The 144,179-nt window shown below is 43.0% G+C and overlaps 1 protein-coding gene across 1 annotated transcript; it reads right to left on the reverse strand.

Moving 5' to 3' along the window:
* Nucleotides 1-22,946: 22,946 nt before the first annotated feature.
* On the reverse strand, nt 22,947-95,208 carry LOC143960642 (hexokinase-2). The gene is made up of 18 exons (XM_077469424.1): nt 94,889-95,208; nt 76,233-76,395; nt 56,753-56,901; nt 52,872-52,991; nt 49,221-49,316; nt 48,112-48,211; nt 47,678-47,861; nt 46,834-46,989; nt 44,998-45,231; nt 43,605-43,909; nt 42,030-42,178; nt 40,625-40,744; nt 37,250-37,345; nt 35,350-35,449; nt 33,035-33,218; nt 31,080-31,235; nt 29,209-29,442; nt 22,947-27,999 (listed from the first exon to the last, which is right to left on the reverse strand). Exons 1-18 carry the CDS (start codon nt 94,949-94,951, stop codon nt 27,855-27,857), a joined length of 2,754 nt encoding a protein of 917 aa, XP_077325550.1. The 5' UTR covers nt 94,952-95,208; the 3' UTR covers nt 22,947-27,854.
* Between the last annotated feature and the right edge of the window lie 48,971 nt (nt 95,209-144,179).

Consider the following 144,179-nt stretch of genomic DNA (forward strand, 5'->3'; position numbering starts at 1 on the left):
ATAATTGATAATATGCACCATTATTAATAAATACCTTGAACCATAAGCATTGAAGATTAATTCACATAAGTTACAGTTGGGTGTGAGATTACTTTTTTTATCAAGCATTAAACTTGGGCAACTTCTCAAATGTATTGTGTAGGCAATATTTATAAGATCATCAATGGAGATTGGTAAGTGTTACCTCGTGCCAAGGGTCACATACTCTTCACCTTGGCAGTTATTGAGCATTGATAATTATTTGGATATAGGTTAAAACATCCTAATTATGGGTCATGGTAGATGTACGTTTTTTATAATAGGTCCATGTTAAAGTAAACTGTCTTTTTCTACATCTACAAATGTTGGTTGATGATGAGGGGGTGATGATGAAAGAGGCGAGGTTTGACCTCCGAAATACCATTCTGATTGGTCACAGCATCCTGGATGGTTGACATCTTCCTGACAGCTCCTTGACAGATTGAGTCTCCCAGGATGGCTCCACAGTGGCTTGCTGGAATCCTGCCCCAGTTTCACAGTGCTCCTGTCAGCAGCTCTTGTGTGGACTGCATTCAGGCTGGGTTCGCACTGAAGCAATGCGGGAACGCCGCAAATTCGCGGCGGGTTCCCGCATTGCATGCCTCCCGCCGGCAGTTCACACCGCCCTATGCGGACTGCTGGGAGTGTCAGTGAAACCTTAATGACACCCCCAGATCTGTTCGCATATCACAGTGCGATCTTCAAACTCGGAGAGGAATCGGATTGCATGGTGTGAACACCCATGCGATCCGATTCTGCTGCGGACCAAAAAAAGGGTCTTGTGCGAGTTTGTGGCGGGTGCGATGCGAATTCAGCCATACTATCTGTATGGCTGAACTCGCATCGCACAGAGATCGGATGTGATTTGCACTGCAGTGCGGTGCGAATCACATCCGGTTCTCCTAGCCGCAGCAGTGTGAACTAAGCCTCAGACCTGATAACTCTTATGCCGCGTACACACGTAGCCAACTATCCGGCGGACTTAGTCTGACGGACTTCCCAACGGACTTTCCGAACGAGCTAATTGCCCACACACGGCACTTTTTCAGGGGACTAATACGGCGACTAAGTCCGCCGTACTATCCGCCGTACTTTTGAAATGAACGGACTCGTCCACACACGCGGAGGAAAGTCGGCTCATTTTAAGTGTGTATCCAGGTAGCCGGGGCCAGCGAAGGAGGCGTTGCCAGCCCCATCACCTGGTATGGACTTAAAGGGGAAACCCTACGCCGAAAAATCGGCGTGGGGGTCCCTCCCTAGGTCCACATCAGACCCTTATCTGAGCACGCTACCCGGCCGGCCAGGAAAGGGGGTGTACCCCTACCCATTCACCTGTAAAAAAAAGTAAAAAAAAACACACAAGGGTTAAAATAGTTTATTGCACAGCTCCGGGGGTCTTCGGGGGTCTTCTCGCCGCACTCCTCTGCTATCTTCTGCTAGCTGTTTTACTAGCGGAGGAGCCCGGCTTTCTTCTTTGCCGCCGCCCTCTTCTTCCGACTTCGGGGGTCTTGTCCCCCTCTTCGGGGGTCTTGTCCCCCTCTTCGGTTCTTCTTGCCGGGCCACCGCGCCTTCTTCCAGCTCTTTTACAGGCGGTGGCCCGGTCTTCTGTCACCGCTGTCGCCGTCTTCTGTTCTTCTCTTTTTCTCTTCAGATGTTGCCTCGTCGCTGTCTCCGCTCACAATGGCAGGGACGCGGCGAGCGGCGACTTATAAAGGGACATTGCCGGATGATGTCCCCGCCTATTATGATGTCACAGTCCCAGCATCCTCTGGGACTGTGACATCATAATGGGCGGGGACATCATCCGCCGATGTCCCTATATAAGTCGCCGCGCACCGCGTCCCTGCCAGTGTGAGCGGAGGCAGTGACGAGGCAACATCTGAAGAGAAGAAGAGAATAACAGAAGAACAGAAGACGGCGACAGCGGCGACAGAAGACCGGGCCACCGCCTGTAAAAGAGCTGGAAGAAGGCGCGGTGGCCCAGCAAGAAGAATCGAAGAGGGGACAAGACCCCCGAAGAGGGGGACAAGACCCCCGAAGTCGGAAGAAGAGGGCGGCGGCGAAGTAGAAAGCCGGGCTCCTCCACTAATAAAAGAGCTAGCAGAATATAGCGGAGGAGTGCGGCGAGAAGACCCCCGGAGCTGTGCAATAAACTATTTTAACCCTTGTGTGTTGTGTTTTTTTTTTTTTTACAGGTGAATGGGTAGGGGTACATTGTACCCCATACTCATTCACATAGGGTGGGGGGCCGGTATCCGGGGGCCCCCTTATTAAAGGGGACTCCCGGATTCCGATAAGCCCCCCGCCCGCAGACCCCGACAACCAACGGCCAGGGTTGTCGGGAAGAGGCCCTTGTCCTCATCAACAGGAAGACAAGGTGCTTTGGGGTGGGGGGGCCATGCGGCCCCCCCTTCCCCAAGGCACCCTCCCATGTTGAGGGCACGTGGCCTGGTACGGCTCGGGGGGGGTTGCTCGCTCGTCCCCACCCTCTTTCCTGGCCGGCCGGGTAGCGTGCTCGGATAAGGGTCTGATATGGACCTGGGGGGGCCCCCACGCCGATTTTTCGGCATAGGGGTTCCCCTTTAAGTCCATACCAGGTGACGGGGCCAGTGACGCCTCCTTCGCTGGCCCCGGCTACCTGGAGACGCGATCAAAATTAGCAGATTTTTCTCCGGGCAGGAAAAGTCAGTTCATTTCAAAAGTACGGTGGACTGGCACACACATGGCCGGATTGTCCGCCGAAATGCGAGTCTAGCGGACAGATTGGAGTGCAAAAATACTTTCTTAGTCCGCCGGACTTGTGGGTAAAAAAATTCCGCCCTAGCCTACACACGGGGGGATTGTCCGGCGGACTTGAGTCCGCCGGACTTTTCCACCGGATTGTTTGATCATGTGTACGAGGCATTACATGGAGCTTGTTTCAATTCCTAAAGGATAAGTTCATCTTACATTTTCCACCCCATTTTAGGGTGGAACATGTAACATGTTCCCAGTGCTGCAGCCGGTCACTGCCCAATCTCCCTGTGACAACAGTACAAGAAGTTTCCCATACTAGCTGTCACTGTTTGAAAACAGTACGGTCATGCAGGGCTCTGCCAACATGGCCGCTTCATTCAGACACACAGCTCTGTGTGTCTGAATGAACTAGAATCCCTGATTACCTCAGTGGCTGTGGGCTTGCAGTTCTCAATAAAATTAACATGGCGCTGTGGAGAGTCTTCTTGTCAGGGAATATCACCTTACCCATACAGGATGTACGGGTAACCCAATACCCAATACACTGACAGTGTGCAGGAGATCTGGATGGCAACAATGATCTGCTACAAAAAATAATAAATGCACATTTATTTACCTGCAAGAAAAATGTGCATTTGTTTTTTGTTTTTTAAAGTGAACTTCTCCTTTAACACCAGCGATGTCTGTGAGTGCATAAGCTTTGTATTGTAACTTTTTCTAAAACTTTCTACACTATTGGCAGATTGGTGCCTTTCTCAACATGCCTTTTCTCTCTTGCAGTGTTCAGGTTCCCAGCCCACTCAGGAGGCAGCCTTTCCCTAGCCAGCTATGTTAGCAGTAGACTCATTACCGAGTACTGATACCTCCAGGATTGTATACATTTTATATAGATATTCATACATACATATACATATATATATATATATATATATATATATATATATATATATATATATATATATATATATATATATATGAAGCACTGACCCCCGAAGTGGTTTTATTGGGCTAACCGTTACCTTCTTGTTTACTTCTCTGTCTAGGGGTTCCCGTGGTAGATGGCCCAAAGAAATGTGGATGCTGACACTGAATCTTCTTTTGGGTTATTTATTTGAAACAGAAACAGGGTAGAGGGTTAGGAGCGAGTTCAAATATTTTAGACTGCAAAAAATACAAGGGAGTCCTTACAGAAAATCCAGAGAAAAAAGACAGTTTCACAACTGGATTGTACAACCCCCCCCCCGAATAGACCTTTTCTCACTAGCCCTAGCAGCCGGTAAGGTGCTTGACAAAGTCTCTGCCACGGATTTGTGATGAACACTTGAGCATAGGATGCTTGACAAAGTCTCTGCCACAGACTTGTGCGTTACTGAGGGACGTAGACAAATTTAAAGGAGCTATCATACGGTAACAGTATCTCTCAGCTGATCTGGCGATACCATATGAGTGTTGGTCATGGTAGCGTCCTTCAACCTAGCCTCCAGGCTCCTTCAGAGAAGCCAGCCTTGCACACTGCCTTCTCCTGAAGAGTCCTCCCCTGGGGTTTTCCAGTTGCTGGGCCTCTCCCTTCAGATGAGACGGCACCGGAAAACACCTTTGGATCAATAGGCCCTGAATTCCATTCAGGCTTGTCCCTGCAGTTGTGTTGCCTCGGACCAGCCAGCCCCGAGACTTAGAATGCATGGTTCTGCACCCCAGGCCAGGAGGGCCATGGGGCTGGTCAGGAGGACCAGAACCAAACAGACAGAAAATAATCTCCGGAACCCTGAAGCATGTGATGTCGGTACCTTAAATACCACCCCCCCAGAATGCACAGCAGGAGAACACACCCACTGGGCTGGTTCCGAGGGAATCAGCGGCATTCAATACACCCAGCTAGACTGCACTTCTAACCTTGCCAGTGGTGACAGCGACACCTGCGGCCAAGGAGAACCCAGTGCAACCCAGCTGGACTGGTACTGAAACCAGAAATTTAGGAAATTAGCCCCAAAACCCAATTGTGGTTTCAGGAAAATTTACTTTGAAAAAACCATAGTGCCTGCTCATCAGGAGCCAGCGCTACATATATATATATATATATATATATATATATATATATATATATATATATATATATATATATACTTTGTAGAGCCACCTTTCGATGCAATTACAGCTGCAAGTCTTTTTGGGGGTGTCTCTACTAGCTTTGCCCATTCTGCCTTACAAAATAGCTCAGGCTTTGTCAGATTGGATGGAGAGTGTCTGTGAACAGTATTTTTCAAGTTTTGCCACAGATTCTCAATTGGATTTAGGTCTGGATTTTAACTGGGCCAACACATGAATATGCTTTGATCTAAACCATTCTATTGTAGCTCTGGCTGTATGTTTAGGGTCGTTGTCCTGCTGGAAGGTGAACCTCCGTCCTAGTCTCAAGTCTTTTGCAGACTCTAAGCCCTTGTACACATTCCGACCACAAAATCCGTCTGATTTTTTCCAACGGATTTTGTCCGAAACTGGTGTTGCATACACATGGTCGGACAAAGTTGTCGAAAATCTGAACGTTCGGAACGTGATGACGTTCGTTCGTTATGACGGGACTATGTTCAGGCTAGTAGCCAATAGCTTTGATCTCGTAAGCATGCGTGGCACTTTGTCCGATCAGAATTCTCTACAGACAAAGTCCGATCGGATCATGTTGTCGGAAAATTTTATATCCAGCTCTCAAACTTTGTTGGTCGGACATTCCGACGGAAAAAGTTCGATGGGGCCCACACATGGTCAGATTATCCGACAACACGGTCCGATCGGACATTTTCCGTCGGAGTGTCTGACCGTGTGTACAAGGGCTAACAGATTTTATTCTAAGATTGCCCTGTATTTGTCTCCATCCATCTTTCCATCAACTCAGACGAGCTTCCCTGTCCCTTCTGAGGAAAAGCATTCCCACAACATGATGCTGCCACCACTATGTTTCACAGTGGGGATGGTGAGTTCAGGGTGATGTGCAGTATTAGTTTTCCGCCACACATAGCATTTTGCTTTTAGGCCAAAACGTTAAATTTTGGTCTCATCTGATCAGAGCGCTTTATTCCATATTTTTGCTGTGTCCCCTACATGGCTTTTTGCAAATTGCAAACAGGACTTTTTATGGTTTTCATTCAACAATGGCTTTCTTTTTGCCATAAAGGCCAGCTTTGTGGAGTGCACAACTAATAGTTGTCCTGTAGACAGATTCTCGCACCTCAGCTGTGGATCTCTGCAGCTCCTCCAGAGTTACCATGGGCCTCTTGGCTGCTTCTCTTATGAATCCTCTCCTTGCGTGGACGGCCATGTCTTGGTAGGTTTGCAGTTGTGCCATATTCTTTCCATTTTTGGATTGGATTGAACGGTGCTCCGTGAGATTTTCAAAGCTTGGGATATTTTTTATAACCTAACCCTGCTTTAAACTTCTCCACAACTTTATCCCTGACTGTCTGGTGTGTTCTTTGGCTTTCATGATGCTGTTTGTTCACTAAGGTTCTCTAACAAACCTCTAACAGAACAGTTGTATTTATACTGAGATTAAATTACACACAGGTGGACTCTATTTACTTAGGTGACTTCTGAAGGCAATTGGTTTCACTAGATTTTAGTTAGGGGTAAACCTGTTGTGAGTAAAGGGGTTAAAGGGGGCTGAATACAAATGCCCGCCACACTTTTCATATATTTATTTGTAAAAAAATGTAAACCCATTTATCATTTTCCTTCCACTTCACAATTATGTGCCACTTTGTGTTGGTCTATCACATAAAATCCCAATAAAATACATTTAAGTTTTGGGTTGTAACATGACAAAATGTGGAAAATGTCAAGGGGTATGAATACTTTTTTCAAGGCACTGTGTATCTGTGTGAAAGCATCTTGCACAAGTTCCTGTATCCACAGAATCTCAGCATTGCCCTGATTGTCATATATCCAGGACCTACCACAGGCACCTGTTCAACTCTTTGTCCTGTATTTTCTTACTACCTTCCTTCTCTCCTTTCATCCTTCCTTTGTTCCTTTCTACCTTTCCTCCTTTTCTTCCCTGTTATCTCTATTTTTACCTCCCTTCATTCATTTTGTTTTTTTCTTCCTCTCCTCTTGGCCTTCCACCCTTCTTCCATGCCACCTATTATTTTTTTCTCACCTTTCCCCCATGTTCTGTATTTTTTAATTCATTCCTTCAAGCCTTCACTTCTTTATCTTAATTGCTTTTCTCCCTTCCTAACTTCCTTCTTTCCCCTTTTTCCTTTCTTTTTTCTTTCCAGTTCTTCCCCTACAACTTATTTATTTACTCTTTTATATCCGTTCTCACTTACTTGTTATTTATGCAAGCTCTTTACGTCTTCTCTTCTTTTTCAACCCTTCACTCTTTACTTCTTTTTCCTCCCTCCATTCCTTCCATGGTTTTTACTTTTTCTATACCCTTCTATCACTCCTTTCTTTCTGCCATTTGCTTTTTTCTTTCTGACCAATTCTTCTCACCTACTCATTGCTCTTTCCTTCTTACATTAAAATGTAGTTTTCTGTTTCCTAAGCCTTCTTTAGAAACTATTGCCACCCTATTTATTACTATTCTATATGATTTAGGTATTCCTAATTTCTTTGATTGTGACTGAATTAAATCATACAGCCTTCCAGTACCACTTTGAAGGTGCCGTAGTCCATCAAAGCATCCACAATGGAGGTCATATTCTCTTTTAATCTTTACAAGTTTCCAGAAGCATTACTTTGAAATCTATTAAATTGACTAGGTGTATTGGGAGACACCAAATTCTAAAATATTCAATATCATCATGTGGTGAACGCTACAAAAAACTCAGCATGGTCAGGGGGGCATCTAAGAAGTATGTCACACAAGCTACTTCTATTAATGAGTTTTCAATCAGCAGGTGGTTGATTTTTTTAGAATAATTCATGTGCCGATGAATAAAAAGTATATGGTCTTAAAAACCCCCATATATCAATCAAATGTAAACACTCAATAATTTAAAATCTGCAGCTTCTTGTTTAATGTTTTATTGATTTAGCCAGAGATTTATTCGAAAAAGGGTTCATGTTTCTTTCTAAAGTAATATTATTTGGTGTAAATTTAGGGAATCTGGTAGTCAGCACAGATTCCAACAGAAGAAAGATTCCATGCTTATTTTTGGTCCATACTGTAACTGTATATACTTCCGAGAAAATATTGTTCTCAGATTACAGGCAAGAGATCGAAAAAGTGCATCCAGTACTTTCAAATCTACCTTTAAAAGCTTTAAACATGCAAATACTTGCTCTGTTGATTGACGTATTAAGTCCACTTAAGTTGTACGTGCTTATCTGGAATTGTGCCATACCAAATTAATAATTTAAATAGTTCAATACAGCAATAACTTTTTTTTAATTTCTCTTCTATAAAGTCCAACTATAGTAAATGTTGTATTTCTTTTTGAAATGCAATGTCTTCAATGGGGACATAGCCAATGGCCTTTTTTATGGCGTAAAGATAGGCAGTATGTGCAGGAAAGGAGTGCAGAGGGTATTATGGGGAAGGAAGGGCAAATATGTGTAGGTCAGGCAAACAAAGGTTATGCCAGTGAGCATGTAGTGCCCCCAATGCTGAGGGTTCATAAATCAGTTCCCACACAGAGGCCTACAGTCCACTTTTTTGGGGATGGTACTGGCAATGCAAGAGGGAAAGGTGGTGCTGCTCAGAAATAACAGTTCTCATAAGATACAGGTGACCAAAGTCACATTACAGCTGTTTCCAATTAATGCCATTCTAGGGGGTCCCCAATGCTTTTCCCCAGTAGGAGGTGTGTTATAATGCAGACCTCTACGTGATCCTGTCTCTTCTTTGTCTCCCTTTCCAGGTATCCCTAACTCTTATCACCAGGTCCTTATACCTCCTCCTTGGGAGCATGGTTGAAAGACATACTGGTTACCTAGCAATCCCTGGATAGGGCTACCCATAAAGTAAAAATCTTTTGACTCACAAATGCTCATTACTGATCTTTCCGTAATTAGCAATCAAACCAGTAAAATATTTGGTCAACGCTATACAGATGAATGGCAAGTGCAAAGAAATGTGGATCATAATATGTAAAATAGCAGTAATTATGAAGCAGCAGCATAACAGCCAAGCTTTTCATACAAAGTGTTTTATAAAGGGAGAATCAAGATTTAAATCAGTGTCCAGGAAATGGGCTCACTAAAATTGAACCAGGTAGTTCAGGGACAGGGTAGTTGGCCGGAACCTCTGTCAGCAATATCGTGGTCATGAAGGTAGTGAATAATGAAATTGAAAAGGTTGAGAGTGTTAGTGGAATTGGGGACAATGGATGTAAAAAAATGATACACCAAATGTCATCAGGTTAAAAGCACTGATTGTCAGTGGAGGTAGTCCTTGGCAAGGTTTTGTCGCCAGTAATTGCTTTAACAATTGGGACAGTGAAATAGCGATTCCCACTAAGCCAGATTATGGAATAGAGTCTTAGGTAGACCAAGGTGTCACATTTGAAATGGATATTTTATAGATAGGCAACTCCTATCCTCATATTGATTAGTGGTTCCAAATTAATAATAACTACTGTAGTAGGGAACAGACACAAAAGATACGCTCAGCATCTTTCCAAATAACCGTTCTCCCTTATTATGGCGCATTTGAAGGTTTTTATACACATGATTACGTAGGTATCACATTAATATTACAATTGTACATTTATGGTAACAAGGGGCGTTACATAGGCAGGCTAATTCTAATAAAGAAGAAAAAAAGAATGCAAAACATGTACTGAAAACATTATTAGTGCTGTGTGCACAATGAGGGCATTGTGCAATACATATAAAATAGAATACAATTATATACAGAACCTACAAATTTCCATTACAGTCTCCTCTCTTTTGATCAATATTTTGATCACTAACCATACCTGCTATCACCTTTAACCTGGAACCTCCACACGCTTAGGTGGAGGTAGTCCTGGTCATTGTGGAGAAAATAATAGCTGAGCAGCTTTTTTCATTACAAAATGACTTTTCATTGTGAAAAACAAAGACATATTTACAAAGTACTGGCTGTACACTCCTGTGGCCAGAATGGCCTTCTAGCTTATTTGTTGGTATGCTGACTTATCAGCATATGTAAACACAGACAATTCTACATACAATGGAAGACATACAAAAGACAAATATGACTTCAACATGGCTAAACTACTTTTCAAAAATATATATCCCTTACAATTAAAGTAATTGAATCAAAAATTACCCTAGACTGATCGCAAGAGGGAAACAAATCAAACACAGATTTCTTTAATTTAGTCATTTTTGCAGTGTCTGGTGTGGATCCAGGTGACTTTTCCTTCAAGTTTTGCAAAACTGTACATGAAATAGATGCTGTATTGAGTCTCCAAACATTTCCTTATATATAAATGTCTCTTAACAATCCACAAGTCACCTGGCTTTAGTTTTAGATCCTTCCAAACTTTTAGGATCTGGAATTAGGGAGAAAACACATAAATGAGTTTGTCAAAAACCTTAAAAGATCAGCAACATTTTCTGTGAGATCCAAATGGAGGACTTCAGCTGCTGAGACAAAATATAAGCAAGTGAGTAACACACTCCCAAACCAATTCAAAGAGTCCAACATCCACTTAGGGGCTTGATAAAATATAATAAAACATTCAGGCAAACGTTTTCTAGTTTCTTACTCTACTTTGTCCGCTACATTGTAGACAGTAGGGGGTGTAAAAATAAAACCTCAAAACTTCTAGTAAGGACTCTCCTATAAAAATCATTTCCTCTGTTACTCTCTGTAGATTCTGCACTCTGTACTTACAAACTACTTCTGAGAACACTTTTTACTGTGGCCTTTGCAGTAGCATTTGCCACTGGAAATCCAGAAAACATGTCCATACAAACAAAATACATACTCATAAGATCCTGACTTGGGCATCTGCATATATCTTTTTGTTATCTCTGGAAGGGATGTTCAGCTTTTGGTAACACCTTTGGTAACATGTAAAACAAGAAGTGGTACGTTATAAAAACAAACTGTGCTGAACCCTGGCTCTATTCCACGCTCATTTACTAAGGCAGCCATAACTGCTTGTGACTGATGACACGGTCCATGTGTCAAGCTGGAGAGAAAAGAGTGTCTGGCAGACATAAATGATCACCTTTTCCAAACTCTTGTTTCGTAAGAAGTTGCCCTCTGTGGACCACTTGTTCTTCTCATTCTGGGGTCCTTAAAATTGAATTATTAATCCCAGCTATACTGGGCCAGAACTAGGGTGGAATCTGTGAGTTGCACAGACCCAGCAAGTGTCCGGGGCTGTAAATGCAGCATCCTTAGATTTGCCTGGTCTGCTTCCATGTGTGAGTTTTACTGTTAGTATGGCTACCTCAGCAAGAACCTGGAAGGCTGAAAACAGCCGATCAAATTAACTTGGCGTGCTTGATTGGTTTACCTGCCGAAGTAAAAACAAACTTCTGGCCCTTCAAATGGAACCAAAAGCTCTCTCTAGCTCAACTATCTATATAAATATCCACTCTTTTTATAGCTCACAAGCTTTGCTAAAACATGGAGCTCTGCTTTTTGAGCTGGGGAAAAAGGATCCAATGACTCTGAATACAGAGAATCCTTCTGGGTGATAAACTTCATCCTCAGTATAAAATCGGGTGTCCTGCACTGGGCTCACAGCAGCTGATTCCTACGTCATCAATTTAACACATGTGGTTTTTCTTTGTCTCCAGCCTCCTCCAATAGAGGCAATAAGGTGGCTGGATTCAAATGTATGCCTTTTTCATTGTTAGATTTGTACATAAACAAAACAAATTCATATTTTGAACCTTTCATTAGACAAACATTTAGTTAGCTATATATTTGCTGCGCAGAATGTCGGACCATTAAAAATTAAATATTCGACCAAAATAATGTCTGTAACTTTGTCTAATAGGAACTTTGCATAAAGCTACAGCTCTGATATATCGGGCGGAGAACCCTTCATTACTGGGTCCAGCTTGCATAAATATAACAATGGCTTGTTTTCTATCATGCTGTTTGTGTAAAAACTCCAATTTCATGTTTCAAAAAGACAACTTTTTCCTGGCAATATTATAATAAATGATAACAATACCATGCGGTCATGCAGAGATGTCCATAAACCCTAAGTATTCTTTTACTTATACCCACTGCACTTACAAGGAAAAGGGGCACATCATTTCACAATCCACACATTCTGCTTTGGATTTCAAAAATAAAAATACATAAAAACAAAAGAACCAACAATATGTATGATGGACCAGAAAGCACTCGACCATCAAAAACTATAAACCAACTGGCTGCAGGCAGCATCTATCCTAACAGGATGTGTGGACTTGATGTGATGGGTCTGTTATATTTACATTTTATTTATTATCACTCTCACATCATGGACCGCACATCAAGTTATTATCAGACTTTAACCTTTTCATGACTAAGCCTATTTTTGGAATTTGGTGTTTACAAGTTAAAATCCATATTTTTTGCTAGAAAATTACTTGGAACCCCCAAACATTATATATATTTTTTTAGCAGAGACTCTAGAGAATAAAACGGCGATTGTTGCAGTATTTTATGTCACACGGTATTTGCGCAGCGGTGTTTTAAATGCAACTTTTTGGGAAAAGGGACACTTTCATGAATAAAAAAAAAAAAAACAGTAAAATTAGCCAATTTTTTTTGCGTAATGTTACGCCGAGTAAATAGATACCAAACATGTCACACTTTATAATTGCGCGCACTTGTAGATTTACGACAAAGTACGGTACCTAAAAATCTCAATAGGCGACGCTTTAAATTTTTTTTACAGTTACCAGGTTAGCGTTACAGAGGAGGTCTAGTACTAGAATTATTGCTCTAGCTCTGACTATCGCGGCGATACCTTACATGTGTGATTTGAACACCGTTTACATACGCGGGTGCGACTTCCGTATGCGTTTTCTTTGCTTCGCGAGCTCGCGGGGACGGCGGGCGCTTTAAAAAAAATTTTAAAAATTTTTTATTTATTTTATTTATTTTAAAATGACTAAATTGTTTTTAAAAAATAAAAATAAATTGATCACTTTTATTGCTGTCACAAGGAATGTAAACATCCCTTGTGACAGTAATAGGTGGTGACAGGTCCTCTTTATGGAGGGATCGGGGGTCTAAAAGACCCCCCACCCCTCCTTTACACTTCAATGTATTCAGATCGCCGAAAACGGCGATTCTGAATACCGGATATTTTTTTTAAACTGGCGCCATTGGCAGCCGAGTAAACGGGAAGTGACGTCATGACGTCGCTTCCGTGTTTACGATGAGGAGACTGGAATGAAGCCGATTATGGCTTCGTTCCAGTTCCTCCCCAGCAGCCGGAGGCGTCGGATCACGAATCGGTGCTCCCAATCGAGCGGGAGCACCGGTAACAGCGGCGGGAGGCGGCGGGAGGGGGGGACGTCCCCTCCCGCTCCTCCGGCATAAAAGCCGAGCGGCTTTTAGCCGCATCGGTTGTTATGCCTGGATAGCCAATCGCCTGCTGTAAAGACGGTACCGGGATGATGCCTGCAGGTGCGGGCATCATCCCGGTATAACCCCCGGAAGCCGAGTACGCATATCTGCGTACGCTCGGCGGGAAAGGGTTAAGATTTCATTTTTGTAGAAAAACTTCTTATGTATCCCATCCATCTTGGCTTTGTTAAACCTTATTGCAGTTGTATTCAAATTAACAACCTCATTTTAATCTTTTTTTTTCTTTCCACTCAATAAATGTAAAATTACAAAATTGTTATCTTAATCTAAACTAATCCCATTTTAACCAATTTCCCCATTAGCATGGATTTCATTTCATACTCAGATGATAATTTCAATATCACACACTAATATATATGCACAGATAAATGTCCTTAAAGGGGGACATATTACTTAATTTTACTCAATTTCTCTTTTTTTTCCACTATCACAGGATATTCAATTTGTGTAAGACACGGTTAAATGTAACCTTCATTTTCAAAAATAATTGTGATCACATTTTTTATCATTAGATTCGTTAACCCAGCACATTTTGTTATAAATGTTTTGTCTAAAAAACTGAAATTGGCATGGTGTCCTTCCAGCTTATCACCAACCTCTCATCCCTGCTACATTCTTTCATGAGAGCACAAAGGAGGGGGCCACATCTGCGTACATGACACAAGCAATAGAACTAAAGGTTCCAGCATTCACAAACATACACAAATATATCTCTAAAATTGCTTACATTATTCCCATTTGTACACAACACATGCATATCATTCTCTCACTTTATTTAATGCTTTTTAATACTTCCTTGCTTAAACTTCTGCTTTCTTTATTTTGTTCTGATATCCTTTGCATCCAATGTATTGTAATACCATACTTCACATACTGTACCTTCTATGATCAGACGGGCAGCCATAGTGCTCATCCCATCTTCCCTCTCTGACAACATATAAAGCATTCTGTTTTAACTCTCATTACTGTTTCTTGACTTTACTAGTTGTAGTAGTGCCTGACCCCAAATTCATCCCACAACTTAACATCAAAAAGTCCCTTTCTGTCTAGTGTTAATTGTCACCCTTGATCCATCCTACTCACATAGATAGCTGTTTCTCTAGCTGTATACTCTGCATGATTCTTTGTCCCTGTGGACTTTGGTGGTAACCCAGTTACCCATTGCGGATCCTTGTCCACTTTAACCATTAATCTAGGGGCTCAATATAGGCGGAACTGCACCTTCAGTTCATATATAGCACTCCTCTTGCACTGGGCATTTTTGAGGGTCTCGTACCCTTCATTCCCTTACTTAATTTAATGCCCATAATGACTGGCCAGTCTTCTCTACGTGTGCCTATACCCTCTTGCCTCTAAACTACTTTATCTAGCAGATGTACTACATATACCTGTGAACAGCACTATTCTTCCCTTTCTCTATAACACTCCGATGGACAGTAGACAGTGACAATATAACATATAACTCCCAATCAATACAGTTCGATTAAGGGGAGTAAAATAGGTACCCTTTGTCCCGAAAATGCCTTACCGATCAAGGAATTCTGATAACTCAAATGTAAGCAAAAGGCTTACCTTAGCCGGCTGATTATCAGAAATTCCCGGATCGTCTCCAGCTCCTCGCTTCGGATATTCAGGGTCACCTGGTAACACCTGCTGGCCAAGCTCACCACCTGAAATGGATATTTTATAGATAGGCAACTCCTATCCTCATATTGATTAGTGGTTTCAAATTAATAATAACTACTGCAGTAGGGAACAGGCACAAAAGATACACTCAGCATCTTTCCAAATAACCGTTCTCCCTTATTATGACACATTTGAAGGTTTTTATACACATGATTATGTAGATATTACATATTACAATTGTACGTTTATGGTAACAAGGGGCGTTACATAGGCAGGCTAATTCTAATCAGAAGAATGCAAAGCATGTACTGAATAGAATAGAATACAATGATAGAATACAATTATATACAGAACCTACAAATTTCTATTACACATTCCTTACACATATTTAACAAAAAATAACAAAGAAACTGGGATTTTTTAGGCACCAATGATAAACAAAACCTGAAAGAAATTACATCTATTGAAGACCCATATAAAAGATTACAATAAAAACAGGGCTGATACAAAGCGGCTGTGACAAAAGAGACCATCAATCGTTACACGTTATAAAAACATAGCGTACCTCCCAATATTTTGAGATGGGAACGAGGGACACTTATTAGCGAAAGTATGTAGGCAAATTGGCACGCCGCCTTAAAGGAGAAGTATAACAAAAAAATTGTTAAACCCACAAGTACTTTATTTTTACCACTACTATTTCTTTATATTGCCATTTTACATATACAAATGCAGCAATTTAGAAATTGGATGAAAGGTTTAGCCCTGGGAAACACTTTTTGAAAGATAGACAGTGCATTTAATATACAACTATATAGATCAGACTAAAATGAGGGACAAAGGAAGAGGGACAGAGGGACTTTGTTCCTAATCAGGGACAGTACCTCGAAATATGGGACAGTTGGGAGAGCTATGACATAGTTTCCAATCAATCAGATCTTGACAGATTGTTACATGTGGGTCATTCCAATTCCTAAACAATCTTCCTTAGGGACAGAAGAAAGGATCATATAAAATATGTCAGACACATGTTCATAGAAAGACAGAATATTATACAGTATATAGAATGGTTGTTAATTGATAGCAATGATCGTTAAAGTGACAACTTGAAACAACAAAATCAGAATCAAAATCAAATCAAAATTGCTGCATAAGGATGGTTGCCAGTGACCAACACAATGGACTGGCCAAGGGGACACAATGAGGGCCAGGAAGACCTTCCAATAGGACTGTGTAAATATTGAATGAAAACATATAACCACTTACAGTATGTCTTCCTAGCTCACTTCTATGGGCTATCTGCACAAAGCTCCAAGAGGTTCTGCAAGAAGGAAGGCACTAATATGCTGTCTGAATGAGCCCTTAGACAGTGGTGTCCCCTGTTTGAGGGGTTAATAATTTGAATTATTATTAAAAATGGCACCTCAATATAAGAATACCTTAGTCCCATTTCTTTTTAATCCGGCCAAAAGTTTGATCCCGAGTATCTGGAAGTCCCAGGAAGTTCTAAGCATGAAGGACTGGGTTGTAAGAGTTGAAAAGATAAGAGTCATAGAAGAAACTATTCATATAGAAGAGGACTCACTGGAGAGATTCCGGAATATATGGGGGAAATGGAGGGAGTTCAGGGAGTCGGGAACCTGGAGGAACTGATGAAGGTGTAGGGAATGGAGAAGAGGAAGGGGAAGGGGGGTATCGGATGGGTTTCTTTTTTTTTTCTCCTTAGGGGGAGGGTTTTCTGGGTAGGGGAATAACTGTTTAGAGCATAGACAAAGGAATATGATGTTCTTAATATGTGAATATGTTTATACGTGTCTATACAAAAAAAAAGTGAATATAAAAAAAATAATAATAATAATTTTAATTATGCGTATTTAGCAATCTAACAAATCACAGAGGAGTTAGCCCAGTCAAATGAGCTGGGAAAAGGTGATAAATGTTTGTAAGGACGTTTTCAGAGTGTTCTTTCCCCATGTGTTTCTACTTAGGAGGAGCTGCGCTGGTACTCAATGCTACCCTGGTCCTTTGCCCAGAGAAATTCTACTTGAGAACTCTCCCCAGCTGCAGAGTGTCCCTGAAGATTAAAGCCACTTAAGTTATATCATCCGTCACAACCAAGAGCACCTGCTCACACTAAAGTGGATCTAAATTCGCTGTCAGGAAGAAGCGGACTATTAAATATTCTGAGCTTACTTGCAATCAGAGCCATCATAATTTTTTTTTTTTTAGGGGGCGTTAGCCTTGGGCACCTGGATTTAAAAATTAAAAAAAAGGGCAGCGTGCGCATTGTGCCATGGCGCATTATGGACGTGGAAAAATAATCCTAACAGTGGGAGGGCCTGAAAACTTGCACCTACTCACTATGTACATAATGAAATATTGCACAGTCCTTAACCCAAAAAATATTCTTTTATTACTGTGTCTCTAGCTAGAGTCTAACAGACACCTATAAATGTAATTGGTAAAAAATGAAACTCTTCCAATACATGTTTTTCTACACACAGCCATCTTGATGAAGAACTTCAATAACATAGTCACTAAATACTGAGCAACTAGCAACTGTTGCACAATAAGCATAAAAAGTGCCGGAGTCAGGAATATGTCATATGCAGTCCAGGGAGCATGGGTTAGGCATGCATAGTGCACAGAGCACAGGGATAAGAATGTGTAACGCACAGAGCACAGTAGTGCATAACGCACAGACTAGAGGAGTGTGTAATGCACATAGCGTAGATGTCAGGAGTGTGTAGCCAATGGGTCATGTGTGCAGGCATAAAATATAGGGCACATAGTGCATAATCCATGCAACACACGAGTAAAGAGTGCATAATGCACAAAGCACAGGGGGCAGAAGTGTGTAATGAACAGAGCCAATCATTCATTTTATCACTTGTATGGGCATCTTTTTTTATTATTCTATAAAATGATAACATTGTTATTTATTTACGAATACGTAGTAGTTATCTCTGTATATACCAATTTGTTTATAATAAACTTTCTTATAACGATTTATACATCACGCGCCTTCCTTCTTCTTTCGTACATGTAATGAACAGAGCGGGAGAATATAACTAACAGAGCACAGGAATCAAAAGTGCATAATGCAAAGAGCACAATGATCAGGACTTCATACTACATAGAGCACAGGGGTCAGTAGCAGTGGTGTCTGGTGCTCAAAATTTTTAGGGGGCACAAACAATCTGAAAAATTCTGAAAAAAATAACATCAATTGCAGCCACTGTGCTATCAAACAAGCCACTGTGCCATCAAATACAGCTACTGTGCCATCAAACACAGCCACTTTGCCAATTAAATCCTGCCAGTGTGCCCATCAAATGCTGCCAATGTACCCATTAAATGCTGCCAGTGTGCCCATCAAATGCTGCCAGTGTTCCCATCAATTGCAGCCAGTGTGCCCATTAAATGCTGCCAGTGTGCCCATCAAATGCTGCCAGTGTACCCATCAATTGCAGCCAGTGTGCCCATCAAATGCTGCCAGTTGCCCATGAAATGCTGCCACTGTGCCATTGAATGCCGCCAGTGTGACCCATAGCATAGCATAGCTTTCCTTTTCAATTAAACCAATTCACTAGACCAGTCAGTTTAAAGTTAGGGGAAGTCTGCCCCGTGTGACAATGAGAAGCTAAGGAGAACATGCTTTTGCTGTTCATTTTAAGCTGCTGACTGTCTCTGAAGTCTGACAGGCAACAGAAGCACAGATGCAGAGCTTTGAGTGCACAGCAGCTGTCAGTGGTTATCGACACCCCCCTGCCATTACCCCTTTTCGTATCTATAGCCCTCTATGTAATTGCAGATTGAATAGGGAAGCAGACACCAGAATCTTGATCATATATGCCGGAGACTTCCCTATTGTACTTAACTATTATCATTTTGTTTTTAATACAATATTTGCTGCATCTTATTGCTTCTGATCCGCTTCTGCGGGATGTTTGCAGCCACCACTTGTCAACATGTACTCTAGCAATGGCTGCACAGCATTTCTCCATAAGGATTTCCTGATGGTGATGAAAATGGACATTGATGTGTATATGTGGTCTCCATCAAAGGTCCATGTGACAACACAGGAGTACAATTATGAGACAGGAACAGAGCGTTGTCACAAGAAGCGCCTGAACAAATACCTTCATGGCAACATGCAAGGTATTATTTTATTGAAAGCTGACAATTTCATGAACATTAAAATCTACATTGACGACCCCCCCTTTTTTTTCTCCCCCCCCCCCCCCCCCCCTTTGACAACTGTATCTTGCATGTTCATGGTTAATAATGGTTAACTTACTTTAATTTTGTCTATAGTTCAAATGACACTACTTTTTTCGGATGACTTTGTTGTTATGTTAACATTGGATACCAACTGATAGCTTGAACCTGTTGCAGTCTCTATTGTTGTACCACTTTACTTTGATACAATAAAAAATATTGAAAGTAAAATCTACATTGGCATGTTAAAGCTTAGATAAGATCTTAGTAATTACTTTATATTTACTTTAACAAAACTTCTCAGCATCTTTTGCCATCCTGACCAGGGGACCAGTGGAAATTAGTGCTTTCAGGCACAATAAATTGTAGAATTTGTTGATCAGGATACTAGAATTTCATTTCCGTGAAGCTGCTCTTCTGCCTGGAAATGTATGGTGTATGAATCCTTGTAAATCAGACAACAATTGATTGTTTTTCCTGTTAACATGTTTTCTCCTAAAAAGAGACAAGGTAACATTAAGTAACTGTATTCTGGAACAAATATGCTATTATGAAAACTTTTATGTGAATGTGCATGTCTCCATTATAAAAAAGATAGGACTGTCTTAAAAAATTTTACCTTTTGCCAGGGTAACCCTTCATGACCAGGCCATTTTTTTGCTATTTAGCAATACGCTATTTTAACAGGAAATTGCTCAGTCATTGCTCAGTCATGCAACGCTGTACCCAAATTGCATTTATATAATGTTTTTCACTCAAATAGAGCTTTCTTTTGGTGGTATTTTATCACCTGGGTTTTTTATTTTATAAAAAAAAAGACCAAAAATTTGGGGGGAAAAAAATATTTTTTACCTTCTGCTATTAAACATCCAATAAAAAAATTAAATTTCTTCATAAATTTAGGCCAAAATATATTCTGCAACATGTCTTTGGTAAAAAAAAATCCCAATAAGTGTATATTGACTGGTTTGTGTGAAAGTTATAGCGTCTACAAACAATGGTATATATACTAGAATTATTATTTTTTATATATACTATTAATGGTGGCGATCAGTGACTTAAAGTGGTACTGTGATAGTTAGTATCAGATTGCCTGTTACACTGACATTGGCTGGGAGCATTGGCGGCCCGTCCATACGGGGCGCAGGGGCACCTCCCCCCTATTTCATGCACCTGGCCTCTAATATACATGCAGGGCACTAGATGCATCGATATTTTTTGTTATTTTTTAAGTACATGATTAGAGCCTGGTGCTCGAGGGGGAGGGGGGTGCGGAGCACTGCACCCTGAGCCCACCCAGTTGAATTAATATTCACTATTGTCTTCCTGATTCTCCTCCAGGCCAATCAGGATTTGTCCAAGAGGAGAGGCGATCGTATTGGCTGCCGTGGAAAGGAGAAGGGAAGCCGTAGAGGAGGGGATGCAGGGTGAAACCACAAAGGAGCAGGAGACACAGGAAGGAGTCAAAGCTGCCTGCGACCTAGATGGGGTAAGTGAGAAGCTGGTGGATGAGCGAGCGAAGGGGGGGTGGGGTTTGACTGAGCAAACGACCAGGGGGGTAGCGCCCCCCTAAAAAAATATACAGCACCAGCTGCCACTGGAAGGGAGGTACACTAACTGACTAGCTGGCACTAACATCACCAGTGACACTAATATAGTAATCATTGATAATACTATACACCGTCACTGTACTAATGACACTGGCTGGGAAGGGGTTTACATCCCGGGGTAATCTGAGGGTTAAGTGCCTTACAAGTGTTAATGTGTGTATTATGTGCTGCTTTTTACTAAATATCTGTTTGTTCCCTCAGAAACAGATTGTTTGTACTTGTCAACACAGAGCTCTGGGTTGTAGTTGGACACAGCCGATCAGCAGGTCTTAGCCATTAATCATTGCCTGAATCTTGTTGACAAAATCCCACTGTGTCAAACCACAGCAGGAGTCAGCCAGGGGTCACATGCGCACCCTGAACTCCGAAGGCACTGCCGATGTACAGGTATGTAATTGTGCCTGTACGAGCTCCGCAGTAAAATGCAGACGGCCAGTCGGCAAGTGGATAAAAGAGAACTTTAACCATAACAACTTGATAAAAGGAGAATTGGGTACATTTATTTTGTTCAACTAACTAGTTATTACAGTTTTATTGGCTATTAGAGTTGCCCCCCCCCCCCCTTCTGGTTCAGCTTGCGCCAGAACTACCGAACGTGTAAAAAGTTTGGACCCTAACAGCGAATCCTATTAAATGATGGGACCCAAACTTGGAAAATCAAAAGTTCCCATTTTGAAGGCTTATATGCATGTTATTGGCCATAAAAAGGGTATGGGGATCTGGGTACTGCCCTGGGAGACATGAGTCAATACAATTTTTTTTTTTTAAAAAGATTATTTTTACAGGAGCAGTGATTAAGTAAAACAATAGAAATAAAAATTCCTTTTAAATAGAGTACCTAGGGGTCCCCTTAGTCTGCCTGTAAAGCGATGCATATGTACCATGTATAGAACCTGCTGCAACAAAAGTGATAAATAAAGAAAGAATGACATTTAAATTGCAGGCAATAGAAAAATGTTTATAAAATCTGTATTGGGCCCCCCCCAAAATCCATACCAGACCCTTATCCCAGCATGCAGCAAAGCAGGCCAGGAAAGAGGAGGGATGAGCAAGTGCCCCCTCCTGAACCATACCAGGTCACATGCCCTTAACGGGAGGGGGGCTTCGGGGTGGGGGATGGCGCATGCTGGGTCAGCAACATAACAACAATGCTACCAGGTGACGTCGCTTTACCTATATAAGAACTGTCAAACGGCAGTTAGCATTTGTTGTTGGTGGAGCTTTTTTTCATTTTTCCAGGTCCGGCGGTGGCGGCGTGATTGAGGATGGGGGACATTTTTTTTTAGTTTTTATAATAAATTTTTCATAAAAAGTTTGTGTTTTTATTTCTATTTGACACTTTTTTTTGGTGAGTGGATAGGGGTACAATGTACCCCTTACTCATTCACATGGGAGGTGGCAGGATCTGGGGGCCCCCTTGTTAAAGAGGGCTTCTAGAGTCCGATAAGCCCCCTGCCTGCAGACCCCCACAACCACAACACAGGGTTGTGGAAATAAGGCCGCAAATTCGGCTGTTCGCCGAACAAGTGGTGTTCAGGCCAAACTTTTGCTTTGCTTGAACTGTTCGCCCAACTCTACTAGCTATTACAGTTTTTGTAACATGACCTACATGTTTGTGTTTTTGTAGCATGACCCACATGTTTGTTACTCAAATGTATAAGTGACATGGCTGTTCCCCTTCTAACCTTTCAGAGGACCCAAAGATGTTGGTATTGGGATAAAACCTGACTATTTATTCTTATGCCAGTGAAAAATGTGATTGATTTGATACAACACAGTTTTCAACTTGTAGTGTGCGAAAAAAAAAAAAAAACACCTTTCTCCTTTTTAACCCTTTTGTGACCAGAGTTTATTAATGCCTAGATGCCCAGTGGGTGTTATACTATGTCATAGATAATAATCACATAATCAGGAACCACTCTGGTTAGTTCCTGGCCCTCAGTGGGGCCAGAGCTGGCAGTGACTGGCAGAATTGAGAGCCAGTTGCAAAAGCTTTGGCTACTGGCTCTCAAAGGGAGGATGTTTATCAATGTATTGTATGTCCTCTACTGGACTCCCATATAAGTAGCAGAGATTAACAGGCCTTTCTGTGATTTTTCTGTGCTTCGGGAAACTTTCATTTACTCTCACTGTGGGCACTGGTCAGTTAAGCATTCTATGAAAGCAGACCTTTAGGTAAAATAATGGCACATGTGGACATGTTTCATATTTCTAAACAGCTTTATTAAGTTACAGCTACAAAAAAAGTTATTAAAATAGCAAATATAAATAGTACTCAGCTTCTCTAATATATACATGGTGAATTATTTTTTCTGAAACAAGGATACAGTGCATTATGATCAGCTAGTAAACCCAACTTGAAGTAAAGCTGCAACTTAAAGAGCATAAGTCTCCATGACACAGTGGAGGCATTCATTTTGAGTGTCAAGCCAGTATTCAGATTCATGGCTCTCATGCCTAAAGGGACCATGGAAAAAAAGCATCCCTGACATTAAAGTGGATGTAAACCTGAACATTTTTGATGTCATAATGTAGAGTATAAGATTTCCTATCATTTGAGCCCTGTCTTGCCACAAATAGTTAATCCCGCTGTGAGCAGTCATCTTTTATTGTTCAGTGAGATCTTGACAAACAGAGAAAAACTTTGTCAAATCCTCCCCCTTGCTGTGAGTGACAGGTGATTTACATATCTCGTGCACTAGCCTAAGAGACATGCATTATTTTTTAATTCCCTCCCACTCCTTTCTTCTGCTGCTCTGCAAGGCTTGGCTGTTCCACACCTCAGCATGATTTGGCATGCTGAAGTCATGTGGGGACTTTTCTGGCTTTTGACTGAATGTTAGTGACCATAGCAGAAGTTCAGTGTAAGAAATACACAGGAGAAAATGCATGTTGATAAGGGGAGTGTAGAGGTGGGCTGGGAGTCTACTGACATCACGACTCCACCCACCTAGCCCTGGAAAACAGACCCACCCACAAAATCTGCAGTTTTTCGGGGTTTCATAGCAGACAGAGGGGAGACATTTGACAGATAAGTATACATGCAGGAGGCATGTATATCCTTCTAGATGACCAATATTGCAGTAGTTTAGAAAGGATGAGAGTGGGTTTACATCCACTTTAAAGCACACAAGTCCACATTTAGATGTGTGACCAAACTAACTCAAGTCTGTGGAACCTCTACTTTATACAGTATATGTTGCAACCAAATGATAACTCAGTCATACGGTGTTCAAGTGCAAAATGTAAATAGGATTCAATGAATTGTGTTTTTGAGTAGCCTGCAGGAACTCAAAAGTTTAAAATGCTGTCCCAGAGAAGCCTAGCAAAAAAACCTATAGGCTTCATCCTTCAGGTCTCAACATGGCTGCATCCAAAGTGTAAACATAACAGGTGCTCTTGAAGACCCAATGTTACATCCCAGCACAAGAGTGGGATCCCATGAAAACACTAGTGTCAGTAGACAATTTATACAAGCATATTTATGCAGAAATACTGTATAAATCTACATAGTTGCATATTTCGCAACAAATGTCAATCTATGTGCTTTACAGTTGCATAGGCATGCAGGCCCTGTGTAGAAATTAGATTTGTGCTATTTACAGAATATATATACTGATCTCTTTGCATCTGATGGTTATGTAACATATTAAACAGTATTATTCTTTGGAAGAGGCAACTGTTGAAAGAGCAAAAAAAGGTTATAAACAAATTACACAAGCTTAATATAAGTTAACAATATATTATTAATAACAGCAATAATAAACTACAACAACTCTAGAATTAACATTTATGTAAAACATAGAAAACAGATCCTTGGGAGCTGTAGAGCTGCAAACCCAGACAGATGGCTTATTGCTGAATTTTATTGCCTATGCATTAATTTGGGACAATCCTAATAGCCATATAGTCCCATCCCTACAATGTACAGTCCTCAAGTTTGGTATAAGTTTTCAAGTGTCACAGGATATATTAACCTCATGTAAAAAAAAAATACTGGAAAGACAAAGTGGAGACGTGGCCCTATACAAATGACGGGTGTAACCTGGATGTTGAGGCCATCACCTTCACTTTACTTTCCTCCAAGTTTTAAAAATGAGACCAAAAAAAACATCCATAAACTCACTCATAAACCTATATTCAAAATATATGCCAGCCTAATAATTTACAGGGGTAATTATGTACAGAGCATAAAAAATACTTGTCAATATTAAGGCAGTGCGTTGCCTGGTTTGAAGAAAATATATTCTATTTTTAGGGGACTCTATTGGATATAGGTAATAAAGAAATTGTGTTTTCATTTTTAATTTCTAAATAAGTGCCACATTAATTATACAGTGAAGAAGACTCTGTAAGCCATTACTAAATCCCAGGTTACAGGCAAATACACATCCTGTGAATAGTTATTTTCTCTAAATGCTCTCAACAACATAACTGACTACAAAATTGACATTTGTAATGATCTGAATCTCTACTCTTGAACTGTTCTCAAGGATTCCTCAATCTTTTATAATATTCACTTGCAGCCTTCCCCTGTCCAAACAGAAGTGTCAGGCCCCCTTAGAAGTTCTCCTTTCTTCTGCCATGTCACTTACAATTCTACTTTCTCCGTCAGGGTCCCCCAAAGTTCTGTTCTTGGACCTCTCCTATTCTCAAACTACACCTCCTCCCTGGGTCAGCCTCCCATGGGTTTTAATATAATTTCTATGCTGGTGACACCCAAATCTATCTCTCCACCAATCAGCTCACTCCATCAGTCTCCTCACGCATCACTAATTTACTAACAGACATATCTGTCTGGATGTCACTCAAACTCAACTTCTCCAAAACTGAGCTCATAATATATCCTCCCACACGTGCCCCTTCCCCTGACGTCTCTGTCAAGAGCAATGGCACAACCATCAACACATCCCTGGCCCCCTGCTACATTACTAACATAGTCTCAACTAAATCGTCCTCTTCATTCCTCCCAAGACCTCGTGCTCTCTAGCTCCCTTGTCACCTCCTCCCATACTCGCCTCCAGGACTTCTCCAGAACCTCTCCCATCCTTTGGAATTCCTTACCGCAATCTGTCTATCTCCAACTTTATCCACTTTTAGTCAATCTCTGAGCAAGGACTGTACCGTCTACTGCTCCAGTTTACAGCCTGGTACAAAGCTCACATTTAACTCTAACAAGGAGTAACTAAATGTGAATAGCAGCACACATACCTGTCCCTGAGAGATTGGGCTATACAATGTAACAAGTTAAGAGTGGCGATTCCAAGTCTTGCAAATGGCCATCCAGCTTTGTTTCTTGCAGCACTTGCTTTTTAGGCTGCATTCACACCTGAGCGTTTTCAGCTCATAAAACGCTCAAAAAACTCCCAACAAGCAAAATCCCATTCATTTCAATGGCACCTGTTCACATCTGAGCGTTTTGTCACCTGAAGCAAAACAGCTGAAAAATGTCCTACGCACAAAATAAAGAACTTATTTGGGGCAGATTACAGGTGTTTTTCTGCCTTTTACATTGGTGACCTGTACAAAATTGCGTTAAAACGCAGCAAATCGCCTTAAAAACTCAGTAAAAAATGCCTGACTTTGAAATGCTCAGGTGTGAATGCATCCTTAATAACTGCAAGCTCAAATTAATGGAAAACTATCCATGTTACTGTATACCGGCATTCACTAAGCGTTGTGAAGCATATTAGGAAAATGTTTTAACTTTGCAAATCGGAACTGAATAAGGCTGTATTGAAATGCCAAAATTGCTCATCTGGTATTTGCCTTTCAAAAATATACATTAAATTTAACTTTCTTAAAGTTAAAATATAAAATTACATTTCATAAATGCTGCTTTTAGACATTTTATAGTGTGACTTCATCCTTAGTTATGATTGTGCTGTCCCCTTATGCTTGTGTTTCCCTTTCTATGTGCTGATACCTGAGGAAACAGACAACGGAGCTAAAGGGCACTAGATTTTTCACACTGTGCTACCAGAAATGAAAGTTCCTGTGTTCATTGCTTATATATTGCTGAAAACAAAAGTGATTTTTTTATACAAAAAACAGTGTCGTAATTTCCAGGTCACCCTTTTTTTTTTGCATACTGTGAGATTGCTTGGTGGTAATCAAATCTGTCTTTGTGAGGACAAATTCATTAAAAGTACATTTTAACTTGGATTTCCAAGTAATAAAGGAACAATATATGCTTTAAAACATCTCTCATCAATTTGCTATGAGGAGCACAATGTAATTTTATCCTTGTGAATTGTGTTTAGTAAATTAATTTCGAACTCTAAGAACTGCCAAAAACCAATGTCACTCAATGGGAGCAATGTGTAGGGCTGACAGTGGCACTATTATGTGCATTAAATAATCCCTACCAGCAATCTAGATGATCTAGATTTTAAAAGCATCAAATTATCCAGAACAATGCTAGCCATACACAGCTTTTGACCACGTTTTACCAACCGGTGTGTATTAGTCTTGCCAATTTCAATGTCACCAATTAGGCTATAAGACGTTTCTTATTATTTGGTTATTGGTAAAACTACTCAAAATATTAATGTGCGTTCAAACTAATACTGGTCAATTCAGCAATTGCTACCAGCAATGATATAAATAAACTGGATTTAACAATTTAAGCCTGACCCACCATTAGGGATTGTTGTTTGTTATTTTCGGGTAAATGGTATTATGTATGCCCAGGTTTGTATAAGCAGATCTGTCACTTTCTACAATAAAAAAATCTGACATTGTCTTTATCGCACTACAGTTTCTTGGGCCAGGAGTTTAAAGCAAAAAATTAATATTTAGCAACAACTAGCAGCAAAGCATGGAACTCAGTGTTCTGTAACACTGCATTGCCAATGCTATTTCCACTGATCTATCCTACAAGAAGTGGAAAAATATATGATCTATGTACAATATAGATTTCACTGGAACAAGTCTGTTCAACTACATATTCCATATCCTTGGTGGCATAGGTGTCCAAGAATTTCACTGATCGCCCAGTCCAGTGGTGTCTATGGTATGTGGTAGTATGACCATTTGTGGTGGCGTAAGGAGTCTGTAACAAGTCTTTGTACAGGAATGCAACAGTCGAATCATAGGTTTCCTCTGCTCTAACGTTGGCCTGCCTCCCGGATCCTGCATGCTACGGCTGTGATGAGTGCTGCTCCCTTTCCACTGCCATCTTCAGACTGCATGAAAGTCACCTGGCACTTTGGAGACAGTTCCTTCACAGTTTGGTGCATGATGGTGGAAAAGCTGCAAAGAAATTTTGGAAAACTATTATACCAATGAAGAGCGCTGTAGCAAACAATACACATTTGTGTATGCACAAGTAAACCCCATAGAGATCTGTTGGATTATATATCAATAGACATGCAGGGCTGAAACTTATAAGACTGTTAATGCATAATTGTTTGATTAAAATGAACAGCAGGGTTAGTGGGATTAACTGTGTACAAGCAAGGGTACAACTATAGCCATAGCAGGCAATGCAACTCTTCTGGGGCCCAGAAAACATGTAGAGCAGGTAAATCTGGCTATCAAGTGATTGATGCAGGTGGTAAAAGCATTTGTTTATATTGAAAAAAAAATAAAAAAAATTATATATATATATATATATATATATATATATATATATATATATATATATATATATATATATATATATATATTGTATCCAGTTTAGCTAGATCTCACTGCAGACCGTTCTTCCTGGTGTACTGTTTCTAATATTCTAATATACTTCAGGCAGGCAGTTGATTCAGTTAGCTGCAGTGTATTTAGTATATATATATATATATATATATATATATATATATATATATATATATATATATATATATATATATACACACTGTATGCAGTTTATCTAGATCTCACTGCAGACCGTTCCTCCTGGTGTACTGTTTCTAATATACTTTAGACAGGCAGTTGATTCTTATATATACATCCCAGCTTTGTATATATATATATATATATATATATATATATATAGTGGGGAAACAAATATACAATTGGTATGAAAGCATTTATGTATTCTGTATTGCTAGACTAATTAACCTGGACAATAGAAAAGAAGCAGGAAAGACTATTGATTTGCTTGGGGCCCCAGTACACATAGTTTTGGTCCTGTGCACGAGGATTTTTTAAAGGCTAATCATTTTTATACCTAGCTAGGACCAATGACATCACTTTATAGATGCTAGGCATTACATGATTTTATTGTACCAGTGGCGGGATGGTTGGGCTGCTTGAAGCACCTGTATAGTTAGTTTAGCCAAATGTATCTTTAGCTGCATCTTTGACTAATATGTCACTGCAAGCAGTATAAAAAAAATGGATACAGCTATCACACCTACAACAAATCACTATATTACAGAAAACCGTGTCTGCTAGATTACTAAAAATGCCATGAATCTCCATGACTTGATTATTTAAATTTCTTGTATGTTTCATAGGACTTACTGTGGGTGAAGCTTATACAGAGTTCCATCCACACCCACTGTGACTTTTAGGTTCTCCAGTCCACGATTTTCCCTGATCTTGTCAACCACAGCGGCCACCCCAGCTCCACATAACTGCGCCGCTCTCCGGGCCACGACTGTGCACACCTCCTTCACAATGATACTGTCATCACATGTGCTGTTCAATCCAAGGTGCTGGAGAATGGAGCGCACCTGCAGCAATGCCAAACGGTCACTGGCAAGAGAAGGCAAAAACTAATTTAGGTATAAGACTTTTAATCCCCTTAGTATACATGCACTCTGGCTTAAAAAAAAAATTGCTTCTAGAGGAGTTGAATGTTTTGCCTGTTGAAGCAACTCAATGTTGTCCTATGTGTCCATGACAAAAAAAACCCTTCTGCTTTGCGTTTCTGAGAGCAGTTTTCTGGCAGACAAAAAATGCTAAACACTATTAAACGACTGTACAAAAACGTTCTATATGTGTGTTTTTTTTTCTGCCAAAAGAACCGGCGTGTTTTTAAGCCAGGTGTGCATGAACCCTTATATTGAATGGAATCAGTTCATATAAAACAATATGGCACAGAAAAAATATGACCGTTTCAGGTCTGCAGAGCTCTGTAGCATTCTCTGATTTGGATGAGATGAAGAGCGGTCATGTCACGATTCCAACTTTGTACAAACAGAGAGCGAACGTGTCAACGTTTCAACACTACTGCCAACTTAGAAAGTTTTAATTCATGTTTACGAAGGCTAAAAATATTCTGGTAACCTTTTTATTTTTCTAAAGGTGCAAGTGTTGGTACTCTTATGCAACGCACACACAACCGGACTTCCCTGCAGACTAGGTCTGACGGTCTTCCCAACAGACTTTTCAGCGGAGTTCCGATGGACGTCCGGACGAACGAACTTGGCCACACACGAACGGACTAAGTCTACTCGAAAGTCCATTCGTTTTGAACGTCATGGCGTAAGAAGGGACTAAAAAAGGAAGTTCAATAGCCAGTAGCTTCCCTTGCATCGTATTTGGACCAGTATACAGACGAATGGTTTTCCCGATAGGATTTGTTTTTCAAATTTGAAACATGTTCTATTTCCAGGTCTGTTGGATTTTTATAATGAAAAACGATCGGATTAGCCCACACATGATCAGATTGTCCGACAGACTGATCCCTTGGAACTAGTCTGACGGAAAGTCCAGTCGTATGTATGTGGCATCACAGATCAGAGCTGGAGTACACTATGCACAGGCACCAGGTATGTAGTAGATGGCTTACAGACTTAGGGGTTCATTTACTAAAGACAAATAGACTGTGCATGTTACAAACTGCAGTAGCACTCTGCAAGTGCAATTGGTCCAGATTTTAGTAAATGAGTTCAAGATTCACTTTGCAAAGAATACCCAATCATGTACAAGGAAAATTGAAAGAAAACAGCTTTTTTGCTTGTGATTGGATGATGGAAGTCAGCAGAGCTTCTGCTCATTTACTAAGACCTGGAACAACTGCCCCTGCAGTGTGCAAAGTGCACAGTCTATTTGTCTTTAGCAGATTAACCCCAAAGTTGGAAATGTGTGCAGCTAACATCTCTAATTGTATTAAAATGTTAGAAGCAGGTTTTCGAAAGGGTTATTTCTTCTGTATGGAGTGATTTGAAATCCGTTTAATGTATTTTTTGTTGATTTCCTCCTTACATGTGCAACTATAATGCTAGTTTTGTTAATATATATATTTTTTTTTATTTTGTACTCACTAGGTTTTAGTTAAGTGAAAGAATGTGTATCAGTAGAACAATAAATGGAACTCTTGTTATATGGTAATTCTACAATGTGGTGAAAGAGACAAAACTGAGTAAAATGTCTTCCCATGCACTTACCTCTCAATCTGAGACAGAAATTTTGTTTCAAAGATACCCCTTGTCTTGAGTCTTTCAGAGATCTTTCCACGGAACAGGAGTCCTCGTTTGGTAAAGTCTATCAAAATATTCCTGACTATCTCCCCAAGGTACATGCCACTGATCATCTTTTCAAACCTGAAATGAAAAGGAAATTTACAAATTTTGTTCCGACCTTTATCACCATCATGAAGAACAATATGCCATGGTAAAGAATGGAGAAAAGGTCGATTCTGTGTGGCCTATAACAGCCAAAGCAGTTCTATATCTTTAGTGCTTGATTCAGATTATAGAATGATAGTTAGATCATCAGTGATAGTAAGATGTGACAGCTGCTCTACTTTTATTATAGGTCAGTACACGGAAAAGGGTTACAAACCACCCAGTCATTGATTGTTTTGTATATATAAAATGCAATGTCGTAGCAACATGATTGCTGGGGTAACTGCTGGCAGGAGAAATAAGCAGGGTGCCCTAGGTTGATTCCTACTGGCAGAAACATGCCTGCCTGTCAGTTTCTATTATGAAGGGATGCTCCCCAGGACTACATCTTGGTTCTTGGGAGTCAAGGCAGTAGAATTGTTATGATTGGAAATAATTAATGTCTGCATATGGACAGGGATGGGTGGGCTATAGTTAGGGTTGCCACTCTTTCTTCAAGCCAAACCCAAACACTTTAGCAAAGCAAATAACATTTTTTTTGTATACACTATAGGACTCTAATAGACCTGGGACACCTTTGGGTGCTCCAAAGAGAATAGTAATGCATAACGCATAGTGCCCCCTCGCCCTTCTGTCAGTTCCTGTTCTGCGCCACATTCCTGTCTGAATAATGTGTCCGGGTTTCAGGGAGACTGAAACCCAGACACATGATTCAAAACCTGGACTGTCTGGTGGATCCTGGACAGATGGCAACCCTAGCTATAGTAGGGATTTCCGTGCACCAGAGGCAGTGTCATCAGACTCTTAGACCCCTTTCACACTGGGGTGCTTTGCAGGCGCTACAGCGCTAAAAATAGCACCTTACAAAGCACCCTGAAAAAGACGCTGCTGTGTCTCCAGTGTGAAAGCCCCAAGGGCTTTCACACTGGAGCCGTGCGCTGGCAGGATGCTAAAAAAAGTCCTGCTAGTAGCATCTTTGGAGTGGTGAAGGAGCGGTGTGTACACCGCTACTTCACCGCTCCTGCCTATTGAAATCAATGGGGCAGCGTGGCTATACTGCTGGCATATCGCTGCTGCAGCAGCGCTTTGCAGTGGTTTTAATTCGTTCTCGGCTGCTAGCGGGGGGGGGGGGTAAAAGCACCCTGCTAACGGCCGAATAGCACCACGAAATTAGTGTTAAATCGCTGCTAAAAATAGCAGTGTTTTACCGCCAGCGCACCCACGGCCCCAGTGTGAAAGGGGCCTTAAGGAAAATTTGGAGCTCACCGGATTTCTGGCATGATAACCAAAAAAAGTTTCTGTACTTGTAATATTCTTTTTTTTTTTTGCCCAGAGATAAACTTTAAGTATTCACCTTATACCAAATTCATTTATACTTGTCTTTAGACAAGAACAATGGGCTGCTACCATGTAACAAAATTAGAATGACAAATACTTGAAATTAACAAATACATTTTAGACCAGTCCTGTAGGTGGATATGTATTGTGTTTGTGACATATATCCTTTGTATCTGTCATGGTAGAACCAAATCAGCAGTAATGGCTTGCAGGAGACAAAGCTGGAGATGATAAGCCCAGTGGAGAAGCTTACTCTCTAATCCACCCACTCTGGAGACACAGGATGGCACATCACACATGCAAACATGACACTTTGCCAAAATAACGCCGGTGCGCCAATCTCGGAAATGTCATACTTGACTTTTCAGTGTTTCCATGACAGCTAGATATGATAACTTTTATTTTATTTTGGATTTTGGTGTCCAAAGGAGACATACCTCTGCTTTCCAGGGTTAAGAGACAGCTCATCCACCGACTTGTCAAACTCTGTACGGAAATCTTCCAGACAATCATTATCACCGAACGCTCCCCACTCCATATTGATGCACATTCTACCTTCTTCTCCCTCCACCAGATCCACATTCCTCATCTCTTCCATGTAACAGGCATTACTGCCAGTACCTGACATACACAAAGAAAATAAATATTTAAATAATGGTATTTTGTATATAAATTGGCAAACTGATTACACATTAAGATCATGAGTTTTTCAGGAAAAACTACAAATGTCTATTACTAAAACTTCCTTTTTGCAGGGAGTAGAAGCCACAAGTTTAAAGAGACCCTATCAACAACTTGAAAAATGGCAGATAGATCCACAGAAAAATACATTTTAAATGCTTACCTGCAGTGTTTTTCCTATCAATAAATACATTGCTCATTTCTATGCAATGTGACTTTGAACTTGCTAGAAAATTTGATTACTTCAAAACAGTCAATTCCTTGGAATAGTCTCCCCCCCTCCCCCCCCCATGCCTGTGCTGGCCCAGCATCTCTGCTCCTCCCTTACTTCCATATACCCGGTGAAGTGAACAGCCCCAGGTGATGCACAGGGGGATGAAAGAAATCCTCCTACATGAGTTGTACCTGTTTAACTGCAGCACTCTCTCCTCTGCAGCTGTTCAAAGTGCTGATTTTTAAAGCTCATCTGAGAGTTCAGAAAAAAGGGGGGCGGAGAGCTGAAGTTCCACTCTGCAGAGCTCAGTAAGGAGAACTTTGATTGACTGATTGGAGGGAAAAGCACACCCCCCTTCACACAGCACACAGGAACAGAGCTGAGGCTGTCAATCAGCTGGAGCTCTCATCCCTGTCACCATTTTTCTCTTGTGTCAGGAAAACTTGTCAGAAGTGATGCATACAGATAGCAGAGGAACGAAGCAGCAGACAGAAATGACACTTAGTGACCTTAAAGTGGTTGTAAACCCTTTACAACCACTTTTTACTACAGACAAGCCTATAATTAGGTTTACCTGTAGCTACACTGGATATCTCCTAAACCTGCATGTTTTAGGCGATATCCCTGTATTTTCATGTGCCGACGTCATCGGCACATGCGCACTTAAGCAACCTGAAGCAATGGCATGTATGTGCCATTGCTTCAGTTAGACGGTGCCATTAGTGGCGGGTCCCGCACGCATGCGCGGGAGTGACATCATCGTGGCTCCGGCAATCACAGCGATGGAGCCGCGATACCCGGAAGTAACCCCCAGGAGCGATGTCGGCCGCCGGAGCGGTGAACGAGGACCACTGCGGGGGCTTCACTCTCAGGTAAGTAATTCATAATGAGTTAGTATTCTATGCATACTAGCTCATTATGCCTTTGTCTTTCCGGTATTTTTTGTTTTTGTCTTTTTGATTTTTTTTTTTAGGGTTTACAACCACTTTAATTGAGACAAGTAAACACTATAGGGGGATATGCTATGTATATATTTCATGTCTAAGGTTTACAACCACTTTACAGCAGAACTAAAGTTTTGCTGTCATAAACTGCAAGCAGGCAGCCTCTTTATTGCAGAACAGACACTGCATGTCTCTTCTGAAAAAGAATACACCTACCTGCCTGCTTGCTGTTTTCCCCGGCATGTAAAATGAGCTACTTATGTGCAGTTCAGCCTATGTCACTGGCACTGTCCCTGTGTGGTGGGATGACCGACTCCTGCAAGAATGCCACAATCCGGCACCTGTCAGTGAAGACTGGCACCCAGCAGGAGATGTCGGTGTCAGTAAGGAACAGGAACCATTGAAGGGAATGTAAGTTTAGCATTGCTTTAACCTTTAACCTTAACCTATAATGGCCAGGGGAAGAGCAAAGAGGAATATACTATTTGAATAACATTTTGGAGTCTGCTGGGGCTGCAGACATCATACCAAAGGTAGTGGCATCCAGCAGTAATTTCAGGGCTTTTGGATGTCTACACAAGGGAAGCTTTTACAATGCATAAAATAATTATTTTATTATGCACCTATAATGGAATGAATCTTATGGAAAGATTTACGTTGAAATGAATAGCCTGGTGACAATGGCTCTTTAATTATCCACCATAGTTTCCTGTTTTGTTCTGCTTTGTAAGAAAAATCATATTTGAGGTCCATATCTAAATGGAAATTAATAAAAAGACCTACAATATTGCGACCGATAAAACTGCATGCGTTCACTAGAGCATTCCTAGAACAATAATTGGTTCTGTCCATTACATCCACAGTTTTTCTTCCAGGTGGCGTTTGTATTCAAAAATGTAGATTTACAACTTACCGACAATCAGTCCCATTTCACAATATGGGTCTTCATAGCCACATGTCATCATGGTGCCCACTGTGTCGTTCACAACAGCTACTACATCCAAGTCAAACTCCTGTGGAGAGCACGTAACAACTAGTCAGGGATTTCAATGGGTACTCTAATTTTAAATATACATTTTTTTTTATTAGAGGACCAAGTTGATCAAATGCCAGCAAGTATATGGAAAATGTGGTTATTAATTGAAGACCTAGAGGCATTTGTGATGAAAATATGCAGCTCTACTTTACGTTTTTTAAATATTAAAGAGTTATTCCCAGCGGCTAACAATAATTACAGGCGGTCCCCTACTTACAAACATCCGACTTACAAATGACTCCTACTTACAAACGGAGGGAGATAACAGGAAGTGAGATAAAATCTACCCCTAGGAAGGGAAATTGTCTCCTGTAAGAGTTAAAATGGGAAAAAGGTCTCTCCACTGATGATTTATCACCAGTCCATGTTTCCCTAACAATCCCAAATTTTCAAAATCCAATTGTCATTGGGACAGAAAGTGAGGTGAAATCTTCTGAACAGGGGCACAGACAGCAAAACAAATTTTATAGGGGTGATAACCCTTCCCTATGTTATCCAAAAAGCTTAAAAAATTGATGTTTTGGCTGAAACTACACTTAAAAAATGTACCAGTTCCAGCTTACAAACAGATTCAACTTAAGAACAAACCTACAGACCCTAACTTGTTTGTAACCCAGGGAACCCCTGTAATAATAACCACTGTGTTCTGCCAATAGGGATGGCTCCCAGCAGCCAAACACCAACCACCCCCCCCCCCCCCCGCTGGAAGAACACTATAGCTTTGTGGAAGGATTCCCCCCATCATCAATGAAAATCATATAATCTATGGCCTGCCTAAAACTCTGAATTAGGAATGTTTTTAGCTCATTTATGATGAAAGCTCAATTGGGCTTTAGCATAAAAAATGCTGCTGAGCAATTCCCAGCCAATACTGGGCCTGTACAGTGTTGGCCTTCCTCATTGCGCCAAACCTTCTCATTACAAAGACAACAAAAACCTTGGCCAGTACAGACCCCATCTCCTTATCCTTCGTTCCACAATAGATGCCAACCCCTAATAAGAGTATACAGAGTAGGCAAACCCTGCCCCAGGCTGTATAGGTCTGTTAGTGCTCAGAAGTGCTTTGATGGACAAAAAGTAGCCAAGAAAAAATTCACAATTTTGCAGCTTTCACTGAAATAGCTTCAGGGCAGAAAAATATATTAATATTACAACCATCCTTTAAATAATGTATGTCTTATCAGTAATGCAATGAAAACAGCAAAGGTCACCAACCCATAGAAATATAGTAAGCTGGTCATAAATGGTTTGATTCTTTTTTGTTCAACAGATCACTCCATCGACACAAACAAGGTGAATGGAGGAATGCCCTCAATCGGGACATTGTGTTCTGACAGCGGAACCCGCTGCTGTCAGAATACATTGATCAGTGGCTGCCGCTGCTAATTGAGAAATATTTTCCAACATGTCCCTTCAACACAAGTTCATCAAATGATTGACCTCTATTGATCAAGGACTGCGACACACTGTGGCTGGTCCCTGCAGAACTGAACGGATTTCAATCAGTGTATGGCCAGCTTTAGATTTCAGTTTAGTCTAGTGCAGTGATGGCGAATCTTGGCACCCCAGATGTTTTGGAACTACATTTCCCATGATGCTCATGCACTCTGCAGTGTAGGTAAGCATCATGGGAAATGTAGTTCCAAAACATCTGGGGTGCCAAGGTTTGCCATCACTGCTCTAGTGGGACAAGTGTCAGATGATTCCTGATTGGTCACTGTGGCTGATGCCCTCTGCCTATTAAATAAGCTGGATGTACAAAATAGTCTGTACTCACTTCTCTTCTGTGGATAGCTTCTTTCAAGAGATTCACAACATCCTCTCCTTCACAGCCAGATGCCTTAAAACCTTTTGTCCACTTCAGAAGAATGCCCTGTGGAGAAAGAGAAATGATGTAGCAATTATAGTGGCATATATTGTGTATTCAATAATAAATGTTCTCTGTGGGTTACCGTGATCAAAGCCTGTTGATCAGCACATCTCTGTGAATGGAAAAGCAGCTCAGAGGCTGCAGAAGTGCTTGAAGTTGCACTTGAAAACTGACTGAATGCGAATGATTTTACGGGCAAGGGATCTGTTGTTTAAAAAAAAAAAAAAAAATAAACTGGGCAGCTTTTATCAGCCCTCCAGTAGCCCAAAACTGTTTTTTCACCAATGGAGAACAGAGGATTGGCAGAGGTCTGGACAAGGTGACCCTGCTGTTCAACACAGATTTGTAGCTCAAGGGATTTTCCATTTTATAGCAAAAGTTAGTAATGCCTGTATTAGGTAAAGACTTTAATAAAAGGTTGGAGAGAGGAAGATAGAGGGCAACCAAGTGGTCACTTGCCTCCTATCTCTAAGTGGTCACTTGCCTCTATCTCCCAAAAAGGTTCATGGGATAGAGCAAGTATTTTATTCTGCTCTTTTTACAGTAGGCTGGCAATCAAGAGGCAGCATGTATCATGATGTACAGTAAAACCTTGGTTTGAGAGCGTTTTGCAAGACAAGCAACATTTTTTAATACATTTTGACTTGATATACAAGTGATGTCTTGATATAAGGGTAGCGTCACGTCACAATTGAGTATAAAAGAGAAGAGAGGCGCCTCTAAGTGTAGCAATATGGTTACATTTAATGAAGATACAACATTTAGCAACATATTGCTACACTTGGTGTATGTGAGGCTGAAAAAAGACACAAGTTGATCAAGTCCAACCTATGTGTGTGATTATGTGTCAGTATTACATTGTATATCCCTGTACGTTGCGGTTGTTCAGGTGCCGATCTAATCATTTTTTAAAACTATCGATGCTCCCCACTGAGAACACCGCCTATGGAAGGGAATTCCACATCCTTGCCACTCTTACAGTAAAGAACCCTCTACATAGTTTAAGGTTAAACCTCTTTTCTTCTAATTTTAATGAGTGGCCACGTGTCTTGTTAAACTCCCTTCAGCAAAAATGTTTTAGAGGCGTCTCTCTTCTCTTTTATACTTTGTAGCTCCTGCTGGATTTTGCTTCTAATCCCCTTGTGGAGGGTGCTGATTGTGGATGGACATTTTATGGTTACACAACCCATCACATTACTATAATCTTTTTATATGGACTATAGACTGAAGGACTTATGAATAAATGGTTGTGGAACGAATCATCTGAGTTTCCATTATTTCTTATGGGAAAATTTGCTTTGATATACAAGTGCTTTGGATTACAAGCATGTTTCTGGAACGAATTATGCATGTTTCTAGAACGAATCCAAGGTTTTACTGTATACCCAACCCTTCAAAAAGCTTAAAGGGGGGGGGGGGGTGAGTGGGTTGGGGGTAGTAAGAGATGTTCATAAAGTTGCCTGTTTGCACAGTCCAGCCGTATCCTGTAACAAAGTCCCTTACTTGGCAGTCTAATGTGACGTGAATCTTCTTTTCTAAAATGTCAGGTTATTGTAAAGTGCACCTGTCTATAGCAGCCTGACAATCTTTTAGAATAAAAGTCGTAATAAAAGAGGATATCAGAGGGTATCGAAAAGATTTTCAGTTATAAACTCAACAGATTAGATAAAGTTGTATTTCTGTTCAGCCTCCTTCAAGATCTAGACACCCCTGTCAAACTGTTAGAAATGTATTCATTTGAGAGACATTCTCCACCTATTCCTTCAAATTTCACTAAATTTCCACTAATGATCAGAAAATCGGATGAACATTCTTAAAAGGAAAAATTTCTAATGAAAATCTTTAAGTGTATGGCCAGCTTAACAGCACTGTACAAAGCAATAGAGCCTGACTGGCTCGGAGTGCTGCCCCCTCCCTCTCCCAGTATGAGAGATACTGTTCAGAAGATTAACAAAGGCTGAGATTAAGATGTTTCATTTGTTTTTCATGAATACATACATTTAATAAATTGCATACTTTTATATCTGCTTGTTCAGCTTTAATAATCCATGCATTTTTTGCTCTACTGGTTAACTGCAAGGTGGTTTACAGCATGCGAAATGTGTTCACTGTTTATAATACTGGTTGCTCCCATCATTTTATCAGTTGTAGGAATTGCAGAAAACATATCTGCATTGCAGTTTTTTTTCTGTGCGAAATGCATGCTTTATATATTCTAAATCAGGGGTCTCAAACTGGTGGCCCTCCAGTGTTGCAAAACAACAAGTCCCATCATGCCTCTGCCTGTGGTAGCCATGCTGTCAGCCTTGCAATGCCTCATGGGACTTATAGTTTCGCCACAACTGGAGGGCCTTCCCATTGAATTATATAAAGCTGGCCATACACTATTCCATTTTTTTCATTCAGTTGGCTGAACAAAAGAAAACCACCAGATTCCTCTATTTATGTTATACAGCATTTGATGGACGAATCTCCTACTGTGGCTGTTATAATTTGACAACCAGGCTCAGCAGCTGTCTGAATACCTGAACAGTGGCTTCACCTGACTGGATGCAGCCGCTGTCCAGCCAACAATATTCCACCAGGCTCTTTTCGATCGTATGCTGGGGAGGAGGGCGCACCAGGGACACCCAGTAAGTGCATTTCAGCCAGTAGAGCAAGCAGGGCTGTTGTTAGAAATCACAGGGCCCTATACAGATGACCTGACAGAGTAACCCCCCCCCCCCCCGGCCGAAAGTGACTGAAGACATATAGTAAATGTATCAGTTCCTTTCTCTGTAGCTTCAGCTGAACAGATGAATAAATAAGAAGTGCTCTGAGGCTTCATGCTCATTCACAAACTAAAGCATAATAAACACAGTTTAATGCAACAGTGATGAATGGACACATGAGTGATTGGTACTGATCGCCCGCTGTGTTCATTCAGGAAAGGAAGGGGCCAGTAAATGACATATTATCCGGCTCCTTTGCCTTGCTCTCCATCTTCAAACACAGGAGAAGCCAGCAGCATTGCAGGAGGAGCCAGAAGGTAATCAGTATCTGCAATAAAACAGTACAGCTCAGCAGATGCCTGGGCCCCCATTTTGAACTGAAGGGGCCTGGGCCCAGTACAGGAGGGCTGTCTGTACTGCCTTATCAGTGGCCCTGACCTCAAGAACCATCCAGGTACAACCAGCTAAAGCTTTTTTGCTTTTTCCTGCTGATTTCTCAAAGAAGAACCAATGAATGAATAAAGTCACATATTTACATGATAGAGAATAATGCTGAATTGTTGATAGTTACCGCATCTAGGCTGCTCTGATGACAAGGAAAAGAGAAGGTGAACCCAAGTGGTAGTGACACTCCTTTCATGCCCATGTACTCCAGGAAGTCGGCAATGCAGTGCACAATATGATCAAACAGCTGCAAAGAATTTCAGGTTTGTCATTGTGATATCATAAGTTCTGAAAGCATTATTCTACACATTTCTACAACAATGCCACTACTGTCAGGAATCATTTACAGATAATCAATTCAATCAGTCTGCAGGCTGATTGGAAAAAAAAGAACGGATTTCCCAGCCACACAAGCGAGATGGATGAAGGAATCTCCCCCCACCCCCACCCCCTCCCCCCCCCCCCCCCCCCCCCGTTGCCATTGGATTCTGACAACAGGACTCCTCCGCTGCAGCTGCAGATCAATAAACGTTTTCCAACATTATCATTCAACAGAAGTCAATCGTTAAATCAACTTCTGTTGATCAGGAATGGCCATACATGGATCAAAATTTCAAATGTAATAATATGCAAATGAGCGCTCTAAGAGGAAAAGCAGCTTGTACAAAAAGGTGACACACCAACCTTATGAAAAAGGAACCAAAACAAAGTGCAGCACTCACACAATGATTAAAGATACTCAAAAGGTGCTACCCTTTGACCTGTTTGTGTATCATAGGTCATCATTTTATTAATGCACCTATTCAGCACTAGCACTTTAATAATAATTTTTTCATCATATTTTTGCATTTATCACTGTATGAATTGATGTGTTTTATATATATATATATATATATATATATATATATATATATATATATATATATAAATATATATATTTATATATAAATAACACAAAAATTATTCAAATGTTTTTAAAGATGAACAGATATATAAGATTATTGCAGCTCTGTATTCATTGATACATAATTAAATTTGTACAGTATTTATTTTTATGTTTTTACACATGCACAGTATTCTTCCTTTATATAAACATAATTAAATATATTTTTAATGCAAATATATATATATTATATTATATTTATTCTTTTGAGTATTTTTACCCATTGTTTGAACGCTGCGTTTTATTTTGGTTTATAAATTAAAAAACTTGTCCTTTCCCTGCTGAACTGGGCAAATTTCCAATCTGTCTATGGCCAGCTTGAGCTCTGCTGTACTTGGGATTGCAAGAGGCCGATACCAGGACAAATTCTCATACTTGCATTAAAAGTATATTTAATTATGTTTATATAAAGGAAGAATACTGCGCATGTGTAAAAACATAAAAATAAATACATATTTAATGATGTATCAAAGAATACAGAGCTACAGTAATCTTATATATCTGTTCAGTTTTAAAAACATTTGAACAATTTTTCAACCAACCACAGAGGTGAACAAACCATTCCCACCATTTAGTAAAAAAATCTCACCTCCTCTCCGGTCCCCTGCATGGCATCCTGGGGGATGGTGTAGATCTTGTTGTGCATTTCCACTCCGCGTCTCATTCCATTCCGAACACGCACCAGGAGTACCCGGAAATTAGTACCCCCGAGATCCAATGCCAGGAAGTCACCCCTCTCTGGAAAAAAAATTGAATATTGTTTCATTACATCTTACATGCCACATTGGCTATTGTATTGCTGTGCATTGACTTTGTGATACAGAACTAACCAAAAATCCTGACTGACTTCTCACTGGATATAACCACTATATATTCACTACAATGGTCAGTGCTATTGAAACAAAGGTTAAAGGGGTTGTAAAGACCCATGTTTTTTCACCTTAAAGCATCCTATGCATTAAGGTGAAAAAACACCTTGCAGTCATCGGCCCCCTAACCCCCCCGTTTTACTTACCTGAGCCCTGAATTTCCGTTGGCGCATCCCCACCGTCCCTCTCTCCGCGGGTTCCCAGCTCTTGATTGGCTAGATTGATAGCAGTGCAGCCATTGGTTCCTGCTGTCAATCAAATCCAATGACGCGGTGACAGGGGCGGGGCCAAGTCCTGCATTCGGCCTCTATGGACCCCGAATGCTAGACCCTTGAGCGCACCCATAAGGTAACCCTCCCGGGAGAGCACTTCTCCAAGGGGGTTATCTAATGTGGGGAGGAGCCGCAAGAGCCACCGAGGGACCCCAGAAATGGATGTTTGGAGGCCACTCTGTGCAAAACAAGCTGCACAGTGGAGGTAAGTATGACATGTTTGTTATTTAAAAAAAATAAAAAACGATCCTTTAGTATCACTTTAAAGCAATCACTAATCATTAGAATTCTGTTTAAAAAATATAATGGCATCTCAGGCTACAAAATAAATTTTAGGAGAATGGGGTTTCAGAAATACTGGTTTAGGCCACTTTCAGACGGAGCGGAATCCGTCAAGTGGATCCGCCTGCTCTCTGGGGGATCTCTCAATGGGGCGGTGGGATGGAAAGACGGCCTGCCTGTTTTCATCTGACTGTCATCTGATTCGATCCACCGGATGGATGGGGAAAGGATCTCTATCCATCTGTTTTTAGCGGATCGGATGCCAGAGGGTGTCAGCAGACACATGTCCATTGACATCTGCCACTCCATAGAGAACAATGAGTGGTCTGATCGGGGTTCGTCTGAAAAATGGACAGGCCCCAATTGGTCCGCTGGTGTGAAAAGGGCCTTATGCTGAAACTGAATCGAAATCACAAAGAATGTTATCATCCCTTGCAGGCAATTTTCTCTAAACTATAAATACCACCCATGTAATGGAGATTAAGAAAGAAGGATGTGTTTGTAGTCCAAATTAGGGGAGCAACCTAGGTGACAACCACGACTTCTCTATTGATACAGTGGAGAAAAGAGTGTAGCCACCCTAGGACAGGAAGTATGTAATTCTCAATTACCAGGTAAAATTTAAACAAAAAGAAGAAAAAGAAAAAACGAATGCAGCCATCATATCTAAGAACCGGGAAGCTGAAATATATCAAATGTTTGGTCTACAGTTAACATACACTTAGTTAGTGGAAATCTTACCTGTTCCATCGGGGGTAGAGCGCACATATGTGGGCAGCATCTTCACTGTGGCCTCATCATGAGTTGTCCTTTTCAGGCCTCTATCCATTTCCACCCTCATGAGTCTCTTGACCTCTAGAAGCTGCTTAGTGCTCAGATTCAGAGATTCAAGAGTCTTCTCACGCTTGTGACGCTGGTCAGCCAATCGGTATGCTACAGCTGTCACCATGGCTGCGCCTTTACCACTCCCATCCTCCGAACGGATGAATCGGACATCACAGTCAGGCACAAGTCGGCGAACAGTCTTCTGAAGAAGCCGGGCAAAACTGCAGATAGTAACAATAAGAATGCAGACTTAGCCTGGTGTGCACCATGGAAGGTTTACCAACTGCCCTAGGCTTCCTACTGAATTTCAAAAGCAAATCACATAAAAATGATAAAGTATGTTGGAAATAATACCACTAATGCCGCGTGCACACGACCGGACTTTCTGGAAGACTAGGTCTGACGGAATCATTCCGTCGGATAGATTGATCGTGTGTGGGATAGTCCGAATGTTTTTTGTTAAAAAAATCAGATGGACCTAGAAATAGAACATGTTTCAAATCTGTCTGACGGACTCAGTTCCTATCAGGAAAACCGTTCGTCTGTATGCTAGTCCGAAGGACCAAATACGACACAAGAGCAGCTATTGGCTACTGGCTATTGAACTTCCTTTTTCTAGTCCCGTCGCACATCATCACGTTCAAAACTACGGACTTTGGTCCTTTCGTGTGTGGGCAAGTCCGTCCGTTCTGAAGTCTGTCGTAACTCCGTCGAAAGTCCATCGGGAAGGCCGTCTGACCTTTTCTGCCGGAAAGTCCGGTCATGTGTACGCAGCATTAGCGAAGACCTAAAATTAGCGCTGCAATGTGTATAAAGAAAACTAGAGATGAGAATGACATAGAATCTATACTAACTCCAAACAGCCAATCAGGTATGTGTAATATAAAGGGATACAAACATCCCCTTAATTTGATGGCCCTGGAGAACCATTGTAAAATCAGCAACACACAGATATTTCCTAAAAACAGATCTAAAAATGAAATAAGTTTATCAGATGTATGCAGTGGGTATAAAACCTATTGCAACCTACAGAGAGCTGGAACGAACTAAGCTTGCAGGATCAGTCCACGATGGTCTCACCATGGTACTTATTTACTCACCTCCAGGGCTGGTTGTCAACTATATTCCCCCTGACCAAGGCCATTGTGTCATCTCATAAGATCTATCCCTGTCTGTTGCTTTTCTATATATGTAAGCCTTTGTGTCCACAAATATTGCAGCGGTATAACCCTAGCTTAGTCATCTCTCCACACTTACACTCCATCAGTATGTATCTAGCTATCTAGCTTTCAGATGTCTTCACACTTACTGGGGATGATTTTTGTACACAGATCCATCCACGCCCACAGTTGATTTCAGCCGCTCAACACCCTTGTTCTCACGAATACGTCTCAGAACTGCAGAAAGTGTGGCTGCACATAGATTGGCGGATCTGGTAGACACAATTTGGCAAATTCGGTGAGTTGCTACACAGTCCTCGTGTGAAGGTTCCAGTCCCAGTTTGCTCAGGATTGCATGTGCTGTTTTGATCCCTTCCTTATCTCTGTAAAAACAGAAGGAGACAATGGTGCAAGTCCATATTACATCCGGAGAACAATGACCTGCTACCCCAAACATAGAATAGAATGTTGCATTATACTTCAAAGTAGCAAGTAGCTTAAAGAGGAACTGCTCTGTCTGCTCACATAATTCGTAACAAAAACATCTTTGCCAATATGAAGCTTCCCTCCAATCACTTTGCAAATTATTTTATATATACTGTGATTCTGTACTTGCCAAATATGCTGCAGAAATCTCCCTCCACTAAGCCTGGCTGTACCCATTTTAACTGTGGGCAGCTGAAGCTGCTGCCTGTTCACTTCCTGGATTTACATTGACACACACAGAGGGACACCTCCAACTCTGCCGCTCTCATTGGCCCTCTTATGACTCACCCCCCCCCCCCTCCCTTCCTGGCAAACTTTCACAAGCGTGAGAGAGAGCTGTTCATAATGTCATAAGCCTAGGCTTTTTACCAGACAAGAAACCAGGTATTAGGTATAAGGTATTTACTGGCAGAAAAAAAAAATGTTTAACTATCCAAAGTTAAAACAACAAGGGCAGAGGATTTAATAAATGAAAAAATGACTGAAGTTCCACTTTAATGCTGGAAACACTTTTAAAATAGAGTGAAAGGACTAGAAACAAATAACAGTTTTATATTTGTGAAAAGGTTTAATGTTTAATTTTACTAATCGACTTGATTTACTAAAACTGGAGAGTGCAAAATCTGATGTAGCTCTGCATATAAACCAATCAGCTTCTAACTTAAAGAGGAAGTAAACCCTGATGGGTTTTACTTCCTCTTTGTCTCCCTGCAAAGGTAAAGCATAATGGGCTACTATGCATCGCATAGTAGTCCATTATGTGTCACTTACCTGACACAGGAGCCAGCGAAGTCACCGCTGTCCCCTGTAGTCCGGAGCGTCCATCTTCTTCCGGGTATCGCTGCTCCGGCCACTCAAAGTACCGGAGCAGCGATGACGTCACTCCTGCGCATGCGCACAGGAGCTGCCACTAACGGCATATCGCCGTTAGCAGCAGCATGCTGCTAACGGCGATAGTGCGCATGCTCGCCGCTGTCTACGGCGCATGCGCCGTAGACAGCTGTGACTGTCTTCTAGTAAGTATCTCCTAAACCGTGTAGGTTTAGGAGATATTTCTTGGACCTACAGGTAAGCCTTAATCTAGGCTTACCTGTAGGTCAAAGTGGTTTGTAAGGGTTTACAACCACTTTCAGCTTGCCCAATTAAGCTTTGATAAAAAACCTGGAAGTTGATTGGTTTCTATGCAGAGCTGCACCAGATTTTGCATATCAACCCCATTGAATTGGTTCTTTTAATAAGTCATATGCCTGCATGGGTTCCTCCGAGTACTCCGGTTTCCTCCCACACTCCAAAAACATGCTGGTAGGTTAATTGATTCCTGTCTAAATTGGCCTTAGTATGTGTATGTATGAATGTGATTTAGGGACCTTACATTATAAGCTACTTGAGGGCAGGCACTGATGTGACTGTTCAACATATATGTAAAGCACTGCATACATTGATGGCGCTATATAAGTACCTGTAATAAATAATAAATAAATACATTTTGATGATCTTACTTTTCAATTTCTGATACATATCGTGTCTCAAAGTGTCCAGTGGTCAACAGATCGGCGGTGATTCTTCCACCAAACAGCAGATCCTCCTTGGCCATCTTGACTAGAATGAGCCGCACCAGCTCTCCCATGTACATCCCACTGATCATCTTCTCAAACCTAAAAAGAGAAGAAGATCGAACTGTCAGCACCACGCACTTCTCTGAGATCCAAAGAGCAGTTATGTGCAGCATTATGCAGCAACCACATGTCATCTACCAACAGTCTAATTTATACTAATGAAATCTAACTTCTGATTGGTTACTCTTCATGACAGCAAAACCAAATAAGTCATGCTGTTGTAAATCACAATCTATAAAATTTACTTTTATTTTACACTTCATTGTTACCTCGGTAACACTGGGATAGCTTAATAACACTATAGCAGAGTATCAAAGTTATATTTGTATTACAATACAGTAAATGATCTTGCCAAAGCCAACGTGCCAATGTGTCAGATCCTGTCTACCTTCATATGGTGTAATAGCACAAAATGGCCACTGGGTGGCAATCTTGCAATTGTGACATGAATCCTGTTTTCTATTACCTTTGATAGAAAAAATAATGAAAAGACCATATGGTAATGTGTATTACATTATAAGTCTCAATATTTATTTTTCTTAAATTGAATATGAATGCATTCACATTCCTTAGCTTTTTCAATGGCATACATTGATTTCTGTTTGTATTTACCGTCCATCAATAATTTAAGGGGGAGACACTTTCATTTTTATTTCAGGGATGGTAAGTATGAACTGGTCATGGACCTACAATATATACAGATACAGAAACAATGTAAAATACTTACATCTGCTTTCCAGGATTAAGAGATCCCATGTCAATCTCTCTGTCAAATTCAGTTCTAACGTCATCCAGTGTTCCATCATCTCCAAATGCCCCCCACTCCATGTTCACACACATGCGTCCCTCGTCACCTTCCACCAGATCGAAGTGCCGCATATCTTCCATGTAGCAGGCATTGGTTCCAGTACCTGTGAAAAATACAGTCATTAATACAGGTCCAAGCAGACTTAAGGATTGCTGATAGGAGGATGGGGCTGAGTGCCTGGCATGCATCTATATTGTGTCAATACTCATATGCCATGCATATATAAAAAAACAATATATATATATATATATATATATATATATATATATATATATATATATATATATATATGTATATATATATATATATATATATATATATATATATATATATATATAAAAACAATACCTTACCTATAATAAGTCCAATCTCACAGTTGTGATCATCAAATCCACATGTCATCATTGTCCCCACTGTGTCATTCACCACTGCCACAATATCAATGTCAAAATCCTGTACAAGTATTAAGAAACAAAATAAAATGAATGTTTAATGTCACTTTAAAAGCAGCAGTGAAAAAGGTAAAACTGCATCTGTAGGATAAAGTCATTATACAATGTGAAAGTGAAACGTTCACTTTAACCACTTCAGCTCCAAAAGATTTACCCCCCTTCCTGACCAGGCCATGTTTCACTGTGTTATTTTAACTGACAATTGCACAGATGTGCGACGCTCTACCTAAACAAAATGTATATCCTTTTTTTCCATACAAATAGAGCTTTCTTTTGGTGGTATTTGATCACCACTGCGTTGTTTTTTTAATTTTTGCACTAGAAAGAAAAAAAGTCAGATGATTTTGAAAAAAAAAACAATCAGTGTTAACGTCAGGGGCGATCAAAGGGTTAACTGTGTGCCTAGCTGGTATTTCTTCCTGTAGGGGGGGGGGGGGGGGTGTTTGTGCTAGGGGAAGGCATGGATCGGTGACCTTGCTCTGCAGAGATACAGGATCCATGTCTTCTGTAGTAACAGAACGGCGATCTGCCTTGTTTACAGATTGCCGTTCTCCCTCAGTACCGAAGCATCGGCGGGTGCCAGCGGACGTGGTGTCCTTGTACCCGCTGCGTATAGTCACAGCGGGAGCAGGCCGCCAGCAGCACAAATGCATACCCCAGACCCAGAAGTGCGAGATCACATACTAGGTACGTGATCCTTCACAGCAGAGCCGCCCTGCCGATGTATATGTACGTTATACGAACGGCAAGTGGTTAAAGAGTAAATCCTAAAAGTCGCACATCCAGGTGTCCTGGAGCAGTAAGTAGAGTGGAAACCTCAGCCTGGACTCCAACCAGGCCACACCCCCAAAGTGTTTCACTCGGCCCCCTAGAGCTTAGTCATCTATCCCCATGACTAAGCTCTGGGGGGGGGGGGGGGCGGGGTGAAACGCCAAAACATTCCCAAGGATCGAGTATACATGAAATAAGGGAAACAAATTACAAGTGAACAGGGTTATCAAAGAACTCACCCCACGTTTCTTAATTGCCTTCCGTATTAGGGTTACCACATCTTTTCCTTCGACACCGCAGGCCTTAAACCCTTTGGTCCAATTTACCAGTATGCTCTAGAAACAGAGACAGAACAATTACAGATGGTGTACAGCTATACCAGCAATCATCTTCATCTGGCCATAGGAATCTTATAATAATAATAATAATTATAATAATAATTATTATTAATAATAATAATAATTATTATTATAATATAATAATAATAATTATTATAATAATAAATCTTATAATACAAACTTCATTGCCATGCCTACTTTTTCATCAGGATGTCCTTATTAAGATAAAACCCAAATAATTGGGACAATCTGAAATGTGAATGCCCGTTATTTTTAATTATTTCTTTTACACATTTTATGGCAGAACTGGAGGTAAAAACATCATTGTGAATATATCATGATGATGCCCAGTTTGGTGTGCCCAGGTTGATTTAAAACCCTTTCACACTGCGTCTCCCCGAGAGCCAGTGGTAAAGCGGTGATATTTTTAGCAGCGCTTTTCTGTCGTTTTAGCGGCATTATTTGGCCGCTAGCAGGACATTTCTAACGCTATAGCGCCTGCAAAGCACCTCAGTGTGAAAGGGGTCTTAGGTTTGACCTTCACATGGTCACACCCCATACCTCCCAACATTTTGAGATGGGAATGAGGGACACCTACTAGCAAACGTATGTGGACATAGGACATGCCCCCTGCCACGCCCCTTAAAAAAAATGGTTAATTAAATCCACAAGTGCTTTTTTTTACCACCAATATCTCCTTTATATTGGCTTTTGAAATTTACAAATGCAGCCATTTAGAATTTGGATGCAAAGTTTAGCACGGAGAAACACTTTTTGAAAGATAAAAAGTGCATTTTATATACAACTACATAGACCAAAATGAGGAACAAATGAGGGGGGATGAGGGGGACAGAGGGACATTGCTCCAAATCAAGCACAGTCCTTCGAAATCAGGGACAGTTGGGAGCTATGACATCTAAAACAAGAAGCATTTATATATAGCAGGCTGGTAATTGGAGATGTGTAGCCAGGGAAATGTATATGGCGAAGGCTTCCTGTACATATGATATGTGATTTTCTAAATACTTGAGATACATTTGAGGCCACATTAGAAAGGACAGTCAGCCAGCAAAGCTCAAGATTACTGAAGTTTCTATCTGTCATCGTACCTTCACTGACGCAGACCGATTACAGAAGATAGAGGTTGGCAGTCTGCCAGTTCATTAGGTAAACTACACCCTAGCCTTACTTAAACATGGAGTAACCGGTTTATTGGGAAACGAGGCACTCTTTCTTGCCTGAATGTACTTTTATGTAAAATCTACGCCGACCTGAAATCTGAACGGCATCTAGATAATAGTCACATCATTACAGGCTTATTAGCTGCAAATAAGAGGTACAGGATCGCTATAAACTGTCACAGAACACATTCAGTCCTCCAAAACTGTTTAGTTTCCAGCACATGCACAGCCAAAGCTTATGTTGGAGTTTATTTATTTATTATATGTATACAATGTATATAACACCAATAATTTGCACAGCACTTTACATAAATATAGTGCACATTCACATAGTTACATAAAAGTCCATCAAGTCCAACCTATGTGTGTGATTATATGTCAGTATTACATTGTATATCCCTGTATGTTGTGGTCGTTCAGGTGCTTATTTAATAGTTTCTTGAAACTATCGATGCCCCTCGCTGAGACTACCGCCTGTGGAAAGGAATTCCACATCCTTGCCGCTCTTACAGTAAAGAACCCTCTACATAGTTTTAGGTTAATCAGATTTTCTTCTAATTTTAATGAGTAACCACGAGTCTTGTTAAACTCCCTTCCACAAAAAAGTTTTATCCCTATTGTGGGGTCACCAGTATGGTATTTGTATATTGAAATCATATCCCCTCTCAAGTGTCTCTTCTCCAGAGAAAATAAGTTCAGTGCTTGCAAACTTTCCTCATAACTAATGTCCTCCAGACACTTTATTAGCTTTGTTGCCCTTCTTTGTACTCGCCCCATTTCCAATACATCCTTCCTGAGGACTGGTGCCCAAAACTGGACAGCATACTCCAGATGCAGCCGGACTAGAGTCTTGTAGAGTGGGAAAATTATCGTTTTATCTCTGGAGTTGATCCCCTTTTTAATGCATGCCAATATTCTGTTTGCTTTGTTAGCAGCAGCTTGGCATTGCATGCCATTACTGAGCCTATAATCTACTAGAACCCCCAGGTCCTTTTCCATCCTAGATTCCCCCAGAGATTCTCCCCCCAGTGTATAGATTGCATTCCTATTTTTGCCACCCAAATGCATTATTATACATTTTTCTACATTAAACCTCATTTGCCATGTAGTTGCCCACCCCAATAATTTGTTCAGATCTTTTTGCAAGGTTTCCACATCCTGCAGAGAAGTTGTTGCCATGCTTAGCTTAGTACCATCCGCAAATACAGAGATTGAACTGTTTACCCCATCCTCCAGATCATTTATGAACAAATTGAACAGGACTGATCCCAGCACAGAACCCCGGGGGTCCCCACTACCCACCCCTGACCATTCCGAATACTCCCCATTTATCACCACCCTCTGAACTCACCCTTGTAGCCAGTTTTCAATCCATGTACTCACCTTATGGTCCATGCCAACAAACCATCAGTCCCTTCCCTCGAGAAGCTTACAATCTAAGAACCCTTAACTCACATTCATACATACACATACAACAGCCAATTTAGACAGGAGCCAGTTAACCTCCCAGCATGTTTTTAAAGTGTGTGAGGAAGCCCATGCAAGCACAAGGAGAACATGTTGGTTTGTAAAATGTTCATGCTTGATTGGTGCAGTGAATTTGAAATTGAACATCTTCACTGCATTAGATCACTACCCTGGAAGGGCACAGGCATAAATAATGTCCAAAACTTTGGGGTCTACTTATAAATAAAAACAACTGTGGATTTGGCCAGTCATGGACAGTAATTCCAGTAATCTGCCTAATAGGTTTAGTTCCTGTGATCATCAGCTCCATCCAGTGGCCATAATGTGGTACTTATCTAATTGAGGGATTTTAGGAAAATACCACATTATGGTCACTAGATGGAGCTGGTGATCATAGAAATAAACATATTAGGCAAATCATGGGAATTATTCATGATGGCTGGGTGAATGCTTGAGATTTTCATATAGCAATTGCAAAAATAAATAAACCCCAAAGTGTTTGATCTGCGCTTAAGGATATTAAAGCCCCGTCACAAGCATAGAACATAGAGGTTTTAAACTGAAACGTTAATGAAAAATTGATACTTTCATTGTAGTTTTAATTTGTTTACAGAGCAAGGAACCTGCATTACTAGCATGCTGGTAACAAAGAAGCCCTGTTGGAGTAATTTATTATGTTGAAGTGATGAGAATATGGGTTCATATCAAACACCCAATCAGATAATGAGAGTAGTAAAAAAAACAAAAAAAAGGCTCCTGTATTACATGTTTGAAGAGAATATAGGTTCCCTTTCCTTCATTCACTAAACCAGCCCAAGTGTTCCAAGATAAAACGATGCCACGGAGCAACGGGTGTGCCTGTCCCAGTAGACAGGCCAGTATTGTAGGACTCATTTCCACTCACCTCATCTAGTTTAGTCTGGTAGCAGGGAAACGAGAAGGTGAATCCCAGAGGAAGCTTCTTGTCTTTAATGTTTAGTTTCTCCATGAAGTTGGCCAGACATTCAGCAATGTGGTCAAACAACTGCAAAACATAAACATGCATATAATAAGAAGCAGAAGGAGAACTCCTGTGACCTCTTGTAATAAGCCATTTGAGGAGATGAAAATTACAGTTTGAGCTGTCCCGATGTCAGCAGAAAGTTCAATCACTTCGGCAGCCTAACATTTGTTACGAGTCACGGTTATCCAATTGAAATAAAAAAAATGCTGAAGAAGGTACACAACTAGTTCAGTATTTGAATTTGGAGTCATTGGTGGACCTCTTTCATTCATGTTTGTATGTTACAGTGTTTGTGGGATAAACTGGTACTGGCAACCAGGAACCCAAGGACCTAGACCAGTGATTCTCAACTAGGGTTCCTCCAGAGGTCGCTAGGGGTTCCTTCAGCATTGGGCAATTTCTGCCTCTCAGACAAGTTCCCACTCACACCATTGATCTTTTTAGCTATCTGTAAGTAGGTAATTCTTCCCAATGAGCACAAGTGTAAGGACCATTCATCCCACTGACCATCACACTATTGTATCATGAGTTGTAGATTTCTAGTTTTTAGCAGGGGTTCCCCGAGACCGGGGAACTATTTTCCACAATATGGACATTTGTATGTGAATTATTTCTGTAAACTATGCTTTTGTTTATTAAAAAAATAAATAAAAAAGATACTGTTTAAAAATATAAATCTATTTTATATATATATATATATATATATATATATATATATATATATATATATATATATATATATATTTTTTTTTTTTTTTTTTTTTTTTTAATGAGTAAATTGAATTTAATATTTAATGGTCCTTTAAATTTATTTATCTAAAGCACTTTATTAGTAGCACACAAAGCTACCTCAAGGGGCTTCCGGCGTTTCTCTAATTAAAAGTAAATAACTGAATAAGTGTTATACCAAGAAACAATCAGTATAATAATGAAGGCATCAATATGAATTCCTAATTCCCATATCGTATTAAACATGGTTTAATAGGGATAATAACTCCAAAATATTTGCGTGTGGCGAGGTTTTTTTTATACAGCAGCCCTTTGCCAGACTGTAATATTGGAAGACTGTAGACTGGCTCAGTCATTTCAGGCCGATGGCTTCTTTTTTATTACATTGTTTTCTTTGCCAAGCTCCTGACAAAACATGTCACAGCTAATCAGAGCATTAAAGATGGCAGGAGCTGAGCAGAGTGAAGCCGGATTGTGCAAGTTATTGTAGTAGAGCGGTCGTGTTGAAATTCCTGAAATCACTCATTGGCAGGAAAATTACCCTTGTGTGCAGGGGGGGAGCTATGAGCAGCACGCAGGAAATGCTGAGGAGGGCATATTCTGTAAGCTGACCGCATTGTGCATGACTTCCAGGCGACTGCACCTGTATTAATGCACCTATTACACAAGACCCGATAAGAGGTGAGCCGTCGGGGAAACTACTGGAATTCATTTTTTTTAATCAGGCTCTTAAGACACTTGGCGCCTGTGTTGACAGGGTTTTGTTCACTACAAGTCTATGGCAATGCAAAACCTGCTTGATGCAAGTCAAACACAGGTCAGCAGGTCAAATGCACCAATGAATTCTTATGCTACGTACACACGACTGGACTGTTCGACTGACTAGGTCCAGCGGTCTTCCCGACGGACTTTCGGTTCTGACGGACTTTCTAAACAAACGGACTTGGCCACACACAAGCACACCAAAGTCCGACGGATTCAAACGTGATGACGTACGAACGGTGTAGAATCAGGAAATTCATAGCCAGTAGCCAATAGCTACCCTAGCGTCGGTTTTCGTCCGTTGGACTAGAATACAGACGAACTGATTTTTCGACCGGACTCGAGTCCGTCGGAAAGATTTGAAACATGTTCTAAATCTAAATTCTGCCTGATTTTTCAACAGCAATGGTCCGATGAAGCCCACACACGGTAGAATTGTCCAAAGGATTCATTCCGTCTGACCTTTTCTGTCAAAAAGTCTGGCAGTGTGTACACGGCACTAGAAATGGTCTCAAAAGTATTTCAAACTGATGCCATGGACACAAGCCCAATGCCCACTGACACAGGCCCTAATGACTTACTCCATAATGTACATAATTCTTAAAAGCTGAGTTATTTTTTTTTCTTTCAGTTCACAAGGAAAGTACTTACAATGAATGATAAGTGTCCCTTGTGCTGGTGGCTGATCTCTTAGTTGAAATCTGCCCCCCACCCCCATGCCCCTGCAGTGGTAATTTTCCAGTGCTGTGGCAGTTAATAAAAGCTGCTGGACCTGTCATAGGCACTCATTAAAAATGCCCAACCTTTGTGCCCTCCTCTTCCATTCATAGAAGCTGTACTATAGCTTCCCACTAGGGAATGCACTATATTGCTATAGTACAACTTCTATGAATAGAGGAGGGGGAGGGAAAGCGTGGGCATAGTTGGCACTCTTTACAAGCACCTATAACAGGTCCATTAGCTTGTATCAACCCCCAAGGGAACCAGAAGATTATCACTGCAGTGGTATGAAGGGCAGGGATTGAAAGAGAGCAAACACTTGCACAAGGGACACTTCTCATTCAATGTAATTACCATCCCTTGGTATGGTAATTACATAGGCTTTAAGTGCTAATTTTTGAAGCACAGCGATCAATGGCAACCATTCAAAATTCATCTTCTACTGGTATAATTTTGGCAACGTGAATTATAATTGGTTCTGTACTTAGAAATTAGCTAGAACACTATTGAAAAAGACTGTCAGGTATACATAAAAAAAAAGAAAAGTCATCAGCGCTCTCTTCTAATTCAGTAATTAATGCACTTGTATTCTTGTCACGTCACATAAGTCAAATACAGTTAGCGTTTTGGGGCTCCAAAGTGTCCCTTCAACTATGTCAGCACCCTGCAAGGCACCGGAACATTGGCTGTATGTGCCTATGCGATGTGACAAGGATAAAACCGCATTATTTATTGAGTGCTGGTGACTTTTTTTTTTCCATTGAGGTATTACACAGCGCCATCTGTTACTGTCATTACAACCATGATCCAGCGATAACGGACACAACACTGTATGTGCAGATCAGAACTTTATTACTTTTATGTCCCGTACACACGATCGGACTTTCCGACAACAAAATCGTGGATTTTTGTTCGAAGGTTGTTGGCTCAAACTTGTCTTGCAAACACACAGTCACACAAATGTTGGCCAACAATTATAAATGCAGTGTCGTGCAAGACATACGGCGAGCCGATAAAAAGGCCAATAGTCATGCGCCACCCTTTGGGCTCCTTCTGCTAATGTTGTGTTTGGTGAGCTTTGATTCCGAGCATGCGTGGACTTTTGTGCGACGGACCTGTGTACACACGATCGGAAAGTCAGACAACAAAGTTTGTTGGCGGAAAATTTGAGAACCTGCTAGCCAACATTTGTTGGCGGAAAGTCCGACAACAAATGTTCGATGGAGCATACACATGGTTGGACTTTCCAACAACAAGCTCACATCCAACATTTGTTGTTGGAAAATCCGATCGTGTGTATGGGGCATAAGGCAGCATTTCTCAACCTCTTTTCAGTTCTGGCACCCTTTAAAAGTATGCAAATTTGTGAGGCACTCCAGACTAAAATGTATGATATGTATGATATGGCTAGATGGGGAAACATCTATGAAGGTAAATAAAGTGTAACCAAGGGTAAAATGTCTGGACACACACCCTCAGAGAATGGTATACAAGACCTGATACAAACTAGCAGCAAGTCTGTATATGTATTTGCCTAGGGTACTCCATACAATCTCAGCTTATGGTCTCACCTGTGACCCGCTTCCCCTCATTAGATCCTCAGGGATGGCATAAATCTGATTCTCCATCTCTACATTCTTTGTTCCATTATCTGAAACTTTCACCCGTAAGACGCGAAAGTTGGTTCCCCCCAGATCCAGTGCCAGGAAATCTCCATTTTCTGTGGAAAAAGAAGAAATCCATGTATTAATATTAGACAAAGAGGGGGGAAAAGGGGGAGGGGGGGCGGGAAAATGGGACTTTGTATGACACACAACACTTGGGTAGAATGAATCAACCAAAATTAGTAATTAGAATATTTATTGTTAAACATTATTGGGCATGGTGCATAGGTAACATTAATAGTAAACCAATATGTACGGAAGAACATGGTTAGTAGATCATATAATAGTACAAGTAATATGATAGATATTATTGCACATAATAGATAATGAACCTACAGCATACTCAATGGATGAAAAAACATAGTAAAAAATAGATATTATTTGATTGATTCAGACAAGTAAAACCCATAGTAAACACACAATTGCTGTGGCGTAGCATCAAATATGAATGCTTGACGCGTTTCGTGGGTTGGTTCCACTCATCAGGAGCAGCTATACATTGGAGGTATCTATAATGAATTAAAAATTATTAATCAATGGTAATTGATTAAAAATAGGAAGAGAGGGAACACAAAACCTATGGTCCTAACACTCTTACCTATGGGTAGATTATAAAAGACATAGATTGTAATGATAATGATGATATGCATGAGGTACTAGGAGGTTGTTTTTCAATGTATTAATATTAATCATTCAACTTAGCAGCTGAACTCTTTTTAAGACTATGATCTATGAATTCACCCATTTTTTCCAGATCCAAAGTAAGCTACACGGCGGTATGAAGAATATTACATGTGGCAGTTCGGAAACGTTCACACTAGAAAGGAGATGTATACCCAGAACTCAGAAGGAAGGATTACTACTGGGACAATGCATTTTCCTACTACATTGTGATCTTTCTGTACCACAAAAAACAAAAATTTTGTTAAAAATACTAAAGAATATACTGCATTCATAGAAGGCAGCCTCTGCTTGGCTTTTCCAGATTTTGAAAGTAAAGCTTTAGGAAGCATACATGCTCATGGCTTCCGTACTTCAGATAGGCATGACTGCAGTGCACCAGTCCACTCCACATTCATATGGCACTAATCTGGTGATTTTATCTGCTAGATTTTAAACTCAAACTTTAAATTCATTGGTTTAATTAGCTACCCAGTATTGCTCATTAAAATGTATGTGCAGGTAAAACTTTTGTTGTCGTTTTTGATAAAGAATGGCAGAGTTACAACCCAAGCCAGTTTGTATTTTGCTTTCTGTTTATTATTAGGGAAATTTCCCTTTGCTTCCTGTACAGCAAAGGCAACAGGAAGTTAGAGAGTTTTATTTAGTGCTCATATCCCGGAAAAATACGATCGTGAGTAACATTGCTTGGAAAGTGCTCATATTGATGAAAAATACGATCGTGAGTAACATTGCTTGGAAAGGTACTGTAAAGATATAAGGGGTACCCTCTCTGATCGTGATCCAACTGCATTTGAAGCCGTATATGGATATGGATTGAGTGACTATCTTATATGCAAATCTGTGGTCATAAAATTTGATTATAAACATTACCTTAGGCATAGTACACTGTTGTGGCTATTTGCACAGATATACGTATATATATATATATATATATATATATATATATATATATATATATAGATATATATATAGATATATATATATATATATATATATATATATATATATAGATATATATAGATATATAGATATATATATATATAAATTTGATACTTTCACATATTATACTTTGCACGGTTGTCGGATTACATATGATTTATTTGGATATTTTGCGCTGGTCAGTAGGCGTAATGATGAGAAATGAGTATGGCATATTTGCACTTTACTAGCTTTATATTTTGGAATTTATTTGAATATATATAGCAAAATGTTCTGTATACACAATTCTTTGCACATTATCGAATACTGCATTATTTGCACAGTACTTTGCTCTTTTAGATATTTGTTTACATTTGCACAATATCTTTGCACAGTATATTTGTATATTTGCACAGTGTTCAATATAGTTTGATGTATGCTGGTAAGGGAGTTCTAGCCATTGTGGACACATGTGAAGCACCTACAGCTTGAGTAGTTAATTAAATAGAAAATTGATTTGAGCGCACCATTAGATATAATACTAAGTTAGAATGAATCTCATTAAATTACAAGAATTCCCCCTTAGGCCCCTTTCATGGGTTTTTAGGCAGACCCGCTTGGACCCTGCATTCACCCCTATGGACCGGCTGGCGTAAACGTACCCACCTACCTGCAATTTGATCCGGTCCACTAAAAACAAATGAAAGGGCAGCCATCCTCCTCTATCCAGGCTGATCAGATCAGAGGGCAGTCGGGTACAAATGTACAGGCAAAATCCACTGCCCATAGAGCAGTGGACAGATTCCTTGCTGATCTAAACGGTGTCCGGCAATCGTCCCTGGAACAGGTGCCCCATTAGAAAATTTCTCATTACCTCTTATTTTAGGGACAATGCAAAAAATTTGGATTTCCCCTGACAATGAACACATGGACAGATGGGAAAGATGAATATTCCAACTGGATATAAAATCACAATCACTGAAAATGTAAAGCTGAACACCAGGAAAAGCAAATATTGTCTAAATATGAGAATCATGTGCATTCTGCCTTGAATCTTAGTGTACATTGTATATTTCTTCAGGATCTGTGCAGTGATCCAGTATGAAACTTTGCCTCTGAGCTGGAGCTTCCTGTAATAAAGACTGATCACCGCGGCTCTCTCTTCTTGTGTAGGGTGGCTGGTTTTGTCTCCGCCCCTCCTGTAGTTTTCTACAGGCAGCCTGTAGTGGGTGATCCTGCTGGGCCCCTCCCATCGCACTGCTCCCTGCACTACAGCACAGTGATGATGTCACTGATACTTTTAGAACATAATACCTAGGTTTGCAAAAATATTTGGTGCACACAAAGTGCATTTATAACATTTGTGGCTGTTGAGGAGTATATTTAAAGGAACATTTTTGTGCCTAGGGTTCAGCTTTAATTATGTTATGTAATATAGTTACATAGTAGGTGAGGTTGAAAAAAGACACAAGTCCAACCGAAGTGTGTGATTATATGTCGGTAATCATTGTATATCCCTGTATGTTGTGGTCGTTCAGGTGCTTATCTAATAGGTTTTTGAAACTATTGATGCTCCCTGCTGAGACCAGCGCCTGTGGAAGGTAATTCAACATCCTTGGTGCTCTTACAGTAAAGAACCCTCTATGTAGTTTTAGGTTAATCCTATTTTCTTATCATTTTAATGAGTGGCCACATGTCTTGTTAAACTCCCTTTTTTATCTCTATTGTGGGGTTACCAGTACAGTATTTGTACAGTATTTGTAAATTGAAATCATATCCCCTCAAGCGTCTCTTCTCCAGAGAGAATACGTTTAGTGTTCGCAACCTTTCCTCATAACTAATAACTAATGCTCTTATTTAATATGCTCTTAAAGCAAACCCACCTCTCCTCCGTGTTCTCCATTCCTAAGATTCTACCCCAATTTATGCCTTCTAGCAAGGGTAATAGTTTAGGGAAGTTGGCTCTTTTGAAATTCATTGTCTTTGTATTCCCCTTATATTTCCTATTTGTGTGATTTATACTGAATCCAATTGAGCTGTGATCGCTGTTTCCTAAATTTCACCATATTTCCACCTCCGTGATCAGGTCTGTATTGTTGGTAATTAGTAGATCCTGTAACGCTTTATTTCTAGTTGGTGCGTCTACCATCTGACCCATAAAATTGTTCTGCAAGACATTTAGGAACTGGCGAGCCTTAGATGAATTTGCGGTTCACTCCGCCCAGTCTATGTCTGGATAATTAAAATCCCCCATTATGATAATAACACAAATTATCCAAAATGTGATTGAAGATATGGTATGTTATGGTAGATATGGTAGTAAATTACTCTATTCCATTTGTCTTGCTATGCCAAGTGGAACTGTGATACTCAATCTGAATGGCTTGGTACTGCCTAGGATGTGAGACCTGGAATGACCTCTCTCAGCGCTCTATTGCAGGCAATGATTCTGCTGTGCTGGCTTCAATGCGAGAGATTACACTGCCCAGAACCATTGTGTTTATACAATGAGGAGGCCATATAAATCAAAGATAGTCGGGTGTGTTTAACCCCACTGAAGTCAGGAAGCTGGATCCGCGCAGTATTGTTGTATAGACCTCTTTCATTGTAAATAATACAATTCCCTGGCATTGATGCACTATCTTCCCTGGAATGATGGAAAACACATGTTTTCTAGGAATATCTCCATAGAGACTCCACTTCTAAATAGCCCCTCATCTGAATATTCACCTTTTTGCTTACCCTCCGGGGATTTTATGGGTAAAGCCTGGTATAGTATTTTATAATTCAGTTGTAAAATTCACTGTATGTATAGATATGAGCTACCAATATATTTATAATAATGTACATTATTTGATTTACTAAAACTTGAGAGCGCAAAATCTGGTGTAGCTCTGCATAGAAACTAATCAGCTTTCAGGTTTTTTTTTTTTTGGTCAAAGCTTAACTGATTCAGCCCTGGAAGATTCTACCCTCTTCCTGACCAGAGCACTTTTTGAGATTCAGCACTGCGTCGCTTTTACTGACAATTGCGCGGTCGTGCGACGTTACACCAAAACAAAATTGATGTCCTTTTTTCCCAACAAATAGAGCTTTCTTTTTGTATTTCTATATTGTATTTGTTCTATTTATAGCGTCTACAAAATAGGGGATAGATTTATAGCATTTTTATTATTATTTTTTTTACTAGCAATGGTGGCGATCTGCGATTTTTATCGTGACTGCGACATTATGGAGAACATGTCGGACAATTTGACACGTTTTTGGGACCATTGGCATTAATACAGCGATCAGTGAAATTAAAAATGCACTGATTACTGTAAAAATGTCACTGACAGTGAAGGGGTTAACACTAGGGGGCAGTGAAGGAGTTAATTGTGTCCTAATTTGTGTTCTAACTGAAGGGGTCGGGGACAGTGCAGGGAAGGTAACAGATCGCTCTTCATACTCTGTATGAACAGACGATCTGTCAGTTCTCCCCTTAGAGAACCGGAAACTGTGTGTTTACACACACAGTTGCGGGGTTCTCCGTCTCTCAGCAGCGATCAAGGGAGCCTGGAGGTGATCGAGACCACCGGGCACTTGCATCAGCTCGGGGGGCGCGCGCACGTGCCTCCGGCAGCGCGTGTTCCCCCTAGTGGCCACAAGATGAAGCGACGTTACATAACATTGTTTCGCCCAGCCGTGCCATTCTGTCACAGTACAACTACGGCGGCTGGTCGACATGTGGTTAATTGATCAAGAAGCTGATTGGCTACAGTGCACAGCTGTACCAGATTTTGCACTCTCCAGTTTCAGTAAATTAATGTGTTTATGTATGGGCATCCCCAGCAACCTCATCATTTGACTACAGAGGCAACACAAGCAACCTTCTGCTGTCGTCAGCGAAGCAACACTGCCGGATGTCTACTGTTCACTGTTTATTCGTGTTTACACTACCTGACTCCTGCTACTTCTGAGACTCTGATCAGCTGCATCTCTACCCAGAACTAGTATGGGCTACATTTTAGCTGATGTGATATCATTAAACAGATATAAAATATACATTAATGCAGGTCGGTATCATATTTAAATTACACATGCAGGTTGAGATGCACTATTAAATCATTCAATGTATTTTTTTAATTTATATCTCTCAAGAGTCCCTGAATTTAACATGATTTGGCCTTTTTTAATTCCCTGAACAGTAGCACTTACACTGGGAGAGGGAGGGCCGGGACTGGGAGGCAGTTAGGCGAGTTGCCTGCTAAAAAGTATTAACCTGACAGGTGGTGCAGGCAGAGGAAACGGAAGGATGACCTCATCAGTCTTCTGCTGCTCCTTCTCGGCCCAATTAGCAGGCTGAGGGCAGGGCAGTGAAATCAGGGTATATGAAAATTACAATCATCCCCAAGGTGTAACTAGCTGTACTAGCTTTTGAAGTACAGTGCACATGGAAGTCCATGTTGTGCAAAGCCCTTCCATGTGCACCCTTACTTTAAAAATAGTTGAGATTTTTGTATAGTTTGCTGATATTGTTGGGAGACGCATTGAATGCTTTCAGCTGCTATTGCACTCTTCTGAGCTTTTAATGTGTCCCTGCACCTTTGGGCTGCCTCCATTCCTGCCCTGAAATTGGTTTTAAAGAATGCATTAAGGTAAAAAGTCCATGCTTGATCCAATGCTGTGCCCGTTGGTGCAGCTCTTCTCACCTCTTCCTGTATTCACTGGAGGCCATTTGCTCCTGCTTCTGTTAGTCAAATCCTATGAGAAGGGAGCGGGGGTGGACAAGATAGAGCCACACTTTGTGTGTATATGGACACAAACAGCTCTGGAACGCACAGCAAGCAGCTTGCTATGGGGACACTCGGAGAAGAGGAGAGTGCCAGGAGGGGACCCCAGAAGAAGAGTTTCGGGGCCGCTCTGTGCAAAACCACTGCATAGAGCAGGTACGTATAACATGCAAAAAAAGTAAATAAAATAAAAAACACACATTAAAGATCGTCTCTACCTTCACTTTAATGCCCCATACACACGGTCGGACATTCCAACAACAAAATCCATCAGATTTTTTCCGACGGGTTTTTGGCCAAACTTGTCTTGCATACAAAGTTGTCGGAAAATCCAATCGTTCAGAACGCGGTGATGTAGAACACGTACGACGGGACTATAACGAGGGCAGTAGCCAATAGCTTTCATCTCGTAATTTATTCTGAGCATGCGCGGCAGTTTGTCCATTGGACAAAGATCTACACACGATAGTAATTTAAACTATCGGATTTTGTTGTCGGAAAATTTTAGATCCTGCTCTTAAACTTTGTGTGTCCGAAATTCCGACGTAAAAAATCCGATGGAGCCCACACACGATCGGATTTTCCAACACTGAGATCTGATCGCGCATTTTCCGTCGGAAAGTCCGACTGTGTGTACAGGGCATTAGTATTAAGGGTTAGGCAATTTATCTCCTGATTTTCACTGCATTCCCCTTGCACATTGTGTGTGTAATCGTGGCCACAAATGTCTAAACATGTGTACATATTCAACTGACCGTCTGCACACATATTTCAGCTTTTTTGCACTCCTTGCAATCTTGTCCACTTCATTTCTTAACTTCCCTGTTGGTCAATTCATGTTCCTGTTTATACAGATATTTACAGAGCCAGAGATATAATTTATTATAAAAATAAAATTTACAGAGTCTACAGTTGGCAGGAAGACATATTAATTTCCATAGACACGAGAGGCATTTTTAATTAGGTTCATTCCTGATAAAACAGTGTTTGTGCCTGAAAACCAGGGGTATTCGATACCCATGAAGTGGGTGAGCTGTAAAGGATCATGTATAAAGTCTGATCATAGATGAGACGCTTCCTCACACCAGTTGGGACCCATCACACTGTGGCCTTTGACTTGGCCAACAAGTAGAGCAGCCTACATGTAATAATACTTAGAACAGATTTTTCTTACATTGAGAAAGATTACTAGACAGCTGAAATTACTGTGAGATTACAGAGGATTCTGATGGTTAGAAGAGCTTATTAGTGTCTCTTAAGATTGCTCTTCACAGCCTGGTCCTCGCCCCATAATTACATCAGGACAATCAGGAACTCAGCCACGTATGGCTACCTTCAGTAATCCATAAGATTGGATGCACCAGCCCAATATCCTGGTCTTCTTTATACTTGAGCTCTCTCAACACAAGCACTGAAGTCTCTGGATTTATGTAACTGCCGTACAAACAGTATTTTGTCATTTTAAGCAGTAAAGCTATCTCACTATGGTTCACATAGAATACATGAACAGAACTGTTCTACAATGTAGCTCTAAGCCCTTGTACACACGGTCGGATATTCCGACGGCAAATGTCCGATAGGACTGTGTTGTTGGATAATCCAACTGTGTGTGCGCTCCATCGGACTGTTTCCATCGGAATATCCAACCGACAATGTTTTAGAGCTGGGCTATAAAATGTTCCGAAACATGATCCGATCGGACTTTGACCGATTGTGTGTAGAGAATTCCGATCAGACAAAGTGCCACGCATGCTCAGATCAAATTCCTAGACTAAAGCTATTGGCTACTAGCCTGAACATAGTCCCGTCCTAATGAAATAACGTCATCACGTTACGAACGATTGGATATTCCGACAACTTTGTACAACCGTGTGTATGCAACACCAGTTTCAGACAAAATCCGATGGATTTTGTTGTCGGAATGTCCGACCGTGTGTACAAGGGCTAAGGCTTGTTCTGATGTGCGGCAGCTCTTTCCTTCCCTCCTAAAAGTGATCCACAACTTTTGACATTGAGGAGGTGACATGTCACCTCCTCATCACCTGTTTTAACCCTAAAATGACTGAACCACCACAAAGCAATTGCATGCAATGTAAGATGGTTGTGCCATGGCCCCATTAACTTGAGTGTGTCCCATTCTGTGGCAGTACTGCCGCCAAACATGACCCAGTTAAGTGCAAGGAGCCATGCCGCAGCTGTGTGCATGTACGTGAGTGGGTCGTGCTTGGAGATAGTACAGCCTCTCAAAAGCGACATGCAGTTTCATTCTTGCCATGCCATGTGTAAAGCTCTGAATGGCTGAATGCCCTTCTTTAGTTGGGTAGTTGGGGGGGGGGGGTGGTAAAATAACAGCTGAACTGAATGCATTTACTGCGCCGCCCCTTTCTTGGCTGCCCATGTGAACAAGCCCTAAGGCAGGCCATAGCTGATACCATGGGTTGTAAGGGGCACGGGGAGCCATCCCAGCCAGTAGAACACAGTGATTATTGCTAGCCACTAGCAATAGTTGCATGTAAAAATCCAACATGCTGGATTGCAGCCAAGTCGATTGATGGATTGACTTGGGAACAACTAGTCTGCTTTTTCAAATCTCGGCTGGTCCCTGCTGAACCGGCCAAGATTCCAACCATCTATGGCCAGCTTAAGGGGACATCACCAAGCCTCAATATTTAAAGTTTTGCTAAAGAGTTCCTTACGTCGTTTTCATCTTCTGGCCACCTGGACATCTGTGGTTACATTCAGCAAGGGCACTGCACGGGAAGGTGGTGAAGGGGGTAGGGGTACTGAGAAGAATCCTAAAGCAAATTATTGGACAGGAGAGAACAGTTTGTGGGACTTTATGTGAAGCACATTAGTAAGAACATATTCTGTCTATGGACGCACACAGCCCAGCTTACATGCACAGGTGCCTTCTTAGCACCCGGCTTGCTACAGAACCCAAAGGAGGGATGAGCCGACAGTGCCAGTGGGGGACTGCCAAAAGAGAAGAAAAGTGATTTTTCTGTGCAATATCATTGCACAGAGCTGGTTTTACATCTTTTTTTAGTTAAATGCCTAACACTTTAAGAACATAAAACCATCCTTTACATCCTTTGGTGTTTTGTACCATTGAAAAGTAATTCTGCATAAAGAAGGAGACCCCATGCTGGCTCCAATAGATGATTCTAGGAGTAGTTGTTTCTTTAAATGATCACATAACACAAACTTGCAGAAAATAGGCACCGCTACTCAGGTTTGTCTGGGGCAGTGTGATGTATTAAAACAATATGTACAAAGCCCCTATAGTCAACGTAATGTTCTTGTTACCACCATCCCGGACAGAGAAAGGTCTTGGAAAAACTTGAATTGCCCTGTAAGCAGTCACTGGAGCAATCAATGAGATCCTGCTATCATTACTACCAAATAAAAACAGAGATTTGATGGTAGTATTACACAGTCCAACCTAACATCTCTCAGTATACTCCAAGGTCACTTGCAATGACATCCTAAAAAGATGCCGGAGTTAAGCAACTAGAAAATAAACTTCAACCCTGTCCCTGATTACTCCACTTCCTATTAGTAAGTAAATGGTGACTAATGATCTCTGTTATTGCTGCTGTAAAATCTGGAGTAATCTGGAGAGAGTGTGTAGTCTGCTGATGCAATGCTTCTGTAATAAGGAATTCTATACTAGATAACCAGTTATGACCATTACAATAGGGCCTTCAACAGAGGAAGTCATGTCTAGCAGCTACTTATTGGAAAGTAGGTTAAAAGTAACAATTAAATGTAAAACATATGCGGAGTGCGGAGCTAACATACAGCTGGTGTGCAGGGGTGACCTCTCTGCTGCCTTCATTAGACAGAGAGGAGAACACATCTGGGTAATAATATTCTATTGGATTCAGTATAGCAAGGAACATAGTTAGGATTCGGACAGGAATCTGCTCTGTTTTTTCTTTAGCCAATCAGGATAACACATTCTATCAAACGCTATATGGCGACCTTGAGTAAAATAGAAAAACTCACTATAAATATGTTTACAAAACAATGTTCATCCTTTAAAGTGGTTGTAAAACCTCCCATATACCCAGTAAAGTGACTGGCCTCAGGGGATACACAGAGATAAAACAAGTCCACCTGTAAGTTTTATCTGTAGTCTTCTCTTATCTACAACACTTCAGAATTTATAAAGCTTGTCTGGGCTGTCAGAAAAAAGGAGGCAGAAAGCTGAAGGTACTACAGGGCTCAATGAGGAGAACTCTGAGAGCTGATTGGAGGGAAGGGACACACATTCCTCCACACAGCACACAGGAACAGAGCTGAAGCTATCAGCTGGAGATTCCTCCTGTGTCACCTTTTTTCTCTTGGTGTCAGGAAAAGCCTGTCAGAAGTGATTCATGCTGATAGCAGAGCCATCAAGCAGCAGACAGATGTGACACTTATGCCCTGTACACACGCTCGGACAATCTGACCACAAAATCCGTCTGATTTTTTCCAACAGATTTTGGCCAAAACTTGTGTTGCATACACATGGTTGGACAAAGTTGTCAGAAAATCCACTCTTTCGGAACGAGGTGACGTTTGTTGCGTACGACGGGACTACGTAGAGGCTAGTAGCCAATAGCTTTGGTCTCGTAATTTAATCTGAGCATGTGTGACACTCTGTCCGTCGGAATTCTCTACACACGATCGGAAAAAGTCAGATAAGATTTTGCTGTCGGGATTCCCGACGGAAAAAGTCTGACAGTGCCCACACATGATCGGATTTTCCGACAACATAATCCAAACGGACCTCATCCATCAGAATTTGCGACCGTGTGTACGGGGCATTAAAGGGGCTGTAAAAGCCTGGGGGGGGGCGGGGCCGAGTCCTGCATTCGCCATCTATGGATTGCCGGACTCGGGATCGTGCCTGCAAGGTAACCTAGTGGGGGGAAGGGGTTGAGACAGACGCCGAGGGGCCCCAGAAGAGCAGGTTCGGAGCCACTCTGTGCAAAAACGAGCTGCATAGTGGAGGTAAGTATGATGTGTTTGTTATTTATTTTTTAAAAGGAACCTTTAGTATAACTTTGAGACAAGTACACACTACAGAGGGGTATGCTTTTGTTCATATTTCATGTCTAAAGTTTACAACCTCTTTAAAGCAAACCTATCTGCCCCCAGTTTGTAGGAGCACCCCCCCCCCCTTCTAAATCCAATCAGATTGCCATTATTAATCACAAGGCATTTCATTGATAACAGTGGAAACAGGGCAATGGGCCAAGGCACTAGCATATGTCATAACTAAATCTTGGGGGACACAGTCTGGGGAATTCATAAAGGGAGTCATAGGCACGCTTTAGAATCCTATTGGTGCGCACTCATGCCCCTGAACACTGCGCCCATTTTGCACTGGGGTGGGCAAAGCTTTATGAGGAACTGAGATGCAAGTTCCCCATCAGGTCTGCTCTAATTCTGATTGGCTGTGCACTTCATGCAGCTTTGGGCTCTGCCCACTGTCATTCACTGGCATGATGCCGTCACTAGCTCCCCATCAGCCATGAATTTGATTTGTCAAGTGGGCGGAGCCTTTTAGGGAATTCTGGGACTAGTTCCCCATCGCCTTGCCTGTGATCTGCCTCCGAGAATCTCATCCCTCCTAGGGCTAGTCTCACTTCTCTGGTTGGATTCTCTGTAACATAAGATGAACGTGAGTTCTAGCAGGAAGAGTGATAGGTGATTATATACAATAATACAATCCTCCTACAATGAAAGTAAACCATTTAAACATTCTTCACGTTTAACCTTAAAGTATAATAAAAATGCTCTTCCTTTGAGTCCATAAAAATAAAGCAATGTATTTGCGTATGTAAATCATGTAATATGAGGCCACGTCATTTGATTTTCCCTTCCTTGTATAGAAAGGAAATCCATATCAGTGAACCTGGTGACCTTGCAGAGAAGTCATTGTCACCATGATGGATCCACGCCTCATTTTTACGTCAGGAGTGGTTTTCTTTCCACAATTGCTGCTACATTGCGAGAGTCTATGTTTAACGAGAGGGTGTCTGCAGCGACCCAACACAAAGGCCGATCCCTTTTCTCTGTACACACAGCTGTAAAAAAGAAAACCTCCTGATTAAACACAAGCTCACATGTAGCAATTATCTGCCAAGTATGCAACGTCACAGCTGTGCTGTCTGCTAAGCTGGTGTAGTGAGCGAAGACGTGCAATGGGAACAATCGACCCACGTCTCTAATGATCAACCCATACTGGAAGGAGACAACCTGAGTTCTACCTAGGAGGAACGTCACCTAGGGTTCAATCGGTCAAGCTTGGATTTTCTACAGATAGAACATCGCTGTTTGATCGTTGTTATAAATTCATATGGTATATGCTGCTTTACCTTTTAAGACAAACTTGAGTAAGGCTGGCCATACATTATACAATGTTCTTGTACAGTAAAACCTTGGATTGAGAGTAACTTGGTTTGAGAGCGTTTTGCAAGACAAGCAACATTTTTTAATAAATCTTGACTTGATATCCAAGCGATGTCTTAATATACAAGTAGCGTCACGTCACAAATGAGTATAAAAAGAAGAGAGGTGCCAGCCCCATACACACTATCAGATTTTCTGATGAGTTTTTCCTTCGGATTTACCAAAACCATATAATATGAGGTCAAACCTTAGGAGTTTCAATGTGTAAGCAATCAGGCAGGCCCTTCTACTACATGGTTTTGGTAAATCTGAAGACAAAAATCAGCAGAAAATCTGATAGTGTGTCTGGGGCTTTAGAGGCTCCTCTCTTCTCTTTTATACTCTGTAGTTCCTGCTGGATTTTGCTTCTAATCCCCTTGTGGAGGCCACCATTTGTGGATGGACATTTTATGGTTACACAACCTATCACATTACTATAATCTTTTTATATGGACTATAAACTGAAGGACTTATGAATAAATGGTTGTGGAACGAATCATTTCAGTTTCCATTATTTCTTATGGGGACATTTGCTTTGATATACAAGTGCTTTGGATTACAAGCATGTTGCTGGAACGAATTATGCTCGCAATCCAAGGTTTTACTGTACAACTTTCCTTTAGATTTACCAAAACCATGTAATATGAGGTTAAAACTAAACACTTTCAATTTGTATGCAACCAGGCAGGCCCTTGCAATATATAGTTGAAGGTAACTCTAAAGGAAATTGAATAAGAAAATGGTATAATGTATGGCCAGCTTAAAGCCTCATACACACGATCGTATTGTTGGCTAGCATCAGACTTTTGTCCGAAGCGCATGTGCCTGGATTTTGTCTTGCATACTAACGGCACACAATTGTCGGCCAACAAACACGAATGTAGTGACGTACTACGAGGAATTTCAGCTCTTGAGCTCTGCCATTTGGGCACCTTCTGCTAATGTCGTGTTTGGTGAGCATTGTTTCCAAGCATGCGTGTTTGTACTTTCGACTTTTGTGTGACGGACTTGTGTACACACGATAGGTAAATCTGACAAGAGACTGTTGTCTGCCGAAAATTTACTAGCCTGCCATCCAACATTTTTTGACGGAAAGTTGGACAACAATTGTATGATGGAGCGTACTAACGGTCGGATTTTAGGCCAACAGTCTGTCATAACACAATCTCCTGCCGAAAATCCGATCGTGTGAACGAGGCTTCAGGCTGGGTTCACACTAGAACACAAAGCGGCTCACAGTAGGTGTCTCTCCATTCACCGTTTCAGATCCGATTTTAGCCCAAATTTTGGGCTGAAATCAGACCTGAAATGGGCCAAAAGACACGCAGGGCTCCAATGCAATTCGCACCGGAGCCACATCAGAGATGTGTGAACAGTCTCCATAGGGAGCCGGTCACAATCTCCTGCTATGCGAATTGGATGCGAGGAACCCATAAGTGTGAACCCAGCCTTAGAGTTTCATGACCCTATTACTAGATGAAGCCGTGGTAAAGACTAATACTAACTATTCTTAAAAATGTTCCCTACCCCCTCCTCCTACCTATCCTGCATACAAAATATTTGTGTACTTACCTTTTTTAAATCAACTTCAGTGCAGTCATGTGACCCTGCAGCTCTGGCTCCCCTGTGTAAGGCCTAGTTTACACCTATGCACACATGTTTTTGATGCTTGTTAAATGGCCTGTAGTGCATTTCTGCAAAAAAACATTAACCACTTGCTGACCAACCGCCATAGTTATACTGTGGCAGGGCAGCTCTATTGTGCGAAATCACCATACTGGTACAGCACTTTGTGTAATAGATACCGAGAGGTAGAAATGGGATCTGCCAATATAAACAAATCAGATCCCCATTCTGTCAGGGGAGTACAGGGTGATCGTCTGTTCCTAGTGATTAGGAACAGCGATCTCTCTGTACTCTCAGTCAGTCCACTCTCCCTACAGTTAAAAATACCTCCCTAGGACACACGTTGCCCCTTAATCGCCTCGTAGTGTCATTTCCCTGCCAGCGTCATTTATACAATAATCACTGCATTTCTATAGCACTGATCACTGTATAAAAGTCAATGGTCCTAAAGAAGTCTCAAAAGTGTCCGATCTGTCTGTCGCAATGTTGCAGTCCTGCTAAAAATTGCTGATCACCGCCAATACCAGTAAAAAAAAAAAAAAAAATAATAATAAAAATGCCATCTATCCCCTATTTTGTAGACCCTATAACTTTTGCACAAAACAATCAATATACACTTATTGCGTTTTTTTTTTTTTTTTTTTACCAAAAATATGTAGAAGAATACATATTGCCCTAAACTGATGAAGAAATTAATTTTTTTAAATTTTTTTGGGGGGGGATATTTCTTATAGCAAACAGTAAAAAATATTGTTTTTCTTCAAAATTGTCTGTCTTTTTTTGTTTATAGCGCAAAAAATAAAAACCCGCAGAGGTGATCAAATACCACCAAAAGAAAGCTCTATTTGTGGGGAAAAGGGACATCAAATGTATTTGGGTACAGCGTTGCATGACCGCGCAATTGTCAGTATGGCAAAAAATGGCCTGGTCATTAAGGGGGGAAATCCTTCCGGGGCTGAAGTGGTTTAAAAAAACATAGGCACGAACCAAGCTTAAGTGAGCGCTGTAAATTCCTGCAGCGGTGAGACCACCCATTGGCTCCCATGTCCCAGCCATTGCTCCCTCCCCTCCCCTGCAGCAGCAGCTTATTGACACAGGGGAGCCAGAGCTGTAGCATCACATTACTGGACCAAAGTTGATTAAAAAATAGTAAGTACACAGATCTTGTTTGTGTAGGATACATAGTATTAGCCTTATTTTCCACTTTATAGCTGAGCATAGACAGCTCAAAATTCAACCAGTACAGCAGGAACCGGCAAAATGTAAATCTGTGTGTGTTTCTCATTGTTCAACAGAAGTTGATCACTAGATCTTCTAGACTTCTATCAAACAGACATGCTGGAAAACTTTTGCTGATCAGGGTCTGCAGCCAATCAGAGCTGCTGTCAGAATACAATGTCCCAGGGGTAGATGAACTGCCCAGCGCTGTCACATTGACGGCACGGACCAATCAGAATCCATCTGGTTCTCCCTGGAAGCGCTGATGGAGAAGAGGGAGAACAGCAGGGTGATTTAAACAACAGTACAAGGAAGGTTAAATAAATTTGTGTCAAATACAAAGTTGCATCTAGTGTTTAATCGAAATCTTTATTTTTAGGCTCTAGGCCAGGGATGGCAAACCTTGGCACCCCAGATGTTTTGAAACTGTATTTCCCATGATGCTAATGCACTCTGCAGGTAGTTGAACATCATGGTAAATGTAGTTCCAAAACATCTGGGGTGCCAAGGTTCGCCATCACTGCTCTAGGCATTCTTGTGCCTACAGCTGCATAGATGTATACAATATGTCACTACTCTGGTGCTTGTTGGTGAGGAAGCTGTACCTGAGAACCTGTAATGAAAATATTTCCCTACTTCTGCTTTAGTCTGTGGATCTGTCATTTCAGCACTTCTGCTGCTTCTCTATCATCCCCCCACCAGTCATCAGATTCCCAGCGGCTCTGACATGAAGGAAACAAGCCTTGATTCTTAACCAAGATGCCTACCTCCACACATAGGCACAGTGCAGAACAAGGCATTGAAAGTCAGTAATGGGGAAAAGATCAGCAAGGAGCCAACGGACAATACTGGTGACAAGTCCTTTGCCCTTGGCTTTTTAGTGTCCTAAGCTTAGGTCCTCTTTCGGGAGCTCTACAATCACACGGGCTCAATGTCGGGAAATATTCGACCCGTGAATATGTCAGCCAGTCAGACGAGCATACTGGAAAACCAGCAGCCGACCAGCTCCCGATCAGTGCTCTCAGTCAATGGCGGGGGGCTGTCCCCCTGTCAGAACAACCCAGCTCTGCGGGGGGGGGGGGGGAAGCTGTACTAACATTGGATTGTTAGTACAGCAGCTCCAACCAGAGCTGTCAGTTTTAGTGTGTACCAGGCCTTACACTCATGTAAGTTGCACTGATACACATCTTCTTCTGCCCTATCTAAAGAGGATCATGTGGTAGAAGTTTTCCTTAGCACTGTTAGCACGCTGTCTCGCCACAAAGACATGTTTACAGAAGCGTCTGCCCAAAGCCCTCCCTGTACTTGCGTAATCATGACAGATGCTGGAATTCCAGGCTTGGGCAGGTCTGCTGCTTATTTCTTCATTATAATTAATAAACATTTAGACATTTTTTGCTTATGGCCCTGAAAACACTATGATTTTAGCAAGGAGCTTAAACGTTAAATGTTTGCTGTGTTGCAACAAAATACAGGTTTATACCTGTATATAAAAAAATAAAAATCTAGCAAAAGATTCTTACACTAACACTAAGTTCATATACTGGCTTCTACATGAAATGGCACAAGAATGTGTGTGTCTATATGTGACTGCACTAGAGACATTAGACTGTAAGCTCCACAGGGACAGACACTCAATACTATTTATTCTCCAAAGCACTGTGTATTGTGTTTGTGATATGTAATAAATAGAATAGATATTCATTAAATAATAATAAATTATCATCTACTAAAGCCTCATGCAGCGCTATAGTAGTCAACATGTCCATGCACATTGTGCCATTTAGAGGTGTATTTTACATCAGCATTCAGGGGCCTTAAAAAAATGCCCCAAACCTGCATTCGGAGAGAAGCATATTGGCATAAACGCACATAAACGCATGTATATGCATGTCATTTCAGTGTTGTGCTTCGAATAAATAAATATTCTCTCTACTAGATTGTAATCGTGTGCAAGACCAAGCACTTTTTACTCTAGATGTTTCTGCCAGGTCCTGGCAGAAAGATCCAACATAAATGGATTATTATATATAATATATATATATATATATATATATATATATATATATATATATATATATATATATATATATATACATATATATATATATATATATATATATATAGTATATTAAATACCTGTGTGCATGATGCCTAAAACCCCCTTCACACTGCCAGCGTTTTTCAGGAGCTACAGCGCTATGTATAGTGCCTGAAAAAAGCAGCTCCATTCACTCCAGTGTGAAAGCACGAGGGCTTTTACACTGGAGTGGTGCACTGGCAGGGCGTCAAAAAAAGTCTTGCCAGCAGCTTTTTGAAGCGGTGAAGGAGCGGTGAACTCACCGCTCCTCCACCGCTACTCCCCATTGAAATCAATGGGGTAGCGCTGCCATACCACCGGCAAAATGCTGCTCCGGTTGCGTTTTTGTGGGTGGATTTACCCCCTTTTCGCCCGCTAGCGGGGAGGGTTAAAAGCGCCCCGCTAGAGGCTGAATAGCGCCGCTAAAACAACGGTAAAGTGGCACTAATAATAGCACCGTTTTACCGCCGACGCCCGGGGCGGCTCAGTGTGAAAGCCCTCTACAGGTTTAATACAGCAGCAAACCTGTGTTTACATCTCTGAAATGTCGGTTGTTCTCCAAGGCATAATCTGACCACTGAAAGAGCTACGCATTGATATTTTTTCATGGAGAGGGAGAACAGTATGGGATCTTGTGAGAAAAGAAAGGGATCTCCTAGAAAAATCAATTCTCCCCAACAACAGTCAGTAATGGCATACCCACAGAGGCGCCAACAACATGCAAACAGTTCCCATTCCAATTGAGACTAACACGATCAGGAAAATATTCTCTAATGTCTGTGGTCACAATTTCTCAATAAATAACTAATATGTGACACATGCACACTATTAAGAGCATGGCACTACAGCTTACATCTACCAAAGCCGTGTGCATACTACTTTGTATGGTGGAGTTGATTTACTAAAGGCAAATAGATTGTGCACTTTGCACGCTGCAAGATCAGTTACTCCAGAGCTTAGTAAATGAGCAGAAGATCTGCTGACTTCCATCATCCAATCACCTGCAAGCAAAAATGCTGTTTATTTATTTTCCTTGCACGTGATTGGGTATTCTTTGCAAAGTGAAGCTTTACTCCATTTACTAAGCTTTGGAGCAACTGCACTTTACAAAGTAAATCGACCCCAGTGTGTCAGATGCTGGCAGTTGTAGTTCGGGGCTTTTATTGGCTCTTGTCCTAATATAAACACAAGGCAGCAAAATAATATCCTAGTGAATAGATTGACCCAACTTGCTAGGGATGGACATTTCAACTTATGGAGCACAGTAGACCAGCTAATGTTTTTATTACCAATATATGCTAAGTGCATTTATGAGAAAATACTATTAATTGGTATCAGTGCTGAGCTAGTACAGTACCTGGAACCATACTTTGTCATGTACAACAGCCCCCAGAAAGTCACACCAGGCTTTCTGGGAATGTTGGAGCTGCCAAATCTCCAGTCTGAGGTTGTTGGTGGCTGTGTGCAAGTCATGTCCAGAAGACATCTAGGGGGAGCGGTTTTGGTCAACTGATCCCTTTCTGCATACTTGTGGCATGTAGATATGTTTGATTTAAGTTGGACCTGGATTTGAGTGACTATGTCCACTATATTAAATAGATATATAGTAATATACAGTTAAGTGACTTTAGGTTACATTTATTCCTACCTGTTCCATCGGGTGTGGATCGCACAAATGTTGGCAACATCTTCACACAGGCAGTGGGGTTGGTTTCCACCCCAAGTCCCTTTTCCATTTCTTTGTAGAACCTGTTTGATATCTCCAGGAGTGTCTCATCAGACAGGCGCATGTGATAGAGGTATTTGTCCACCTGCAGAGAGACAACAACAAATCACAATTCTTAGCATGGGGTATTGTAAGGCATGCAAAGAATACCTGTCATACTATACTCACCCTCATTAATTATAGCATAGCTCCCAACTGTCCCTGATTTCGAGGAACTGTCCCTCATTTGGAGCAATGTCCCTCTGTCTCTCTTTCCCCCTCATTTGTCCCTCATTTTGGTCTGATCTATATAGTTGTATATAAAAGTTTGTCACTGGGAAACTCTTTTTCCCAATGATACATTTTTCATCCAAATTCTAAATTCCTGCGTTTGTACATTTTAAAAGCCAATACAAAGGAATAGTAGTGGTAAAAAAGCCCTTGTAGATTTAATTAACCTTTTTCTTGGTTAATTCTCCTTTAGGGGGTGTGGCGGGGCCATGTCCTATGCCTACATACATTTGATAGTAGGTGTCCCTCATTCCCATCTCAAAATGTTGGGAGGCATGATTATATGGCGAGTTTTGTTTTATTAGTGCAAACCTATGATCTCTGATCTCTCAGATGATTATAGACAGTGGATGATATTTACTCAGTACTACTGCTTTTAACCGGTTTGAGCAACAATTTCTGTCAATATTTTCTAATATAAGTAGAATCAGTGGACATTACATCTTCATAATCTATCAGCAGAAGTGAATCACCCCCCCCCCCCAAGATAACGCCCCCCATTTAGCTGAATATATACATGCAATACATTTCTAATGTAGAGCAGGGCACTATTATATTGTTCCACCTGCTTCTTATCAATACGGTAGTTGCTTTTTGCAACTAGGATTTGATAAAAGATATAAAGGCAAAAAACCATTGCAGGAGGACAGTATTTATCTGCCGATCTGATAGCTGTTGCTGCATTTGATTATCTATACCCACACAATTAAAGTTCTAGTTTTACATTGAAAGGTTCGGTTCCTTGGGTTGGCTGTTTCTTGTCATTAGTATGGTATACTAATACAAGGTGCAAATTGCTCTCATTCAGCCCACAGGCACCCTAAAAACCCGAACAGTGACAGCATCTGATAGCAGAGCCCCTCATGGCTTGATCTTTATTTAACAGGAATTGGCCCACACTGTTAGCATGGAAGGGGGACTCAACTTATTCATGTATGGCTACCATAACAGAGTGGAGGGAGGAATCTCCATTACCGAATATTATATTCAGGCAGCTGCGGCACCCTAAAAACCTGAACAGTGACAGCATCCGATAGCAGAGCCCCTCGTAGCTTGATATTTAATTAGCAGGAATTGACCAACATTGTTAACATGGAAGGGGGACTCAACTGATTCATGTATGGCTACCATAACAGAGAGGAGGGAGGAATCTCCATTATGACTATTATATTCAGGCAGCTGCGGCACCCTAAAAACCTGAACAGTGACAGCATCCGATAGCAGAGCCCCTTGTGGCTTGATCTTTATTCAGCAGGAATTGGCCCACACTGTTAGCATGGAAGGGGGACTGTACTGATTCATGTATGGCTACCATAACAGAGTGGATAGAGCAGTGATGGCAAACCTTGGCACCGCAGATGTTTTGGAACTACATTTCCCATGATGCTCAGCTACACTGCAAAGTGCTTGAGCATCATGGGAAATGTAGTTCCAAAACATCTGGGGTGCCAAGGTTCGCCATCACTGGGATAGAGGAATCTCCATTACTGACAATTATTGTCAGGCAGCTGCGGCACCCTACAAACCTGAACAGTGACAGCATCTGATAGCAGAGCCCCTCGTGGCTTGATATTTATTTAGCAGGAATTGGCCAATACTGTTAACATGGATGGGGGGGCTCAACTGATTCAAGTATGGCTACCATAACAAAGTGGATGGAGGAATCTCCATTACTGACTATTATGTTTAAGCATCTGCGGCACCCAAAAAACCTGAACAGTGACAACATCTGATAGCAGAGCCCCTCCTGGCTTATGTTCCACAGGAATCAACACACGCTGTTAGCATGGATGGGAGGCATGTACAGCTACCATAAAAGAGTGGATGAATAAATCTCCACTTAAGACTATAATATTCATACAGCCACGATACCCAAAAAACCTGAACAGTGAACAGATCTGATAAGCAGTGTCTCCCATGGCTCAGTTTTTGTTCAGCAACAATCGACCAACCCTGTAAACATGGATGGAGAACTTGATTGATCCATGTATGCAGAGCCGTCTTTAAGGCAGGGCAAAAGGGGCAGCTGCCCTGGGCCCTGTCATTGTTGTGGGGCCCAAAGCAGCTGACTCATACTTGCCAACTATCCCAGTGTAAATTCCCTTGTCCCTTGAAGTTTTAGTCCCAATATCTCAGTGTGAAGTGATGGTACTAATGCTGCCCAGCTCTGCTCTATTGTTGTGTACAGATAACTCACCTGCAGACTCTGTGTTTACATGTAAATAAGCGGCATTCATATGTAAATAGTGGCGGCATTACTAAGTAAATAGATGCGGCCGGCAGCGTTGATATGTAAATAAAGCTCCCCTGCAGTGAGGAGATAATGTGCTGTAACCTCCAGCAACCAATCAGTGAGCAGTATTACTTTATAGTAATCTCTAGTAACCAATTAACAAGCAAAAATAATTTGCTGTAACCTCAAGCAACTAATCAGTGAGCCGTAATGTGTGCTGTAACCTCTAGCAACCAGTCATTAAGCAGTAATGATATGCTGCAATTGCTGCCTGATCTGATACAGTAAACTGATTTTAAGTCTAGCTGCTATTTATTGTATGTCTCAGAGCGGGTGGACAGCAAAACTGCATGGGGGGGGGGGGGGGGGCAAGAAATTTTTTGCCCAGGGTCCAATCAGTATTAAAGACAGCCCTGCATGTATAACTACCATAAGAGTGGAGGGGGGAATCTGAACTACTTCTGTATTCAAGCAGCTGCAACAAACTATATGGAAATTATATTTATTTTCTATTACATGATCAGCTTATAAAAGCTACATATTGCATTAACACATAACAATGCACTTATAATTTACTGGTATATTCTAAAAACATTGATATACTTTGTGAATTCTAGCCATTATCTTCTGCCTTTTTCTTTTTCAAAACTGATACCAAAACATTGCCTTCCACCCTGACATTAAATAGTCCTCCTAAACGAATGTGAAAACTTTACGTTTCACTACTAATTCATTGTAAGGTGTATTACGCCTTTGTGTTAAATAGCATAGACTGTACAGTGTACTCTATAAAATGATAAATATATGGTATTAACTGACTGATGGTAAAGAAGTCGCCTAGGAAATGTTGTGTAAGTTATCTCACATTGCACCAAGTGAAGTCAGCTATAAAGAAAAGGATGTGTGCGCCTCTTAATGTCACATGCTCTGCTTTCATAATGTCTTGGTGGACTGGGGCCGCTGTCACTGTGCTTGGATTAGTGTGAGTCAGCTTCCTCCGCCCTAACAATCTGGTTTCATCTCTAAGAAACGTCAAGGGGGGGCCAGGGAACTTCTCAAACAACTTCTCGGAAACCGGAGGCGTGTCAGACATGAAGAGCCGCGTGCTGTAAAAGTTTAGAAACTACTATATCAATGTCACCCAACATTCACCAAACCTTAAGCCCCATACACACGATCAGATTTTCTGCTGATTTTTGTCTTCAGATTTACCAAAACCATGTAGTGCAAGGGCCTGCCTGACTGCATACAAATTGAAATTCCTAAGGTTTGACCTCATATTATATGGTTTTGGTAAATCTGAAGGAAAAACTCAGCAGAAAATCTGATAGTGTGTATGGGGCTTAGAGTGATGGAATTCTCAGCGTTTCTCTATTGTTCTACCTACATGCTTTTACTAAATGCTTTTTTTTTTTTTTTTTTTTATATGAAATATTAACATACCATTTAAAGGGATTGTAAAGGTATTTTTTTTTTCTTAAAATAACAAACATGTTATACTTACCTCCACAGTGCAGCTCGTTTTGCACAGAGTGGCCCCGAACCTACTCTTCTGGGGTCCCTCGGCGGCTGTCTCTGCTTCTTCCCTCAGGTACTTCTGCAAGCTCCCTCGCATTGTGAGAAGCACCTGCGGGCGCGCTCCCATGATACAGCCGGCGGCTATAGCTGCTCGCTGTATCACACGGCACCGCGTCATTGGATGATTTGGGGATTTTCCCTCACTTTTCGCTCACTTTTTATGTGTCACCAGAACAAATGGACTAATGGCACTTAATGCGTTAGAGCTCAGTGAGCTAAGAATCTACAAGACATGATTGTAGAGGAAGTAAAGGAGTTTGTTACAACTTGTGTTAGGAACTGTTATAAGACTGTTGCCATAGGAGACACCATGTCTACACATGCAGATGTGGTGTCTTCTGGATGCCTTTCCCTACATGGCTGTCTACCTGTAAAAGTCTCAGAATCTTCCAAATCACAGTGCAACTACCTAAGGGTGTCCTGGCCCTAAAGCCCTTTTCACACTGAGGCGGTGCGGGAGGCGACGGTAAAACGGGGCAATTTTTAGCTCCGCTTTATCGTAGTTTTAGCGGCGGTATTTGGACGCTAGCGGGGGCGGTTTTACCCCCCTGCTAGCGGCCGAGAAAGGGTTAAAACCACTGCAAAGCACTGCTACAGCGGCGCTTTTCTGGCGGTATAGCCACGCTGCCCCATTCATTTCAATGGGCAGGATCGTTGAAGAAGCGGTATACACGACGCTCCTTCGCCGCTCCAAAGATGCTGCAAGCAGGACTTTTTTTACCGTCCTGCCAGCGCACCACTCCAGTGTAAAAGCAATCGGGCTTTCACACTGGAATGTGAGGAGCGGCTCTTTCAAGACACTTTGCAGGCGCTATTTTTAGCGATGTAGCACCTGCAAAGCGCCACAGTGTGAAAGGGGTCTAACCCTCTCTCCCACAGTTCTGTTTAAAAGAAATAAATCTCTTTACATTCAAGAAGTGTCTGGTGTCCATAAATCTATCTTGCATTACATCCACCATGCTTTCTCATTAGACTAAAGGGGGCCTGGGACCTCATTACATGTACCAGAATTGAAGGGTAGTTTTCAATGCATTTCACTGTTTACTTTTTTTTATAAACTTTACTGAAGCGATCTTTGCTGAAATGACACATTATTAAAGTTTTTGCACTGCAGCTGAGTTGTGATGCGGTGACAAGATTCAATACCAGTTGCGGACAGTGGTAATTTCGGTCAGGTGGATCTGATGCACTTACCCCGCTGGTGAATCGCTTCTCCCGGGCTTCACTGGCAGCTTCCTTTGCTTGACGGCGATGGATTTCCCTTCTCCTGTTCTCGACGGGCATGCTCTGTGCCACGAGCCCATCCATTTTGAAGCCTATTAGAGCCTCCGGCTCTAATCAGGTGCTTCAAAAAACCACAGAATCCGCTGTAATTCACGCGCTCAGGGCCGGACGCATGAATAGGGGGTGGTGGTGTCCTGTCAAAATAGCAGCCGTGAATAGAGCATGGGTGTGGCGGCTGTGGATAGAGGGAGCTGCCACTGGTTAACATGCAGTGCAGTGAGTTGTGCTGCGGAAAAATGCAACTTGTCTACATTTTTCCATACTGTGCATCACCATTGTGTTATGTTGTGTTGTGAGCAAGACATAAAGAAAAAACTTATTTCTATGTATCCTTGCAGGGACCAACATTGATCTGGTGCAAAAAAAAGAGTGAGAAACCCCTTATAAAGAAGACTCTATGCAAATTATCATTTATTATCACCTTTTTACTCTGAAGTTTCCTGTTGCCGTAGTAAACGGTTATAGTAGCACGTATTGCAATGGGATGTCTCATCTCTACCTCTACCCCTGACTCATTATGAATTCTCTGATCTCAAGTGACTGGAATTCACTACTCACAAAGAGTCTGAAAGAGATTTTTAAGATGTAACAAATCATGCAAACTTCCCAACAAGGGGCCAGTTCAATGCATCTTCTACAGATCGTCTGTTTTTCATCACATAATATACATCATATATAAGTGCAATGAAAACACTGTAGATATAGTCAGACAATAAAGTTAATGAAAAAAATAAACAAAACAAAACAAAAAACAAAAGAAATGGGCAGACTCAATGGACTACTAGCCCCTTTTCTGCTGTCACTTTTCTGTGTTTCTATAAAAAAATAAAAAAAAAAAAATAAAAGGTTCCCAAAGTTTATAGCCTAAATAGCCAAAGTCTAAAAAAACACACATGTCATACTTACATGTTCTATGGAAAGGCTTTGCACAGAGCAGCCTAATCCTCCTCTTTTGGGGTCCTCAACTGATGGTCTTGGCTCCTCCTCTTGTAGGACCAATACCTAGCCTTAAGGAGATTCACTCTCTCTAATGTTCTGATCACCAATGTTACCAGGAATAAAAATCGGGATCAAGCCAAATTTTTAGGGTGTCACCAGAACAGGAATAATCAGGGACACTTGTTCCACTGACAACTGTCTAAGCCCTTGTACACACGGTCGGACATTCCGACAATAAAATCAGTCGGATTTTGTCTGAAACCGGTGTTGCATACACACGGTCTGACAAAGTTGTCGGAAAATCAGATCGTTCTGAACGTGATGACGTTCATTCGTTACGATGGGACTACGTTGTGGCTAGTAGCCAATAGCTTTGGTCTCGTAATTTGATCTGAGCATGTGTGGCACTTTGTCCGATCAGAATTCTCCAAAAACGATTGGACAACGTCCAATCGGATCATGTTGTGGGAAAATTTTATATCCAGCTCTCAAACTTTGTTGGTCGGACATTTCGACTGAAAAAGTCTGATGTAGCCCACACACGGTCAGATTATCTGACAACATGGTCCGATCTGACCTTTTCTGTCAGAATTTCCGACCGTGTGTTCAAGGGCTAAGAGGAGTTCTCCCTTTCACTTCCTGTTATGTCTACAGGACAGGAAATAAAGAGGAAATCTCCCGTATTAGATAGCTGAATAAAAACGAACAAATAAAAAAAAAAAATGACAAAGCATCTAAACTTCCCCTGTTCTATCCCAAATAGAAAAAAGTTTTGCTTTTATTTATACTAAAATTTTTCTCGGCGGTATAAAAAGGATGTAATAACCAATTGGTTTGATTGCAAGTTTTTAAGAAAAATAAAGCTCTAATGATGACCTTCTAATGGAAAAAGTTTGAGAGGGAGAGCCACTAACGCAAAGAACCAAACATGTGAGTTCTATATTCATTCTGCAAAGGATGCAGGAACAATTCACAGTTCAGCACTAGAATGAGATTTTGCAGAGATGCGCACACTTCATCCTTCCTCCAATCACAGGCTGAGAAAGAGCTTTGACCTCTGCAGCAGTCATCCCTGCCTAGTGCCCTCATAATTACAACCTTCTTACATCAGCTGAACACTGCAGGGGAATAATGAAGGAGGGGCTGTGTGCATGAACACTTTACTAACCCTCCTGATCTATGGGAATTTAGGTTTATATATATATATATATGAAATTTGAAGGGTTTAGCACAGCTGCTTTGAAATTCTGTTGGATGGAACCATCAGCACCCAGCCTCTGCTGTGTTTTGCATTGATAGTCTCCATAGCTAGCAATGGTTGAACATGTTTCCACTAGCGATGTGCTCATTCTTTACTGCACACATCAGGCAATGATGAGCTACCAGCCAAAGACGGATGGCAATAATCCATCCCTCCTCCCGTAATGTGCCTGTAGAGGACTCACATTTATAATGAGAATAAATATCAGAAAGCGCAGGTTTATTTCAGCTTTAGAGGCATGGGATCATAATTCACAATAGTCACAGTTGCGCTGGGACACTACCTTTTTTTCCATAAAGTAGAACACGCTAAGCAGAAGGATGCTGAAGACCACCCACCCTCCATTGCAGAGCTAAAGAATGACTGCTGCAGCGAGCAGGGATAGGTCCCTGATTGTGGTGTCACGTGACTAATTGTAGGTAACACATCTGAAATAATTCAAGCTGAAGTCATCAGTTGATACCCTGCGTGGCTCTGCCATGGGTAATCTTCCAGGTAAAGAACCACTTTACCCAGTATGCTCTGCTGCCAGCAAAGTGTTCCAAGATTGCTTCAGGCTTTTTCCAGCAATAGTTGCACCATTGATCAGACTCATGGTGTTGCAAATATATTGGTAGATTAGACAGACATATCCAGATATATAGGCTAAAGCCGGTGGAACAAAAAAATAAAAATAGCAGATTCCCCCATCTACACCTAGTGGATGGAGGAGTTGCTTATTGCTCAGGGAACTCCTAGCAACCTCTGGTTGAGAAACCCTGTGCTAGAATATTACAGAAATAACATTACCAGAATGAACATAAACTTACTGGCAGGCCCTTGGGATTCAGGCACATACTGAATGTTAGCAATAGGAAAAGAAAATGCCGCTCCAGGTGGGTGATGGAACCAGGTAGGCTGGGGAATGGACTCCTCCCAGGGGTGCTAGCCTCGGCTCGCTGGCCATGCAATTTGGATAAAAAGAATGGATGGCTGCACACCGAGGTAGTGATAAATCTCTTTATTGTAAAATCCGTAACATGAATAACACCACAGGGCAGGCAAACAGGTACAGCTAGACGTGTTTCACACAGCGATGCTACGCTTATTCATTACCAAATGGTAATGAATAAGCACAGTGTCGCTGTGTGAAATGCGTCTACCTGTACCTGTTTGCCTGCCCTGTGGTGTTATTCATGTTACGGATTTTACAATAAAGAGATTTATCACTACCTCAGTGTGCAGGCATCCATTCCTTCTATGCATACGTACTAAATGTTGACAGTCTCTAGAGTATGCCTTCTGAAGAAATTCACTGGAAGTTCCTCTTGAGCTGTTAATAGGCCTCTGCTCTTAGTTATGCTACTGATGTTTGGGAAATGGATCCAAACATATCAGATCTGCTAAAAAGAAAGAGCTGCAACAGCAACCTTTTCTTCATTGCTCCAGTTTCCATACAACTCAAAGATGTGCGAGAATCTTGATTTGGCTGTATGATCCAGTATTCTCTATTCCCTCTGTCAATGCCTGCCTTGGGGGAAAGGTTGGAATTAGAATTACAATATGAACTAGTTTGGTTACTTTCCAAAGTTGGGTGTCTGTCTTTAACCATTTTCTTATGCTCTCATAGGATAATGCAGTTTAATCACTTCTCATTCAGAATTGACAACGGGTATTCATTTTCCTGATGCAGCTTTTTCCCAATTTTTTTTTTCTATTTGTGGACAAAAGATTGTTTGCACAGTTGTACTGAGTCATCACCAACATATCAAGTCAATTCCAAGAAAGGAAATTCCATTTCCTCCGACCACAATGTACACTGAGTTCTGTGGACAGGAGGCATCACACAAATCCTACATTAGCAGGTAGTTGTGATAATGTTGGAATGTTTACAATTTGCATTTCTTATCCTTTTCAGGAATTTGAAGCTACTTATCACCTTACGTGATCCCAAACATGGAATGTGGAACTTCAGATGAACTCTTCAGTCAGTTTTCATGACTTAGTTCTAAACTGTTAGCCCCCGTACACACGGTCGGACATTCTGACAACCAAATCCGTTGGATTTTGTCCGACGGATTTTGTCCGAACCTGTTGCATACACACGGTCGGACAAAGTTGTCGGAAAATCCGATCGTTCAGAACGTGGTGACGTTATTTCGTTACGATAGCTTTGGTCTAGGAATTTGATCTGAGCATGCGTGGCACTTTGTCCGATCGGAATTCTCTACAAACGATCGGACAAAGTCCGATCGGATCATGTTGTCGGAAAATTTTATAGCCCTGCTCTAAAACTTTGTTGGTCGGATATTCCGACGGAAACAGTCCGATGGAGCCCACACACGGTTGGATTATGTGACAACACGGTCCGATCGGACATTTTCCGTCGTAATGTCCGACCGTGTGTACAAGGGCTAAGATATTATGTTCCTAGAACCATCTAAATGTAATTGCATCTGCCATGATTGCCATTTTTCTTTATAAAGTACCTAGAGACCCCTTCCTCTTGAGCTGACATAACTACAAGTGTTCTGTATATGCATGTCTCATATGAGCTACAAGCCTCATGCTATGGCTATTTTTCCAAAAGTGTATGCATAGTGTATGGTAGAGATACTACCATATGTATGCCATGGGTTGGCATCAGGAAAGGAAAAATTATGGTAAGTATTAAAACAATTTAAAATTTTCCTGGCACCAACATGGCAGAATATTTGTGGTAGTATCCCTCACCAACAACATGTATGCTGCCACGGATTAGCACCAGGAAAGGAAAATTATAGTAAATATTTGAAACAGTTTTCTATTATTTTTGGTTTTGGTATCAGAGGGAATGGTTAAAGCCACTATAGCTTTATATTTTGCTGCCTGTATACTGTTGGGGGGGGGGGGGGATTTCGATTCTCTTCTTATCCCAAAGACACAACGGGAAGTTAGAGGAAATCTCCCAAAGTGAATATAATTCTAGGGCTCATTTACACCTGCGTTGGACCACCGCAGATCACTTTTTACAGAGTGGTGTAGGCGTGGCTGACATGCTAGTATTCAGGAGGTGATACTGCCGTCTTCTCAATGCCTGTTTTTTTTTCTCTTTTGAACCACCCTTTTTAATGGGAATATCGCACCACAACTGCAAGCCTAGCACATGAGGGACTCACACTGAGCCCACTAAATGCAGCAGGGGGGATAATTTTTTCCCCTCCCTAATACAGCAGCATGTGTATACCCCTGTTTGGCTCCCTTTGAAGCCTGCAAGTGTAAACTAATTCCAAGAACAAGTGTCCCCATTGAAAGGTTTCCCCTTAGCTCTTGTTTTGGGGTCAAATCTACAAATTTAGATTCCCCCTTAATATTCTTTCTCGGTAACAATGGTCACCAGCACAAATAGAAAGGTGAATCTCCCGGATAGGGACACAGACAGCAATAAAAACTTGATAAAGGGTTATAGCCCTTCCCCTACATTCATTTAAATGGTTTTGCCTAGAGATGCACTTTAATCTTCTGTGATTTGAGGAATGTAGGCAAGATCAAAACTTTTCTTAGCAAAACACAGATTCCTATATTTCCTGGTGGATTCCAAGAAGTTCCCAGTCTGCTAGTAAATGTGTAGATCCCAAATGGGAAAGACCTCGGGTCAGATGAGAATTTAGGTTTGGACCAAACCCAAGCTCATCTCTAGTCCCAAACGCACCTCTCAAGGGATGTCCTAAAATATATATTGTTGTCATGTTGAAACATTAGTCAATGAATATTAAAAAGTCAGTCTGAGCACTGCAACATTTCAGCTTTTTTGTGGCTTCCCACTATTTGGATAACTCTAAATTCTTGTAGGTCTTTGAATCCCAATAAACTCAAACAACCATTACAACTGAGATGTTACTCTTGCTTCTGGACTTTGCATTAATTATTCACATCAAAGAATAGCATTACATGCAATAAAACTTCTGTACGTAACCCTGCAATGGGGCAGTGAGGTCCTAAAAAGACACCCATGGGGTACCCACCACAGAAATAGTATTTGGTAGACTTAATACTGGTATAATATTAAAACCAAATAGTAATATTTAAAACATGGGACAGCTCTAAGAATGGGAATAAAAACCTTTGACTGTCCTTCAGAAATCAATGTTTATAACTATGTTGTTACTCCAATAACCCCTAAGAGCAAAGAAATATAAATCCCATCACATCTCTGGTTGACAGGTCTTTCTGGAACTTGCAGTTATTCAGCAGATGGAGGGTTTCCTGCAGTTATAGAATATAATAACACCCATTTATTTATTGAATAGCCTGCTTAATTGCTCTTATAATGCCACAAGGCTTTTCTATACATCTTTTTTGGTATCTTTGTGCTCTCTTATATTTAAAATGTCATCAAATCTTTTTATGCCCGACTTTGGAAAAAAGACCTGGCAGTAGAGTGGGACTTCAATAAATGGTATTTATGCTTTCACAGATCCTTCAACGGCATCATGAATATCTCTCTTATGGAAGCTAGCATCAAAATCATGATGCAGTGGTATCGTGTTCCTGCCACCCTGGCCAAAATTTTCCCAGATTCCTCCCCTCTGCGCTTCAGGGGATGTGGCCACATTGGCTCTCTACTCCATATATGGTGGAGATGCCCTCGGCTACGGAACTTTTGGAACAACTTTTTCCACTTACTGCGAAAGATTACAGACATAGCAGTTCCGTAGGTTGTGGAAATAGCACTTCTCAATGTCCAAGTAGAGAAAATCTCCAAACACACCCAATCCTTGATCTTCTATATGCTCTTAGGAGTCAGAATCACTATTGCCAAGAATTGGAAGAGACACAGTGCCACTAGCTGAAATGAAACGTGAAATCTCCTGGATCATGTCCCAGGAGAAGATTGTCTACAAGCTATTTGACAAAACCCACAAATTCAAATTAATTTGGGAACCCTGCGTGAACTACATTGGTATTCCAAAAGTTCCAGGTGCTTAGTCGACCCTGACCGCTTCCTCTCCCCCTAGGTGACCCTCCTTCCTTTTCTTCTTCTCCCCGTCTTACTTTCTTGCTGACTGTTCTCTCCCTAGCTTTACTAGATTCTCTACTCCTCCTGCTCCTACCTACCTTTACTCTCTCCACACGGAGACAGAACATCCCCCTTGTCTGATTCCCTTACAAGAGGAACCCGGGTGTTAGTACTAATCTATCCTTTTGTCCGGGACAGCCCAGACCACAATGTAAGGCATTCAGGATTGACTATATAATAACATACAGCCCTATATGTGGGAGCCTTAGACCGCTACACGCAATGTAAAACTAGCAAAGTAACATTACTGATAGACCAGTGGAGTCATGCTTCTTCCCTCCGACCGGCCACGTCATCTTTAGGGGAGTGATTGTCTCGGTTCGCCTTCTCCACAGTCTGCTCCCCTTGGGGTGGAGAACGGCCCAACTCGAGCAATCTATCTCTCAGTCTATCTCAAGTAATAGGGTCCGAGGGAACTGTGCAGACCTCTTTCCACACCTGGTCATTCTGATTGTATTTATTTGCCTGTCTGGTCTAGTTTTAAACCCACTCATAACCCTCCCTACGGCAGGGTTACTTTACATGAGCCTTGAATAGGGATCTGCAATGGTTGTTCCTCTTACTGTACACCCATGTTAATCTGTTTTTTTTAACTGTAATGCCTCACAGGAATTGGATATTTTTCATGTATTTTTCATGTATTCTTTTTTGTTATAAATTCAATAAAAATATTGAAAAGAAAACAAACTAAAGCAGAGTCTCGACATTTTAGTCCATAGGTGAAAAATGACAACAACCATCCATGCTTAGTATAGATGATAAGCTGTAGGAAAGGAAAACGTGAAATTCCTAAAAAAATCCACTTACTTTGATTGACAGCAGCAGGAGCCAATGGTGCCCATTGCTGTGTCTCAGCCAATAAGGAGAGTCGAGACCCTCCTGCAACATCCCTGGATCAAGATGGGCCTGGGGTAAGTATTAGGGGGGCTGGGGGGGGGGTGCACACAGATGGTGTTATATCTTAAAGCAAAAGTTCCAAAAGTGGAAATTCTGTTCATTTTTCTCCCCCCCCCCCTATTTCAGTGCCACAATTGGCACCTTTTGAGGGGGGGTTGCATACCTATTGATACCTATCTTTGACGGGTACCCTATCCCCACTTCTGGGAGACTGGGCCACAGCGCATTACGCCAAGAGTTCCCTCCTCCTCCCTACTCCTTCCCCAGCCACCGGGTCAGTAGGAGAGTGCAACGGGGCCTCGTGCATGTGCTGTAGTGACCTGGCGTGAAGCTGTAATGCTACACTACTGGGTTGCCTTACCGTCAATGGAGGCGGCAGCACCCAACAGCTGTTGGAAACATCACTTGCAGTGCCAACATCGCTGGACTCCAGGACAGGCAAATGACCTATTATTAAAGGTCAGCAGCTACAGTATGTGTAGCTGCTGGCTTTTAATTTTTGCAGGGGTGGGTGAACCTCTGCTTTAATGCATAGGATGCATTAAGATAAAAAAAAAACTTCTGATTTTAGAACCACTTTAAAGTGATACTAAATGATATCCATGTTCTCCAAAAATAATCCACTACTTAATGTCCCTGTAATCTATTGCTAAAATGGGTTCTTACAGTGTTTTCCTGTGTCCTTGTAACAGCCTCCATGAGCTCCCTCTCCTTTTCCCCCTCATTTCCGGTTGTTTGGAACAAGTGGTGCATGTTAGTTGCATTTATGTGCACTGCTTTCTGCATACTACAAATCCCATAGTTCATCTCGGAAGCAAGCAAGAGTATGTAGAATTGTATGTAGGTATGTTCCTACATAAGTAGGACCATGGCGAATGAATGTAGCCACCTAATAGGAATTTGGATCACAGCAGCAAAAAAAAAAGTGAATATTTGGAGGAGGCTGAGGATAATATAAGGCACTTTTAAAGTTTAAAGTTAAGAATACATCCATGAATTGATTTTTTTTTTTTAAATCAGAGTTTAGTGTCACTGTAATTCTTTGCTATCAAAAATTCCAAAATGTATATGCCTATTATATGTGCTAATCTGTCATGTGACTTGATCATTTTTTCCTTTGTATAGAGATCCCCAGCTCGGGAGTCACATTCAAGTAGAATAAGTCCCAGAAGTAATGTTAAGGGTGCATTCAAATGGGCGATCAGACCCGTCCTCTGATCTCAGAGCTGCTGTCTGCTGCATGTGAATCTACCTCTGATCTGCATGCAGGCACCCCATACAAGTGGACGCACATGCAGGGGCTGCATGGACATAATCGCATGTCAGGATTTTACATACGGCTCCATCCATCCACACCCATGACGTGAATTCACAAGCAGTAGACAACAGCTCAGATCAAAGGATGGGTCTGATCGCCCATCTGAATGAGCCCTAAAAGTGTGTAGAATGAATACATTTTTTTTTTTTTTGATGAAAAGTTATTAAAACAGCTGATAATCAGACAGCCAAAAGTGCCTTCTAACAAAAGCAACATCAGAAATAGATGTGAGATTCATATGGCTCACAAGCCACTGGTTGGAGATTACTTTCCTGAGTCAAATGCTACAAAAGTGAACTCAGCAAGTTCCAGGATCCAGCCCTAGGTCACAGAGGTGAATTGGCGCAATAAAGATGTCATAATGACCTTGAAGCTACAATACACTGGAAAGATGAGTAGTTAGTTAGACTTACGGATGAGCATATGCTACAGAGGGAAACGGACAGGGGACATGGCAAAAATCGTAAGTGATACTGAACTTTAGTTTTAAAGGAAAAACAAACTTCTATTTAAGTATGTATTCCTAACTCAAAAAGTACCATCTAAAATAAAGTACCTTCAAGAAGCACCTACGTTCGTTCTCCATGGTCCCATTTTATGTAGGACCATAGCCACTCTCTCTTGCGTGCTCCTGAAATGGACTATGGCATTTGTAGTGCCTACAGAGCAATACACATGACTGCAACTAATGTGCCCTGCTTGTTCCAAACAAATGGAACAAATGGAAGACTTCACTTCCCGATTCCCTTACCGATGATGGCGGTGCCTCCACCCGAGAGCCAAGGGACATATCGGCTTTGGGTGCCAACATCGCAGGTGCCCTGGACAGGTAAGTCTTCATATTTTAAAAGTCAGCAGCTGCAGTATTTGTAGCTGCTGACTTTTAAAAAGAAATAAAATTTGGCGGAACTCCGCTTTAAGAAGTTGTTAGGTATGGATATGAATATAGTTTATGTCTCTTTAAAGTATATGTGAACCCTTACCTTGTACAAAATCCCACTCAGTTAAAAAGAGAAATGCAAGGCAAAAAAAATGTGTATATCTATTATTATAAATACTTTAAAAAGAAGAAAAAAAGGTTACATATTCTCTGTTCTAAGCTGCATAAGGGGCTTATAGAGCAAGGGATGAAGACTGCATGGGGTGTGCAAGCATGAGGCATAGAAACAGCAGTACCCTTCAATTAAAGGGAGCAATGAGATATACCCTGTAGTCTAGGGGAGGAAGAAAAAGATAATAAAAGGTGGAAGAGTTATAGAACAGAAGATAAATAAGTGTATAAAGTTGAATACGTATATTTCGAAACATATAAGCAGAGAAATATGAATACTCTACTTAAACTGAGAGTTGATAAGAAATGTACTATGTATTTATCCAATTGATGGTATAGAATGTATTACTTGCTCCTTCTTTGTGTATAAATAAAGAATATAAAAAAAAAAGAAACAGCAGCACACTGATCTTCCCAGTGATTAGCTGTGCAGGGGGTGTGCCAATAGAGGTCTGATCGCTGGAGTACAAGCAAGGTGCTCTCTCAAGTGGAATTTTTATACAAGTATATGGCGATACAGACACATATCAGAAATATGAAATGTTGGGATAACATACACTTTAAGATCAGTTGTACTACAGCAACTTGTGATGCAGAAAATTGGTAATGTGAATAAACTCTATCAGGATCAATCTTGTTCAGTTTCCATAGTGCTAAACAAACTTCCTGCTTCAACCGGACCTTTATTTTTCCATTTTGTCATGACTGTAATTAATGGAGGATGAAACAAAGCGTTTGATGATGGGGAAAGTCCCAGCCTAGGTAAAGACCGCAGTGCTTCATGTTACCTTGCGGTAAAGATTTCCTTCCCTAACAATATATGGCCAGTGTGAGCCTGGAATATAGTCACCAGCAGATCCTCTATACAGGACATCATCCAAAGTACATGGATCAGGCTCACTTCTTCTCTGTGCCATGTGATCATTGTACAGATGTCACAAAGACATGACATGCCCCCCAATCCTAGTCCTGATGTATTCATACTGAAGTACAGCATCTGCGAAGGCATTATATCAATGGAATTACAAGAAGGAGCAGAACATAGCTGGAAGTTCTCAGTTTTGGCGCTCTAAACTGCCCCGTTAGGAAATCCATTGGCATTTCAGGCTCAGGTATTAAATGACATTTGAATATGTCTGGCTCATGTCATACTCTCCAACATGTATGTCCAACATGTATGTCCCTGCTAACCTGACCCCAGAAAGACACGTGGAGCTGCTACAAGACAAGGTGACATGCTGGTGGCTGGGAGTCCCTGGATGTCATCATCACACTAGACTAGATGAGAATACATCCTTCATGTCAGAGGTGACCTTCATTACACAGAAATGAACATATAGATGGAAACTACATTTACGGAACTGAATACGTGAGAGAGAGAGAGGGGGGGGTGGGAGAGAGGAAGAGGAATAGAGAGATGGGGGGATAGAGGGAGGGTGAGTGAGAGGGGGGGGAGATGGGAGAGAGAAATAGAAAGAGAGGGGAGAGAGAGAGTGGGAGAGAGAGAGAGAGAGAGAGAGGGGGGGGAGATAGAGGATGAGAGAGAGGGGGGATAGAGAGAGGATGAGAGGGAGAGAGGGGGATAGAGAGAGGGGGAGAGAGGGGGGGATAGGAGAGAGAAAGAGGAATAGAAAGAGAGGGGGGAGAGAGAGAGGAATAGAGCGAAGGGGAGAGAGAGAGAGGGGGGGATAGAAAGAGAGGGGGGGAGAGAGAGGGGATATAAACAGAGGGGGAGAGAGAGAGAGAGAGAGAGGATATAAACAGAGGGGGAGAACGATAGAGAGAGGGATGGAGAAAAAGAGGGGAGAGAGCGATATGGAGAGAGAGAGGGGAAGGGGAATGGGGAGAGAGGGGTGGAGAGAGAATAAGGAGAGGGGGGAGAGAGAATGGGGAGAGATAGATGGATAGAGGGATTGAGAGAGAAGGGGGTGAGGGAGGGATGGAGAGAGAAGGGTGAGGGAGGGATGGACAGGTGGAAGAGGGGTGGAGAGAGAGAGAGGGGAGAGAGAGAGATTGAGAGAGAAGGGTGAGGGAGGGATGGAAGGGGGATGGATGGAGAGAGAAGGAGAGAGAAGGTGAGGGAGGGATGGAGAGAGAGAGGGGAGAGAGAGTGATGGAGAGAGAAGGGTGAGGGAGGGATGGACAGGGGGAAAGAGGGATGGAAAGAGAAGGGGGAGAGTGAGGGATGGAGAGAGAAGGGTAGAGGGAGGGATGGAAGGGGGGTGGATGGAGAGAGAGAGGGGAGAGAGAGGGATGGATGGAGAGAGAAGGGTGAGGGAGGGGTGGAGAGAGAGAGAGGGGAGAGAGAGGGATGGAGAGAGAAGGGTGAGGGAGGGATGAATGGGGGAGAGAGGGATGTAAAGAGAGTGGGAAAAGAGAGGGATGGCAAAAGAGAGATGAGAAGGACAGAAAGAGAGGGGGATGAGTAAAGAAGAGAAAGAGAGCTGAAATGGGGAACAGATAGAGGAGACAGAGTGATAACCAGAGAAGAGAGAAAGAGAGGGTAGAGGGAGGAAAGACAATGATAACCAGGGGGACAAAAGTGGGGGGGGGGATAATGAAAGAGAGAGATATTAAAAAAGAAAGAGATAGAAAGATAGGGAGAAGGAGAAATAAAGAGAGGAGATAAACATAGGTGAGGTGGGGGGTTGATAGATGGAGGGGAGACATGCGGTGGGTGTGCGGTAGATGAGGTAGGTAGTGACTTACCTTCTGTACTTGGTCATGGTTGAGCTCGGTGAAGAAGTATGCCAGTAGATGAGAAGCTATCATGACTAGGGATGGTGGTGATCTCGTGTAAGGACAATAAATAATCTATGTATTGTGTATATAGACCTGTGTGTATGTATAGATGGGGTGTAGTAGTGATGTCCTCCGGTGTGTTTGCCGGCTTCCCTCTGACTGGCGATCTATTACAATGCTCTCCATTCAGTGATGTCGGAGGTGCCAAGCCCCCAGTGATGTCACTGCTTCCCATTAACCCGTTCCCCCCTCGGAGGCACGTCCTCCGCATCATCACCATCCCGCCCGGCTGTGACTCATGTCATGTGTGATCGGGCTGTGTCGGGGAATGGAGGGCGATCTATACAATGTATATAGACGGAGATACTTTGTATGGATTGTATATGAGAAGATCGGGGGGGCGGGACTCCTCAGGACATCATTTACACATCACACAATGGGCTCCATTCACAAATCTGTCATTTTTTTTATGAAGACACGTCACTGTCATGTACACATCTGATTGGTCTATACTGATAATAAACTGTCACTTTGTATGACTTCCTCACGCCGGATCATTGGATTAGAGATTGTGGCACAGGAATAGATGTATAGATGTGAATCCCGCCATCTCTGTACTGTGATAGATGGGGACTGGTTGTTCTCATACATGTCCCGCCATACTGATGATGATGGCGATGGCAGGCCGCTATAACATTTGCCGGTAGGCAGCATGTGAAGTGTACGGGTTAAAAATGTATAGAAACCGGCAAGGCAGTCTATTGGCTTAGCACGGGGGTGTGTGGAAGGCAGCCCAGCAAAGAGCCAATCAGAGTGCTAGTGGGCGTAGCCACCTAACTCGGTGTGCAAGTCTCAGCAGCACGCTGGAGCCTTGGTGTAGGCGGGGCAGAGAGATGCCGGAGAAACCCCGCCCTCCTCCCTCCACTGTGCGCTATGAGTGAGGATGTATAGAGATAGATCAGGGAGAGAATCATTGTAGAAGACATTACTATGTTCATTGTAGAAGACATTACTATGTTCATTGTAGAAGACATTACTATGTTCATTGTAGAAGACATTACTATGTTCATTGTAGAAGACATTACTATGTTCATTGTACAAGACATTACTATGTTCATTGTAGAAGACATTACTATGTTCATTGTACAAGACATTGTTATATTTGTAGTAGGAGACATTCTATATTCATAGTAGAAAATACATTGTTATATTTGTAGCGCCGGCTCCTGATGAGCATGCACTGTGTGTTTTTGAAAATTAATATTCCTGAAACCACAGTTGGGTTTTGGGGCTAATTTTGCTAAATTATGGTTTCAGTACCAGTCCAGCTGGATTGCACTGAATTTCCCCTTGACCGCAGGTGTCGCTGTCACCGCCGGCAAGTGTGAGAACGCAGTTTAGCTGGGTGTATTGAGTGCCACATTTTCTCGGAACCAGCCCAGTGGGAGTGTTCTCCTGCTGTGCACTCTGGGAGGTGGTATTTAAGGTACTGACATCACATGTTACAGGTTCCGGTCCAGAAGATATTTTCTGTCTGTTTGGTCCTGGTCCTCCTGACCAGCCCCAATGGCCTTCCTGGCCTAGGGTGCAGATCCATGCAATTTCAAGTCTCGGGGCTGGATAGCCTGAGGCAAATTAACTGCAGGGACAGGCCTGAATGGATGTCGAGGCCTGAGGATTCAAAGGTGGTCCGGTGCTGTCTCATCTAAGGAGAGGCCCAGCAACTGGAGAAACCCCAGGGGAGGACTCTTCAGGAGGAGGCCATGCACAAGGCTGGCTTCTTTGAAGGATCCTGGTGGCTCAGTTGAAGGACACTTCATGGACTTACATTCATACAATATCGTCGGACTAGCTGAGAGATACTGGTATCGTATGATAGCTCTTTAAATTTGTCTATGACCCTCGGTTACGCTTAAGTCTGTGGCAGAGACTTTTCTCAAGTATTTCACATCCAAGTCTGTGGCAGAGACTTTGCTTTACTTAACACCCTACTGGCTGCTAGGCCTGGTGAAAGGAGGTCTATCTGGAGGTTGTGAGAATCCAGCTGTGAAACGGTTATTCTCTGGATTTCTTCTATAAGAGACTTTCTATTTTTGCAGTCCAAAAGCACCTGAACTTCCTCCTAACCCTCTACCCTCCATTGAGAGACTGTGTTATCTTCTAAATAAATAACCCAAAAGAAGATCCAGTGTCAGTTTCTGCATTTCTTTGGGCCATCTACCACAGGAAACCCTAGACAGAGATGAGGACAAGAAGGTAACGGTAAGCCCAATAAAACCAGCAGCTCCTTCGGGGGTCAGTGCTACATATTCATTTTAGAAGTCATTTCTAGACCCAAAGTAGAAGGCCTTAGGGTCCTTCCACACAGGCTTGTTCATGTACAGACTCCGCTTTGCTCAGCACAGATCGTTCCGCTGATGCGGAGATGGACCTGTCAAACCCCCACTGTCCTCTATGGAGATCGGATGAAAACGGACCACCTATCTGTTTTCATCCCATCCTATCTGATTCCACAGACAGATTGAAAATAGGGTTTCCATTCATCTGGATTTCCCAGACAGGATCAGATATCGGCAGATGTCAGTGGACACGTCACGACTGACATCCGTTGCTCCATAGGGGTGAATGGAGCGTCCGAACAGGTCCACCTGAAAAACTGACAGGCAGACCTGATCAGAAAGTCCATGTGAAAGGGGCCTTACTATGTTCACAGTAGAATACATTGCTACATTCATTGTAGAAGACATTGCTGGGTTAATTGTGGAAGACATTGCTAGATTCATAGTAGAAGACATTACTACATTCATAGGAGAAGACCTTACTACAGTATGTTCATAGTAGAAGACATTGCTGCTTTATTCATAGTAGAAGACCTTACTATGTCCATAGTAGAAGAATACATTACTATGTTCATTGTAAAAGACATTGTTAGATTTATAGTAGAAGGCATTACTATGTTCATAGTACAGAAGACATTGCTATATTCATTGTAGAAGATATTGCTGGGTTAATTGTGGAAGACATTGCTAGATTCATAGTAGAAGACATACCTACATTCATAGTAGAAGACCTTACTATGTTCATCGTAGAAGACATTGCTATGTTCATAGTAGAAGACATTGCTAGACTCATAGTAGAAGACATTGCTAGATTCATAGTAGAATACATATCTAGACCCATAGTAGAAGACCTTACTTTGTTCATAGTAGAATACATTACTATGTTCATAGTAGAAGACATTGCTAGGTTCATAGCAGAAGACATTGCTAGACTCATAGTAGAAGACATTGCTAGATTCATAGTAGAATACATATCTAGACCCATAGTAGAAGACCTTACTTTGTTCATAGTAAAATACATTACTATGTTCATAGTAGAAGACATTGCTAGGTTCATAGCAGAAGACATTCCTTGGTTCATATTAAAATATATTGCTAGATTCATAGTAGAAGACATTGCTAGATTCATAGTAGACGACATTGCAAGGTTCATAGTAGAAGACATTGCTAGATTAATAGTAGAAGACGTTGTTATATTCATAGTATAAGACATTGCTAGGCTTATAGTAGAAGACATTGCAAGGATCATTGTAGAAGACATCACTGGACTCATCGTAGAGGACATTGCTAGGATTATAGCAAGCCAGGAGACATGGCTCAGCTCTTTGTAGAAGCATTGCTGAGCTCCTTGTGGAAAGCATTGCTAGGCTTATTGTAAAAGACTTTGCTGTGCTCATTGTAGAAGGCGTTGCTATGTTCATAATATAAGATATTGCTGGGCTCAATGTGGAAGGCATTGCTGGGCTCAATGAAGAAAACATTTCTAGGCTTAATGTCAAAACCTTTGCTAGGCTCTTTGTACAAAACATTGCTAAAGAGGAAGTAAACCCTGATGGGTTTACTTCCTCTTTTTTTCCCTGCAAAGGTAAAGCATAATGGACTACTATGCATCGCATAGTAGCTCATTATGTGTCACTTACCTGACACAGGAGCCAGCGAAGTCGCCGCTGATCCCTGTAGTCCGCCGCGTCCATCTTGCTGGTGGCGTCTCGCAGCTCCGACCAATGACAGCGGCGCAACCGCGATGACGTCACTCCCGCGCATGCGCACGGGAGTCGCGCCTCGCAGCTCCGTTGCTGTCATACGGCGAAGCCGCGATGACGTCACTCCCGCGCATGCGCACGGGAGTCGACAAATTTGGCAAATCCATTCTTGGATTTGCCGCATTTAGTGCGCCTGCGCGCCGCTGTCTACGGCGCATGCGCCGTAGACAGCGGTGCCCATTTTCGGGCAAATATCTCCTAAACCATATAGGTTTAGGAGATATTGCTTGGACCTACAGGTAAGCCTTAATCTAGGCTTACCTATAGGTCCAAGTTGTTTGGAAGGGTTTACTTCCCTTTAAGGTCATTGTAGCAGACATTGCTAGGCTCACTAGAGAAGGCATTGCTGGGCTAATTGTCAAAAGCATTACTGGGCTCATTGTGTAAGGCATTGCTAGGCTCTTTGCTAGCCACCCTCCAGCTTATTTGACTAGTATTACCAAAGGAACAGCTTCACACTCTGGGAGAACTTGGAAAGTACACAAAGTACTCATTCTATGAGGCTGATGTCTACTCATTTTCCAGATATTGACGCATTAGTACAGGATGCCCACTCTCCTATATAAGGTCTTCCCCACTGTTTCACCTCTATGTTGGCATTGCCAACAAGATACTAATACCCTTTTACATATTTTTTAGTTGTGTCCTAAGATACGCTCCTTCTGGGCGGGGATCCAGTGACTAATCCATTAACTCACTTTTTTTTTTGTTAGAGAACCCTCTGGAGTCATTCCTACTACATATTACTCCACTCTCGCAGATAAAAGAGATCCTTCCTGATTCACTTGCTAAATGCGGCCAAGGTCTACATTCCACACAATTGGAAAAATATTGACCCTCCTACTATTGGCCAGTGCATTGTAAAGTCAATAAGAAGAACGCCTGATGGTCGGTATAAAATGCACAGATGAGCAATTCCATAAAACGTAGTTTTATTGGCAGGATTTCCATTGCTCATGAGAATACGTATCATATCTGTCCAACGTAATCATACAGGTCCTGTCTTAGTAAGGGGCAAATGGTTATTCGGCAGATCAGCCCCTGTTGCTAGAACAGCCTCCAATTACTCTTTATCCTACAAACCCCCTTTTTTCAGTCCCTTCCTCCACCCCCCTCTCCTTTTCATTTGTTTTCTTCTCTTTTTTCGTCTCACGTTTCCTTTATTTTTTTTTCTATGGTTGTCCTTTATAGCCGCCCTTGGCTCTCACTTTCCTCTTTTTTTACTTTTAGTCTAGTAATTTTATGATCCTTTCTCTAATATATTTCTTTATTAAAAACAAGTCTTTTCAAGCATGGCAAAGTCTGACACCTTATCTGTCTAAGGGAGGACTAGGCGGGAGCGACAGTTTGCCTTTTTCATTGTACATGTTATAGCACTGTATATTTTGCTGATACATTCCTGCTAATGTGTTCCCTTTGGGTAACTTTGTACATCCATCAAAGTGTAATTTGTGTTTAAACTATTGGCTACAGTTGGGTGTACTGTTTTATATGCCATGCTTAACCACTTAAGCCCTGGACTATTTTGCAGCTAAAGGACCAAGCCCCTTTTTGCAATTCGTCACTGTGTCACTTTAACTGACAATTGCACGGTCGTGTGACGTGACTCCCAAAACAAAATTGAAGTCCTTTTTTTCCCACAAATAGAGCTTTCTTTTGGTGGTATTTGATCACCTCTGCGTTTTTATTTTTTGCGCTATAAACAAAAATAAAGAGACAATTTTGAAAAGAAATGCAATATTTTTGCTATAATAAATATCCCCAAAAATATATAAAAAAACATTTGTTTCCTCAGTTTAGGCTGATAGGTATTCTTCTACATATTTTTGTTCAAAAAAATCGTAATGAGCGTTTATTGATTGGTTTGCGCAGAAGTTATAGCGTCTTCAAAATAGGGGATAGTTTTATGGCATTTTTATTAATATTTTTTTTTTCACTAGTAATGGCGGCGATCAGTGATTTTTATTGTGACTGCGACATTATGGTGGACACGTCGGACAATTTTGACACATTTTTGGGACCATTGGCATTAATACAGCGATCAGTGAGATTAAAAATGCACTGATTACTGTAAAAATTTCACTGGCAGTGAAGGGGTTAACCACTAGGGGCAGTGTAGGGGTTAAGTGTATGTGTTTTTTTTACTGTAGGGGGCGTGGCTTGGCGTGTGACATCACTGATCGTCTTACCCTATGACAGGGAACAGACGATCAGTGACAGGCTCTCTAGGAAGCACGAGGAGAGGTTTGTTTACACTTACCTATCCTCATTCTTCAGCTCTGTAACCCAATCGCTGGACACCCGTGGCGATCGGGTTCGCGGGTCCCGCAGCCATGGTCACGGAGCTCAGGACCAGGTCGTGAGTGCGCCGTTGCCGGTGCGCACGTGACCCATGGCTGGGCACTTAAAGGACAACATACCTGTACGTGCTTGTGCCCAGCCGTGCCATTCTGCCGTTGTATAGTATGAGGTGGTCCTTAAGCAGTTAAAGACAAAATGTAATAGTATTTATAGCAGTGCAACATTAAAGGAGAAGTCCAGCCTGGGCTCGTTTGGCTGGGCTTCTCCTAAGAGTCACAGGAGTTAGTTTTGCACTCCTGTGACCCATTTTGAGCAGAGAACGGTCTGAAGTCCATTCTCTGCTGAAGTCATCAAGTTCAGCCCAGGCACCGCGTCATCCCGACTTCGGAATGATGGATCAGCCAGATGCCTGGAGTGATGGTCCCCACAGCTCAGCGCTCCAGTGAGTGTGGAGGAGCAGAGCAGGAGAGATGCTGATTGACAGTCAGCAGCTCTCCTCTTGGGAGCCAAGAGAACTGAGAAATCTGCAATGTTCAATGGCTCGGTTCTCCGTGAAGGGATGCCAGGGGAAAGGTGCAGCATCGCACCGATGCTGCATCCACCTAGTTAAGTATGATTAGGGAAAAAACCCCAAACCCATACTTCTCCTTTAAGGTGGCAATTGAAAATGTATTTCTATAGCAAACATTCTCAAGCAGGGTACCTCCAGAAGTAACATGAGCTGTAGCTATTAGACCTCCCATCTGATGGTGCCTGCTTAATTGTAGGACCAACTCACTTGGCAGAGCCAGCAGCATCACATCAGTGATCTTTTTAATTGTCTGTAACTGTGCTATTCTGATCACCACTGTGAGGGATGCATTTTTCATACTGCCCAACAATTTAAGAGGTATTCCCACTGATCCCCAATAAATTTGTTATATTAGGGATTCAACCATAAAATATGAACATGAGCTCAGTTGAACACTCAGTACCACATCCAAGTATAGATGCAAATAGAAGAAAAAAGGGTTTGTACTTTAAAGGTGTAGAAGTCTCCTCTCAGAATGATCATTCCGAAACAACCATAGATTAAAAAGGTCGTTTTATTAATACAAAAATCAATAAAATTGTATTAGGGATGTCTATCCCTTAAAACCAATGAAGAAATATATTAAAACCTATACTCTCTCTTTCCAGACCCCAACACCCCTGAGAGTCGTGATTTCTCCCACTATGTGTAAATAGTGTTATTTTACCTGCTTGGTACATCCAAAAAAACAGAACAAAAAAAATGAAAATATCAATATCACATTGGGGAGAATAATCACAATACCGACATGTTTCTATTCAATTTGAAGGTCTTTTTGTTCATAAAGGCAACTGAGTGCAATGTTGCAGGGTCCACCTGGGCTAAATTGGGCTTCCCTCTGTCCCAAGTGATTTTTGTTACCCTTTAGAAAATTACATGCGGCACAGTGGTGTAGTGGTTAGCACTCTCACCTAGCAGTAAGAAGGTCACTGGTTCAAATCCCAACCATGACATTACCTGCCTGGAGTTTGCATGTTCTCCCTGTGCCTGCGTGGGTTTCCTCCGGGTACTCCGGTTTCCTCCCACAACCCAAAGACATGCAGGTAGGTTAATTGGCTTCTGTCCAAAATTGGCCCTAGTATATGAATGGGGACCTTGGATTGTGTGGACTCCTTGAGGATAGGGACTGATGTGAGTGTAGCAATGCACAGGGAAAGGGACCATTGTGGACACTCACTCAGGTTGAACTGGATGGACTGGTGTCTTTATTCAACCTAACAAACTATGAAACTATGCTTGTTTATTATTGTGTGTTTCCATGTAATAATCAAAATTCTATGGATGTTTCTATGGCTTAGTATTTGGCGCCATCTAGCGACCAAATACTGGTACTGAATTTAAATGTTTACTGCTTTGAAGAAAGCACAAAAGACATATACAAGTAGTGACTGTTGTTTTGATCAGAAGGTTGACCCTTTTACCCAGGAGGCTTGATGACCTACCCATGAACACTTTCTCTAGCAGTGCATGCTGGGTAGGACATAAAAGGACCCTGAGCGGCCATTTTAGGTCTCTTGGGATCGCATGGCCAGCCTATGAGGATCTGTGTGAAGGCCCTCCCAGGAGACAGGGCCCACAGCCATTTGCAGAGCGCAACCTTGCTTGTTTGTGCGAGTGATTTGTCGGTGCCAGAGAAACAGTGACCGGATTGGAGAGATCCAGAGACACTCGTTTGAGCAGCGGAGGACCAGGCTCACCCAGCAGAGCGACGGGGACAGCTGATGGAGAAGCAAGCTGCAGCCACCGGACCAAAGTTACTACACGGAGCTCCGATACAGTTGGTGAGTGGGTTACGGCCCACAGTTTGTTAACTTTCACATGCAGTTAGACTCATACACAGGCCTCACTGGGATTTATAGTTCCACGGAGGAGGAGCAGAGCAACTGACACTGAGCAGGCTTGAGGCCTACCTACTCTGACATCCCAAGCCATGTAGTATAAGTACTGAAGTTATACCAGGAGCACCTTTGCCTCAACTTAACTTACTTTAACCTGTGGATTACAAATCACAAGGGATTACTTTAGCTAGCGAAGACAAGAAGACCAAAGACCAAGTACTTTAAGTACTTTAAGTGAGATCTTACGCATAGCTTAAAAAGTAAGGGGAGCTCCTGGGTATTTATCTATAATGTATATTGTTTGATAGTGTTTATATTAAATCCCATTGTACTGCCGTCCTATGTTGGGACATCGCAATTACTGTAATCCCCTCTTTGAATATTTTCACAGTAAAATACACTGTTGTTTAAGCATCCAGTTGTGTGGCATACTGTTTTCTCCCCGCAGGTGGATCCAGTGGATCCAGTGGATCCTGAGGTTATAATACAGGTACCTTGCATTGTGTTATATTGTACTGTATTGTATTGCACCACAGCTGTGTCAAGGGGATAGAGAGTCAAGTTAGTGGGGTGTTATTACTAGAGTGCAGGCCCAACTCAAACCAGCCGCTCCTTCGGGAGTCAGTGCTACATACAGAATTTATGATAGTACCTCTACTGGTCATTTGCTGCTTATACACTGAAAATCTGGACAAGACCCCAGTTCTTGTGATCCACTGCAATGCGTTAACGTGTGTTACATTAAAGCAGCCCATTCATTTTAACATACCACAACAAACTAGAAAGGGCACATGACCTCCTCTTCCACTGCAGTTCACCACAGCACATGATAAGCGTATTGTGGTGCATTTTCCACTACTGTAAGTCTGCTGGGGGGGGGGCATTCACGTTAAATGGCACTGCATCACAATAGGACAGGTGCTTTGACACACGTTACTACGATGTCTGGCAACACATAAGTCTGAGTGGGCTTGCGCTTAAGAAAGTGATGAACTTCGCATCAGATTTATCAGTCTATTGGATGTAACAAATTTAGTGGATAGAAATGTTGGATAATCTTGCTTCCTGTTCCCAAGAGAGATGTTTCTATTTGTACATTCTTAAAGTGAATGTGGAGGTTTTCCATGTGGAGGTTCTCCCACATTACTAGAATTAAGGGTATGTTATTTTTAATTTATTTTGATGATGTTCATCATTCCTCAATACAAAATCATTATGGAACGTCAACATAGATTCATATGCTGCAAACCATGCAGTTTCAAATACATATTGGAAAACCTTCTCTAGGGCCAGCCCGAGGCATTACATTTCAAGCATTTTACCTCTCAACCCAGCCTTTGGTAGTCCTCATAGAAAAATTTCAGTCATCATTTAAGGGAATTTTAGGGAAGAGATGGGTTACTGCTAGAAGACTAGTTGAACTCATAAATATTACTTCCTGGTCTCTAGTGAATTAATTGTATTGTAGAGGGCTACAGTTTATTCCAAATGCTAAACTTTCCATCATAAATTTGTGGTCTTACCTTTCAGGTCTCCCTTGTTAGGCACAGGAAGAACTGAGAACTTGGCTCCAGGCTCTGGCATTCTCCTCATTCTCTCCAGCGCTCTTGTCCTCCTCACATACCATGTATGATTATTGGAATACTGGGTAGAAACATTGAAGATGGCCTTTATAGACACTCCACTACACAAAGTTTAAAAATATAATATTTTATTGCAAAAGAGTTAAAGGGAAATAAACAAATATTGCTAAAACATCATTACTATCAAACAATTGCCTAAATGGTAAAGGTCACACCACCACATACACCAACAATTGTATTGTGTATAATCATAGAAAAAAGTCTTGAAAATGACGATTGATGGTATTCCAACAAGCTTGGTGTAGGTTGGTTGGGTGTGTTGGGCTCGGCTCTACATGTTACATGCAAAAGAGCTTCTTCAGGAGTTTAGACATATATTCAAAAAAAAAGACAAAAAGTAAAACTTATAATAAATAATAAACATAGATAAAATAGATAAACTTATACAATATGCTGGTTGTCCACCACCCCGACGCACAAAAGACTGGAAGCCATGAACCCAGTGTAGAGAAGCAAACCACAGCTATGGGGACACATGCAACATGATTTTGCAAATATAAAAAAAAACGTGAGACACATATTGCAACAGAAAGGCAAACAATCCCATGGTAATAAATTAGACCATAATTGGAAATGGACCCATGGCCAAACATATTGGCAAACACCAAACAACATAAGCTACATACAGACAAAAAATGGGGCAAAAGATACAGGGGATTGCAGGATAGAAGCTTACAGTGTTTTCATCATAGTAAAAGGCAAATGGTAATAAGGTAAATGGATGTCCAGGATGCAGATGAGGCTATAAAGGTGTACCATCAATTATTTTATAAGTCTGTATGGAAAACAGGGATATGGTCTAATTAATACTATAAACAGTATAATATAATATTAAACAAAGAGGAGATTCAATTAGGAACAATACAGGAAGGGCAACTTACCCAGCAGAGATAGGTAAAATATTTGACCGAGACCCATTGGTAATTGACAAATATATCACATAGTAGCAAATCCAAAGTATGGTAGCAAAATAGCTCAATACAAATCCTGTATGGTTGCTAAAGTTTTGATAGATTAGGTCAGAAAGCCCTTAAAGCCTAAGGTAATATGATGACTGCCCCAGGATACCTAGAAGGGAAAATCATACAGTCCCATAAGAAAGGTGGCAACATCCAAAACATTCCTGAAACAAACAGGTAACTGCACTGAGGACTAACACTAATGACATACCGGGTAAAGCAAGCGTCCATTTGTGGCATCCACCACTCCATAGACCATACAGAAAAGTAATGATGGCTAAACAGGGTGCACACGCACCTATTTGTGCATCTGTCCTGGATGCTCAACCGTCATGGCCGGATGTAGCGTCATCTGGCCTGCCCATATGCCACCGCTCATGCTCTGTGGCCATGGGTATAACTCACTTAACAGCAAGGAGAAACAGGCCAGAGGAGTAGTGGCAAGGAGGAGTCCAGCCAAGGAGAGAGTGCCTCCCAGCTGGTCCTCCAAGCACCGCAGCCAAACCACCCATTGTAGAGTGGTGGGCAGCCGAATCTGCGGTGATGGGTGGCCGCATAACAGTGGGATGAGAGGGGGGGGTATAGTGACACTTGGAGAGAGACAGATGGATGGGAAAGTTATTTTTTCAGAATTTTTCAGTTTGTTTGCGCCCCCGCCAAAAATTTTGAGCACCACTGCCACTGTAACTGTTCCACCTCCAAGAGCCTTCCGAAATCTGAATGGTTTTGGCACCTTTGCGCAAGAGAAAAGAGACAAAAATACAAAATATCTATTTCCCACCATTCCATATAACCTTGCTTACTCTTTTGAAATAGAATATTCATTCTTAAATCCATGGTTTATTCCCAGCATCCATGTACACCACACATCCGCCTATGCCTTTTTCGCTGCACTAAAAATGTTACCTCCTGACCACCGTAGCAGCTCGCAAAGGACATTGGGTAATGTAGTTCCTCCCTCCTCCATGTCACAATATAAATACTGCCTCATTCCATCATGATCCTATCCCAGCCTGAAGAAGGAGCAGGCATGCTCCGAACATGCGCCTGCTGGCCCTGTGCCCCATATCCAGTGAAGTCATAGTCGATGGGGAGATGACTGCCAGTTTGACTAAGAGTCTTGGAAACCCCTGCAGCTAGCAAGACAGCAGTAGCACCCCACACCGCCGGCTCTCTAGATCAGGACTACACAGCGAGCCTCCCCTTGTGACTAGCCATTTTAACCCTTACCCTATGAGTTAATTCTTATTTACATTTTTTATCTTAATAAATTCATCATTAATCATTTTAATATACTGCACTCAGATCCTCCACATTGCAGTGGGATGTCACCTCCTCCTGGACACAAGGATCAAACCTCCACCTCCAAGGAATTGCAGTCAGTCAGCTTTTGTACGTAACATATAGATTAGAGCCCAACACGCCCAACCAACCTACACCAAGCTTGCCAGAATACCATTAATCGTAATTTTCAAGATGTTTTTCTATGACTATACACACTGCAATTGTTGGTGTATATCGTGGTGTGACCTTTACCATTTAGGCAATTCTTTAATAGTCATGATGTTTTTTGTTTATTTCCCTTTAACGCTTGTTTATTTCCTTCTAATGCTTTTACAATAAAATATTATATTTTTAAACTTTGTGTAGTGGAGTGCCTACAAAGTCCATCTTCAATGTTTCTAACCAGTATTCCAAATAATTAGGACGTGGCACATCTTTATAGTTTTTGCATATACAGTAATACCCTGTGGTCATGCAATTAAATTCATCTGCATGTATGATTATTGGTCTTTCATTGCATTTGGCGACATCTCTGTGCAACCAGCTGTTATTCTTTTTCTTCCTAAAGTAGGGCTTTACTGGATTTCAGTGAATTCAGCCTTTGCTCTTGGCATTTTGCACTGTCTACCTGTCTGGAACCCAGGGCCGTCTTTAAGGCAGGGCAAAAGGGGCAGCTGTCCTGGGCCCTGTCATTGTTGTGGGGCCCAAAACAGTTGCCTCATACTTGCCAACTATCCAGGTTTAAATTCCCTCGTCCCTTGAAGTTTTATTCCTGTGCTGTGTCCTAATATCTGTGTGAAGTGCTGCTACTAATGCTGCCCAGCAAGTGACTCACCTGCAGACCCTATGTTTACATATAAATAACCGGCATTCATATGTAAATAGCGGCGACACTACTAACTAAATAGCTGCGGCTGGCGGCATTGATATGTAAATAAAGGTGGCATTCCTATGTATACCATGCTCCCCTGCTGTGAGGAGGTGATTTGCTGTAACCTCTAGCAACTAATCAGTGAGCCGTAACGTGTGCTGTAACCTCTAGCAACTAGTCAGTAAGCAGTAATGATAAGCTGTAACTGCTGGCAACCAATCACAATCGCTGCCTGATATGATACAGAAAACTGATTTTAGGTCTAGCTGCTATTTATTGTATGTCTCAGAGTAGATGGAGAGGGAAATTGCATGGTGGGGGGGGGGGGGGGGGGGGGGGGCAAGAAAAATTTTGCCCAGGGCCCAATCTATATTAAAGACGGCCCTGCTGGAACCAGTTTCTCTATTACTATTCCTGATCAGCCTACTCACCCTGTTATTCTGGAATGCATGCTCTGATCTTCTATGTGATCAAACTGCATCACCTTTCATTTGTTGTGTCTTTTGCCGACTGTTGCTCCTGTCAACCAAACTCTGTAACATGGTACTTCCTGTGGAGTTCAATTTGATTAGGGATATTCTTCTTTATAGACTAGTTTAAACAGAACTGCAGAATTTAGAAAGAAAACAGGTTGAGTGGCAAAATTCAACAAAATTATTTTGTCTTTTGCAAAATTGTATAGAAATTTTCTTTCCCATGCATTTTGCAGAATTTTTTTTGTAATTGAAATATATCAATTGAAGGGAAAATGATTAAACATTTGTTGAAATGCATGTGAGTCAATGGCAAAGCACATTTTAAGAAATTTTGCCAAAGGAAAAATGAATTTCGCCCCTCATCACCAAGAAAACTGCCCAGCATGTCTTTATTGCTTATTCACTATTTAAAGCTTCTTAGACTTATGCTTTTGGCTGTTAGATGTTTTGAATGAAGTCAGTTAATTAAATACTGACCACTTTTAACACTACTGTTTGAGGGGAGCAGTTTCTGCTTAAAGTGGATGTAAACCTGATTCATGAAATTTGAGCTGGGCAAATATATCTGCAGTGTTTTGTTATCTATTCAAAGCACTATGTCCCATGTCTTTCTCCTGCTCCTTCTTCTGTTATCAGCCTGATAACTTCCGACAAGTTCTCCGGCAACTGAGATAAAAGCAGCTGGAGTTTTGTGTTGCGGAGGATGCGATAAATAGGTTAACAGAGCCCTTAAGTATTCAATGATAAGCTCTGAAAGTCTTTACCTATGAGGAGAAAGGGTGTGTGCTTTTCTTCCAATCAGCTGTCTTTGCTGTTTGCCCAGGCTTCACTGCTGTGCTGAACAGGAAGAGAACATTTCCTAACACGATCTGAACTTTCTAAAGAATATATAAAGCTGAAGACAGCAAATATACATGTAAAACTTATGTAGGGAGATTTGTTTCATCTCTGTGTATCATCTGAGGTTGTTCACTTCACTGGGTATATGCAGGGCCATCTTTAACATGGGAAAACTGGTTAGCTGGCCCATGCCCAATTATCTTTGGGGGGGCCCACAGCAGCTACCACATGACCCTGCGCTGCACGTGTTCTGACCCCACCCCCTGTAGCCTGTATGCTTGGAAGAGAGCGGCTGCATCAAAATAAGAAATTAGAGTGGGGGCCCTGATGTCTGTAGGCCCCAGCCAGTAGAGAGGAGGTGAGGACAGGAGCTCCACTGAGGCTTTGACCCGCCCCATGCAGTCTGTATGCTTGGGAGGGAGTGGCTGAAAAAAACGGTGATCAGCGTGGGAGCCCGGCCCACTGGACCTCTGAAAGTGTATGAGCCTGGCTTGCCAGGTTTGTCCTTACCCCCCCCCCCCCCCCCCGATAGAATGCCTGTGCATCTGAATATCTTGTTTCTTCCTGAAGGTATCACTACGATCTCTTTTTTGCTGTTTTCTTTAAAGTGACCCTGCCACCAACCTTAAAAAATTGCAGGTTAATGCACAGAAATATCAAGTATTTTAAGGGCAGGTTTACCCTAGGTGTGTTGGGATTTCACTCAGCAGCCTTGCCCAGATCAGTCATAATGTAGTAAAAATGGTAAATGCCTTTTTTTGCATTAGATGAGTGCACAGCACCTTGTTGCGGTGGTGTACACTAGAAAAAGTACAGGATGCAGTAGTTATTTTTAGGTGCAGTGCAACTCTATTCACCGCACTAAATTCACAAAAACAATGTTACTTTTGCAGTACAATTTACTTTTCCAAAGTATGGCATTGCAGCCTTCTCGTCGCATACCAGCAGGCCTACTTGCAGTGTTTTGAGTGTGCTGGGGGTGATTAAACCAAATCCAATATAATGGCAGCCAGCAGCAGTCTCAGGTCTTTTGGATTTCTCTATAAGGGAGGCTCTGCAAACATGCATAAGATGCGTTAAACACACATACAATCTTATTGGAAGATTTTGTTGAATATAACTGCAGGAAAGAGCCAACTGAGCAGGTCAATTCCAAGAAACATTATCTACACTTAACATTGTCTGTTTTTAATCAAAGCTGTGTTGGCTACTTTCTTCATACTATGGTTCCTGTTTCTTAGAACTATTTCAGCCACATTGGTACTTTCTCTCTCTGCTGTTCTTATTTTGTTCTGTAGAATTATAGGAATATATCAGTGATTATGGTTTACTTTATGGTTTCATTAATTTTCCAGTTATTTTCCATTCTCCTTGTTGCAGTGAGAAAGTAAAACTAAAGCTACAATATAGCTTTATAAACTAAACAATAAACGAAAGCTACAATATACACTATATTGTTTCTAGCACCAGAAATTTGCTTAATGGGTGGCCCTGTCAGATGCCTCCCTCCCAAGAGAAATCGAGGTGAAAAATTGTCGGCTGAAAAGTGTCTGTTGTAAAAATATTATCAGTGTATAGCTAGCTTTAATCATAGAGGGGCATAGAAAAGGCATTTCAGGCTCATAAAGATAATACCAGGAGCATTGTGGTGTTTGCTGTTAGGTAAGACTAAAGCCCCATACACACGAGAGGACTTATGTCCGACAGACTTCCGAAGGAGTTCTGCCGGAGTTCCGACAGAGTTCTGACGGAGTTCTCCCTGCCTGTATGGGTGGGGGGGGGGGAGAGGGGTAAGAGAGAGGTAGTGAGAGAGAAGGGGGCTGAGGGAGAGAGGGGTGAGAGAGAGAAGGGGTGAGAAAGGGGTAAGAGAGAGAGAGGAGCGTGAGAGAGAGAAGGTGGTGAGAGAGAGGGGTGAGAGAAAGAGGGGGTAAGAGAGGGGGAGAGTGGGGTGAGAGAAAAAAGGGGGTAAGGGAGGGTGAGAGAGAAGGGGGTAAGTGAGGGTGAGAGAGAGGGGGGTCAGAGAAAAAGGCGGAGAGGGAGGATGAGAGATGGGTGAGACAGACAGGAAGAGAAGTGGGGAGAAGGGTGAGAGAGAGAGAGGGGTAAGAGAGAAGGGGGAGGGAGGGGGAGGATGAGAGAGAAAGAGAGACCCCTAGCCCTATCTGCTGTCTCTCCTGTGATTGCTTGTGCCTCCCTGTCTCAATCCCTGTCTGCGGGTAGGTGCCCAGTATGTGGCTTGCCATCAGCAGGCAGGGTCCATTCTCATTCTGCTGATCTGCTTCCTCTGCAGTCCCTTGCTGCCTGTGCTCCCATCCATCCTTGTCCTCCAGGCCCCAGGTCAGCCTGTCCTTCAGGCCGAAACTGCTTTTTTTGTTGGAGCCATGAGCCAGGAGGTCCATGCTCTAGGAGGCGCCAGAGATGCTGCGTCAGCTGCTGCTCACCTCTCCGGGGATCATGGAGGCAGTGGAGGTCTCTCAATCATAGCTGCCCTCAATGCTCGCCTCCTCCCTGCTTCCACCGCCACTGGCCTAGGACCCTCCAAGACAAGGGGCTCAAGGGGCAGCTGCTTTGGGCCCCACAACAATGACTGGGCCCAGGGCAGCTGCCCCCTTTGCCTCCCATTAAAGACAGCCCTGCACAGGAGGTCAGACTGGCACCAAAATGATTCATCTCTCTTTGATGTGTCACTTTGCAATAACTCACATATGTGATGCGATCACTGTCTACATATGCCTGCAGGACTTATATTTGCATGGGAACATGGGGGGGGGGGGGGGCTCAATTTTTTTTTATTTTAGTATTTATTTTATTTAAAACTTTTTCACTGCCTTTTTTTTATTCACTAAATTGTCCCTTGTGACAGCAATAAGCTATCAGGAAGGATAAGACCCTATATCGCTCTGTATGTACCTTCCATCTCTCTGAAGCCCCATGCACACAAATCCTTCAGATTTACCAAAACCATATAATAGGAGCTCAAACTTTAGGAGTTTCAATGTGTATGCAATCAGGCAGGTCCTTGTACTACATGGTTTTGGGAAATCTGAAGGAAAAACTCAGCAGAAAATCTGATAGTGTGTATGGGGCTTAAGTGTACAAAGACACCAAGCAGCGGAGGGACAAGGTTCATGCTCAGATCACTTCTACAAAAAATATCTTTGCCTGCTGAAAATGTTGATACTAAGATGATATATCAAATGACTTTTTGCTAAAAATATACTAAAAGCATTATTTGTGGACACGAACACAATAAAATTCCTGCTAAAGCTCCATGCGTATTTGCTTCATTTACTCACTGTGGTCCCTGGTAATGAGGTGGATTGTCCCCTATTGGCGACAGCTTCCCTTTTACCTTTGACCATGTCAGGTTTTCTGGCCGGTAGAAATGTCACTTTTGGTTAGACTTCAAGCAGCAGTCCTAACCCTGCGCTGCTCGCTCTTGCTCCTAGATAGGCCCTCAGACAACCTAGAAGCCAGATGTGCCCAGGATAGGCCCAATCTCAGGCCTAGCAACCCAGCAATACAACACACATCCACCCAGACAGCTGTCCAGGTGGCACACAACATAGATCAGCAGGCCAAGGGATTCAAGAAAAACCCTGCCCATTGGCTAAGAAACCACATATACCCATAATCTAACCTTGCATTGCCCTTCTCATATCTAGTACCACCAAGTACCTGGCCACTTAGTGGTAGAAGAGAAAAGTGCAACAAGGCCAAACTTAGGGAGAAATCAATAGATCTCTAACAATCAACCATGATAATTATTCCAGGCAAGTAAATTTGTGAGAAGCAACCCTGCCTAAACTCCAGGGTGCTACAGACATATTTACCAGCCCATTCCCCCACTCTCTAACCTGAAACATCCCCCGTGTGCCCAGAGCAACTGCCAGCGGGAGGGGCGAGCAGGGAAAATGGCAGGGGAAAAGGGGACACAGGGGGGTCTGGACAGCAGGGTGATGGGGGCACAGATGCTGGATCTGATCCCCTTCCAGCACAGCTGGAGGGAGAGGAAGAGAAGCTGGCAGTGCTGCAGGAGAAGAAACAAAAGAAACAGTTTCTGCAATAAGCAGTACAGCCTCTTACGTGTACAGGTCCTCCTGCACATTAGGTGCCCAGACCCCTTTTTGAACTGATAGGGCTCAGGCCCAGTATAAGAGGGCTGGCTGTACTGCCTTATTAGTGGCCCTGAGTAGGGATGAGCTTCGTGTTCGAGTCGAAGTAACGTTCGACTCGAACATTGGCTGTTCGTCCGTTCGGCGAAGTCCGAACATTTTGGTCCGTTCGCGTCAAATTCGTGTGGCGCTCACGGCCCACAATGCACTGCGATGGCGCAGTGCATTGCTGGCTCATGATTGGCCAAGCATGCACTGTGACCCCGCATGCTTGGCCAATCGCAGCGCCAGCAGTGAGGAGAGCCATGATTGGCCACAGGCAGGATGCCTGTGGCCAATCATAGCTCAGGCTGTGTAGTGCACGCCCCACACTATATAAGGCCGCCATCGCGGCGGCCTCGTGTAGTGTGTTGGCGTCTGAAGCAGTGGGTGTTCTGTGTACCTTCAACACAGTACACACTGATCGTTTTCGGCCGATTTTCTATCTTGCTGTTGTGTAGTGGTTATTGTCTGCGTGCCCTGACCGCAGTATACACCGCTATATTCACCTCACCTATATAGCTAGTGATCTATCTTTAATAATAGAGCTTGCAGTCAGTAGTGTTAGGAGATAGTGCGTGCTGTCTGCGTGCTCTGTACCCAGTAGTGTTAGGAGATAGTGCATGCTGTCTGCGTGCTCTGTACCCAGTACATACCGCTATATCCACCTACATAGCTGTTCTCTATTTGAGCCCACTTGCCATCTGCAGGAGTTATTGGAAGTTGTGTGTGCCTCCAGCACAGCACAGTATACATCTGTATATACCCCTTTATCTCTGGTGTCCTCTGGTTATTGTCTGCATGCCCTGACTGCAGTATACACCACTATATTCACCTCACCTATATAGCTAGTGATCTATCTTTAATAATAGAGCTTGCAGTCAGTAGTGTTAGGAGATAGTGCGTGCTGTCTGCGTGCTCTGTACCCAGTACATACCGCTATATTCACCTACATAGCTGTTCTCTATTTGAGCCCACTTGCCATCTGCAGGAGTTATTGGAAGTTGTGTGTGCCTCCAGCACAGCACAGTATACATCTGTATATACCCCTTTATCTCTGGTGTTCTCTGGTTATTGTCTGCGTGCCCTGACCGCAGTATACACCGCTATATTCACCTCACCTATATAGCTAGTAGTAGTGATCTATCTTTTATAATAGAGCTTGCAGTCAGTAGTGTTAGGAGATAGTGCGTGCTGTCTGCGTGCTCTGTACCCAGTAGTGTTAGGAGATAGTGCGTGCTGTCTGCGTGCTCTGTACCCAGTACATACCGCTATATCCACCTACATAGCTGTTCTCTATTTGAGCCCACTTGCCATCTGCAGGAGTTATTGGAAGTTGTGTGTGCCTCCAGCACAGCACAGTATACATCTGTATATACCCCTTTATCTCTGGTGTTCTATAATAAAGGCACCTGCAGGAGTTAGTGGGTGTTGTGTGCCTCCAGCACAATATACACTACCCAACTGCTGTTTTACCCAACTCCCTTCAGGCCATTACCATGTCTGGAAGGCCAGCAAGGAGAGGCAGACAGGCGCGAGCCGATAAAAGAGGGCAAGCAGGCTCTGTGTCTAGAGACAACAGTGCTGGTCGTGGACGCGGTGCATTGTCATCAGCACGTGGCCATGGGACATGCTTGTCCTTCTTTTCGGCAGCTGGACATGTTGAACCGCAACATGCCAACGACTTGGTAGAGTGGATGACCAAGCCCTCTTCATCCTCCTCATCCTCTCTCACCCAGTCTCAGGGTAGTAGCAAAGCAGCTGCCAACGCATCGTCTTCCCTCCTCTCAATGTCATCATCAGTGACTCCTTCCCTAGACTCACCACGTCCTCCTGAGGAGTCTCCTGAACTCTTTGAGCACAGTGTTGGGTATATGCTCCAGGAGGATGCCCAGTGTTTTGTGGGCTCTGATGATGACACTCAGCTAGAGGAAGGCAGTAGCGTGAGCGCAGAGAGAGGGGATGCTCAAGAAGGACAGCAATCTGGCAGTCATGTTCCACAAGCTGCAGCATACTGCCAGGTTTGCTACAGCGATGAAGAGGGAGGGGATGATGAGGGCACTGACTCCACGTGGGTGCCTGGAAGGAGGGAGGAGGAGGAGGAGGCACATATCCAACGAGGCAGGATGCCCTCCGGGGGCCAGATTAGGGGCAGCACACCGACTGAATCACACCGCAGAGCTCCGCCTGTGCAGAGCGCTGCCTCTGCGCGTTATTCTAAAGGTTCTTTGGTGTGGGCCTTTTTTGAGATGAGTGCATCAGATCGCACCGCTGCTATTTGCAACATATGTCTCAAGCGTATCTCGCGTGGCCAAAACATCAGCCGATTGGGCACCACATGCTTGACCAGACATATGTTGACCTGCCATGCAGCTCGTTGGCAAGCGTACCTCAAAGACCCACACCAAAGAACAAAGCGGACCTCTCCTTGCTCCTCATCAGCTGGCATCTCCAACCCCACTAGACCTTCAGTCCTCTCTGAAACCTGCTCTGAGAGGAATGAAGGTGTAGAATTAGGTGTGTCAAAGCCAAGTGCTTCCGGGAACTCTGCTAGTGGTACACCCACGTCCGATTATAGCAGGCAAATGTCCCTGCCCCAGCTGCTGGACCGGCGGAAGAAGTTCACTCCCAGCCATCCACATGCCCAGCGGTTGAATGCTAGCTTGGCTAAATTGCTAGCACTTCAACTGCTGCCTTTTCAGTTGGTAGACTCAGCCCCCTTCCGTGAGTTTGTACAATGTGCGGTTCCTCAGTGGCAGGTCCCCAAACGCCACTTTTTCTCACGGAAGGCGATTCCGGCTCTCTACCGGCATGTGGAAGGCAATGTCCTTGCCTCGCTGGACAGGGCGGTCAGCGGTAAGGTGCATATTACCGCTGACTCATGGTCCAGCAGGCATGGACAGGGACGTTACCTGTCTTTCACGGCCCATTGGGTCACTCTTCTGGCAGCTGGGAAGGATGCAGGACAAGGTGCAGTAGTGTTGGAGGTTGTTCCGCCACCACGCCTCCAAAATGCTACTATTGGTTGTGACACACCTCTCTCCTCCACCCCCTCCTCTTCTTCTTCCTCCATGGCCTCTTCCAGTGCTCTTCCTCAGAACCAGCGGTGCTCCGTAGGCGTTCCAGGGGCTACGCAAGTACGAAGGCAAAACGATGCCATGCCGTGCTTGCGCTGGTTTGTTTGGGGGACAGGAGCCACACTGGGGCGGATGTTTTGTCAGCTCTGCAGGGGCAGGCCGAGAGGTGGTTGACGCCATGCCAGCTTAAGCCAGGAATGGTGGTTTGCGACAATGGCACCAACCTCCTCTCCGCCCTCCGACAGGGACAACTGACCCATGTGCCCTGTGTAGCTCACATCCTTAACCTGGTGGTGCAGCAGTTCTTGGGCAGGTACCCCGGCTTACAGGATGTCCTGAAGCAGGCCAGGAAAGTCTGTGTGCATTTCCGCCGATCATTTAATGCCTGTGCTCGGCTGGCTGAGCTCCAAAAGGAGTTGAACCTGCTCAAGAACCGCCTTATATGTGACATGCCCACCAGATGAAACTCAACATTGGCCATGCTGCAGCGGCTGCACACGCAGCAGAGGGCCATCAATGAGTACCTGTGCGACTACGGCACCAGGACAGGGTCAGGGGAGCTCGGTTTTTTCTCACCACGCCAGTGGGGCATGATCAGGGATGCATGCACTGTCCTGTCACCGTTTGAGGAGGCCACAAGGATGGTGAGCAGTGACAGTGCATGCATCAGTGACACTGTACCTCTTGTCCACCTCTTGGAGCATACGCTGCGTGGAATAATGGACAGGGCACTTGAGGCAGAACAGAGGCAGGAAGAGGAGGACTTCCTTGCCTCTCAAGGCCCCCTTTATCCAGACAGTGTTCCTGCTGTGCCACCCATCACATAGGAAGAGGATGAGGAGGAGGAAGAGGAGGAGGAGGATGATTGTGTCAGCATGGAGGTGGAGGCTGGCACTCAGCATCAGCATCAGCAGCAGCAGCAGCAGTCTTGTAGGGATGATTTACAGTCCCAAGAAACACGTGGACTTGTACGTGGCTGGGAGGAGGTAGCTGCGGATCATGTTGTCCTTAGTGACCCAGAGGACTCCGGACCGAATGCCTCAGCTAACCTACGCTGCATGGCCTCCCTGATCCTGCAAAGCCTGCGGAAGGATCCTCGTATTCTTCGGATCAAGGAGAGGGACCATTACTGGCTGGCCACTCTCCTTGATCCACGGTACAAGGGTAAGGTTGCCGACCTTATCTTGCCATCGCAGAGGGAGCAGAGGATGAGATATCTCCGGGAGGCCTTGCAGAAAGGTCTGTGCAACGCGTTCCCAGAGACTGGGAGGTTACAAACTCCTGGTCCTGGACAACGTGTTGCTGAGGCATCGGTCAGAAGGAGCGGTGGAGAAGGTGGCCGTCTGACTGATGCTTTCAGACAATTTTTTAGTCCGCAGCCCCAAGGTATGATCGGTTCCAGCACCCATCGCCAGCGTCTGATTTACATGGTGCAGGAATACCTAGGGGCAAGGTCAGACTTGGACACCTTTCCCACCGAAAATCCTCTGGCTTACTGGGTCTTGAGGATGGATCACTGGCCAGAGCTTGCACAGTATGCAATTGAGCTACTGGCCTGTCCTGCATCCAGCGTTCTTTCGGAACGCACCTTCAGTGCTGCTGGTGGCTTTGTTACCGATCACAGGGTGCGCCTGTCAACCGAATCAGTTGATCGACTGACCTTCATCAAGATGAATCAGTCTTGGATCACCCACAGCTACCAAGCACCTGAAGCTGATGTAACCGAATAATTTTTTTTTAAATACCACATCCCTTCAAGACTGCCTATGCTGATGCTGAGTGACTGTCCTGTTATGTTGATTGTCTATCCTCTTCCTCCTCCGCTGATATGTTGGAAGAACATTTCTGGTTCTGGTTGATGCCATCAGCCCAATTTTTCTGCCCCTGTTTAACAGGGGCGTTTAAGTACAATTTTTGATGCAATGCTTTGCGGCAGGGCTAATTCCTGCAATCAAACAAGAGTATATGGGAGAGGTTGCAGTGTGGTGGCACCAGCACCAGTGCCTAAGGCCCAATTTTTCTGCCCCTGTTTAACAGGGGCGTTTAATTACAATTTTTGATGCAATGCTTTGCAGCAGGGCTAATTCGTGCATTAAAACTAGAGTATATGGCAGAGGTTGCAGTGTGGTGGCACCAGCACCAGTGCCTAAGGCCCAATTTTTCTGCCCCTGTTTAACAGGGGCGTTTAAGTACAATTTTTGATGCAATGCTTTGCAGCAGGGCTAATTCCTGCAATAAAACTAGAGTATATGGCAGAGGTTGCAGTGTGGTGGCACCAGCACCAGTGCATAAGGCCCAATTTTTCTGCCCCTGTTTAACAGGGGCGTTTAAGTACAATTTTTGATGCAATGATTTGCAGCAGGGCTAATTCCTGCAATAAAACTAGAGTATATGGCAGAGGTTGCAGTGTGGTGGCACCAGCACCAGTGCCTAAGGCCCAATTTTTCTGCCCCTGTTTAACAGCGGCGTTTAAGTACAATTTTTGATGCAATGCTTTGCAGCAGGGCTAATTCCTGCAATAAAACTAGAGTATATGGCAGAGGTTGCAGTGTGGTGGCACCAGCACCAGTGCCTAAGGCCCAATTTTTCTGCCCCTGTTTAACAGGGGCGTTTAAGTACAATTTTTGATGCAATGCTTTGCAGCAGGGCTAATTCCTGCAATAAAACTAGAGTATATGGAAGAGGTTGCAGTGTGGTGGCACCAGCAGCAGTGCCTAAGGCCACATTTTTCTGCCCCTGTTTAACAGGGACATGTAATTACAATTCTTGATATAATATTTCACAGGAGGGCCCCTTCCTGTGCCCACCCAGAGTAACGGTGAGGACTTATAGTGTTGTGTCACCAGCACCACAACCACCAAAGGTCAATTTTTCTACCACTGTTCAACAATGGCATGTAATTACAATTCTTGATATAATCGTTCACAGCAGGGCGCTCCAGCGCCCACCAAGAGTCACTTTGAGGGCTTACAATGTTGTGGCAAAACCAACACCTTGTTCCGCCATTTCTGCAGAGCATATAGGGCAGGCCCCTACTTTCAAACATCCAACTTACAAACATCTCCTACTTGCAAACGGAAGGAGACAACAGCAAGTGAGATGAAAAAAGATGGACGACAAAACAAATTATACAGGGGTGATAACCCTTCCCTATGTTTTCCAAAAAGCTTAAAAATAGTTTTTTTGACTGGAGCTACACTTTAAAAATGTACCAGTTGAAAATTACAAACAGATTCAACTTAACACAACAAACCTACACAGTCCCTGTCTTGTTTGCACCGCCTGTATACTGCTGTTCTGAGTATATAGGGCCTGGGGGCCACACGCATTTCCTTTTTTTAATATGGGTACAGGGTTCCCCTTAATATGCGTACAAGACCCAAATAGGCTGGTAACGGGCAAGGAGGGCTACCCATGCCATTTTTCTCAATGATTTTCAACCATATTGCAGGAACCAGATATAACATTAAAACCGCAAGCAGTTTTAAATGGTGTTATTTCCGTTTAATGTCATTTTGTGCAGGGACTGTTCTAAACACGGGAAACACGTGGCACTTCACAGGCATACTACAGACACCCCCCAGGCACCATATTTAAAGGAATATTTCACTTTTTTTTTTCACTTTAATCGTCATTAAAATCAGTGCTCCCGCCAAAACGGCCATTTTTAAAAACATTTTAGGCATTGACCCATGTCCCCTGGGGCAGGAGCCAGGTCCCCAAACCCTTTTTAGGACAGTATCTTGCATATTAGCCGTTAAAATTAGCACTTTTCATTTCGAACGTTCGAGTCCCATAGACTTCAATGGGGTTCTAACGTTCGTTCAAATTTGGGGTCCGTTCGAAAGTTCTGGTGCGAACCAAACCGGGGGGTGTTCGGCTCATCCCTAGCCCTGAGTGTATGCACTACTATTCAAAAACACACTGCACCAAATCACATGGTACTGTGACACTATGCTATCTGGTGAAGGCAAACACACTGCATTTTTGATCTGCATTTTGGGTGTCATTAAGACCATATTGGCACACACAGCAGATTGCACACCCAGTGCGTTTTAAATGCAGTACGAAAAACGGGCACAGAACGTGCCTTTCCTGTATCATGCTTCTTAAGCTCCATAAGCTGGCTATGCGTTAGTAGATTTTTGAAAAAAACGCTCACATGAATTTGTGCATGAACATTCCTACAAAACTTCTTTCTACATTCAAAGACTGGTCAAAAGTCGTTTGAAAGTACTTCAACAATTTGTTTGCTTTTAACATAGGAATGTATGTAATTTGCTGGTCGGAAACCACATAGATTGTGCTCCATCAAATTTTCTTGCCGCTGTGGTCAAAAACAAAAGTAGATTTGACCCCACTAACGATTATAAAATTGAACGAATGTTCTTAAAACTAAAAATCTTTAAATAAATTCCCCTAGTGTAAAGTCAACCTCATACGTAAAGGCCAAAATATTTCATATCCACACCTCTCCTCCTAGCTATGTCTAGTGGCACCTCTTGAAAAAGTTTGTCCTAAATACAACAGAGGAGACCCGAGGCTCCAGAATTTTCTTGCACTTGTTTAACAAGTTCCCAATTACATATGTCATTGTCATCTCATTAGTTACATGCTAAATACTTAGGTCTTATCTGATAATGAAGATGAAAGACAAGACTGACTGGTGCGCTCATTTACCAACAAGATAGGTGTACAGTTCTATCACTATTTTTATGGTGTTTCTTCAACATATAAATTGTGCATCTACCCCCAGTGCCAGCCTTATCGCGGGTCGAAAAACAATAGCAAGTGTTCTCAAGTAGAAGACCTCACAGGGGCAGCATTAAATGATCACAGCTACTTCTGGCCTTTCCATGCCACCATGTCCAAATCTGACAACTTTTAATTAGATTCAGAAGATCATGGTCAGTACAAACATTGGATAACTACCTGCAGATATCCCTGATGCGTTATATGATTCACCCATGTCACAGGCCCCAATGGTAACTTAGACCTTGTATTATTTTGGGTGAGTCAGCCAGCCGAGTTGGTAAAAGCAAAGGATCTTTTTTTCCTCAAAAGATAACCAAAAACTGCTTATTTTAGCAGGAAACAAGGACACCAGTCCATCCACCTCTGGCATAAATCAGAACTGTTACAAGCTTGTCCCACCTGTGTTGCTATGGCTATTAATCGTGACTTTAAGAATAATGTTGAGCTCGATTTTTCAGAGCATATGTTTACAGGGAAGCCAGCCTTCCCATGCCCTTCATTGATATGTAAATAAACCAGTTGGATAGGTTTTGGAACTGAGCAGACGACAGGAAGTTGATGTATACAGGAAGTTGGTGGGGGGGGCTTGGGGTCTTTTGAAAGAAATGTGGTCAGACAGATGTGTTGGGAAGGATGATAAAGTAACACATGGCTGCCGAAAGCTGGATAATTTTGGAGACATTTTGAGTTTGACTGAGCAAGGAACCATGAATGACATTACATCTTGACCCCTAAGTTGAGTAACTGTTTAGTTTACTTAATGCGTAAATATTGTACATGCTTATATTTGTAGGCATATTTTGAAAGCTATGAATTGTGTTGTATTGTGCATCCTACTGTTGTATGTGCAACTTTTCTGTTTAGTAAAGCATTGATACACTACTAAAGTCTAAGCTTCCTTGGTTTTACCACAAGAACTGTAATAGATAGATGCAAGGAAAACACCACCATAGGGTTCCTGCCTGCTTCAGGGATCCAGAAATGTAAGGGACTTTTAAGGTACCAGAAAGAGTCAAAAAGTCCATACAGCATAATAAAAATGTTTGTTTCTTTTTCATACATCATGGGACACAGAGTCAGGCTAATATTCATTACCTGTTGGGTTATACATCACCATCAGGTGAATGGACACTGGTGGACCAAAGGTCTTCAGACAGGAAGGGATCCCCTATAAAATCCCTCCCATACAGGAAGTATTTTAGTTTTTCTTTTTTTTTTACCAGTGTCTGCAATGTGGATGGCACAGTTTGTTTGAGCTATCTGAGCTCCAGGTCTCTAGTCCCACAAATGGTTCCAAAATGAATCAAGGGATTAACCGATCGGTTCCATTTGGCACAGTCTTTTATGCTTAGATAAATGGTGCCCGAGCCTCGCAAAGAAGACTCAAGATCCTGCAAGGTTTTGCCTGTAATATGGCCTCTGGGCGCTGGACCCTGTGGAGTGGAAATTCTGGACACTACAGCGCTAAGGCATTTCCTGCATGGTGCTGTACAGGCCCAAGGGAGAGAAGATCCATGTGATAGGAACCCACCATGAAGGGTGAAGATTGGGCCCTTAGTTTCTAAGTGGCCCTGCACCTGGACAGGTAAGTGAAACCCCTTTATTTTATCATTGTGGGGTGTCCCAGTGGTTGTAACAATCAGTCATGCTAGCTAAAAGCTGGACACCTATGTGCGGTGACCATACAGAAGAGTTCTGGGCTAGCTGCGGGTGTTTGCAAAGTGTACCTTGTTTGCTTGTGTCTGGCTGTTTTTTACACGTGTGCACACATACACACAGAACATTCCGGGGCACATCCAGCTTAATTAAGCTGTGTAGGCCAAGCATGTGGTGCTTCCTAAAGGCATCTGTGGGACACAGAGCAGGCTTCAAACAGTTGCGGCGGTTCATTTTTCCTTACCCGGGTCACGTTAGTCACCAGGTGTTGCTTGGCAGGCTAAAGGTGCTTAGCGGGATTGTTGCATAGGGGCTTGGTGAGTCCTTTTAAATTGTCTCCCTTCTGAGCTGTTTTAATACTAAGCCCAAGTACTCTTTGTTTGTGGCTATTAAATGTCTTCCAAAAAGAGGAGTGGGACTAACACTGCAGGAAAGGGCACAACTATGCCGTCAGTAGTTCCTGATGTACCTAGTCGTATCCCTAGTTTTGTATCCCCTGAAGGACCAGAGGCTTCCAGGCAATCTGAGCCACTGCTCCTATCTGGTATAGTGCCTACAGTCAACGCTGCTGCTTCACCCTTTTCCACTAAGGATGAACTGTCCTTAGCCCTAGCTGGGTTAGAGCACAGGATTTCTGGCATGATTGCCTCCATCATGCAGGGTGGCAGGAAGCATGACAGATACCCCTTCCCGGGGTCTCCTAATCTGGAGCAGGAATGAGTTGAGGATGGGGAAGAGCTTAAAGCTCAGGATCCGGTGGAGTGCCCGGCAGATGAGTCTGCTTCCGAGCAACCTGGACAAGAAGATATGCAGTCAAATTTCTGCCTCTCAGTCGCAGAGGTTTTTGATCCTGAATCTGACCGAAATGGTTTGCTCTGCCTTTAAATTGCCTCTTGCAGAGGTGACTGAGCCCCCCCTGATCCTCTTTGGGATCGCTGAGGCCTCTTCAGGTTGCACAGACTTTCCCTCTACACCCCCTGTTTTCTTTTTGTCATCTCGAGCCACCGGGAGGGATCCGATTCTGGCCCCATACTACCAGGCGCATGCTGATTACCCAGCCGCTTAATTTAATTCTTAATTTTCTGTGCGTTTTGGGACCAGCGTTGGATCCTACTGGCGTTGTGTATGTTTTATGTTTTGTGTAAACACGGGTTTGTCTGTGTGTTTATGTCCCCCCTAGGTCAGTGCCTGCCAGGATTGGAAACTGTTTCCGAATCCTGGCAGTTAACTTTATAAAGGTTTTTTCAAAGATGGTCCTTCCACATACTATGTCTTACGTGTTTTAGTGATACATTTATGAATTCTCATAATCAATGTTGGATAGTAAAGAATTTTTTATGAATTAAACTTTTGGAAATGGTTATGTACTAGTGGTTATTGTTATTGGTCATCTTTGGGGACCCACACAATCTTTTTATTTACCCTGTTGGAACAGGCGGTGTACGCTGATTGAGAACATTCTGACAGGACTTTTGTTCCTCCCAAGAGGTTTTCCCTTTTATATCCCATGGATGAAAAGTTTGTTAAAAAATGGAGCATGAGAGCCATAGATGCAGCAGTCTCTTCCTTAAACAAGAACTTAAAGCGGAGGTCCACCCTAAAATGGACCTCTGCTCATCGGAATCCCCCCCCCTCCGGCGCCACAATCGGCACCTTTCAGGGGGGAGGGGGGTGCAGTTACCTGGATAATCCAGGTAACTGCACCCACTTCCGGGCTAGCTCTCTGCGGAACGAGCGTAGGTTACGCCCCCGTTCCGCAAGCGCCCGCCCCCTTCAGCAAGTGCCCCGCTGCCTGCTGGGAAACACACAGCTCCCAGAGGCAGCGGGGACCGTCCGGATTGCGCCGCGCGGCTCGCGCATGCGCAGTAGGGAACCGGGAAATGAAGCCGAAAGGCTCCATTTCCTGATTCCCATACCCAAGATGGCGGCGGGACCCGGCAGCCGAGCGAGCGATCGGCTTCGGGTGCCGACATCGCGGGCGCGCTGGACAGGTAAGTGTCACTATTTAAAAGTCAGCAGCTGCAGTATTTGTAGCTGCTGGCTTTTAAAAAAAAAAAAAAAACGCGGAGTCCCGGTGGACTCCCGCTTTAACTTGTCCGGTAGATAACGCACAGGGCTTTTACTACCCTGTTGACAAGAAATTTGAGTTATTATTAAAGTCTTCCTTTTCTTTGGCCAGTTCAGGTATTCAGCCAGCTGTTGCAGCAATTGGTATTTGCCAGTCCGTACAGGATCAGGTTAAATGGCCTGATAGGCCTAACCAGGAAGACGATCTGCCTGAAAGTAAAACAGATATTCCTCGAGCGCTGTGTTTTGCTGTTGATGTTTAAAGGATTCAATAAGTATCAATGATGTAAAGAAGTATAGAAAATTTAAGAAAAATAACAAAATTCTATTCAAAAAAATATAAAAATACCAATAAATAATAAAACAATACATAGGACAATACAGTACAGCTAAATTTCCCGTAAGGCAGGTCAGAGTGACTCTCTATATCAAGAGCACCACCTGGCTTAGTGAAACAGGATACAGAGTAAACACCCTTTATGCAAGTCATCATCTTGTACCAGCATCATATGAATTGTAATCAAATATTTCTAGTAAGTGCCTCAGCTTTTCGCTTCAAATCTATCACCATGTGTATATATTTGTGTTCTAATGTTTCGATGCAAGAATTTCATATATTATATTTCTAATTTGTACTTATTTGTCTTTATGCTAGACATTACAGCATATATCTTCATACCCCTGAAGAAGGAATAGATTTTTCCGAAACATGTTGGGTATCCTGTTTTGTTAAGCCACGTGGTGCTCTTGATATAGAGAGTCTCTCTGACCTGCCTTACGGGAGATTTAGCTGTACTGTATTGTCCTATGTATTGTTTTATTATTTATCGGTATGTTTATATTTTTTGACTAAAATGTTGTTATTTTTCTTACATTTTCTATACTTCTTTACTTCATTGATACTCACTAAAACCCTTACCCGTACTATCCCTGGGGCCTCTTTTACTTTGTTTTTTCGATTTCTCTGGGATGTGGTTTGGGTTATGTTATTGCTGGTAGGGCATTTCCATTTCTCTTAAAGGATTCAATACAGCGGGTTCCTTGTCTGGCTCTCTTGTCTGTACATATGCGCAGACATTTAAGGCTGGGGAACGTTTATTCGGTGATCACTTGGACAAATATATCCAAAAGATTTCTGGAGGGAAGAGTTCTCTACTCCCTGTGATGAAAAGCACCAGACGTCCCTTGTTTAAAGACCCAGGGACTGCTTCCTCAAATGTCTCAGCGTCAAGGCGGTTCCACCGCCGACAGGGTGCTAGGGCCGGGGGAAAGCCGCAAGGCCAGGGCCAGAAAAGGCCCTGGGTCCAAAATTCTTCTAAACCCAGCACCAAGCCCCCTTTAGAGGGGACGCCCCACTCCATCGGTGGGGGAAGGCTGCTGCACTTTGTGGACATTTAGAAAACAACAATTCAGGACAAGTGGGTCACCTCAATTATATCTTGCGGTTACAAGCTGGAGTTGCAGGGGGTTCCCCCTCAGAGGTTTCTAAGATCCAGTGTTCCCTCGGATCCTCCAAAAAGAAACGTACTGCTTCAGGCACTACATTATCTAGTGCATCAATGAGTGATTGTAGAGGTTACCGTATTCGAAAAGGGGCACAGGGTTTTACTCAAACCTGTTTATGGTTCAGAAGCCAACCCCATTTTAGACCTAAGGTCCCTGAACAAGTATCTATTGATACAGTCCTTTCGGATGAAGTCTGTCCACTCAGCAGTAACTTCACTCCAGAGGGAAGACTTTCTAGCCTCCATCGATACAAAAGACGCGTATTTACACATACCTATCTTTCAGCCTCATCAGAGGTTCCTATGTTTTGAAGTAGAGGAACGTCATTTTCAGTTTATGGCTCTACCCTTCAGGCTTGCTACAGCTCCCCAGGTGTTCACAAAGGTCCTAGCATCAGTACTGGGTTTTTAAGGGCCCAAGGGATCCTGGTGCTCAGGTATCTGGATGACCTCCTGCTCAGAGATCACTCAGTACAGGCTCTAAAACAGAGTATAAGATACACAGTGCGGTATTTGAAAAGCTTAGGCTGGATCATAAATACTGAAAAGTCAGCCTTGAGACCAACTCAAAGTCTAAAGTACTTAGGTCTGATCCTAAACACGGTCCAAGCAAGAGTATTCTTGCCACCCATAAGGATCTGTGCCCTGAATGATCAGGTGCATCAGATAAGGGCCACCAAACAATCCTACATTCAGCTCTATATGCGTCTTCTAGGGAAGATGGTATCCTCCTTCGAGGCAGTGCCCTATGCTCAGTTCCATTCCAGGCCCTTACAACAAGACATCTTGTTGGCTTGGAACAGAGGAAGAAAAGCCCTGGATTATCCAATGTGCTTATCTCTTCAGGCATGCTTAAGCCTAAACTGGTGGTTGCAGGATCAGAAACTGCGAAAGGGAAAATCCTTTCTTCCGGTAACTTGGAGACTACAGACTACAGATGCCAGTCTCTCAGGCATGGGAGGGACACTAGATGAGCTCACAGCTCAGGGGAAATGGTCAGGGACAGAGCAGACCCTGCCCATCAACGTCCTAGAATTACGGGCAGTACGTCTGGCCCTATGGTCCTGGACGGTGGAGCTTCAGGACTGCCCCATCAGGGTTCAGTCCGACAATGGCAAGGCAGGGGCCTATATAAACCATCAAGGCGGTACCAGGAGTCAATCAGCTCTGAAGAAGGTGAACTACATACTAGCCTGGGCAGAAAGGACATGTGGCAATTATATCGGTAGTCTATATCCCGGAAGTAGAGAACTGGAAGGCAGATGATCTCAGCCACCAGCAGATCTGCCCGGGGGAATGGTCCCTACACCCAGAGGTGTTCCAGGAAATTTGCCAACATTGGGGATGGCCAGAGGTTGACCTACTGGCATCCAGGTTCAACAAGCTACAGCAGATTGTGTCTCCAACAAAAGATCCTCTGGCAATTGGAGCAGATGCTCTGATAGTTCCATGAAGCCAGTACACCCTGTTTTATGCTTTCCCTCTGATCCCTCTCCTTCCACATTTGTTGTGCAGGATTTGGAGAGAGGGGGTTCCAGTCATTCTGGTGGCACCAACCTGAGATTGTGAGACTGACAATAGATGAGCCATGGATGCTTCCAGGTCGCCCCGATTTACTGTCTCAAGGTCCTATATTCCACCCCAAATTACAGTTTCCAAATTTGATGGCATGGCTATTGAAGCCAGGGTGTTAAAGGACCGTGGCATTTCGGGACCAGTGGTGTCTACTCTAGTGAATGCTAAAAAATCTGTCAGTAGGAAGATGTATCATAAGAGAATGCCAGAAAATGGCATTCTTGGAAATATGTGATTGGGATAATTCTCTCTTTTCTACAGTCAGCTGTGGAAATCAAATTGGCTTTGAGTACAATCAAAGGTCAAGTTTAGGCCCTATCAGTATTCTTCCAAAGGCCTTTAGCCTCCCATTCACTGATCCAAACCTTTATGCAAGGGGCAACTCGCTTTCTTCCCCCCATTAGGTCACGATTTGTCCTTGGGACTTGAACTTGGTGCTGTCTGTGTTACAGAAACAAACATTTGTACCTATTAAGGAAATTCCATTAGACTTGCTGTCACACAAGCTAGCCTTCCTGGTGGCTATCAGCTTGGCTAGAAGGGTGTCGAAGTTGGCGACACTTTCATACAGGGAACAGTACTTGATCCTTCACCATGACAGAGTCGTATTTCGACCTGTTCCACCCTTTTTGCCAAAAGTAGTGGCAGCCTTTCATTTAAATCAGGACATTATTTTGCCTTCTTTTTTCTCTCAGCCTTGTTCGGCAAAAGAGAGGCGACTGCATTCTTTGGGCAATCAAGGTTTATTTGTCTTGATCTGCAGAGATCTGACTCTTTTTTTTTTTGTTTTACCAAAAGGACCCCAGAAGGGGCAGGCAGCTTCCAAAGCTTCCATTGCCAATCGGGTCCGCCAATTGCTCATTCAGGCCTACAGTCTGAAACATAAAGCTCCTCCCTTTATGGTGAGAGCTTATTCTACCAGGGGTGTAGAAACCTCCTGGGCTTTTCGCCATCAGGTATCTGTGGCTCAGATTTGTAAGGCTGCTACCTGGTCTTCAGTGCATATGTTCACAAAATTTTATCAAGTGAATGTTCGAGCAGCTGAGGATTCAGCTTTCAGCGGGCTGCCGTATTAGTTCTCGTGGCGATTGTTTGATAGGGTTTCTCCCTCCCCTCAAGGCTATTGCTTGGGGATGTCCCAGCAGGTAATGAATTTTAGCCTGACTCTGTATCCCATGATGTATGAAAAAGAAAATAGGATTAGGATAGTACCTTTTCTTTGAGTACATCATGTAACACAGAGATCCCTCCCCTCATTTTTGAGGATTTAGTGCTTGCTATAAAACTAAAGTACTTCCTGTATGGGAGGGGTTATATAGGGGATCACTTCCTGTCTGAAGACCTTTGGTCTACCAGTGCCCATTCACCTGATGATGAAGTATAACCCAGCAGGTAATGAATATTAGCCTGACTATTTGTCCCATGATGTACTCTAAGAAAAAGATTTTACAGGTAAGTATGATGAAAAAATTAATTTTTTTTCTGTAGACAATCCTAAAATAATACAAACTTGGGCCCAATATAACAAGACTCACACACAGTAAAATACTACACCAGCATGCTCATATTCCCCATCCTGCCTGTCTATTATTTTAAATGTAGCACCCTCTAGTGTGCTACTAGTCTGAGTGTAGGGAAATTGATATTCTGACTCATGTTTAAATCTGTGAGTCTTTAATTGGGTCAGGGTTTATTATCGGGACATTGGCACACTGTTACTTGTGTATCCATGGTATCACCCTGTAAAGATACACGTAGTTCACATTTGTTTGTTAAACTATCAGGGTTTATTAGGGTTCAGGGCAGCATGACAAACAGCTCTCTGGTGGCTCCCCCTGGTTCTGGAAAGTTGGAGAACATTTTGGAAACTAGAGGGCAGAGGCTAGGAGGGTTGTTCTGCATAATTAAGGGGGCTTAGCCAATCCCCAGTAGGTGGGCCTAGCAGGGAACTAAGTGAGTCCTAAATAGAAATGAGTCATGTTTGGAAGGGAGTCACATGGACCTGCAGTGCTGAGGAGACTGTCCGTGGCTTTTGAGGCGAATCCCCAAGTCTGGGAGAGGGGGGCTCTGTCTCGGGCCAAGGCTTGGGTGCTGGCTTGGAAGGATCCTGACAGCAGGAAAAGCTTGGAAGGACTCTCCCTTAAGAGGCAGTGGGAGAAAGGAGGACAGTGTGAATACTACAGCACAGTGTAGGGACTTACAAGGGGACAGACAGCCACATGTATCAGGGCTCTCAGGAAGATAGTGATGTGCTTAAAATGGTTGTATACCCAAATTTTTAACTTTTACCTACAGGAAAGCCTATAATAAGGCTTACCTGTAGGTAAAAAAAATATCTCATAAACCTGTACGGTTTAGGAGATATTCCCCTCGATATGCGCCGCTGACTGCAGCGGCGCATGCGCACAAGGGGATTCTCGGGCTGAAAATCCGGCAGTGGCCGGCCGGCCGGAATGAAATCTCCCGCGCGCATGCGCGGGAGTGACGATATCGCGGCTCCGGCACTGTGAGTGGCCGGAGCCGCGATATAAGGACTGTTATAGGTTCACAGTACATAGGGTTGAGGTGCACTACTGCTGACCGCTGCCCTATACTGCAGCAGTTCTTCATCGGTATAGGGACTGACGTACAGTCTGCTAATCACTCACACACAACCTACTTGGTCCACAAAAGTCCTTATAAGGACTGGTAACTTGGTTTGTCTAGGGTGCTACAGTACATAGGGTTGAGTAAGGTACAGTCTGCCATTTTATAAGGACTGGTATAGGTCTACAATACATAGGGTTGAGGTGCACTACTGCTGACCACTGCCCTATACTGCAGCAGTCCTTCATCTGTATAGGGACTGACGTACAGTCTGCTAATCACTCACACACAACCTACTTGGTCCACAAAAGTCCTTATAAGGACTGGTAACTTGGTCTGTCTAGGGTGCTACAGTACATAGGGTTGAGTGAGGTACAGTCTGCCATTCTATAAGGACTGGTATAGGTCCACAATACATAGGGTTGAGGTGCACTACTGCTGACCGCTGCCCTATACTGCAGCAGTCCTTCATCAGTATAGGGACTGACGTACAGTCTGCTAATCACTCACACACAACCTACTTGGTCCACAAAAGTCCTTATAAGGACTGGTAACTTGGTCTGTCTAGGGTGCTACAGTACATAGGGTTGAGTGAGGTACAGTCTGCCATTCTATAAGGACTGGTATAGGTCCACAATACATAGGGTTGAGGTGCACTACTGCTGACCGCTGCCCTATACTGCAGCAGTCCGTCATCGGTATAGGGACTGACGTACAGTCTGCTAATCACTCACACACAACCTGCTTGGTCCACAAAGGTCCTTATAAGGACTGGTAAGGTATAGGGTACTACAGTACATAGGGTTGAGTGAGGTACAGTCTGCCATTCTATAAGGACTGGTATCGGTCCACAATACATAGGGTTGAGGTGCACTACTGCTGACCGCTGCCCTATACTGCAGCAGTCCTTCATCTGTATAGGGACTGACGTACAGTCTGCTAATCACTCACACACAACCTACTTGGTCCACAAAAGTCCTTATAAGGACTGGTAACTTGGTCTGTCTAGGGTGCTACAGTACATAGGGTTGAGTGAGGTACAGTCTGCCATTCTATAAGGACTGGTATAGGTCCACAATACATAGGGTTGAGGTGCACTACTGCTGACCGCTGCCCTATACTGCAGCAGTCCTTCATCAGTATAGGGACTGACGTACAGTCTGCTAATCACTCACACACAACCTACTTGGTCCACAAAAGTCCTTATAAGGACTGGTAACTTGGTCTGTCTAGGGTGCTACAGTACATAGGGTTGAGTGAGGTACAGTCTGCCATTCTATAAGGACTGGTATAGGTCCACAATACATAGGGTTGAGGTGCACTACTGCTGACCGCTGCCCTATACTGCAGCAGTCCGTCATCGGTATAGGGACTGACGTACAGTCTGCTAATCACTCACACACAACCTGCTTGGTCCACAAAGGTCCTTATAAGGACTGGTAAGGTATAGGGTACTACAGTACATAGGGTTGAGTGAGGTACAGTCTGCCATTCTATAAGGACTGGTATCGGTCCACAATACATAGGGTTGAGGTGCACTACTGCTGACCGCTGCCCTATACTGCAGCAGTCCTTCATCGGTATAGGGACTGAGAGTTTTGTCACAGGGTCATTTAAAAAATGACAGGCAGAGGAAGAGGCAGGCCCTTCCGCAGGGGTGGTAGGGGTAGGGTAGGAGCAACAGGCTTGAGCCAAAGTGGGAAGTTGCAGAAGGTGCATTCAATTACTTTAAAGGACGCACCAGACTTGGTTGAGTGGCTCGCTCAGCCTTACTCTTCTGCACCCTCCTCATCCTCTCGATCTGCACCCTCTTCTTCACTCTCTGCTATGTGCACCCCCAAAGACACTACCACCAACAACACCACCACCACCACCACCACATACCTTCCGCTTGAGTCACAGGAATTTTTTTCCGATCCATATCAAGACATTTCTGATGCACAGCCACTCTTGGTATTGGATCAGGAAGAGGAGGCAGCAACAACCGCTACTCAGCAGTCTGACGACAGTACCCAGATCAGCCCAAGGAGGAGGATGGTCCCTGGTGTTGCTGCCTACTCCGAGATCTCTACTTATAGCGGTGGGGGAGGTGACGTTGATGATGACGTGTCTAGTGATGTCACGTGGGTGCCCACAAGAGAGGAAGAGGAGGGGAGTTCAGAGGGAGATATGGACCAGCAGATAGGGAGGAGAAGCAGGAATAACTTACATTGCACAGGAGGGACAAAGCAGACTGCAAATGTATGAGGAGCGAGTCATCGACCATGTACGGTCACATCTGGCGCTCCCAGGACACCGGCACATGGCTCCGCAGTGTGGGCTTTTTTTAACGTGTCCACTGCTGACAATAGCGTTGCCATCTGCAATCTTTGCAGTCAACGCATTAGTCGCGGTAAGCCCAACACTCACCTAGGGACGACCGCCTTAAGAAGGCACATGAGCAGCCATCACCGAGCTGAGTGGGAGCAACGGAACACACAAAGCCACACTGCAGGCTCTCACCGTCCAGCCTCGTCTTCTACTTCTCCTTCTCCTCTCTCCCCACAATTGTCCTCCACTCCACCTTCCATCACGCCAAGCTCACGTTTTTCTGCAAAAAGGCAGGCTTCCATGGGCCTAATGTTCAAGCGTAAAAAAATGATGACGCCGGATAACCCTCTTGCCCAACGGTTGACGGCTGGCTTGTCAGTACTCATGGCCCGCCAACTACTGCCATATAAACTGGTGGACTCGGAGGCCTTTTGTAAATTTGTGGCCATTGGAACACCACAATGGAAGGTCCCAGGAAGGAAGTATTTCTCAGAGAAGGGCATCCCAGAGCTATATGGCCATGTTCAGCGGCAAGTGAATGTATCTCTGGCACACAGTGTCGGTGCCAAGATACATCTGACCACAGACACGTGGTCTAGCAAACACAGGCAGGGAAGGTATATCACTTTTACTGCCCACTAGGTGAACCTTCTGACGGCCGTCAAGCATGTAACCGGTGGCACCCATGTAGATTTGGTTTTACCGCCACGGATTGCATGCAGGCCTGACTCTTCTTCTCCTCCTCCTCCTACTCCATCCTCCTCCCTCTCCTCCTCAGCTGACTCCTCCTTTTCCGCTGCTAGCCTCTCTTCCGCTGCGCCGCCCAAGCTCCCCAGAACCTATTCGACATGCCAGGTGAGACGTTGCCATGCCGTGCTGCGTCTGTTGTGCCTGGAAGCCAAGAGCCACATTGGCCCGGCACTCCTTTCAGCTTTGCGTTCACAGGCAGATCAGTGGCAAACACCGCTCAATTTGACAGTTGGTAAAGTGGTGTGGGACAACGGTGCCAATCTGCTTAGTGCATTGAAACAGGGCAAAATCACGCACGTGCCATGCATGGCACATGTCTTAAACTTGGTCGTGCAGCGATTCCTTGTTAAATACCCTGGGGTCCAGGACATCTTGCGGCAGGCAAGGAAAATCTCAGCCCATTTCAGAAGATTTTACACGGCCATGGCTCGCCTTGCTGACATTCAGCGGCGACAGACGTCTTATTTGCGATTGCCCGATGCGATAGAACTCAACCTTCTATATGCTTGATAGGCTCCAGCAGAAACGTGCAGTTAACGTCTACCTGTATGAACTCTGCGGCAGAACCGGTTCTGGGGAGCTGTTTTTTTTTTTCACTGCGCCAGTGGCTGCTCATGCGCGACGCATTCAGACTTCTGCGCCCATTTGAGGAGATCACCAAACTGGTCAGTCGCAGCCATGGCGCCATCAGTGACATGGTACCTTATGCCTTCTTTATGGAGCATGCATTGCGTCGTGTCATTGATCAAGCTGTGGAGGAGCAGGAGCGGGAAGATGAGGAAGTCGCAATGCTGGATGAATTCCCAGGGGGGGCTACTCTATCTGAGACAAGTGAACAACAGGAGTCTGAAGAGGATTCAGAGGAGGATGGTGCCGGGGCGGATGAGGAGGAGCAAGAAGAGCATGCTTTAAACCTTTCTGGGATGCCTGTTGTGCGTGGATGGGGAGAGGAGAATGAAGAGGACGACATTATCCTGGATGATGAGCAGGAGCCAGGCCACCACACCGCTTCCACTTTAGTGCAAATGGGGGCCTTCATGCTCCAGTGTTTTAATAGTTTTAATAGGGACCCCCGTATAAAAAGTATAAGGGTCAAGGACAAGTACTGGGTGGCAACGTACTTAGACCCCTGGTACAAACACAAAATGGCAGAAATGTTACCGCCGTCACAGAGGGCTGTCAGAATGCAGCACTTCCAGGCCTTGCTTCGAGAAATGCTGCATTCTGCTTTCGCGTGCGCTGGCAGAGGAGCTATTCCCACTCCCAGAGAAGGAGTTGCGGGTACCAATCCAACAGCGCCTGCAAGAAGAGGCCGGTTTGAAGATGTGTTGGTGACTTCGGATATGAGGTCATTCTTTCAGCTGACCCATCGACAGGTGTCACCCGGATCCAGCATCAGGGAACGCCTAGACCGTCAGGTGTCCGACTACATCGGGTTAACGGCCGATGTGGACGCTCTGAGGAGTGATGAACCCCTGGACTACTGGGTGGGCAGGCTTGACCTCTGGCCAGAGCTTGCCCAATTTGCAATCGAACTGTTGGCTTGCCCCTCATCCAGTGTCCTGTCCGAAAGGACGTTCAGCGCAGCAGTGAGGAGGGGGATCGTGACCGATAAGCGTACTCGCCTAGCTCACGACAGTGTTAACTACCTCACATTTCTAAAAATGAATGAGGCATGGATCTTGGAGGAATTCAACACATGTGACCAGTAGACCATGTATATGTCTATAAACAATTTTTTTAATCGAGCACAGAGACCTTCTTTCTTCATTTGGCTCACTTCCTTGTCCAAAAAAAGCACACCGTACTATATGCCCGTACCCTCCTCTTTGAAGAGGTTGAGCGGTGTCATATTTCTACTGGGGCTGCTTATTATGAGGGGCTCCCACCATCCCTGTGCTGTGCTGACATCCTCCTGGGGCTGTACCTCTGCTGTGCATATTATGAGGGGCTCCCATCATCCCTGTGCTGTGCTGGCTTCCTCCTGGGGCTGTACCTCTGCTGTGCATATTTTGAGGTGCTCCCACCATCCCTGTGCTATGCTCATTATGAGGGGCTCCCACCATCCCTGTGCTGTGCTGACTTACTCCTGGGGCTGCTTATTATGAGGGTCTCCCACCATCCCTGTGCTATGCTGACATCCTCCTGGGGCTGCTTATTATGAGGGGCTCCCACCATCCCTGTGCTATGCTGACATCCTCCTGGGGCTGCTTTAATGAGGGGCTCCCACCATCCCTGTGCTATGCTGACATCCTCCTGGGGCTGCTTATTATGAGGGGCTCCCACCATCCCTGTGCTTTGCTGACTTCCTCCTGGGGCTGCTTACGGTGCAGGTGTCAGTGCTGTATATCACGGTGCTGATGTCAGTGCTCTCTGTCACGGTGCTGCTGTCAGTGCTATATATCACGGTGCTGGTGTGAGTGCTTTATGTCACGCTGCTGATGTCAGTGCTCTCTATCACGGTGCTGCTGTCAGTCCTGTATATCACGGTGCTGGTGTGAGTGCTCTATGTCACGCTGCTGATGTCAGTGCTCTCTATCACGGTGCTGTTGTCAGATCACTCTATCACGGTGCAGGTGTCATTGCTGTATGTCACGCTGCTGATGTCAGTGCTCTCTATCACGGTGCTGCTGTCAGATGACTCTATCACGGTGCAGGTGTCATTGCTTTATGTCACGCTGCTGGTGATCATCTCCTGCACCCTCTTCTTTGCCTACCCTGGTCCCTGACCTTCCCTCTCCTCCATTGCCTTCATGCACTCCACAGTCATGAATTGTCACAACAATTTCCCATATAAAAAAGAATGCTTGTAGTTGTCGATCCCAGATTTACCTCATACATGTGTTATGTCATTGGCCATGTGGTGGGACTATGTTTGCACAGCTATTAATTATTTTGTGGCTGCAAATTTGACCTGTAGGTTTGCGAAGTTCGCCTCCCATTGAAGTCAATGGGGCCCGCCGCGAACGTTCCGGTTCGCTAACTATCGGCCGCGTTCGTGGTCCGCGTTCGCGAAACGTCCCGTCGGAAGTTCGTCCATCACTACTCCAGAGAGTCAGTCAAATAGACTGGTGAAGTGAGTCAGTCGGATAGACTAGTCAAGAGAATCAGCCGGGTAGACTGGTGAAGAAGCAGCCAGGTGGGCTGGCGGAGAAGTGGCCAGGGGGGCTAGCATTTCCTGCAGTGGTAGAGCTGGGATCAGTGTCTACAAGGGAGTTGGAGGTGTTCCAGGATGCAGTTCACAACACATTGTGCTATTTTCCAAAGGGACTGAGAGTTCCTAGCCTGTAAAGGGCTGTTGCTGATCTAACAGAGACTGCTAGCTACTAAAGAGGAATCAATCAGAGCTGTGCAGGGAAAGTAGGCGGAATCAATTGGAGCTTTACAGAATAAAGGAGAATAATCAATTGAAGTTGTACAAGATAAAGGAGAAGAATCAACTGGAGCTGTAAAAAGGGAGGAAGTTGTTCCTGTCAAATTGGGCATCCCATAATTCTTATCCCCATCCAAATTATTACCCCCTAATAAAAACACAAAACAAAGCTCAAGGACTGTTTACTGTGTTCGGATGAAAGCTAAAGCTGTTGGCTGTGCAGTAGTGTGGGACTTTGTTATCTGCAACCCCTACGGGGGTAGTGCTACATGAATAATGAGAACACTGTCTTCTAAAGATCCATTTATACCATAATCACAACATTATTATGCCTTGTGCACATGGTCGGAAATTCAGACGGAAAAGGTCTGATCGGATTATATTGTCGGAAAATCCGATTGTGTGTGGGCTCTAATCTGCTTGCAATGTTTATGTGCAAAATTACAAATTTTTATTTTTTTTTGTGTTTTGACTCCACAGTTTCCTTCAACGCCACAGGAATGGCAGACTGTGGCATCCCACTTTGCCCATCGTTGGGACTTTCCCAACTGCGGAGGGGGAAAAGATGGGAAGCACGTCCACATCGTCCCACCACCCCATTCGGGATCATACTTTTTTAACTATAAGGGGTTTCATAGTATCGTGTTGATGGCAGTGGTGTCGGTGACACATGAGTTTCTCTATGTGGGGAAGAATAGCCGGATGTCAGATGGGGCAGTCTTTGCCCAGACCAAGTTCTACGGACGTATCCAGAGTGGTGGCTTGGGATTGCCACCTGCTGAAGAGAACACTGAAGGACTTCTGTTTGTTTTTATTGCCGATGAAGCATTTGGTCTGGGTAATCACGTGATGAGGCCATTCCCTCAGAGAACCCTTACCCCGGAGAAGAGGGTTTTTAATTACCGGCTGGCCAGCCCCCGAAGAGTCGTGGAAATTACCTTTGGGATAATGGCCAGCTGGTTCCGCTTATTTATAACGGCAACACGACAGACATCTGTGTTGTGGCTCTCCAGGGACTTGGAAAATATGAGGATATCATCGAGATAAACCACAAATCTCGGAGGACATTGTTAATAAATTCCTGGAAAACTGCAGGGGCATTACAAAGGCCAAAAGGCATTACCAGGTATTCATAATGGCCTGTTCTGGTATTAAACGCAGTTTTCCACTCGTCGCCCTCCTTAATGCGCACGAGATTGTATGCCCCTCTCAAGTCAAGCTTCGTGAAAACTGTTGCTCCCTTGAGGTGGTCAAATAACTCTGTAATCAATGGAATCGGGTAGGCATTCCCTAATTGTGGCAGGATCGAGACCCCTATAATCTATACAAGGTCTCAGTTCACTGCTCTTCTTCTTCACAAAGAAGAAACCAGCACCAGCAGGAGACAAGGATTTGCGGATGAAACCTCGAGAAAGTGCGTCAGCAACATACTCCTCCATGGCCTTATCCTCCAAGACCGACAAAGGGTAAACCCAGCCACGAGGAGACATGGCACCAGGTTGAAGGTCAATTGCGCAATCATAAGACCAGTGTGGAGGCAAACTACCGGCTTGACCTTTATCAAAGACATTGCTAAAATCGTGGTACTCCTCTGGTAGGGAGGGGAGTGAAGAGGTGTACAGGACCTTGGATACCTTCAGGAAGCATGTCTCACTACATTGTGGTGACCAAGAGAGAACCTCAGCATGGAGCCAATCAAAAGAGTGGTTGTGCCTGTGTAACCAAGGATAACCAATAACCAGCAGAAACCTGGGTGAGGAAATAACTTGGAATTGGATTATCTCATGGTGAAGAGCCCCTATGGCCATGGACAACGGAACCGTCTCATTAGTCACATGGGCAGGCTGTAGAGGTCTCCCATCAAGAGCCTTAATGGCAAGTGGAGAGTCACACAGCTGCAGCGGAATCAAGTGCTGCGAAACAAATGCAGCATCAATGAACAGGCCTGCAGCCCCAGAGTCGATTAGAGCCTCTGCATTAGAGCATGACAGGACCTCAAGGTTCTGGCGGTCCCTGGACGGGTAGGACAAGACTTCAAAAAGTGACCTGCCTGGCCACAATAAAGGCACAATCTCTCCCTCCTCCTAAAGGCTCTCTCATCCGCAGAGAGACGCGTGAAGCCCAGGTGCATGGTTCATCTTCCCTGACCGACTCGGTACCAGGAGGCATGGAAGGACAGTGGACCATCTCCACCATCTCTTCAAAGGACATATTGGAGGCCTTAAACCTCCTCCTGGATTGGGACATTTCGGGCCTCCTCCTTACTACTAATAGTAGTGACCACCTGCTGTGTCTCCACCATGTTCCTCTCCCACTGCAAGGAAAGAGACGGGGCAGGGAATCTTTGATAAAGAACGTCAGGGGTAGGCGATGCGGGCGGAGTTTCACGCATACGCAGTGTATATAAAGTTAAGACGCGTTTGTCGTACGTACGTTTGGTGTGCTGGGGAAGGAGGACGAACATTCTAACGAGGGTAACATCTTAACTTTGGTACATCAGTGGCCTATACTAATTCTAGATTGAGGCCTATATTGGGATAAGATTAGATAAGGATTAGATAAGGAGAGTTTAGCCTGATATTTATTAGTTTTTTTGTCTTGTGTTTTGTCTTGCAGCAAATATGAAAAATTCAAAGACCCTGAATTGATGGGCCACGTCATAGACAAATACAGGGATATCTGAAATTTGTGGGAGGTTAAAAACCCCTTATATCGAAATAAACCAGCTAGGAAGGCATAGCTGGAGAAACAACTGGAATATGTGAAGACTCAGGTCCTCAACGCAGACATCTAGTTTGTCGAGAAGAAAATTGGTAGCTTGAGAAGTAAGTTGAGAATAAGGTCCTGGCTTCCATGAGATCAGGAGCTGCAGCTTTATCCCAAAGAATGACAAAGCAGTGGTAAACTCGCTTTACATAGGATTACCACAATATCAACTTGCGCGATTGCAACTGATCCAAAACACGGCGGCAAGGCTGATAACAGGAAAAAAACCCTGGGAATCCATCTCTCCTTCACTGAGGAGCTTACATTGGCTAACCGTAAAAAATCGGATCACGTTCAAGACCCTGTGCCTCACCCACAAATGCGTGCATAGAGAAGCTCCGCAATACCTAATGGAGAAAATAAATCATTACACACCAAACCGCAGTCTTCGATCAGCCAACAAAAACCTCCTCCTCGTGCCCAAAGCCCGGTATAAATCCAAGGGTGATCGGAGATTCGCTGTCCAAGGGCCTCGGCTATGGAATGCTCTACCAATAAACATCTGCCTGGAATTAAATCACCTGGCTTTTAGGAAAAAACTCAAGACCTTCCTCTTTTAGCAGATGATCAAAGCTCGCCACAGTGCCTAGAGGCGATTCAGTTCGCATTGTGCGCTATACAAGTATTTCATTCATTCATGCAGCAGAGGATGTGTATGTACCCAGTCTGTGGTACTACAGCAAGATGTGGTTTCTGGAAGACCAGATGGAAGCTAGGGAATCACTTTCTACACTTCCATCCACCCTTCCCTCAACCCCAGCTGAGGCTTCCCAGGACCAACCAGGGCCTTCCATCCTGGAAGAAGTTGAGGAGCCCAGCTGGAGCCAGGTATAGTATTTTTTAACATATTTATTGTCTGAAAATGATTGTTGTTAACTAGATGATATTCTTGCTAACAAATGAATGATTTAACAAAAAGTGTTTGACATATAAATTGACAGTAGGGGCCAAAAATGAGTGTGACAAGAATGAAAAATGCTGGGGTCAGAATGATAGTCTTTTCTATTTATTAACATTCAATTTGCAACAGTCATGAGCTGAAATGTGGGTGTGATTGATGAACCAAAACTAAAAGTATGTCCCTTTTTCATGCACAGGAAGACCTCAGCCAGGACGAGGAATGTGGCAGACAGGAAGAGGCGGTGGTAAGTGTCAGCCAGGAGGAGGCGGGGGTAAGTGTCAGCCAGGGGGGGGCAGGGCCCTGTAGCCTCATCCAATCCCAGGTGCCTCCCCTCCGCCTTCCAACAAAAAGGGCCAGGAAGGGGAGTAACGTGGAGGAGGCAGCACTGGGCCTCATTAAGGACACAAATGCAGCCCTGAAAAGCCTCCCCGATGCTGAAGAGGCCTATGGCTGATATGTAGCTGCTAAATTGCAGCAAATGGGGGAGGGCCAATGCCTCAGGTGTGAGAAATCTGTTTTTGAGGCCATTCAAAATTAGTTGAGTGGCCAAATAAGTAATAACATGCACTTATGTATGCTCGCCCATCCTCCTCCTCCTCCTGCCACAAGTCCACCTCCAGAGCCACAGCATCCAAGGAAGGCTGCAGGGAAGGCTGCAGGGAAGGCTGCAAGGAAGACAAGAATGTGATGGCCTGGGTTCAGTCTGATCTGACAGAAGACGCAGGCTGTTGTAGTACCACAGCCTGGGGACATATATGTAATCTGCTGCAGTTCATGATCTCTGTGAGTCCTAGACCAGATTGTGCTCCCCATTATATGAACTTCTCCAGCTACCAATTTTATGTTCCAAATAGTTGATGTGTGCCCTGGGGTAGAAAGGCTTTGCAAACTCCAGTAGTTTCTCCAGCGTTGCCTACTTTATTTTGTTATCAGCAAGAATAAATGCAGATTTATTTTTGAAAATGCTTGCGCTATGTGTTTTTCTTCAAATAGGACAGTTTGTTTGTGAGTAGACAGGTACATTTCAAAAATATAATGTCAAATTAACAAGGGACACCAACCAACCTTCCTGAGCTTTAAAAAGACAAGATGTTGTGTAAACGTGACACACAAAAAAAAATGATGGAGATGACTAGAAAATAATTTCTAAATATTCAAAAAAAAAGTAGTTCTTGATTATGAAAAAAAAAAAAACACAAAAAAAAATCCAAACATTATTATGGAGATCTGGCTTTAAAAACAAAAAAAGATTATTCATGAGATCAGGAGAAATAATAAAGAAAGAAGCTTGTGAGATTTCTGAGAATGCGCTGCATTAAACTATTAAAACAAAATTAGCCTGATGAATGTGCTATGTCCATTACGAAGGGTAGTTTTACCAGACCAATCGCTTCTGTCTCGAAGTTGAATCTGAGCATGAGGGTGAGTTTTTTCACGTTGGAATTGCATACACACAAACAGATTTTCGGATAGGAACTTTTTCTGACCGAAAAATATAGAACCTGCTCTCAATCTTTTGCTGGCCGAAATTCCGCCAGCAAAAGTCCAATGGAGCATACACAGGATCGCATTTTTCTGACCAAAAGCTCTCATCGGTCTTTTGCTGGCCGAATTTCGGATCGTGTGTACTGGGCATTAGAACTCTTTTGGGGATACTACTTTATTATGCACACAAGGCCATGGTCTTGCGATGGAAATCCTCCTCTGCACCATCAAATAACTTATAGCAGGGGTGCCCAACCAGTGGCCCGCGGAGCCCCCTGATGTGGCCAGTGACCTCCTTCTGTGGGATGGCAGATTGGCAAGCCTAGATCATGGGTTGCAGACCCACCATCCCAGAGCATCTGTGTTAATGAAGCCGGCAAAGCAAGCAGCTGTGGAGCAGAGCTGTATAAGTTGATGCTTCCTGTACAGCTCCATCATCTGCCACAGGCAATACCAGACAGTGATACCAGATGCACTCTGCCGGGGACAGCAAAAGCAGGCAATACTTGAATGGAAGACTGTTATTAAAGGTCAGTTTATTACTAAAATTGCAGTGTATATATGGGTATATCTGAGCAGTGATTACTGGGCTGCTTTCAAACTGATCCGCAGGTACAGTGCACCTTCAGGTTACCTGCACTGAGGCATAGACTTCTGTTATTACCTGCGGGTTTGGTGAGCTTTCAGAAAGTGCACCACACCTGCAGGCTATAATACAAGTCTATGGTAAAGTGTAGCTAACCCACAGGAAAGACACAGGTGCACTGCGCTGCATTAGTGTGACCCCTTTCACACAATCAGTCCGACTCAATCGGATCCTCCATTCACCTCTATGAAACGGCAGATGTAAACAGATTTGTGTCCTTTTACACCCACCTACCTCCAATCTGATTCGCTAAAAAAAATTAAAAATAAATAATAGAAGGGGATCAATCCCCTTACGTCAGGGCGGATCGGAGGTCTCATAGAGTAGAGTAGGCTGTGTCCGTGTCCGCTCTGCACGGACCTTTCATCTGCCTGTTCTGCTCATTGTGGCCTGTGACCGTTTACCAAGTCGCTTAAGTGGCCCTCGCTCTTCAAAAGGTTGGGCACCCCTGACTTATGGAAACATCTGGTCAATTCACTTCAGCCCTGCCGTTATACAAAACCACCTATCTGTCTAGAGGTCGTGTCAAGAAATTTCATTTGGGTGGAATCCGCTTATACTAATGCTGATTCTTCAGATGACTAGTTAACATTTAGATAGGTAATTAACAGTATATATTGTTGTACAACTCTACATTTATGCTTCATTAGAGTGTGTATTTTCATAAATTCCCAAGTTTAGCTCTGTAGGATGTTTGAGAGGGAGAGTGGCCCATAAGAATCCTAATATTTTAGTCTGCGTGGGCATTTAGAGTGTACCAATTTTTC

Source organism: Lithobates pipiens, unplaced genomic scaffold, assembly GCF_037356315.1.
Source record: "Lithobates pipiens isolate NorthernLeopardFrog02 unplaced genomic scaffold, aLitPip1_a1.2 Scaffold_8, whole genome shotgun sequence".
Taxonomy (NCBI): domain Eukaryota; kingdom Metazoa; phylum Chordata; class Amphibia; order Anura; family Ranidae; genus Lithobates; species Lithobates pipiens.

Bases quoted from the DNA above. Each gene is read 5' to 3' on its own strand.
- LOC143960642 (XM_077469424.1), bottom strand. From the start codon at position 94,951: ATGATAGCTTCTCATCTACTGGCATACTTCTTCACCGAGCTCAACCAT. The intron at 47,862-48,111 runs GTAAGGTATTGT...TATTTTTCACAG, and splicing joins TGAGATTGGACTTATTATAG to GTACTGGAACCAATGCCTGC. The intron at 31,236-33,034 runs GTATGTCTCCTT...TTTTCATTTCAG, and splicing joins CTTAACCCTGGAAAGCAGAG to GTTTGAAAAGATGATCAGTG.